We start from the raw sequence: 139,308 nt of genomic DNA, 5'->3' as shown, positions 1-139,308 counted from the left end.
TTTCATTTTCATTAACCATAGGTATAATGTACCCATGTAACATGCTATGTTGAAATAAAGTGGCAATGTTATTGTGACGTAGGCCCGTGTCACTCTGGGAATAGAAGACCATGTTTTATTAGACCATGGTAATATCGATGACCCTAGGGAGAGGGGGCACCATGGTCTAGAAATACTTAGGGCATCAAAATATCTTAATCCGGCACTGGTCGTTTGCGGAGTCAAACGATTTGGGACTCGCATTTTATACGCATTACAATGCCTTCCAGGAAAAAATCCAATCATTCGCGAAAGTCTCGCAACGCATTGAGGTTACAAGGGGCACGTGGTCTTCCTCAGGAGTCTGAAGAAGATCACGGTGAGTGGCGCTCTAGCCAGGCAGGCCGCTTCGCTTTCACTCGCGCGCGTATACCTTACTGTATCGTCCGATACATATATCTACTACTCTGTCGTTTAAATCACGTGTAAAATTTGAATAAGGGCGAAAAAAACTATTGATTTTGGTGTGTAGTTTTATTTAGTGGTACCACAGATCATATAATACTAGTACAGATACCCAATCCCATACTCAAAAAGCGCACCGTCCTAAGTATCTTATACTTGTAGCTAATTTTTTAGTTCACAGTGACAAACTAGATGGCGCATGGAGCTAACAAAACTCTTACAACAAACATGAGTTGAAATAGCATCGAAACACCTCTCTTGCGACATCTGTTGTAGCTTTCACGCACTAAACCTACATATCACATTCATTTTAAGGTTCATTGTTACTAGATGGCGTTTCAGACATCGGCGACAAAATTAAAATCTATTTACATACTTTAAGTCAATTTACGATTATGAAATCAATTTGACATTTTTGTTTTTTTGGTTACATTTTTTGTATTGTAAATAGAAGTTTGATTGGGTACTTTAGTAAGGGGTCAAAGTTTCCTTACAAATCACAGGTCATGTTCTTATCGCTTATCTTGCTTCGGCACGACGAGCGTTCGAGTAAACCAGCATAACTGTGACTTTGAGATACACAATAATGCATAATCAAAGAGCGACTCTTATGCTGGATTGAAGTTATCTAGTAGGTACCTACGCATCACGTTAGGGCAAAAAGAACAAGGCATATTGCGGTACGATCAGTACGGTTACCATCAGTTTGTCACTGACATAAACGCCGTCGAGAACGTAATTTACTTTCTATACGTCCCGTTTGCACTAATATGCGAGTGCGAGCGAGATGTATAGAAAGTAAATTACGTTCTCGACGGCGTTTATGTCAGTGAAAAACTGATGGTAACCGTACAGTTTTAATAAATAATTCTGGGCGCTAAGCGTTGCATTGGTTGCCGTGCACATGGCCTTGAGAGGCCCAAGGTTGCGCCGATACAAACTATTTGAAACGTTCGTTAAATAAAATCGTAAGTAAAAAGTATGCGCATATTAAAATAAAAATTTATATGGTACCTAGATATATAATTATAACGCGGTATTGTCTTAGATTTATTATCAAATAGAAAAGACCATGACCATTTTGTGTCAAAAAGGAAAGGCCAACAGTTACAACAAATACCTAAATACCTATGGAAGTGTCTCCTTAGACAGTTTACACACTCTTGCGGTTTCAGTATGTGGGTATAGTGTCATAAGCGCTTAATACCTAATCCCAATTTCAAGTGAAATAATCAGTTATCAGGCAAGCAAGTCGGTGCCACACGGGGTTAATGACCTCAATCATTCTGCTGATACGGATATGCAGTGGGCATTCCGGGATTCGTGTTATATTTTATATTAGGTACTTCCTACTACAATGTTTCTGATTTTAATAAATTAATGAAATATTTTTATATTACAGTACCCATAATAAATATATTAATGAACGTGGGTGAAGGTTCTAAAATAAACACTAAATTTGTGTGACGAGCTGACGAGCACAAATATTTGTTCCTAAGTTTTGGGTGTTACGTACGTATATGTATTTTAGTATTTATAAAAACATATTTATATATTAAATACTGAGGTCTTATTGCTGTACTGTGGGATTTGACTTGGTCAATTTGTTAAATGGTGTTCTATCTAAGATATATCATTTTCAACAGACTATCGAGTAACAAAATCATGCGCCATAAATGTGCTCAAAATTAATAAATCGGCCCGTACTCCCCGTCGCGTCGTAGTCATGAGTGCAGTAAGTAATTGTCGGAGTCCGTCCGTCAAAAAAGTTCGTCTGAATACCAGCGGGCCCAGCGGTAGGCAGGCCCCGCGACCCGCGAACACCGAATATTGCATGGGCATCTTTCTCTTTTACTTATCGTAATTAGAGTGGCATCAGTCCTACCAAGCTATTTTATTACTTAGTGTTATTTAAACCTCAAACTTCTATTAAATTATGAATTAAAAAAAACTCTTGCACAGTCTGTGCTATCAAAATCCCTGTCAATTTAGCTTGGTCTAACTCTCGAAGTCTTACAAACTTCGATTTTCGCGGCTAAAGCCGATCGTTGTTTACAACTTAAGGAAATTAATAAACTAGTGGCGCTGTGAGCAACGTGGTTTCCGGTAGGCCCTCTGTAGACCTCGCGAGCATAGCTTTAAACTGAATAAAAAAATAACGCTACGCCGTTTAGAATAATTTGGAAAAACTAAATTAACAAAGAGTTAAATAAAATATTGTATGCTTTGCACTCGCTTGATCAATCAACAATACAAAATTTACGGTTGAGAATGTCTTTAGGCATTAAGTCCGCCATTCGTACTTTATTTCTGCAATAAAGTTCAAAAAAATTAATAAAAATAAAATAATATAAAATTTAAGTGTAAAAACTTACAAAAAGTTCACACACTTTACTGGGGATCGAACTAGACGTGTGCGCCGATTAAGAAATGATCGGCGGCGGCGTTTGCCAAAAAATCGGCGGCGGCGGCGTGTTTTCGGCGTGAAATCGGCGTGACCTTGACTTTCAGGTTTGTTAAGAAAAATCATTAATTTGTTGTTTTTCTTGAAAATATGATCAATGCAGGTTGCTGGTCAGTGAACTACGTATAGTTTGAATATGCTGTGAGTAAAATAGGGTTTATAAATGAATATAGGATAGGTATAATAACTTGATTTCCCTAACACAGGCTTGCATTAAGACCTTTTTTTTTACGTTGGGGAAATGCGTTTACGCATGCCACCTGGCCCGGGGGAACCAGGAGCGATGACGGACTAACCAGTAATAGGACCGTCGAAAACCACCAACGAATGCCGACTCCGCCTTGTAGAGGAGCGCCGCAGGATCACTATCAGCATTCGACTGCGTACGCCCCCGGCGGCCGGCCCATGAGCCGCAGACGATTGTGGGTGCCAGTTGGTGAGGCACCCCTAGTCCTGTGAGCCTTTAACAGCAGGGACTCCCCCCGGAGCCCTGCACAGCCCACTACGGTGGATGCAGCAAGTGCGCATAGCGCCTGGCTCTGCCTCCAGCCCGTCGCCGGCGGAGGGGGTGCGCGTCAGGGTCATTCTCGCGCGCACGTTCCGCTGCCTCCTTCTGTGACATTATTTGGTCACTGAAGGAGGCCATCGCTTTCCATGCCTCTTCGCTGTCGAGCATGGCATTAACAACGCTCGGCAACGAAAGGTCTGCTCCTAGTATTGCCTGAAGGGTGGTCCGCTGAAACCCCCATGCAGGACACTCCTCGAGAGTATGACGCGCCGTGTCTACCTGCGTGCCACACTCATGGCACATGGGGTATTCCTCGCTCCCTATATGGTGCAGGTACTTACCAAAGCACCCATAGTCAGTAAGTATCTGCACCATGTGAAAAGCCAGAGTTCCCTGCCGCCTTTCTACCCATCGTTCCAGATGCGGCAGTATAGCCTCTACCGTTGTCAGCCCATATTCTGCTCCGCCGAGCTCTACACTCCAGCGGCGAAGTGTCTCTACTTGGGCTAACGCCCGGATGTTTCGCACTTCTTCTTCTTCCGGGAATTCTGCCGCCGCTCTTCTCCCAGCCCTGTAACGGTGGACCTCCGCAAGAATGTGAGCTTGCAGATGTCAGGGAGGGTCTGCAGCCAAGATAGTTGCCGCTGTAAAGGATACCGTCCGATACCCGCGGATGGCTCTCAATGATATTGCCCTCTGTGGCCTGCACAGTAGAGCCCTATTTTCCGCAGAAAGGGCATCTACCCATATAGGAGCACCATATAGGCCCATACTACGCAGGACGCGAGAGTAAAGGAGCCTACATGTGGCGTTCGGCTCACCAACGTTAGGAAGCAGCCGGCTGAGGGCTGCGGCTGTAGACATCAGCCTGAGGGCAAGACTGGCAAAGTGCGCCTTAAATTGCCAACGGCCATCCAGAATAAGGCCTAGGTATTTCATTTGGGCCTTAACCGCCCATATACTCTAATATGGGCATTGTGAGGGGGTCCTCTTCTTGGGCCATGGAAAAGAAGAGCTTCCGTCTTTGGTAGGGATACCTCAAGACCCAGCTGGTGGATTCGTTCCACCATAAGTGAGGTTCCAATAGTCACCTTTCTGGCTGCATCTTCATAAGAGATGCCTCGGCACGTAATAAGTGTGTCATCTGCATAGGCCAGCACATTCATTCCAGGCAGGACTGGGCCCCGCAATTGGCTTGCATTAAGACCTGGTCCCAATGACCTTCGATCTGATCTATAACTCTCCGTTTTCTCAAGCTTTCCATGGCTTGTCCTATTAAAAATGACATACTTCAACAAAACAGAACTCCACATATCCTTGAAATTTGCTAGACATAGTGGACTGCTATGGCTTTTTTTTAATGGTTTTGCTGTCGTACAAGCGCCAGGCTCACTGAGACGTATCTTCTTTCTCGTTTTATCACTGCTGAGGATCGTGACATGTAATTTGTCTCCATTTCATGCGGTCATAAGCCGTATGGACTGCACGGTGCAGACTGCCGCAAGCCGATCTCTTCATAGCGTTTGACCATCTCACACATGCTTCAACTCGAGCACATTTGCCATTCATTCGGCTTTAAATTCATATGTTTCTCCACATCATACGTTGGATAATATGTCCGAAGAATCTAAGAACTCACCCATGGCATGTTGGGAAGAGCTGAGTGGCGATATAGAGCTCTCTGAGAATGGAGGGGTTGGTTCTCCTAGATGTCCAAGGTATAAGCAGCAGTTTTCATTCGTTGGTTATCAGTAGACGGTGAATACTTAGGATTACTCATTTACTTTAATTGGTGTGTCAAATAGTTTCTGCAACTGGCTATTCAGTTTCGTTTAATTAATAATTGATGTATATTTGACAACTGTAACATAAATAACACAAAAAATCCATATTGTAATCGAAGAACCAACTTGGAATAGCTAATTAACAACACTCAAGGTCACGCCGATTTCACGCCGATCATTTATCGGCGGCGGCGGCGTGGTCAAAAAGCCCGGCGGCGGCGGCGCGCCGGCGCGGCGCACACGTCTAGATCGAACTAGGTACCTCTATGCATCAAAGCAATTGTTTGCCAACTGCGCCAATATAGCACTTAGCTAAAGATACGAAATTTGGCTACTTATTCTCGAGTTCTACATACCTACTTATCTAAATACTACCTACACCAGCGTTACAAATTTTTACATTTTTGCCAAACACTGTAAATATCTCTCAAGAAGAAAAAAAAACTCTTATTATATTGATACGACTATTTGTTTCCGCCATTTTGAAAAAAAAATCAATAATCGAATCGAATAAGTATTTTATTCTAGATTTTGGTCACAAAATTTGATAAGAAATCAGTTGAGAATTGAACCGAGGAGAACGTCCAAACATACGAAATTTGGCCCGAGTTAAAACGGAGACCTTAGCAAACGCTTCGGTCAATAAAGGAGTAAAATGCGCGTTTGACTTGGACACCAAGCGAAATAAAAACTTGCATTATGTTTAAAAACACAGCATTCGTGTGTTTTGAAAGACATCGCCCTGTGATGTGAGTTTATTAATTTGTATTTTAACGTCAGGCAGGCCTACTTTAAAATAAGTAGGTACTCATTTAAATTAGGTATGTTTATTCACCGATCCATTTTATTACATTTTATACTAAGTACTTAAATTCCGAAATTTATAACTCAAATGTAATTATTCTAATCTAAATCAAACTTCACATCATGTCTTAAAACGAAAATCAAAACGTAGGAAAAGAAACCCACACTCGTTTCGTTTTGGAATGATTAGGTACTAGAATCGTGGTGGCTCCATCTAGTGACATTATTCAATATTACTTCGACAGCTCGACATAAAGTCTATTTCAATAGAACTTGCTAACTATGTAAACAAACAACGTAACTTTATTTATCACTGTTTCTCTTTGAATTTTCACACCACCTCATCAAATACCATTGGAACCATACACATATACACTATTGAAACGGTCCGTTCCGTAAATTACATAAATATATAACTATATGATCTTGGATATTTAATTAAAAGTTTAAAATGGTTTCATAAGTTAGGTTATTAGGACCTGATGGAATGACGGTTTTGTTTCTTTTAAATTCTACAATTGTCTATGATGGGTAGTGTTGTGACTAAAGTTTGTGATATAAACCCGCTACACACTACCCAACCCACGCTCTGTACCTACCGCCGCGGTTATAAAATACATCAATACATCATTCTTAAGTACTAATTTGTCTTCTGATCGTGATTAAACAAATTAAAAATAAGTAACTACTTGTTTTTTACTTTTGGTATTTTATTATTCGATATGGTTTGACATTAAAGTAGTAAGTAGGAGTCTTGCCCATCACTAGTAAATTCATCATTCAGAGACAATTTCAATATGGCGGTTTGTTTACATAGTTAGCAAGTTCTATTGAAATAGACTTTAATTGTCCTGCGCTGTTGCTCATAACGTAGCCAGTCGCAATATAATTGTGGTTTCAAATTTTGTAAATTATTGCATTGAATTCGTGTTGTTATTAATGTTTGTATTTCATTTATAATGATTTTAATTTATGACACTTTAAATATCTCTTAATCCATCTTAATATGTAGTATAAAAAATTCATAATGGCTGATTGTGACATTTAGCGCCATCTATGATATCGATTTGAGAATAATTATAACGCCTTCGGGATGGGAGCGCATGGTGGTACCTAATTGTAAAATATTTTATCAGGACTGCAGTCCTCTAGCATATCCATCTGACAACTTTACTTAGTTCCGCTTCCAGGGGAGAGGGAGAGAAATTAGGATTAGAAATTAGCCGCTTACTGACACAGACCGAATTCCACGCGGGCGGAGCCGCGGGCACAGCTAGTAATTAATAAAATTGAATATGATTATACAAACACTTTTATTAAAGCAAGCAATATAGCTGATGCTACACTTTAGATAAACAAGTACAAATACAGGGTGTCCCATAAGTGACACGTCACAGTGACACTGGAGGTAGACCAGGCCAAGAGGACCCACACCAACTTAACATGACTAGAGATGCAACGGATAGTTGTTTGGCCGGATACCGGATACCGGATATTTGGCCAGCGGAACTATACCTACATTTCGGTTTTTTAGGTGCGCATTCTGCAGGTTTGACCTGTTTCCTAGGTAACGTTCGCGCGTACACATTTCTAGGTTCGAAATGAGTGCGTGTGCAAGTCAGTGGAATGTTTAAATTGTTTAAAAATAATAAACAAGTACGATTATCACCGTGTATGTTTCTTAAATCCAATTTGTTTACTCCAAAATCAAGAAATGTTACGATCCGGTATCCGGCCGGATAGTCAGTCACTATCCGGTATCCGGTCGGATAGTAAAATGATGGCCGGATAGGCCGGATACCGGATAGTAACCGAATATCCGGTGCATCTCTAAACATGACCCCAGTAAAAGTGGCACGGTTTTCGAGTTATTGCCAAATTAAGGTTTTTCATGAATTTTGACCGTTTTGAACATTGTTAGTGCCACAAGCCAATAAGGTCCCAAGAGGAACTACGGCGGCGTATGTTCGAGGCAGCACGAAACATATCCGAAATTTATTTAAGAAAATTAACTTGAAGTTTTAGAAGACGGTGCCAAGCGTGCATACGAGCCGGGGAAAAACAATTCGAGCACCTATTGTAAAATAAAATTACTTTAATAAATTGATTAAACTTCAACCTGCAGTATTTTATTTTCTTTGAACCTTTATCAACTCAATGATATCCTTAAAAAGGGAGATAACAATTTTCCATCTCTTTCTTTTAGGCATTCGGCAAATACTGAATAGGCGTTTTTTTATTTCTGTATCCAGAATTAGATATCTTAACATAAATCGTTATTTTTACTAAGTAGCAACGGATTGCTGATTTCCTAGTTTTAACTTATTTTTTATGAGGCTTTCGAAAGATGATAATAATTCCTATTTTATTGCAGGAAGGTACATGTGTCATACCATTTTTGAATCTGCATAACATGCTCAATAATTTGACGTTATTTGCTAATTACTTTTCTAGTAATTTTTTTTCACGACAGGTGGTCAAAGTCGAAATTAATGTTTCGCCGTGAATTTAATTCAAGATTAAACCAGTACTTTTTTGCATTTTACATTGTTTATCGATAAAATACCTATTGTGTTATCTTAATTAACTATTCGTGATGACGTACACATAAAAAAAATTTACTTCGAGACCTTTTTGGGTGCACACTGGCACTAAAAATGTTCAAAACGGTCAAAATTCATGAAAAACCTTAATTTGGCAATAACTCGAAAACCGTGCCACTTTTACTGGGGTCATGTTAAGTTGGTTTGGGTCCTCTTGGCCTGGTCTACCTCCAGTGTCACTGTGACGTGTCACTTATGGGACACCCTGTATATCTAGCGGAATATGCGCACAGATGATGTATTTCTGTTACCGCTATAGCAACAAATACTAAAAGCAAAATAAAATAAATATTTAAGTGGGCCTGCCATAAAAGAAACGTGATTTTTTTGCCGTTTTTTGCGTAATGGTACGGAATTCTTCGTACGCGAGTCTGACTCGTACTTCTTTAATTTAATTTTTAACTTCCAACACCCTTTCGGCCCATCCTGTATATAAAGGATATTATAAACTATTATATTATGCAGGCAGGGCCGGATTAAGCGTGTCGGGGCCCCTAGGCAGTGCGAGGCTCGGGGCCACCTACAATCAATTCTGCACACAGCATATTCAGTACAGGGTACAGGGAAATAAGTTTGCGTTTTTAATCTCAATCTTCAGGCGTCTGCCGAGCCGATCCAAATCGAACGATGTCTTTTTCGCTCTCATTGCGTGGACATATTTAGCTTTATTCTATCGGTTTTTGCCGATTCCGCGTCGCGTCAAGTGTGGGGAGAGCCTTTTAGGCTTAAGGCCAATTCCCAGGGGAATACCAAAGATGTGAGCTTCAGCGTCACTTCCTATCTACCTCTAACGGCAAATTTTAAGCGAGGCTAAAGGCTAAGCTGAACTAGTGCCGCAAAGTTGATTTTCTCAATAGTTCATATTTTGCGAGGCTGAACACATGGCCACATGGACTCGTTCGACCTGGTGGTGAAGGAATGTGCTGAGGGTGTGCTGAATGTCTCTCTGAATCCGGACCAGTGGGACTTGGCTTCGTTGCCTATACGGAGTGGCGGTATTGGCATACGGCGCGTGCGGGATGTGTGTCTTCCGGCTTTCCTGGCGTCGGCGGCGGGAGCCGTGGACCTTGTCACTAAGATTTTATCGTTAGATGGTGGCAAGGCAGAAATACCTTTCGCTTCCGATGCGTTGTCGGCCTGGGAGGCTCTCAACCCGGGTGCGTCAGTGCCCGAACAGCCGTTCCGTCAGCGCTTGTGGGACGAGGTCGGGATTAAGCGTCTGTTCGACTGTCTTTTAGGCATACTTCTGGTGCGGATAGAGCCAGACTGAACGCGGCTTCGGCGCCAGAATCTGGGGCTTGGTTGCACGCCCTTCCCTCCCCGAACTTAGGCACCCTGCTCGACAATGACTCGTTGCGGGTGGCCGTTGCTCTTCGTCTGGGCTGCGATGTTTGTCAACCACATCTATGCATCTGCGGGTCCATGGTGGAGAGCAACGGGCACCACGCTTTGAGCTGTTGCCGATGCGCGGGGAGGTTTCCACGCCACCACGCGTTGAACGACATTGTTCGAAGGGCGCTGGTGTCAGCCAATGTCCCGTGTGTGCTGGAGCCGCCGGGCCTTAGTCGGTCAGATGGCAAAAGGCCGGACGGTTTGACTCTGGTGCCGTGGGAGAAAGGAAAGTGCCTTTTGTGGGACGCCACCTGCGTCAGCACATTTGCCGCCACGCACCTTGGCCGCACTATGCGGTCGGCAGGTGCAGCCGCTGAGCAGGCGGCGTCCCTAAAAAGGGACAAGTACTCGGGGCTAACGAACTACTTGTTCGTTCCCTTGGCTGTGGAGACATCTGGGTGTTGGTCCGCGGAGGCGAAAACTTTTCTCGGGGAGCTGGGGCGTCGCCTGCAGCAGAGGGGTCTCGACCCCCGCTCCGGGTTGTTCCTAGCGCAGAGGTTGTCCATCTCGGTTCAACGCGGTAACGCAGCAAGTGTGATGGGCACCTTTGCGCGGGGGGCGATGCGGGGTGGGTTATTTGATTAGTTTTTATAGGATAGTTTAGGTTTAGTTGTAATTTATAGTTTTAGAGTTTACTGATAGTTTATTTCTTAGTTCTTAAGTGAAATTAATGTTTATCCTATGTATGTATTGACCTAAATAAAAAAATATTTAGTATTTATTTAAGTTTAATGTAATCCTTGTTTATTGTAATTTTTGTTGACATGTTTTTTAAGTTTATTTTTTATTTTATTTTTATATGATAATATTTTAATTTTAATGTTAATATTTTGTAGTGGTATATTTTTTGCCTGAAATAAATTTGATTGATTGAAAAAAAAATAGTAATAAAGAACTTCCATATGTTAAAATTACTTAAATTACTAGAGTTGACCAAGATAAGTCTGCAACAATTTTGATAGCACTCACAGTGCAAGTGTTATTTTAAACGTCAAAACTTCTATGAAATTATGACGTATAAATAACACTTGCACTTCGTATGCTATCAAAATCATTGCAGACTTTTCTTGGTCTATCTCTATTCATTCACCAGCCAAGCTAACATGTAGATGATACAGGATCAACTAAAGATCCGAAAATAAACGCGAGCGCAGCGAGCGCGAATTTTTTTGTTAACAATATCGCAAATTGAAAAAGCGTGTTAAAAGCCCGTGTATCGATCTTCATCTGGGCCTAAAAGTCCGAAGTGCCCCAGTGAGGCGAGCTTTCATGCGAAGTCAAAGCCGCGCTTCATCAGGCTTCAGGATAAATAGTTGAACATAGACACGAACCAATGTCCATTGTATTAAAAAGTGAGACCGCAGGCCGAGCTTAGCGCAGCGAGGCCAAAGTCAAAGCTGAAGTAGAGAAGATGTGGAACACAAATCAATGGTAAATTGAGGTAAAAAGTTAGGCTGAAGGTCGAGCATTCCTATGAAAAACTGGGGACACGTTCGTCTTCTTTCTTTTTCTTTGTTTTAATAAATAGTCCTCGTGATTCTGAATCGAACTCGAAATAACCCAAAAGTTGTTGGTTGTTCGAAAAAAAGTGAACCATTTTTTCTGAAAACCCCTATTATTACAACTATACAACAGGTACACAGAATACGCCTCGTAAACTGTAACGTATTGCTTCTATTTTATTACAGTATTTCATTAATTTAAAGAATGGATTGAAAAAAAGAAACAATAACAAAGCATATTCATTATTATAAGAATAAAAAAATTACTCATGAATTTTGACCCTATGGAACAAAATTTTATTTGGTGCGCGCTGAGCCGCCGGGGCCCCCGAGCCGAGGCGGGGCCCCTAGGCAGTTGCCTACTTTGACTTAGTGTTAATCCGGCCCTGATTCTATGAATCATCAACAGTGATCGTACTATTTCCAGTTCCAGATAATTTCAACTGAAATGGTAAATTAAGGTTAATATTACGCTACTTAATCATTAGGGTTGAAATTATTTATACCAATTCCGTTAACACCACTCTGCTACACTATAAATGCTGGAAAATGTACGATCACTGATCATCAATCATTTAGTCACGTGTTTTTAAATATATTTTTTTAAACAAAACATTTGTATTTTCGTACCTAGTCCGACTACTCATGAAAAAAAAAAACAAATAAGTAGTAATCAATTTTATGTCTTCTCACACAAAAACATATTGTAACTGTAATGACATTATTCTTTATTCGATACAACATAAAGAGGTAAACAAACCCTATTGTTCAACACTATTGTTCAACATACCTACCTACCGCGAAAAAAGAAAATCGAAATTCACTCACGATCATCATAATTCTAAGGTACTTCTAGCATACCCACAAGCTTCAAATTTTAAACACAAGTAGTTTTCAGCTTATCAAGCCATAGAAAACCTAAAAATATTGCAATATCAGTCACGTTTTAAAGATTTAAGAACTGCATATGTAAGTTTGTAGTCCCATATAAATATATGGTATTACAAAGTTACTGTTGCAGTTCCAACCAATAGTAGGTAAAGTAAAGGTCTGTGATGTACGATGTGAGTATGAAGATGTGTATATGTAGTTTTTATATGTGTATAGTACGAGTAGGAATGGTATGGCTATAAGTATGGTAAGGATATGAATATGGCATAGTTGTTGGACAGAATAGTCTCTGTCATATATATACATACACACACACACACACACACACACACACACACACACACACACACACACACGCACACGCGCGAGCGTTTTTCATGCATTTACATTTATTATTATATTTAAGCTACTTACAATAAAATAAATCTGTTAAAATTTTACACCTAATTATAAGCATCTAACGTGTAAGCTAAAAATGGTCATTGTTGTTATTTTAGTTTTAGAAATTATATTTTTAGGTATTTATGTTTAGATAAAAAGTTTGTTGTTAACCTAGGGAAGAGCGGTGCCTCCCAACACAGGCAATTCTTTGCTTACCGGGCGGCTCCATCCCCTAAACCATGGCCACGTGTATTTAAAAGAAATAAAGAATTTTGTATTTTGTATTTGTATTGTATTTTGTTGTGTGTCGCTTGCGCAAGGCGGACGTACGTTACATTCGTCTTACGAAAGCAATTAAAAAAGTGCTGAAATAGAGAAGTGACCTATCAAATACCCGTGTCAAATAATTTTTCAAGGCCAAATTCAAGATTTGTGTTAATATGGTCCAAAAATCAGTGGCCAAAATGTAAAAATAGTGAAATGGATTTTTGTACCTGATCGTTGTTACCGTTCAAAATTTACGCACACATAGACGACAGTGTGCGCACACGACGGTACTCGGTTAACTTCGTTCAATCCCGTTAGGATTCGGTCACCAATAGTGTGCTCGTTTAAACTCGGCAAGACTCGGTAGCCAATAAGAATCGCAGGCGCATTCGGAGACCAATCAGAACTTTCGCCAGGTTTCGGATGGACTCGGTGACCAATAGTGTGCTCGTTTAAACTCGGGAAGACTCGGTGCCCAATAAGAATCGCAGGCGCATTCGGAGATACTCGGCGTCAAATCAGCATTGAGAATATCATTCGGACAATTTCGGTAGTTCACAAAACCCAACCACCATCAAGATAAGCTTCGGCATAGCTCGGATGTGCTCGTAGACCTATCAGCAACGAGAAAGACTCGCAGCAAATTGAAGAAGCTTAGTCATTGGATTATCGCTTCGATTCGGAAATCGTCGGCTAGACTCGGGAGCGAATCAACATCAAGGACTATTCGTCACTTTATTTGAAAATACCTAAACATTACAATGGATTGTTTTGCGTGTCTCGCTAAAATAATTAATAACTCTGAACGGCTGGCATGCTTCTCATGTCAGAGAAACTGTCACTACCTGTGTCTTGGTATGTCAGAAAATATATATGAAAACATGAGTGAAGAGCTTAAGCGTGCGTGGCGGTGTCCGTCCTGTGCTAATGTTACTCTAAGGCGAAAGAACGACAATACATCGGTTCGCAAATCATTTGAAACAATGTGTGATAACACAAATATGTCCATAGATGACCTACTTCAAGACGACACGAAAAAAAGCACCTTTGGGGACACAATACGGTTGCAACAATACCAAACTACGAATCAGGAAAGGGAAATACCTACAATCGACCAAATTAGCACTCTTCTCGATACCAAACTGAAAGCTAACTACGACAAAATCGTTAGCAATTTGACTGGGATAATACAAGCCGAAATTAAATTAGCTGTCTCGAAAATTAACGACGATTTTACTCATACTAACAACTCAATTATATCCAAACAACAATATTTCGAACAACAATTACAAAGTACGCAAGAAAAAATAAATTTATTAGAAACCGAAAATTATGAACTAAAGAAAGAGCTTAAGGACATTAAAAATATTCTGGAGACACAAAATAGTACAAATTTGCAAACAACCGATAGTGACAGCAACCGAAGGAAATTAGTTCTATACGGCCTAGACGAGTACTATAGAGAATCAGAAGAAAACGTAATTACCCGAATTAATTAAGTACATGTTTCGAGACTTACTAAGCATTGACATAAATGGTTATATAGAATCAGTTAAACGGACCGGAAAAAAAGGGAACCGCCGTCCTCTTATTATAGAATTAATAAGCAATAGAATGAAAAAATATATTCTTCATAATACATACTGCTTCAAATATTCGGGATACTCTGTATCAGATATTTTAGACAAGGAAGGACTTGAGCGACGTTATTATTTACGAGAGTGCCAAAAAACTGCTAGGCACGAGGGCAAACATGCAGTAATGCGAAATAATAAGTTGTACATCAATGGAAAAGAACATTGTCCGACATCAAACAAGCAGAATACACAAGACGCAGCCAAAAGTACAAACGTGCATATTTCATCGGTAGCTCTAAACACACAGAGCGAGCGTAGCGCGCAGAACCTGTCAAGCGAACGAGAGCAAAACTCTATATCTACGGTGATGGACACTACATCTGAACAGAACTCGGAGAACTCGCGAGCATCGGACAGTGCCCTAGTATGCAGTGATGAAACCAATACGACTTCTAAGTCAACCGTTACAAATAATAAAACATTTTTTCGACAGCAAAATTGAAATATTACATCAAAATATAGCTGGACTACTTAACAAAACGGACTCGCTAACGGTGCATTTAAATGAACTGAAAATAAACAATATAGATATACTTAGGCGTCGTCTGCATAACTGAACACTTCATTATCGAAGGCCATGAAGACCGCTCACTCTACCAAACTACCAGATGGCTGCATGCTATTCAAGAAAGAACCAGAGGCGCGGAGGATCTTGTATATTAGTGAGATCTGACTTAAAATATAAGGTGTTACCCGAGATCGAAAATTATTCACTTTCAAATATAGTAGAGTGCTGTGCTATAGAGCTGCCTATATATAAGACTGTTATAGTTTGTGTTTATCGTACGCCCATACATAACAATTTAAAGGACTTTTATGAAGTGATGTATAAGGTTCTGAAAAAAAATTGTAATGATTCTAGTAAAAATATAATAATCTGTGGCGACTTTAACATCGATATATTAAAAAAAAATAACATGTCATTAGAATTCGAAAATTTCTGGCTTAGCTATAAATTGAAACTAGAAATATGTGAGCCAACAAGGCCGAGTAGTAATACTTGTTTAGATAATTTTATCCACAATGTAAAAACATGTCAAAGCGAAGTATTCGACTTTGGACTATCAGACCACACTGCCCAAGTGCTGACGATTCCGGCGAGGAGAGTGAATAGAATTTATACGTATCGCATTGAGAAAATTACTCAAACGAAAATTTGGCTAAATTTAATTCTTATATAAAATCGCTTTCATTCGCCGACATCTACAGTACAGATAATCCGAATGTTGCGTATAATAGTTTTATAGAAGATTTTCGCTTACTATATGAGCTTTGTTTTCCAAAAAAAAGTGTGACTATTAGATGTAATGCAAAAACTAGGTGGATATCAAAGGGTGTGCGAATTTGTTGTAAGAGATAGAGACAACTATTATGGCAATATAGACGATTTCCTACTCCGCAAAACAAAGCCTTACTTAATAATTATTCAAAATTATACAAAAAGATAGTCAAGTTAACGCAGAAGGCACAAAATAACTATGCAATAAATACTGCCACGAACAGAACAAAAGCAACATGGCGAGTAATAAACGCTCAAAAAGCTCAATACCCTAAGCAATTTATACAATCAATAAAAAAAGGAAATGAGATATTAACAGATCCAGTCCATATCGCGGAAGCGTTTAATAATCACTTTATTGAAAGAAGCATCCCAAGTACGACACAAAATAACGGGAATGACAATAAAATACGTAGCAATTCACATTCCATTTTTCTAGCGCCCACAACACCACAAGAAATAAAATCAACAATAAGTTCCCTCAAAAATACAAACAGCGTGGGTTATGATGATATATCCACGGTTGTTATTAAGTTTGCCAGTAGTATCATAGACACACATTTGTGCCATATAATTAATCTCACTTTATCTACAGGAATATATCCTGATGGTTTAAAAAAAAACTGTTATAAAGCCGTTACATAAAAAAGGAGATAAGGAAAGCTTAAACAACTATCGGCCAATTGCTCTTATATCCCCATATTTTCAAAACTTTTTGAAAAAATTATTTATCAACGTCTGTACTCTTACTTAACAAATTTTAACATACTATGTTACGAGCAGAAAGGCTTTAGAAAAAATGTTTCTATTAATTTAGCAATACATGACATGCTTAAGGTTGTGATGGAGAGTATTGACAGAAGAAACCCGATTTGTGCGATTTATACCGACATGTCTAAGGATTTCGATTATGTTTGCCATGATCGACTCTTAGACAAACTTAGTATGTATGGTGTAAGGGGCAACGCATCGAATCTTATATCGTCTTATTTAAAAGATAGGACACAATATACCGAGATATCCAGAATATGTAATGCAACCAAGAAACAATGTAGTTATACCTCTGGAGAACACATTACACAACATGGGGTTCCTCAGGGAAGTGTACTTGGACCATTATTGTTTCTAGTCTATATTAATGATTTGCCGAAGAATGTCAATTATCCAATCGTTTTCTTTGCGGACGATAGTACATCAATTATACGCTGTAATGATTTAAGAAACTATGAACATGACATAAATACAGAATTGAATAATATAATAACATGGCTTAGCAATAATAATTTAATAATTAACTTGGATAAGACAAATGTAATGCATTTTCATCAGCGGACATCAGCACAATCAAGTAATAGTAATATCAATGTTAACTACGAAGGTACAACAATAGAGAATGTAGCTGTTACAAAATTTCTAGGCTTATTAATAGATTATCAGTTAACTTGGAAAAATCACATAGATGACTTATGTAAGTACTTGAGCAAATCGGCCTACGCTATTAACAGACTGTCTAAAATAGCCAATCGTGATACAGTTCTAGTAGCATATCACGGACTAGTAGTATCAAAAATTAGATACGGCATCATTTTTTGGGGAAACTCTGTAAATCGCGAGGCCGCTTTTATAGCCCAAAAGAGATGCATAAGAGCTATCTGCGGTGTAGATGTAAGAGATAGTTGTATTCCCTTATTCAAATCCCTAAAACTTCTAACACTGCCTTCATTATATATACTCGAAGTAGCTCTATTCGTAAAACGAAATCCACATTTGTTTACAAGTGTATCAGAGAGACGTAATCAGCCAATACGCCCTCAATATGAGGGACAGTTATACATTCAGCCTATGAAAACGGCATTAATGCGAAATAGTTTCTTTGGAATGGCACCAAGAATATTTAATAAAATACCGATACATATGAGAAATCTCCCGGTTCATCGATTTAAGAAGCTGTTCACTACCTATTTGATCGATAAATATTTTTACTCAATAAAAGAGTTCCTAGAAGCTCCTTAACAAGTTAAACTAGGCTTGACTATTATTATACTTATTATTATTTGACGTAGAACCAATTATTTGACTACCTGAATTATTAATTATTTGTATACTTTTATTGAATGAAATTAATGTTTACTTGTGACTTCTATGATTTATATTTTTGATATTACTTATAATGAATGAAATTAATGTTTACTTGTGACTTCTATGATTTATATTTTTGATATTACTTATAATTTAATGTTAAATTTTAATGTACATAATCATTACTTGCATGCAGTTTAGGTAAGACTCACTATTTCTATGCCTATTCAGGCAGGATGTGCTGAACAAAATTCTGTTATTACATCTTTAATGTACCACATTCAAAGAAATAAATAAATGATTGATTGATTGATTGATTGATTGATAGGTATGAGTGCGGGTATGGTGTGGGAGTTGTAGGATGGGTATTTGGGTATTGAGTATTGTATGAGTACAAGTATAGTTTGGTATGGCCATGAGTATTGTATAGGTATGAGTACGAGTATAGTGCGGGATGGGTATGAGCTTTGATAAAAGTGGTAGCTGACGTACAAGAAGTGGTACCCGAAAAGAAGGACTACCTACAAAAAGAGATGAGATCCCATCAAAAACATTACATGTAAAAAGATGCAAGTCTCGCAATGCAATTCTTCTACTACAAAAAAGTTTTGAGATGTTATGTGAAACCAAGTCGGTTATTTTAGTCAGTGCCAGGGGGTGTTAAACCGTATCAATAAGATATCTTTCATTTTTAATACATATAATGACTTGGCAATCGCACGTAATGCTTTACTCGTATCGTAATCGTAAATATGTATAATGCTCAAACTGCATGCGATTAGCGCGCTAGCGTTACGTTTAATTATTTTTATTAGTTGACGATGATCCTTGTGTCATTATGCAGCCGTGCGATGGCCAAGTCATTATACGTATTAAAAATTAAAGATATCTTATTGATGCGGTTTAACCCTAAAATGCATGACTTTTTTGTTTTGAGAAATAAAATTATATGTGATAAATATATGTGTTTACTCTTAGGGAAAAATAATAAAAAAATATACAACGCATATTTTGGAAAATAAAAGGTTTTTTATCTGTGTTCCATATGTGGAACTTCATGCATTAAGGTATAGAGTATATACTTACATACAGAAATAAATGGCACATTTTCGTTTTTATATGTTCCGTTTCTTTTTGTAATGCTATCAACAGTTTTTATGGTTGCGGATTGCTTTTAAGTGACTTTTATGGATTTAGCGACCTTGTATGATGTTTTTGATGAGATTTTTGTATTTTTAGTTAGTCCTGATGAGGCCAGCTTGGAGCTCTAGTGGTGATGTATAACCAGCATCAGCATTACCAAAACTTATGGTGTTGTAGGTGGATTCTACAGAATCAGATTGTAGGACGTGTAGGTGATCATTGAACACATTGGTGACCTATTATTGAACTTGATGCCAACTTCAAAATTCTGACAGGTGATTCCGATGTATGGAGTTGTGTATTAGTTAAAAATAAGTCCTATGTAACTGGCGTCAGTTCAACTAACTCAGGACATAACGATCGACTATTATGAATCGCTAAATTCTTCACAGGCCTGATTTATGGTTGCCCGTAATATTCCAAAGTCAAATTCACTATCGGCACCCGAAGATCCCATCATCCTGATCACGATCATCTTTACTTGCAAAGGATTGATAAATAATGCTCATTATCCGCATCCCGTTAGGATTACTTTCGCATCATCTAAAAACTATACATAATTATTAATTTAATCAGCTGTTATCAGCTCTAAAAAAGGTTAACAATTTTGAGCCTTATGCCTTGGACAGAAGTTCTCATATGTGTACATATTTTAACGTGAGTGTGCCGTAAAATCATAAATAACCGTTCCTACAGATTACGCCAAATTAAAACTTATGCCAACGACATATAGACTCTGACAAGTGCAAGCTTTCTTCACTTGTTCTGTATAAGCAATATGAATCTCAATGCATGGTGTACCATATCGGGAACGTTTGAAAAATATTGCTCGACGTTATCTAAATATTGCAAAACTATACAATTAAACTTACCATGGAATAATGCACAGTTTAACCCTTTATAAGGCCCCATTTATACAGATATGCTACGTGAAAGTTAAATACACTACCATGTTTCTAATGCACTGGGGAACACATCTACGCCAAAAAAAAAACGAAATCATTAAGAAAAACATGTGGTCAATATATGCACTCAGCCTGTTAGTGCACTTGAGTTTTCAGATGATCTGTTTCCAATACCCCTATTCATTGACATTGACATAACAAACATAAGGTGCTCTGTACAGACTGGCGTTTAATTGACTACATACGGTAAATCGAACATTATTGTGTATCTTGTAGTGGGTAGGATTAATATACGAATATCACTGAAAAAATTATAAGCTCTTGCAATTCACGATGGAGAGTGGATTTATCAAAATTAGACCTTGTCATCATACCAATAAGAGTCTCGCCACTCGCTATCGTGAATTGCAAGAGCTATAATTCAAATTATTAGATACAGCGACGTGTATATTTTTAATAGTATAATGGAAACAATGACGATAGCTTGCTTCCCTTGACAGGCATAGTGCATAAATTGACCACATACTATAGATTAATTAATTACACAAAAATTAAATACTGACCGAAAAAGTATGAACGAGGAAAGAAAGCCTGATATATTCGCTATATAATACCATTATAGTTAAATAATAAAGAGGATGTTCTTCTCCGTAAATGTTTATTAACTAAGTGGTTTCCAAATCGTCTCTGCCTTATAAAGGGTTAACAGTCACAATATATATTTTTTCTTGTTGTTTAACTTTGAAATGTTTTTTTTGTCGCACTTCGAAACTTGTCCAAACTGATTATTGCACGAACTCCCGAAATTTGATCGATCACCCGACACCTCAAGGGCCCAACGTTTTCTGTTCTCTTTCACGTCGCAGCAACTAGTATCATTTCTCTCTCCTCGCTCTTTTAAAAATGCCGTTTGTCAAAAAAGGACAACCATACTGTTGACAAGGTGGACTTCAAATCAAGTGTTGCCTTTCTTGATGCGCCCAGGCTGTGTATGTGTGCGTAAAAGCGTATATGTGTGCTCTTTTAGGGATGTGAAAAGTTGATTTTAATCATGTTATATATCGATAAACGCTACACAGCGGAACGAAATAGCGATTAATTGAAGCTTCAATATCTTCGTTAAACATAAAAATAATTGAAATGCTAATGGATAATTAATATATTATAATATAATAATATAATTCAATTATTGCGGAACACCTATTTTAGGACGTATTCATGTATTTTAATTAAATATCTGAACTTTCCCTTGGTTCCCTGCTGGGGCGTGACTATAAAATTGTGATCTGATAACCACAATAAAGAATAAAAGCGTTTTTGGTAATTTTAGGTATCGTTAAGCCTTTGAAGTAAAATTAAAATTGCAAGAAATGACTTTATCGACATGGCTACAGCAACGTGGGCCTCATTGTTAATCGTACACTAAACAAAAGTGGCAACAGTGACAGCTCGCTGAGACACCGTCTCTATATATTATAAGTATATGCGACACCTTGGATATTTACTGCCACCTAGCGGCAACACCCCGAACTATTGTAGTAGCCTTGAATGTAAAGTAAACTTCAAAGTATAACAGATGTCGCTACCTACCTGATTCTTGACACAATTCGCACATATTTCGGTTGTTCCATATATGGAACTGTATGCATTATAAGGTTAACACCCCCTGGCACTGACTAAAATAACCGACTTGGTTTCACATAACATCTCAAAACTTTTTTGTAGTAGAAGAATTGCATTGCGAGACTTGCATCTTTTTACATGTAATGTTTTTAATGGGTTCCTTTACCATTAAGTTTTAAGACTGGACATTGTGAGAAAATGAAAGTTTACCTCAAAAATATTTATTATAACTGTTGTGCAATAATGTTCTCATTTTGTAAATCAATTCTATAATTATTGCAGTCTTATTCAACATTGAACTGAAAATAAAATAATGATAATGTATAAATTTAATAATTACTGCACAACACTAGTAAAGTTGCAGAATGACCAGACCAGATATGACCAATCATATTTTTTGGTTTCTCAACATTTTTCACTGTGATTGGTGGAAATAGTTAAAAACCAGACGAGTAACAGCCAATGACATGCGAAATTGCGAACTGTCATTGGAAACATTTTCGTGAACGAACGTGAACGCGCGTCAGGCAGGAATGGCGCCCTAATTGTCGATAAACGCAAATTACTTATTAATATTGTAAGAAAACAGCGAAAATGCATATAAAACAGGTAACAAACCTTATCACCGATTTAGTTTTTATGTTAAGACATGGTATACATTGGAGTTTGTTAGTTCAATAACTGCTTGAAATGTGTTACCGTGTAATGTTATTGTTTACAGGTGATAATTCAGGGTTTTAAGAGTTATCGTGAGCAAATCGTCGTGGAGCCCTTCGACAAACGGCATAATGTCGTAGTTGGACGTAACGGTTCTGGGAAAAGCAACTTTTTTCACGGTAAGTTATAAACATTCACTTCAATATCGCGGTGAAAAGTTATCGAGTGATTTCTTGCCCCATGATCACTAAGTTCTGTTTTAGTATAAAATAATACAATAGTTTTAGTCCATATATGTACTTTAATTACTCAAATCTGGAATGAGTACATTAAACAAGAGCGGCTTGGAATCTAGAAGTTGGTATGACACTTTATATCCTTGCTGGCACCAGGCTGTTGCCCAATATTACTTTAGTTCAGTTTTTTAGGGTTCCGTAGGTAAAACGGGACCCTATTACTAAGACTCTGCTGTCCGTCCGTCCATCCGTCCGTCTGTCTGTCACCAGGCTGTATCAGGCTGTACCAGGCTGTGTCTGTGTGTCGAACCGTGATAGAATAGTTGAAATTTTCACAGATGATGTATTTCTGTTGCCGCTATAACAACAAATACCTACTAAAAAGTACGGAACCCTCGGTGGCCGAGTCTAACTCGTACTTGTCCAGTTTTTTTTAAATTTAATGGTTTAGTCTAGTGGGGCTATTGTAAAGTCCAGCTATCGCTTTACAAGAGCCAATAAGAGCAGAAATACATACATTTCACATGTATCTCTCTCAGTTACTTAAAGGTTAGCTGGAAGAGATCCCTTAATGGGATAAGTTCGCCTTTGTACACATTTACTGTATTCTCTCTGTGTTACTTCTTTTGTGCAATAAAGTGTTTACTACTACTATTTAGTCAGTGTCAAGGTATTGAGAGCTATATAATATTTAGTACAAGAGTGTACGGTTATTAGCTCTTGTAAAGCAATAGCTGGACTTTACAATGGTCCACATGGGCAAAACGAGAAGGCTTTCATGTTAGACAGATTTATAATCCTTTGCCACTTGATGTTGCACCCTGCCAAATGCTCCGATGCATTGAGGTTGTACAGTCAGCATTAAAAGAAGCAAAACAGAAAGAAGCTGACTGTACAAGCACAGAATAAATAATAGTACTTCCGTACAGAAAGGTCACTTCCTACAAAACCAAAGATTTGACAGTGATCCAGGGACGAATCCTGCTATCCCTTTCTAATGAATGGCACTATCCCTTTCGGATATTTAGGGTTGTTAAAATCAAGTGATTACTTTATCTGCGTTCTTGCACGCAAAAGAACGTCAAGTGGTGCCAACCCTAATAATTGCTCGGAGCAATGCTGAGCCAAACGGAGCCGAGTTTGCCCGAAGTCAGGTCAAGGTACAAGGCCCACTGGTACAAGACAGCATACAACATTTATATTTCTGCTTTGTTTCAGCCATCCAGTTTGTGCTGAGCGATGAGTTCTCACATCTCCGACCGGAGCAGCGATTGGCTCTGCTACACGAAGGCACTGGACCGAGAGTCATCTCTGCCTTTGTGGAAATTATCTTTGACAATTCAGACAACAGGATTCCAGTGAGTGTTTTGTTTTGTTTAGTTTAGCACTAGCGGCTCTGTGAGATGTGGACATTGTGAGCATAACTTGAAACTTGAAACTGAATAAATGTATGGCTCCATATAAAAAAAAATTAAAAAACTGAATTGACAAAAAAATCCTATTTAATCACTGAACCTGCTCACTGAGAATCGTTTGAGAATTGCAACCTGTAGAGGAGAACATCTGGACCCAAAAAGCATTTTTGCCCAAGATGAAACAGAGACCATCATTAATGCTCAGTCAAAAAAGATCTAAGTCAAAAATCTTATTATTTATTATCTATGTTAAACTGCTATTTGTTGACTTACATATAAACTTCACCCACTTCTTAAGGGGCCCATTGATTACCAGTTCGCCGGACGATATCAGCCTTAAACGCAAAATTTGACAGCTCTGAACAACTGACAGGCTGATATCGTCCGGCGAACTGGTAATCCGTGGGCCCCTTTAGGGCTGCGGCCTGGACGCACGCGCCGTATACATTAACCTAGCTAGACCAAATGTACGAACTGCCTCCAGCTCACGCCGCGACCTAATGCACAAAGATAATGAGATTGATGAGATAACATGTCCTGTGAGCCTTAGTATGTGCAATTAATATTTTGTGCAGATCGAGAAAGATGAGATCTTCCTCCGCCGTGTTATTGGGTCGAAGAAGGACCAGTTCTTCCTCAATAAGAAGGTGGTGCCGCGATCAGAGGTGCTCAACCTGCTGGAGAGTGCTGGCCTGTCCAACTCCAACCCTTACTACATCGTCAAACAGGGAAAGGTAATGAAATGGACTTAATTAAGTAGCAGTGGTTCATGCACATTGCTTTTGTAACCGACGTCCGCTGCGGTGGTTTGGTGCGGTGATTGCATACTGGGTATACTGGGATTAGTAAGATTGCAGGCAACTGTTGAATGAGCGTAGTTTGAGGTGATTCTTCAATGAGCTAGCTCAATGTCCAGCAATGGAGATTTTTGGCATATTAGTTGAAGCAGCCACTAAAAGCCTATTTTAGACTCGACCATGAGAATTTACTTACAACTGAATTGAAGTAGAGTATATTTCGAATATATCGTTCGAATATATGTCCTTGTGGTCTATTTGCTAAAGAAATGTTTCGAGTTTCCTTTTTTTTCCAGATCAACCAAATGGCCATCGCCCCAGATTCCCACCGACTGAAGCTGCTCCGAGAAGTCGCCGGAACTAGGGTCTATGACGAACGCAGAGAGGAATCTGTGACTATACTTAAAGAAACCGTCGGAAAGGTATTTCATCTTTGTGATATAGACTTTTCATCTTTTTGGCGCCAAGTCGCGGGTAGATGATTTGTCATGCCCAGACATTGCCCAGAGTAACAAAAAACGCTTATAAGTAAGTGTTATGGTGAATCTGTCAATATAGCCTTCACTTTCAATTAAGGTTATGTCAGCTGTCTTGCGTGTGTTTCAGTATTCTAATGATACGTTATTTAATATTGGTTTCGGTTACCGTGATAACTGAGAGTTATTCACTGATTGTGTCGCGTATAATGAATTTAAAATACATCAAGACGTTTCGAACCCGTGTATTTTAAATTAATTATTCACGATATAATCCGTCTAAGTAGTATATTTCATGATACGATTATTTATTTTCAAGGTGGAGAAGATAAACGAGTTCCTGCAAACAATAGAAGAGCGTCTGAAGACCCTGGAGGAAGAGAAGGAGGAGTTGAAGGAATATCAGAAGTGGGATCGCTCTCGTCGAGTCCTCGAGTTCATTATACACGACACCGAGCATCGCGAGAACAAGAGGAAACTTGAGGAGGTAGGCATAGTTTACAGGTGTCTCTAGTATGTAAGATGAAGACTAATTGAGAGGAGTTGAAGGAGTATCAGAAGTGGGATCGCTCTCGTCGAGTCCTCCAGTTCATCATACACGACACCGAGCATCGCGAGAACTAGAGGAAACTTGAGGAGGTAGGCATAGTTTACAGGTGTCTCTAGTATGAAAGATGGTCCGTGAGACACAGACATATAAACATATTAAATATATTAAAAACGGGTCACTCACGTATTCGACGTATTCGTTTTTTTTTTCGACTTAAAATACGTGAGTGACCCGTTTTTAATATATTTAAGATGGAGACTAATTGAGAGGAATTGAAGGAGTATCAGAAGTGGGATCGCTCTCGTCGAGTCCTCGAGTTCATCATACACGACACCGAACATCGCGAGAATAAGAGGAAACTTGAGGAGGTATACATGGCAACACATTTAACTATCCACATGTAGACTCATTGCAGTAGGTAAGGTTCACGAATGGGTAATAAATGTCATGAAATTAAATTAACAAGGGAGATTTTTCTGCACTGTTACAATGTCAAGTCGGAGGTTATTGTGGCTTGGTACTTTGGCTTGTCTGATGAGTTACCCGGAACTTTAGTACGTGATATCATCTGTAATTTAACATTTAAAGATAATTAATTAACTACTCAAGTTTATCGCTACACCTTATAAAACAAAGTTCTCCGCCGCGTCTGTCTGTGTGTATGTATGTTCGCGATAAACTCAAAAACTTCTGAACGGATTTTCATGAGGTTTTCACCTATCGATAGAGTAATTCTTAAAGGTTTAAGTGTATAATTTATTAACCCGTGCGAAGCCAGGGCGGGTCGCTAGTAGTAAATAAAACAGTACCTAGTATTACAGAATTTCATTAAACATATTAAAATATTTTTATACCTTCTTACAGTTGGAGAAAATACGTGCGAACAGTGGCAAAGAACAACAGCACTACGCGGACATGGTGAGAGAGGCCCAAGACCATGTGAGAGAAGCGAGCAGGAAACTGAAAGAAGCGCGCAAGGACGTAGCGTCGGCGCGAGAGGAGAAGGACATTCTTTCCACTGAACAGCAACAGTTGCTGCGGGAGAAGACCAAACTCGAGCTCGGCATCAAAGATCTGAGCGATGACGTCGACGGCGACAATAAATCTAAGGTAAAAAAAAAAACATTTATTTCGGACCACAGAAATCCATAACAGGTTAGTCGAACATGTACATGCAGGAACATGTAATTAAGACTATTGTTAGTACTTAACTTATTAAATATCTACTATAAATATGTGTAAAATATGTGCTGTTAAAAGTTTCTTAACATACCTTCCGCGAAAATCCAAATCCAAGAAAATCAAAAAGAAGTTTCATGCGTCCATAGGCTACGGTAACTGCCGTATGCTTGTTTGCCACCGACGTGGTATAATTATCGCTTTTGCACAGTATACTGTTCGAGGGGTAAGGGTGTCTATAGAGAATTCTTGAATTTTCCAGTCTGCTAATATATTGTACAGTTGATAAGACATTTTTTTAAACAGGAACGTGCCGAGGCCGAATTAAAACGTTTAAGACAACAAATATCAGAGAAGGAGCGTGAGCTAGAAGCCCTGAAACCTAAATACGAAGAGATGAAGGCTCGGGAAGAGGAATGTACCAGAGCCTTAGCGCTCAACCAGCAGAAGAGACAGGAGTTGTACGCGAAACAGGGACGAGGCACGCAGTTCACCTCCAAGCAAGACAGAGATAGATGGATTGAGAAGGAACTTAAGTAAGTATATTCATGTGTTTAATATCAAAAGGGTGGGTGCAGATAAGTTACTTCGAGTGTGATTGAAACAATATGGTTTGCATTCTTTTGGTTTTCTTCCTTAACACAAACAGAGTATCGACTCTTTAAACTCTCGCGTTTTGTACACATATTTAATTACACAAACGGGTCTACCGCGACCCGACCGAGTGTACGGATACTGTGAGTATTGCGTGTCGTGCCGTGGACAATAAACATTAAACTTTAACGGGTAGCTACAATTTCTTTGTCTACCCCGAACATTTTTATAAACTAATTTCGGGTAATTTAGTGCTGTTTTATTAATATCTCCGTTGACATTTGCTGGGATGTCAGTCTTTCCGTGACCACAGCTGGTGCAACTCAGCTGAAACGTCAGAATTTAAGGTAAAAACAATGATATTATATCGCGGTAGACCCGTTTGTGTAATTAAATAAGAGTTTCGACTATTTAAAACATAACATTCAGTCTAATCTAATCTTCCTAAGGTTGTACCTGCACTTTGCCACATCTCAAGGAACCTGAGATCTGCTTAGCAACCTAAATCCAAGATTTGCTCCGGGTTATTAAAATCATCTTCCATCCCCAGGTCTCTAACCAAACAATTGAAGGACAAGAAGGACCACGAAAACAAGCTCCGTGAGGACCTCCGCCACGACGGGGTCAAGCTCACGGACCTCGAGAAGAAGATAGAAGAGACTACGAAGGAGATGGAGAGACAGCGGGTCGCTATTGATGAACATAATAAACAGTATTACGAATGTAAGAAAAGGAAGGACCAAGAGCAAAGCGCTAGGAAGTAAGTTGAGTACAGTCAGCTGCAGAAGTTGCTAAGCGGACGAGGTGTTCAAAATTGCCTTGGCACGCTCTTATTGTCTTAACAATAAAGTCGCGTCAAGATCATTTTGAACACCTGGCGCGCTTAGCAACTTCTGCTGCTGCATCCTTAAATCTTGCTCAAGTTCGACTATTAGAAAACGCCTTAAGTGTCTAATAATAATTATATCAGTAAACATTGTTAATTATTAATTTTATTTCAGTGAACTGTGGCGCAAGGAAACTACTCTGACACAGAATTTGTCCTCACTCAAGGAGGACTTGGCTAAGGCTGACCAGGCTCTGCGTTCCATGGCCGGAAAGGTATCCATTAAATTTTTAACCATATGCACCTGTGTAATAAGATACAAAATGGCTGGAATAGTCAAACTTCCTTAGTACCTTGTCTTATAGTTTCTACTAATACTTCTGACAAAGTTTAACCAAAACCGTTTAGTTTGTTTTTTGTTGAAAACATACGAGAGGAATAAACGTACTTTTTTAATTGTACTGCTGGAGAAGAGTTATGCTTTTTGAGCGTATGCATGTATCGATGTATGTGTGTCTAATTCTTTGGCAAAGCCTAAAGCATACACTTTTTGAGCAATTTCAACGTATGTAGTATTCATTACATTCGATTCAGTTGTGAGAGTAACATAAAAAATAGAATTAGAAGTGCTCGTTTTATTCAGGAAAGCGTTATTCAAACAAATATTTCAATTTGATTAATTTTTTCTAGCCTATTCTAAACGGGCGGGACAGTGTCCGCAAAGTGCTCGAAACATTCCAGCAGCGCGGCGGAGAGTGGGCCAAAATAGCCACCCAGTACTTTGGGCCCGTCATTGAGAACTTCACCTGTGACAAGACCATTTATACTGCTGTTGAGGTTAGTAGTGTCCTTAACTTTATTTTTATCTTTATAATCTTAAACTAATAACGCATAGACAGATAGTCCCCATACGGCTAACCTGCCAAAAGTGAAGCCGAAACACGATCAATGTGTGTGTGGAACGCTCGTGTTTTACGCTCAGCAAACACACACATATATACAAAATATGTTGCCAGTATCCCGCAGGAACCAGCAAACCGGTCCCCGTAAAAGTAGGCGTCCAGCAAGGCTCAGCTCTCAGCCCTCTTATTTTTATCACCGTAATGGATTACCTAACAAAGAATATCCAGGACGCGGTTCCTTGGTGTCTCCTGTATGCCGATGATATCGTTTTAGTAGCTGAATCACCGGAAAACTTACAAGAGACCTTAAATAAATGGTGCCACGCATTGGAGAGCAATGGCCTAAAGATTAGTAGGGCGAAGTCGGAGTTCATGAAATTTATGTTCGGACGAACCTGTGTTTCCTCACTCCATATCGGGGATAGTCCTGTGGCTGAAGTGACAAAATTTAAATATCTTGGTTCCATTCTGCACGAAACTGCCAAATGCGACGCCGATGTGCTGCACAGAGTAAATGCCGGTTGGATGAAATGGCGATCGTTGTCAGGTGTCCTCTGCGACCGTAGAATGCCCATTAGAACCAAGGGAAAAGTGTACAAAACCTGTGTCAGACCTGTATTACTCTATGGCGCAGAGTGTTGGACAACGACTTGTGCGCACGAGGCCAATATCCATGCCACTGAGATGAAAATGCTCAGATGGGCAGGCGGAGTCACCAGGCTAGATAGGATTAGGAATGAACATGTTAGAGGCAGTTTTAAAGTCACTCCAATACCAGACAAACTCCACGAAAGCCAACTCCGATGGTATGGACATGTAATGCGTCGAGAAAAAGATCACCCGGTAAAAATTGCACTTGAAATTGACATAGGCAAACAACCACCGGGCCGCCCAAAAGCCACCTGGTGGAGAAACCTGGAGAAACAGTCGCTAAAAATACCAGCAACCTACTATGACAGAGCCAAATGGCGGAAGCATATTCAGAGGGCCGACCCCAAATGAAATGGGAAGTGGCACGGAGAAAGAAGATGTTGCCAGTATTCATTTACTTCTCTCAAAGTAGGGGAATTTTAACAACATCCACACTTGGTTATTAATAATTTGGAAGTGTGTAGATTCGATTTTGTAGCAAAAGATTTTTGTTTATTTTGGGATTTATTGCATTTCTGTACTTTGTGAAATAAGGATGAAATAAATAGCTAATAAGTTTTTACTATTTTTTTTATTTAACAAATGTGCATAAAATAATAAGAATAAATTTAAATAGGACAGAGCATATTCGACTGTGTTTAGTCGGTTTCCAATGTTTCCATATTGCGTCATTTCGATTTAGTCTAATTTTTTCCTTCCATCTCGCAGACAGAAGCAGATCAGTCAGAAAACTGAAACGAACATTACACAAAATAAAAATAAGAAAAAAACTAAATACCTAAATAATTAACTTAATTATAATTTTCTATAATTATACAATGAAATTCAATTCAGCGTATTTATTTTAGAATGTAGACGTCATGTCCCAGTTGGAGGAAAAAATATTCACTGCACTGGCAACATTTACAAGAAATGGCGGCTGACGAAAATTTGGATTTTTGTATTTACGATTATGTAAAAATATCACATTAAACTCGATACTTACGAGTGAAATGTAATATCAGGCGGTTTGTTTTTATTATATGATGTGTTGTGACACCCATTCACTGTACAAACAACACAAACCGATTTGACTTTGAGTACTGCGAGGGCCGTTCGAATACGATGATACGAGTGCGACGTGACGTCGCACTCGTAATGGCTTCACTGGGGGTGTACGGACTAGATATCTATGCCTTATAAATCTATGTTTATAATTATAACTAACCCGATATTTAATTTTGCAGACAAAGTCAAATCTGTACAACTTAATCTTAGGAATCTCTACGACTTAACTTAACGGTCCAAAAGTCTTAAAATTCATTTTAACTTTAAAACTTGAAGGTCATATTTTGGCTGACACAATATCGAGTCGGTGGGATTCGATACATTCAGCAATATTCAATTTTATTAGAAAATAATTGAGATCTATACCTGAATATTTTTTCATGATTATTATACTTCACTAGTGACCCGCCCCGGCTTCGCATAAGTTACACAAAACCTTAACAATGTATACACCTAAACCTTCCTCAAGAATCACTCTATTGATAGGTGAAAACCCCCATGAAAATCCGTTCAGGAGTACATACATACAAACAGACAGACGCGGCGGGGGACATTGTTTTATAAAGTGTTGTGATTCTGTCGACATAATATAGAGACTAGACTTAATCCATCAGCAATCAGCAGAATAGGTAAGGACAACTGGGACATTTCTTCCATCATTTGTTTTTCGATTCCAGTTCCTCTTCGCCAACAAAAAGCAATTTAAGAGAAATTTCTAAGCCGATTTTGATCTTTTGTTATAGGTGACAGCGGGTAACAGACTGTTCCATCACATAGTGGAATCTGACACTGTAGGCACAAAGATCTTAAAGGAGATGAATCGTCAGAGCTTACCAGGAGAGGTCACCTTCATGCCCCTCAACAGATTGCAAGTTCGAGACATGGTCTACCCTAACGATAATGTAAGTTGCTCTGTACAGTGTAATACAGGGTGGATTTACTGGATTTTTAATTGGGGTTCTGAGAGCAGCCCGTCCTGCTACGCCAAAATAGTTTTAGGAGACTTTTGCTAACATTTTAAATAATGCTGATTGCCATATATGTACAGATTTTGTTAAAAATTTACAGGCTGCGACATAATCGGTTATTTTGTCAATGTTTTTGTTGGGTATTGATGCCATTTCTAATCTGGATCAAAAGCTTCTTGAAACCAACTTAGATACAAAAAAAAAAGCCACAAATAAAGAAATGTGTACGTGTAAAAATAATTATCGCAAAAAGAGACAATGCTCTTTTTCACGCCAGTCAGTTCTATTCCGCTTAAGGATTATCACATTAACACATTCAGTGCCGAAAACCCGACTATCGGGTATTTTATGATTTCGTTCCCAGACCGGACGACCCGATAGTCAGGATCGTGGTAAGTAATAGTAATAACTAAGTGGTACTACTGCTTTATATGACGAAATTGTTGTGGTCTGGCGCGGACGTCTTGTTTGCCTGGGTGGCAATGAATGTGTTAAACAAAAACGTCTCATTAGTCATTTATTTAAATAACATTCGTTTCTTATTTTAGAACGCCATAGCCATGGTGCAGAAGCTGAAGTACGACCTGAAGTACGCGAAGGCGATGAAGTACATATTCGGCAAGACGCTCATCTGCAGGAACTTGGAGTGCGCCACTGAATTGGGGAAGCAGTTCCATCTCGACTGTGTTACCTTGGAGGGCGACCAGGTAATTAGCCTCATGCATGACTTTTTTTATTTTTCAAATCATTATTTATATCGTTTGAACACCGGAAAGAATAAAAATACTTTTATAAACCTTCCCATAATATTATATAAAAAAATTGAGCGGTTGAAACTCTTCTTATTTTTGGCGCGAATTCGACATGACTGACTGACGTCACTCGGTGTGAACGCAACTGACGTTTGTTACTTTAGTGGCGGGTCAGGTCATAATGCCATCTCTTTCACTCTTGGTTGGTCTTAACTATTCGTTGTAACGAGTGACGTCACGTGACGTTTCGACTAATGGCGTTGCGTTTTGCTCACTAGCTTTTCGCGGGCAAATTTTTGTACATTTTATTTATTATTTAAGCAATTAAATGATAATTTAATAACAGACATGCATTTGTAACATTATATAACGGCAACAAACATTCGAATAAAAAATATTTCGTTCAAATATAAACTTCATGCATGAGGCTAATTGTTTTAAATTATTGGAATTGTTGAATATAATTGAAGAATAACATGTCTTACAATTTCGCTAAGCGGCGCTCAATTGCGAGATGAATACATACTGTACAGCACAGCTGCTGATATCATTGATGACAATCAAACTAGCTTTTTAAAAATATTTCCAAATTCACAGGTATCATCAAAAGGCTCCCTCACCGGAGGCTACTTCAACCAATCCCGCTCCCGTCTCGAGATGCAGAAGACCCGCTCCGAGCTGATGGAACAGATCACGTCGCTGGAGCTAGAGCTGAGCACGCTCAGGCAGGAGCTGAACAAGACTGAGGCCAGCATTAATAGCATCGTGTCTGAGATGCAGAGGACCGAGACCAAGCAGGGGAAGGCCAAGTGAGTTGCACAGTTAAGGGCTGATTTAAGCTGTTTAGGGTATACTTTACATTGGACGTTTCATAAGGTAAGTATGAACAACCAAATTAGCTAGAATGCTAAGTGGCACGCGGTAGGGCGGGAGGTTGTGCGCCGCGCCCTTAAATTTACGACGCGCGCGACGTGATGGGGGTAAGTGGGACGACCCCCCCCCCCCCCCTACAAATCCTTGGAGTTAATGTGCAGTTACCCTACACTGCACATATTAAATACAATAAAAACAAAATCAAATCAGGAAACACTATGCGCCATTAACAATAAGTAACAACAATTACAAACCTTTAGCCTTTTGCGTTTACTTTTATCACGGACTGTATTTGCACATTTTTTACATCGGCGGTAAAATCACAATACACCTGTACGAGCGACTCATCGGGAAGTGTCACCGTGACCGACGCGTGAGTCTTTTCCAATGGCAGTAACTGTGGCGACATGCGTTAGGAACAGAGCGAACGCGGGACGCTGATTGACTGGCTGTAACTAACCGCGATCTTTCAAATTTTACAGAAATGCTTATTTTGATCCGATTTCCCCAGTGATCCGATTCGCCTCGGTCTACCCTACCTTAACCTTTCGTATGGCTTGTCGTATACGTACCACACAATTTGGACTGTATAATTTACAGTTTTAAGGTTGTTAATTCCGTAGCAAATTTTGACAAAGGCATACGAAGAGCTAAGCAGTCTCTCTCCTGTCGCGAGTTGTATGTGAGACCTGCTCTGATATGATCACACAAAGAATTATTACATGGATCAATGCTATATCCTGCTCTAACTGCCGCTGTCTCTGTCTTCAGATGAAGAAAACTCTCCTGGAAAACAGCTTCTTGTGAATACAGTACACTTTTCTATTCACAGAGACATATTCGACAAAGTGAAAGCGGACATCCGACTAATGAAAGAAGAGTTGGCATCGATCGAGAGGTCCCGCGGTCCGAAGGAGCGTTCGCTGGCACAGTGCCGCTCCAGTCTTGAAGCCATGCAGGCCACTAAGGAGGGACTCGAATCTGAGCTTCATCAGGTAACTTTCAGTGTTTTCTGCGCTATGTGTATAAGTTGGGAAACAATCAAACATTAGCATCGAGCAAATGGTGTTTATTTCCGAGAACTGGCTGACCTCCTAAAGATAATCTTGCTGCTTAGGGTGGTATTCCACTTGTCCAATGTGCTTTGCGTTTCACTATCCCGTTAAGCAAAATGTGAGACGCAAATACACATTAGACCAATATATTGGACAGATGGAATACCAACCTTAACCACTTCAATAATATTATCAGAGATCAGAGTTATATATATATTTGCATCTGTTCTGTGTAAACCTGTGTTGTTTGCATTACACAAAGACGTAAAATCTTGACATCTGCAATTGTTTGTTGACTTGGCTGTGTAGAAATTCATTCAATTGTTACTTGTTAGGCACCCTAAAGAAAGGGACAGAGATCTCTCTCTAGCTTTTTCGCTCGGCACGTTTTTTGGAGGCGAGAGCGCAGTAAGTATACTTCAATATGTCTGATCTTGAATTAACCATTGTAATTTGGTCCTCAGGAATTAATGGAACAACTATCAACGCAAGACCAGGGTAAAGTGGACGAGTTGAACGACGCCATCCGCCGACTAACTCAGGAGAACAAGGAGGCGTTCAGCGCTAGGATGAACCTGGAGGCCACAAAGAACAAACTGGAAAATTTGCTCACCAACAATTTGATCAGGTTAGTAACATTAACTATGTAGAAATTGTTGACGTAACACCAGGACAAGGTAAATGAATCTAAAGGTGCGTCCGTCATAAGGCGGTTGCGCAGAAAGCGAGGAAATTACCGCAAATGAAACTTATCTCAGACAAATACAAGCTTGGCCAGGACGCCTAGGGCATCACGTCACGGGCCGAGCTGCTTCTAATATAGGAGTTAAACACAAATTTACAGATGTAGTGCATACTTGTTTTCCATTCGTATGTTCTCGGAAACGTTCGTATTTGTCATGCTACTTCAGTCAACCTCAGTACTTTTTGTACCGAGACTGATTGAAATAGCAAGACACGTTCGTATGTTTCCGTGAAAATACGATGGAAAACAATTATGCACTACATCTGTACCTATTGTTTATTACATTTTAATCTCCCAATTATTACGCTTATCGTAAAATTTGTCTTCCAAAACAGACGTAAAGACGAGCTGGTCCAAGCCCTCCAAGAGATATCCGTCGAGGATCGCAAACGGCGCCTCGCCAACAGCGAGTCAGATCTCGCGGCCGCCGAGAAGCGGATCAAGCAGATCAATAAGGAGATGGAGGAGGTGGAGAGAAAGGTTCAGGCTGCGGTCAAGAATGAGAAGGGGTTGAAACTTGAGCTGGACAAGTGGAGGAATAAGGTTAGTCTAAAGTCTGTTGTGTATATATTTAGCTTTCAAAACAAATGAGAAGCTGGTACAAGCTCTCCAAGAGATATTCGTCGAAGACCGCAAACGTCGCCTCGCTAACAGCGAGTCAGATCTCGCGGCCGCCGAGAAGAGCATCAAGCAGAAACTGAGAGAGCTGGATAAATGGAAGAATAAGGTTAGTCTAAGATTGAGATAGCGACACAAACGGAGCAATGACATCGATATCCATCTTCGCTTCTTGGCAGCCTGAGATACTATAGTGGACACTGTTAACTTACGATTCGTATACCTTATTGAAACTATAAGGTTCTCGTATTAAACAGTCAGATAAGTGGGTTGCTGTTTGTTGATTACTGTGTACTTAGTGTACAATCAGCTGCAGAGAGAGGTGACCCCCGCTTTTGTGGTTCGTCTGTACTAACTTTTTTTTGCGACACCTTTTACGTTGATGTAAAGATGCGTCCAGGGAGATGCAGTCCAGAAATGCATGTGTCGCTAGCGCGCTGCGCGTGAATCATTACGATGTAAATTTCGCAATACGCTGTGAATTTACATTCGATTGTTTTAATAATAAGGGAAAATTATGTTCTCATTCATTTTACATAGGAAAAAGAAGCTCAAGACAAAATGGAAGAAGACGCCAAAGGGCTCGAGAAGATGGCGTCAAAGGAGGTGCTACTACAAGAGAAAATACAAGAATCTCTCGATAAAATCGCAGCGCTCGGGACACTGCCCAACGCACCCGAGTTACATGCCAAGTACCAAAAGATGTCGCTCAAACAGGTATGGATACATCGTACAAAAAGAGAAAATTAGTCACTCGATAAAGTGTTTATTCACTCTGATACTGGTGCTTAAGAAAAAGTACAAATATTGATTGAATTTGATGAGATTAAGACGGCTTTCATTATAAATATTTTGATTACTAACTGTGAGCTGTAGACGGTGTAGACCTCACAAACCTCCATGGCTCCGCCATTTAGTAAACTTTCTAAAAACTGAATCGACAAAAAAGTCCATATAATTATCGAAGAAGCTCAAAATTTCACAATAAAAGAACAAAACACCAAAGCATTTTTGGCCAAACTGAAACGGAGACGTTTAGCTTGCGCTTCGCACTTGCTCGGTCGATAATTGACATAAGCCATCAATTGCATACTAGAGAGTGCCAGGGACAAAACCAAGGTCGGTAAAAAAAAAAAAAAAAAACCCGATCCCTGCTTATTAGCAATCTCGACTGTATCTTTGATGTTTTACATAAGAATTAAAATCTGATTTACAAATAATTCTTTGACGTAAGCTTTGTTTAACAAAATCAGATTTTTAACTATATCTCCCTATCACACAGCTGTTCAAAGAGCTGGACAAAGCCAACCAGCACCTCAAGAAGTACAACCATGTGAACAAGAAGGCCTTGGACCAGTTCATCAGCTTCTCTGAGCAGAAGGAGAAGCTATACAAGCGGAAAGAGGAGCTCGATATTGGGTAACTAGTGTCACATTATATAATATATCCTCACACAGCTGTTAGAGCTGGACAAAGCCAACCAGCACCTCAAGAAGTACAACCACGTGAACAAGAAGGCCTTGGACCAGTTCATCAGCTTCTCCGAGCAGAAGGCGAAGCTCTACAAGCAGAAAGAGGAGCTCGATATTGGGTAACTAGTGTCACATTATATAATATATCCTCACACAGCTATAAGAGCTGGACAAAGCCAACCAGCACCTCAAGAAGTACAACCCCCTGAACAAGAAGGCCTTGGACCAGTTCATCAGCTTCTCCGAGCAGAAGGAGAAGCTCTACAAGCAGAAAGAGGAGGTCGATATTGGGTAACTAGTGTCACATTATATAATATATCCTCACACAGCTATAAGAGCTGGACAAAGCCAACCAGCACCTCAAGAAGTACAACCACGTGAACAAGAAGGCCTTGGACCAGTTCATCAGCTTCTCCGAGCAGAAGGCGAAGCTCTACAAGCAGAAAGAGGAGGTCGATATTGGGTAACTAGTGTCACATTATATAATATATCCTCACACAGCTATAAGAGCTGGACAAAGCCAACCAGCACCTCAAGAAGTACAACCCCCTGAACAAGAAGGCCTTGGACCAGTTCATCAGCTTCTCCGAGCAGAAGGAGAAGCTCTACAAGCGGAAGGAGGAGCTCGATATTGGGTAAGTGTTGTTTTTGTTTTTTGGGGTTCTGTACCTCAAAAGGAAAAAACGGAACCCTTATAGGATCACTCGTGCGTTTGTCTGTCCGTCCGTCTGTCACAGCCTATTTTCTCGGAAACTACTGGACCAATTAAGTTAAAATTTGGTACACATATGTAAATTAGTGACCCAAAGATGGACATGTTTTTTTTATAATTTTAAAATACATGGGTTTGAAGTTATTTAAGAAAATAGCCAAAAAATGACCATTCCCCCCCTTTATCTCCGAAACTACTGGGTTTAAAATTATGAAAAAAATACACAAAATAGTTCTTTACCTATAGATGACAGGAAAACCTATTAGAAATGTGCAGTCAAGCGTGAGTCGGACTTATGTACGGAACCCTAGAAACGCGAGTCCGACTCGCACTAGGCCGTTTTTAGGGTTCCGTACCCAAAGGGTAAAACGGGACCCTATTACTAAGACTTCGCTGTCCGTCCGTCCGTCCGTCCGTCCGTCCGTCCGTCCGTCTGTCACCAGGCTGTATCTCACGAACCGTGATAGCTAGACAGTTGAAATTTTCACAGATGATGTATTTCTGTTGCCGCTATAACAACAAATACTAAAAACAGAATAAAATAAAGATTTTAATGGGGCTCCCATACAACAAACGTGATTTTTGACCAAAGTTAAGCAACGTCGGGAGTGGTCAGTACTTGGATGGGTGACCGTTTTTTTTTTGCTTTTTTTTTTCGTTTTTTTTTGCATTATGGTACGGAACCCTTCGTGCGCGAGTCCGACTCGCACTTGCCCGGTTTTTTTTATGTGATAGCAAACGAGCAAACGAATGTTTTACAGAAATGAATTGTTTTTACGCAACCCATTGATCATTATGTTGGTTTTCAATTGCCTATGTCGTGGGCATATATTTTCTTAATATTTGACAGATCTGTCTGTATTGATGTGTCTGACAGACACCACGGCAGCGCAACAGTCATGTACCTACACTACCAATATAAGGCATAAAGAAAATTTTTTCGCTTGAAAAGTCATTAATTGGTATTGATTAACGAATTAATACTATTTTATAAGTAAATACAATGTCGTTTATTTACATGGTGTAATCGAGTTAAAAAAATCATATTTTTGTTAAATACAACTAGAATACTTTACATAGTGCTAAATATAGCATTCATCGTAAATACGTACCGCAGCCAACACTTTAATTCTCATTTATCTTACGCAATATCTTGTCGTATATTTTATCCTTGGCGTTGTACGCGTATAAAAAGTCCAAATGAGTGTAGCTCTCCAAGAAATTATATCCGATCACATAAGGCAGCTTCCCTTTCAGTATATCTACATCCGCCTCATCCGATAACATATCATTGTCACTGTAGAACATTTCTACAGGAACTGTTATCTTTGTCACATCGTAATCCGGTGGCGAAGGCAGTCCATATTCCACCATGTTGATATCTTCACCGAAATCAAACCTTGAAAATCTTCCTGAGTTCACCAACTGCCCAAAATGCACGAATTGAGCAGCCGACGCTCCCGTAGGCATATGCCCTAAGATTACAGGCAAAAGGCTTTTATTTATATGATGATCGTTACCTTCCAACATGTATAATAAGTTCTCGCAACCGTTAGGTGCGTAATTACAAGCCGCTGCTGTAAACTTATTTAAGAAATCCATACTCGGCCATTTTGCCTTCAAATTGGAAAGAAAATATCCCAAGAAACTTAAATACGATGAAACTCTTCTTACCAAAGGGCTTTTAATATTTCTCATCCAAGCAACCGGTGATAGTGAAAACATCATATTGATTTTGTCATTATATTCAGGTTTCATCGAATTCATTACGAAGAAACTAGTTGTGCCTTGCGAATGTCCAATGAAGTACAATTTTTCGTTACCGGTCATATTTAGAACGTGGTCTATCATTGCAGGGACATCGTATAAACCGATTTCTTCCCAAGTAAATTCCCAGAAATCACTGTTTTTCGCATCCAGCTCTTTATGGTACATTGCGTGCTTATTTCCTCTTGAGTTTCCCATCCACACATCATATCCGTTGTCTGCTAAAATGTATCCTAAAGCTTTATTAGGCCCTTGAAGAATCCAACTGTCTGAAGATTCAATAATTCCGTGCATTAGAAAAACTACTTTCCCATTGCGAGTAGCATTTCTTCCTTGCAATCTATGCACGGTCAATATATAACCATCTTCGGTCATAACTTTGTGCTCTTCCATATTATAACCATATTTTTTCGCGAGTTCTGTTATGGTTAAATAGGCGTCCTGTGCCATCACAGCTCCATTTGTCTCTTTTCCATTTAAAATATATTCAACTCCCCATATAAAACTTGCCAGGCTTGATACACCATTACTTATATCGGACCATGACCGGAAAGTTCTACCAGATTGCTGATATTCGTATTCTTTACCAGAAACTGAATACAAAACTGCGAATATAATTACTAATTTCGAATAATCCATGATGGATTAACAGTAATAACGTTAGGAAACTACTGAAATGAGTTAAAACTGTCGATATATTTAAAGAGCAATAAGATGTCATTAGCCTGACTTTGACGATAATTAAATGTTAATTATGGTGGTCTTGACACCTTTAGATTATGAGCACTGATTTCTTTAAAACTTGTTGATCTGATCTACATACATGCTTTCGTTTACGACTAGTTTGTGCTATTTAATACGATGTCGTATTGCTTTAGTAATAGGACACCGTTTTGAATGGCAAAGTTATAAGACAATATTTGCTATCCGAGTCATTTTGACAATTAACTATATCACGGTTTCGTATTGTATTAAGTTAACTAGTTTAATTAATTCATCTTATATGTACGTCAAATGAATTTTTCTAAATAACCAGCTCGAATTTCTAGAGTCAAACCAAAGTATCATGTACAGTCGACTCCAAAGATATGTTTACACTTTTGCACCATACTCATTTGTAATAAGGCGAAGTATGTAAACATAATATCTTTAACGTCGACTGTACCACACTTAATTTTTCAAAAATAAGTTGTTTGTCAAGTTTTATTAGGAGTGATTATGCAAAACTTTATTATCTAAACCCATTGATTTAAAGAGTACTATTTGTGTAAGATTTAATTAGGCATTTCAGCAAACATCTGATTACATTAGTATATTACAAACGTTTGTTTTCAGCGGCGAAAAAATCCGTGAGCTCATCGAAACCCTCGAGCACAGGAAACTCGAAGCCATACAGTTCACGTTCAAGCAAGTCAGCAAGAACTTCACAGAGGTGTTCAAGAAGTTAGTGCCGCAGGGAAGAGGCAGTCTGATTATGCGCGTAGCCACTGAAGATGGGCAGGAGCTTAACTCTGACGTGAGTTTTTTTACATTTCTGCTTTATTTTACATTACATGCGGAGTTTAGAAGGTGCTTAAAGTAACCTTTGAAACTCCTTCACATTGTTTTTGTTTCTAGGACAAAATGTTCATCAAGCAATTTGTGATTATTCTAGCAAGCTTACTTCCTTCAATAAACAGCTCATGTGCATACGGCACTTACACAGCTTTATAGGCACATTCCATAAACAATAGGTTATTTTCCTACTAGTCAAATCATATACTTTTTTTAGATCTGTCAAAACGATTTGCTAATATGGAATTTATATGAAACATTACATCGTGACGTCACGGTCACCTACTTTTTATATTTCTATCCGATTTATTAATTAGAACTTATGTTTAAAAATAACATCTATCTGTGTTTTTCTAATAATTATCTGGTGCTTTATTTCATGCATGGTGTAAAATAATTTATTTTAAATACAGTATAATACCCTATTATGTCTGGAGACTATATGTATGACATAATAGAGTAGTAACCAATCAAATCAGCTTCTCTTTATGACACTCCAAAACCATTTGTTACTATAAAGGATCAAAAACGGTGACGTCACAAATTACCTTTTCCAAATGAGTTTTTTATTTTATTTTAAACAATCCAAATTTGTATTGTTATTTTTTGTGTAACAATTTGTTTTATCCATAGGAAATATCTAATTTTTCAAATAATTACTCGAGATAACGGTCATCTTGTTAACAGCGGGCGAACGCCGACCAATTCACCGGCGTTGGTATCAAAGTGTCCTTCACCGGCGGGGAGGGCGACATGCGAGAGATGAACCAACTCTCCGGAGGACAGAAGTCACTAGTAGCGTTAGCTCTCATCTTCGCTATTCAGAAGTGCGATCCAGCGCCGTTCTACTTGTTCGACGAAATTGATCAGGTGAGTTGCTATTTCTTGGTTCACTGCTGTATTGTTCATTCTGCTTGGTAGTGATGTCACGCGAGAGATGATCCAATTGTTCGGAGGCCAGATGTTGGGTTGAATTTCTTTTGGTTGAAAAAATAACAAAAAAGAAAGAAATTTCAAATTCCACAACGGACTTTATAATATAGTCAGTCTAAAATATCGCTACGGATAAAGAATAAAAAATATCTACATACTACCTTAAGATCTAGGCAATAAGATCGTATACACATATTACTGGCACTTTGTCCGTGTCGATATTTTAGACCTTGGCTGTCCTACATTATACACTGTTTGGTAATGAGAAACAACAATTCGTTTCTTGCCAAAAACAGTCTGCTGCATGTTAATGTTAAGGCGGGAGTACAGTCAGCGTCGTATAGTAGGTAGCATCCAAAGTATTCAAATAATTCGGTACGCCATACAAATAATATGGTGTACCGAACTATTCGAATACTTTGGATGCTACCTACTATATGACGCTGACTGTACAAAAATGCTTGTGCCGCACACTGGTGGAATCCCGCCTTTCTGTGCGTGCGCACTTCATAATCCAGTATTGGGCACCGAAACTATAAGATTATCTCCTAATATTGAACTTTTGCTTGATGAACTTGATGTTTAACTTCAGGCTCTGGACGCGCAGCACCGCAAAGCGATCGCCAACATGATCCACGAGCTGTCCGACTCGGCACAGTTCATCACGACCACCTTCAGGCCCGAGCTGCTCGAACACGCCCACAAGTTCTACGGCGTCAAGTTCAGAAATAAGGTAACTACACTAACTACTATTTACTATGGAATGGGCGGCAAACTTTTGCGCTACAAAGATGTGCTGAGCGTCATATGCGGAGATGTGACATTGAACCACCGCACTGGGAGATTTCGGCACAAGATCGGCCGAAGTGGAGGCATACAGTGAGTACAAAAGTGCAAGCCTTTGAAGAGCAGAGGCGAGTGGAACTTGACGCGAAGCGTGACGAGCTGACGAGTTAAAGGCCCGACCACTTGCGGTCATAAACTACAATTTTGTCGGAGGGGTGCTGACCTGCGGTGAGTGTGGACGTATATTCACCGCTAAAATAGGCTACGTCACCCACTTGAGAGCTCACGATCGTCGCTCTCACTAGCCAGTGAATACCCAGTCGCCGAGGCCGAAACCGGCTAGGACAGGATGATGAATCCTGTTTCTTCTATAAGCAGTGGGGGAAAACTAGAGCGTTCGGGCGTTCTCGGCTCCGTTAGGTTCAGCCACCAATTATTAGGATTGGCAAAACTTGATGTTCCTTTGCCTGCACAACCACAGATAAGATAATGGCTTGAATTTTGACAACCCTAAATAGCCGAAAGGGATAGTGCTATACATTAGAAAGGAACAGCGTGATTCGTCCCTGAATCGCTGTCAAACTTCGGTTTTGTAGGAAGATTCCTTTCTGTACGGTAGTACTATTATTCTGTGATATAAGTTCTTATTTTCGTTTTTGGTGTATTAATTAGGTATACGTCCAACGAAAATTTAATTTACTCTCTTGTTGTAGGTATCCCACGTGGACTGCGTTACTCAGGATGAAGCGCGCGACTTCGTGGAAGACAGCGTCACACACGCCTGAACAATCATTTCAGTAAGACATTCTGTACCGATCTACAGATGTATCATTAGTACAGCTCTACCACTTGACCGATTGGTTAGGCAGGAGCCCGGTGGTTATCTAATTGTCAGTGGAAACTTTATAATTTTCGAATTTATCGACAAGGAGAGAAGAAATCAAAGTTATTCTCCATGGGTTTCAGAAAAAAAATACCGTTTATAGGCAGACACAAACATGTCGCGTTCTCGAGAATGTGTATTGAAACTAGTATTTTGAAATGATTCACAATCTTCACAGATGAAAGGAATAAAATGTATATATGATGTGCTGTACTAGCCTATACCTGGGTCGCTTTTTATAAAGGGGATTTATCCTGTAATCTCTGTTTGTGTATCTTTGTAACAATCATATTTGTTAAAGTTAATTTTAACTTTACCTTTATAAATAGTGACCTGCGGCGGTAGGTCGCATTTTTATCGCTTGTCACCATGCCTGTTACGTTCTAACAAGTATGTGAGTGCGACAGTGACGGGCAAAGTGACAGGCGATAAAAATGGAACCATGCTGCGCCTGGATCTAGGGGGCTGTCCATAAATTACGTCATCGATTTTTGACGATTTTTGACCCCCCCCCCCCCTATAATCATCCAAAAATCATGCTTCAAATGACCCCATTTCCTCATACTTCATGCTACCGTCATCCGATGTCCAGACCCCCCCCCCCCCCCCTAATTTGAAATGACGTAATTTATGAATAGCCCCTAGGTTAATCTTAAAGTCTTGAATGTTATCATTCAAAACGATAATAGTAAAGTTAGTGATTGAAAGCTGATTTAATATAAATTGTTTTCTGTAAAAGGTGCGTGTTTTGTTAGATGTTTGCTCAACTGGTTGGGCATTGTGACTCGGTTATTATGAATGTGTTTTATATAAGTATGTCATTGTTTTATGGCACAAGGTTGTCTTGAAATTTTTACATAAACAGTGCAAGGCCTCAAAAATATAAGAACTGCCTCTGACTCTATGTGCGACGTGTTTTTAAAGGAATTGACGTTATTCAATGTCAGTTTTACACGACTTCATAGACGAGAGCCACTTCTTAAGTTTATTTTCGACACAACCTAGGTATATTTAGTGGGACAAATTAACCTTTTGGACGCCAATGACCGATATATTCGCACCGCAGGTTCAACGCCAAAGACGGATTAATAGACAGACCACAGAGCAACATAGACCTACGTGTATATGCATAAAGTTCAATTTCAGTTTTGACGCTTCGGTGACGTGGCGTCCGAGTGACAGCTTTTGTGTTTGACACGGCGTCGAAAATGTTAAAGAAAATAAATTCAAATTTGGACCTTGTTCTAGTAAGGTTTACACATGGTAAAAATATGTCTAAGGGCTCATTTAGACGATGCGCGAACTCGCATGCGATTTTAGTTACATTGCGGACTGTGGTTACGTCAACCGACCAATCAAAACCCGCAATGGTATGAAACTCGCATGCGAGTTCTCACATCGTCTAAATCGGGCTTAATAAGTCCCGCATTTTAAGAAGAGGCGAATGAAAATAATTACACAAGTAAAGAAGTATGGACAAAGGAGTTTTAAATTTATAATTGTGCTACACGTATTGTTGTGTGCGTGACTCCCAACAATGTTTATGTGAATACTGAATAAGGAAATATAATTGTTAGTCTTGAGTTCTGACTCCTCTGAGTATGGACTCAAATTATGTTTTCAAATTTTTTACTATTTAATTTTAAAATACGCGTCTAATGTAGGTACTAAATAGTTGACCATTGATCCAAGTTTTTTTAATCGTAATATTTTATTTTGATTTAATTTAAATACTTATGATAGACATGTTTTAGAGGTATTTTTTTGTAATTAAGGGTTATATTTTTGGCAAGTCTGCAGACGTTTTAAAATTTCATTGGTCTTTGTTTAAAAATATCCCATTTTTGTAAACTTGTCAAAATAGCCCTCAAGTTATCATATGACATCGCAGACCCTCAGTGGTATTGAAATAAATCTATTGTCGACGTTAGAATAAATAAGTTAAAAGTAAAAAATACATTTCTATTTTTAAAAAGTGCTTTGTATTTCTTTTACTGCCTTTCCTAAAATAAGGTCCCTGGAGAAAGGATTTTAAGTACCAGAATTACGGACGGGTCACCCTAGTTTTTTTTAATTACTTATTTGAAAAAGGTAAGCATTTGACCATAAGTTAGGTATACGTCGATGGCGCGTTAAAAAAACGTGGTATACGGTAGGTCGGGCCAGATACCGCTGGGGAGACAGTGTGGAAGCGGATCTGCGTCAGCTTCAAGCCGATAATTGGCAGGAAACGGCGCAGGATCGGGAAAAGTGGCGTGCTCTCGTTTCGGAGGCCAAGACCTTTGGGTCACTGAGCCATATTAGTTAGTTATGCATAGACCCTAATGGTAAAGTGATTTGGAAATGAAACAAGAGTATTAAGTAGAAGTATGTATTTACAAAATGAACCGACAAGTACCTCGGCCTATTGCTTTTGGAGCCTTACGCTATAGAAACATTCAAGGAACCATTATCGTACAATAATTCAAAATATTTACTATATTTCAGATAATTGTTACATGTAATTATTAATTAAAATCTATGATATGCATTATGCAAAGAAAATAGATATTCTCGTATAGAAACAGCTAAATTTAGTAATTTTCAATTAAAGATAGAGTTAGGTAGTCACCAACTTACATTGTTGAGGCAGTCAGGGTTCATATTTTCTTGGCTAAGGGTGGTATTCCATCTGTCAATGTCATTGCGTCTCGCTCTCTCGTTAAGTAAAATGTGAGACAAAATACACATTGGACAGGTGGAATACCAACCTAATACTCACGCTATGAAAAGTTCAATATAACCTTTTCCAGGAACGATTCATCGACCACATACATGCCAATATAATTTCATCCTTAGGAATGCGCTTTAAGTTTCAAATTAGATTGGACTATTGGGAGTGATTAGTCTTCAAATGAATCTCCAAAATTTAACTACGAGTACTTGGAATATATTTAGATTTGTTGGAAAAACCTAAATTGGTACTTTGGTACGACCTGTAAACCTAAATGGCTCAACAATGAAAGTCCGTAACTTTACAGGTAAGATCGTAGACCAAAGTTCGTCTAAGGGTGGTATTCCACCTGTCCTATGTCATTGCGTCTCACTCTCTCAATAAGCAAAATGTGAGACAAAATACACATTGGACAAATTGGACAGGTTTAATATCACTCGCTAATAAAACTAACCGTATCTCATTTGCTACTATTGCATTTTGCACTAGGAGGCCAGTTCGTCTCATCTTTAGAGATATATCGATACGAGCTAAGTGCCAAAAATATGTATACACGACCTTATCGAATAGAATAGAATAGAAAAACGTTTATTGCAAAAACCATCTACATACAGCACCACACATATAAATTAAAAAAAAGAGGATCTTATACACTATACAGTTTAAACTATTATTAGCTTAACTAACATGCAATAATAATCGTAGTATTGATGCTGCTATAGAGGCTACAAATGGACACCACTCAGCATTTGCTCAAACATAATATATATGCTATAGCGCTGGTCTTCTGTGGAGCCCAGGGCAAGAAGATAGCTCAGAACAGTAAACGCAGTGTCAAAATGTGATTCAGTACTTAATATTTAACACAAATTAAAAACTTATACATGAAGAAAAATAAACACATAATATTAAGGTAATGCATACATATTTTTGGCAATTTGTCCGTATCGATATTTTCAGACGTGACCTTACAAACACCTAGAAGGTAAAATTGCACCCACTACTGGCGGCCTAGCCAAGGTGACAATCGCTGGCGCTTCGCCATCGAATCGCTTTGTCTCTCTATCGCTCTAGATTCCATACTAGTGTGACAGTGAGTTGCGTTTCGATCGCTACGGAGAGTACGGAGCGATAGCGATTTGCATGTTGTCTCCGGGGCCTGGCCTTGTGTCATATGTACGTCTGATTTTTAACCTTTTGAACGCCACAGACGGCAATTGACGTCAACGCAAAATCGTGACAACGACGCCAAAGACGGCATTTGACGTCGATCGTTTTTTGATGAAAATCTACTGAAAACACCCCACTTTTAGGTTGGCATTGTTTATTCACAAAACTAAATTTTACCCCCGTGGCGTCAGTGGCACGGCAAATGGATGCGCCGTTTGGCGTTCAAAATGTTAAAGAACATAATGTTTCTTGAATAAAAACAAAAACCAGTGCAAGCAGGTTACCCATAATAACAGCTGTATTACTGTACAGTCAGCAACAGAAGTAGCTGAGCGGGCGAGGCGTTCAAAGTGATCTACACACTATTGTTAAGGTAATAATAGCGTGTGTAGATAGTGATCTATTCAAAGTGTTGAACGCCTCGCCCGCTTAGCTACTTCTGTTGCTGACTGTACAAATTTGCGTTCAAATCATTTTGGATATTTCGCCCGCTTAACTACTAATGCTGCTGGGACTACGTATTAAATACTTTAGTATTACATAGTTTAAATATCTCTGAATAGGTAAGTACATATTTAAAATCTTATATACATCACTACAAGGATATAAAAATCTAGGATAACAGTCACACAGCTCCAGAAACATTCGAAGGCACAATCGTACAAGTTGGAAAAATGCAGTCTAACTATAAAACGCAACACACGAATATATTTTAAGATATAAAACTTTAATTCTACAATATTTCAGAATTATACTAAGGCCTGAGTTACACTTGTAAGTTTTACTTACGTAAGTAGGGACAAAGCTATTTGTTAGAATGAGATAACGATATTCATCTCTCATTCTGTAGTATAGCCGTGTCCCTACTTACGTAAGTAAAACTTACAAGTGTAACTCAGTCCTAAGGTTAATACTAAAAGTTGAAAAACCGAATCACAACCAAACCGTATACAATAAAGGTATCATTTCATGATCGACCGTACATGCGCTATTTCTACAACCATATTAGGTCGCGGGTTCGAACCCCGGCTCGTATCAATGAGTGTTTCGGAACTTATGTACGAAATATCATTTGATATTTACAAGTCGCTTTTCGGTGAAGGAAAATATCGTGAGGAAACAGGACTAATAACAATAAGGTCTAGTTTACCCTCTCGGTTGGAAGGTCAGATGTCAGTTTTTTACGAAAGCGTAAAAACTATTAAGTGCCTACGCTAATTCTTGGGATTCGTTGCCAATCGGACCCCAGGCTCCCAAGAGCCGTGGCAAAATGCCGGGATAACGCGAGGAAGATGATATTATACGTTAGAGGGAGATAGTGATATCGCTATACCGTTTCGCTGCATAGCTTTATTGGCTTTATATTCTAGTAGTATTAGCTTTAGGTTAGCCTACGTAATAATACATTTTGTGTTTTAAACGATCCAGTGCCTGTAGTTTACTGTGGTCGGTCGTGAAAAAATACCTTAAATAGAAAAACTAAAACACACATTGAGCTCTAGAACGAGCACAGGGACAAATCCCTATCAAAGGGAACAAATCAATCTTAAATAACTAAACGAAGTCAACCTATATGGAAACTAAAAAGGTCGCTCTGACCCTTGCACATTGCTTGCAAATACGCCAAATCCTCTGAAGTTTAACCCTTCAACCTTCAAATTCCGAACGTGGATCCGTGTTCAAAGGTACTTTAAATTAAATAATTAGGATTTAATATTGGATCACGGCCCGGCATACGACAGATCAATCCCTGACTTATATGTTTCTTTTCGAGGTATGTATATAGCTGGGTCATATTCACTGGTAATGTTAAATGTTGTCAGTCCCTCTGTCAAAACCGCTCGAACCAATATTCTTACTTCCCCAAGTCCATCCACATTCCCTCTATCCCTACCCTACACTCCCCTACCCAATGATATTATGAGCAATGTAGGGTACGATAGAGTACCCTAGGGTACTCTATCGTACCCTACATTGCTCATTTTGAGGTTATGTAGTTCCTCTACTATAACCGTGGTCGGAGCGGTACCAAGGGGCTGAGCGGCAGCGGCACGGCGTAGGGCGAGTTCCAGTCTCGCTCGAATAAATCTTCCAGCTGTGCACGGATGTCTTGGGTCACGTTGGAGGCGCGGGGTTCCTGTAAAGATCAATATTGAACAAGTTACAAATGTGTATCATACTTGGTTGTCTCCTAAAACAGAGGCTCTTAGATGGTGGAATTATTTACCATGTTTATAGTATTTGTGTAAACTTTAAAGTTAACGAATGCTTCCAAAGTTTTGGGTTTCCAGGGGTTTCGGAATTCCCGAACTTGTTATCGTTAAAACTATGGTGGTCGTTTAGTGGTGGCACAGAATAAATATTAGTATTAGGTACAGAATGTTGTCACTCTAATAAAACGCGTCTATTACGGCAGATATGACCCCAAGGTGGCGCAAGCGCGAGCAGGCGTCCGTTCCGTAGCGGGCGCGGGGTACTGCTAGACATCAAAATTGGTGAAAAATCAACTACTGTTCCCTGACCAGTTGGAGGTGCCGATGTAGGCGGAGCGGTCCGTGACCATGTACTTGTTGTGGTTGACCCGCGCGTGGGGAATCTTCGCCTAGTCTGGCGTAGATGGGACTATGTAGTGTTTAATACCATATAAAGTACCAGTAGAACGAAGGCGACGCCAGCAATGTCAACGAAGTAGTCCCCCGACCAGTTGGATGTGCCGATGTAGGCGGAGCGGTCCGTGACCATGTACTTGTTGTGGTTGACCCGCGCGTGGGGAATCTTCGCCTAGTCTGGCGTAGATGGGACTATGTAGTGTTTAATACCATATAAAGTACCAGTAGAACGAAGGCGACGCCAGCAATGTCAACGAAGTAGTCCCCCGACCAGTTGGATGTGCCGATGTAGGCGGAGCGGTCCGTGACCATGTACTTGTTGTGGTTGACCCGCGCGTGGGGAATCTTCGCCTAGTCTGGCGTAGATGGGACTATGTAGTGTTTACTACCATATAAAGTACCTGTAGAACGAAGGCGACGCCAGCAATGTCAACGAAGTAGTCCCCCGACCAGTTGGAGGTGCCGATGTAGGCGGAGCGGTCCGTGACCATGTACTTGTTGTGGTTGACCCGCGCGTGGGGAATCTTCGCCTAGTCTGGCGTAGATGGGACTATGTAGTGTTTACTACCATATAAAATACCTGTAGAACGAAGGCGACCCCAGCAGTATCAACGAAGTAGTCCCCCGACCAGTTGGATGTGCCGATGTAGGCGGAGCGGTCCGTCACCATGTACTTGTTGTGGTTGACCCGCGCGTGGGGAATCTTCGCCTAGTCTGGCGTAGATGGGACTATGTAGTGTTTACTACCATATAAAGTACCTGTAGAACGAAGGCGACCCCAGCAGTATCAACGAAGTAGTCCCCCGACCAGTTGGATGTGCCGATGTAGGCGGAGCGGTCCGTCACCATGTACTTGTTGTGGTTGACCCGCGCGTGGGGAATCTTCGCCTGGTCGGGCGTCGATGGAACTATGTAGCGTTTCTGAAATAAAAGAGTCGGTTTGAAAAATGGTGACAGATTCATTTATAACAACCTGTAATAACAATATACAACTAACCGGGAGAGTAGTTTGCCTAGAGGTTTCCTTTCTAACTTGTTAATTTTTAAACATAATACCTGTACCTAACTATCTATACTTTTAATGACTTAGAAATGTTGAAGTATACTACCGACCAAAAGTATGGAAACTATCCTAAAAACGAACTACTGAATATTGTTACAAAGTGCAATATCGTTGCTTGTCTACCCAAGCTATACCGGTTTCTTATTATTTTGATAGTTGGCCAGATCATGCGGCCCCATCCTACTCGTACTATACATACCACTTGCAAGTCGACGCGAGGATAAGCCGCTGCTAAGGCAACGAGCGAGCGCAAGAAGTTCTCTTCCGAAGGCGCCGAGTGCTGCCACCAGCTGATTAGCATCTTCACTTTGACACGGTGCTCGAGCGCTGCGCGACGGATCGCATCATCGATTTTTGGCCAGAATCTACGAAAAAAAATTGATAATGAATAACCTGGCGAAGGCATGGCTTTCCGAGAATAAGAGGCTAGACTAGCTGTCGCAGTATCGTAGTTTTAAGCGCGGCACGGTGGCGTCTTTACATCATAACACCTATGGACGTACATTGTGTATTTATTTTACAATCTCCCTTTCCGCTGCTATCTGTAATATCATTATTTTTAAAGTCAAGCACGACACATCGCTAAAAGCACGTATTATGTACACTTACTTGAGTTTGGGCGTGAACTCCATTACGGGCGCATAGTCCATAACGGAGATGTGAACGAACTCTTCCGCGGATTCTATGATGGATACTATCGCGTCGTCGTCGTTGGTTCGGCCGTGTGGACTGAAGGGCGGTGGTGAGCTCTGGAACAATTAATTATAAAAGAAAATAAATATATACTTAGGTATAGGTACTAAATATAACATTTAATAATTGAAAAAGAGCTACGGTGGTCGAGATTGGATTTGAACTTCAGCATCATTAGTCCACGATAGCATTTTGAAGACCGTTTAGCTTTATCCCCGAAAAATCGATGGAGCGGTTGGTAGTGCAAGGTAGAGTGGAAGGTCAACGTTCTCGCGGCCGATCTCCAACAAGGTGGACGGATCTCATAAAGTCCACGACGAATTGTTCCCTGACTGAGTGTGCTCGGAGTGCCACAAACAGAGAGGGATGGAGGAGTATCGCAACAGCCACAATAAACATAAGAAAGGACAACCCATAACCACGACCACTCTGACAAGAGTGTACGACTAAGGAGGGAGGAGCTTTATCCCCAGCATGTTTGCAATGTGTGTTGAGCGCAATCATAAAAAAATACATTATAACTTCCGGGCCAGACGAATTAAATTAGGTACTTTTAGATACAGTACGGTTTTCGAATTCCGAAAAACATGCTATAGGTACTGAGAGCAACTAATATTCAAATAAAGTAAAACTACCTTTAATAAATTTTCATTTCCATGAGTCACTAGGCCTCTAATGCTCTATCTAATTGTCGGTTACTCAAAGGTGACGATAATTGCAGTATATCATTATTATCATTAATCATTATGTTTACATTACATTGATCGACCTACATAAGCGGTAAATGACCAATATGTGAACGCCTCAATAACTCTAAGTGTGTGACATTTCGTTTCAAGGGGGGTCCTAGGGGTGAGCAGTGAGCGATCAAAGGTCAGGCCTAAATTATGATAAAGAGCAGGCACCATATACTTCAGGGTATCTATTACGATGAACATTTATTTTAAAGAAATATAATGGAATTTTAAAGAAGATAAGCTCTACGCAAACCCTTATGTATGTGGTAAACATGTATGTGGCATACGTAAGATGAAGATAAAATAAGACTGTCTCAGAATTTTTTCCACACCACCTAGGTAAAATGAATGTCTAAAAATATTCCTACATAATATTTATTTACATAATGTTTGCCTCTTATTAAAAAAGTACACCCGCAAAGAGTGAAAGGTTTACCTCGACTTAAAAAACACTATCGTATAAGTAACCTATTGACTTATTTCCGATTCCCTATGTTTAATTTTGAGTGTATTTTACAGATTTTAACGTTTGTTGTAAGGTGCAGGGGGACAATTTCGACAAAGATGTTTTTCGCTATCTGGCCATAAATGGCACTCTATTAATAATGTAAAACATGGAACATATTTCGATTAGTTGAAATTTCCCGCAGTCGAAATTATCCCCTGCACTTTAAAGCAATTTAATTTATATACCAGCCCTTCTAACAATAACTTTCTTAGGGTATCCTTTCGACTAATAACCCAATTAACCGCCGAAATAGGGTCATTGTCGGCCGCGAGCTCGGCTGGTCAAGGCTCTACTAGTTAGCATATTGCCGGATTTAGGCCGGCTAGATTACAATGAAAAGCTTTATTGCTTTAGATAATGATGGGGGATTATTCCAAACTATCTTGAAAGTTTCGGCGAAAAGCCATGACCGAGGTATTGGTTATTGTTTGCGTAGGGGTGTTTTCTCCTACCCCTTTATTCATAAAACTTAGTAACCGCTTACAAAGCTCTGTTAAATTTTAACTCTTTCTAACAAACAGAAATGTAAATAAAAAAGAACGAATAGGCACAATCAATTATCAACGATTTGTTAGATTGGACAAACGCTTATGAATATCGCTGTTAATGTTTTCGATTACACATCTCCCTGAAATATCATTTTTTTAACCAAATCCTAGTTACATAATATTTCCACTGTAACGGGCACCCATTTCATCAAACTATTAAATTCAAAAACAATTCGGAAGTTAAACTATCCCATTGTTGGAAGTTATGTGTGTGTTATGTATTTTTAACCGACTTCAATTTCATAGAAGGAGGAGGTTCTGTATTCGGTTGTGGCTATGTTTTTTTTTTTTATGTATGTTCACCGATTACTCCGAGACCCGTGGGTCGATTTGAGTAATTATTTTTTTGTTCGAAAGAAGGTACTTTCAAGGTGGTCCCACATTAATCTGGTGCTGTTCTGATGATGGGATCCATGAGGAATTGAGGGAACTCCTCAATTTTTCAAAGCACATGTATGGTGATTTGGGTGTTTTCTTAAGCAACTCGAGCATTTTCTCTCGAAAAGCACCAATTTGATGAAGTGGACCTGATGATGATGATTGTTTTGATGATAATCATGACGATTTCTTAAAATGTAGGACGTTCAGCGATTACTCCGAGACCCGTGGTCCGATTTGAGCAATTCTTTTTTTGTTCGAAAGAAGGTACTTCCAAGGTGGTCCCACATTAATCTGGTGCTGTTCTGATGATGGGATCCATGAGGAATTGAGGGAACTCCTCAATTTTTCAAAGCACATGTATGGTGATTTGGGTGTTTTCTTAAGCAACTCGAGCATTTTCTCTCGAAAAGCACCAATTTGATGAAGTGGACCTGATGATGATGATTGTTTTGATGATAATCATGACGATTTCTTAAAATGTAGGACGTTCAGCGATTACTCCGAGACCCGTGGTCCGATTTGAGCAATTCTTTTTTTGTTCGAAAGAAGGTACTTCCAAGGTGGTCCCACATTAATCTGGTGCTGTTCTGATGATGGGATCCATGAAGAATTGAGGGAACTCCTCAATTGTTAAAGGCACATGTATGGTAATTTGGGTATTGTCTTAAGCAAATCAAGCATTCCCTCTTGAAAATCACTAATTTGATAGAGTGGACCTGATGATGATGATTGTTGATGATAATAATGATGATTTTATAAATGTAGATTACTCCGAAACCCATGGTCCGATTTGAGTAATTCTTTTTTCGTTTGAACGAAGTTACCTCTAAGGTGGTCCCATAACATTGTTGGTTCTAATCTGATGACGGAATTCATAAGGAAATGAGGGAACTCCTCAATTTTTAAAGGCACGAGTATGGCGACATCGTTGTTCTCTATAGTAACTTAAGCATTTCCCCCCGAAAATCACCAATTTGATGAAGTACAACTGTAGCCCTACCAAGAGTTTGACACTACTACATATTCGCTAACGTCTTCGTAACTATCTCGTTCGCACTAATAGGATGCCAGCACGACGCATAGAAAGTAAGTTACGCACACGCTAGCGAATATGTCAGTGTAAGACTTATGGTAAGGCTACTGAGGAGTCGGGAAATGGCGGTTGAAAGGTTGGTGGTTCAGGGTCGAGGGGTTCCGTGATCAGGGGTTGAGTGATCGGGGGGTTGAGTGATCGGGGGGTTGAGGGATTGGGTCAGTGGCGGGGCGGAGGATGGATTTTGTGTTTGTGTAGTGACAGGAATAATTTCGAATTTAGTGATACGCATTATTATGCTTTTCATTCATGCGGTACACGTCACTCATAAGCTTTTAACAATGCCTTAAAACTAAAAATTGAAAAATAAAAACTTTTACAAAAAAAAAGAAAACCGACTTCAAAAAGGATGAAATAAAATATTATCCGTTTTTAAGTATATGCGTTACCAACTGATATGTTTGAAGTCGGTGCCACGACAAATAGTAACAATACCGGTCAAAAATAATCAGGTTTATGTCTATAATTCAATTCACATTACAACTTTACTAATATTATAATGGTGAAAGTAATTCTGTCTGTCTCTTTGTCACCTTTTCGGCTAAACAAATGCCATGTAAACTGGTGAAATTTGCCATGCAGGTAAAAAGTTAAAGCCCTGTTGTAGATGGTCCTTGGATTGTTTTATATTTTGAAATCAAGTTTTCTGGATAAGAGGCGGGAAATAACTCAGTCCCAATCCCACACCAGAGTACTATGGGCAGTTCGAAAATTTGTAAAAATTGCTCTTTAAAAAACATATCGGTAATCGCATTGGTTTTATATACTAGTACCGACAAACATGGTACGGACTGCGCCAAGGTGGCTTGACGGTGTGTTCTTAGGTATCTACAGAAAGTATGATCATTGCTGTCGTGTGGTGTAAGGTAGGTAATCCAACGTACATACACACATACATTCTTACACGTACATTCTTATCGAGTCACCCTAAAATCATGGTATGCTTCAAATTTGGCTTGGCACCGACTTCAAACATATCAGTTGGTAACGCATATACTTAAAAACGGATAATATTTTATTTCATCCTTTTTGAATTCGGGTTTCTTTTTTTTTGTAAAAGTTTTTATAACTGACTAAACTACAGCGTATCGTATTTCAGTTGACGTTGGATTTTCTAAACAATATTCGCTAGGACAGTGTTTTCTGGGTCGCCCGTGGATATAATCGAGCCACCTTCGGTGATTGAATTTTTAACCAAAAAATAGTATTCATTATACTTCATTAGTAAACCATTAGTATAGCCTGCCCGATTTCTAAGATCAAGTTCGCCATACATTTACTATGGCGTACTCGATCTTAGAAAAACGGACGGATTATAACCTAAAGTAACTTTACACTCATAAATCAATATGTATATCTGTTAGCAGGCCACGACCACAATTTAACCGAATAAACAACCCACCACAACCCAGCCTCGCACTCTAATGCGCTCATTTAGTTATTCGACTGCTTTAAACCAGTCACGGTCGTGACAAGCTATCAGCTATCACATTAACCTGGCTGTGACTCAACTGCCAAATCTAGAAAAAGTTCAAATATTAGCTTGAAATACGATATCTACATTAAATATTCAATTTTGATCGGCACACGAGAGGTTGAAAACAATGGATACTAATATGGCTTTTCGTTGATACAACCTCTGTGGCATTCAATCACACAGCCTGCCTAAAGGTAAGCTGTTTCCGTTGCTGCTTGCTGCCGTCAAATGCTTTTCAGGACTGTTATACCACTAATTTATTGTCATTTAGTTCAACGTACCAATTTTATTTTATTTTATTTATTAAAGGATCACCAACGGATAATACATTAACACAATTACCAATGCTCAGAAGGGTAGGTACTGATACTAGTTTTATTATATTATAAGCTTAAAGTGCATATTAAACTCGTAAACTGATGCATTACCATTATAAAGTGGATACAAAAGCTTTCAAAAGATAAGTCAGTGCAGCAAACATCGTAAACGCTTTAGAAGTCTAATCTGCTTCAGTGCTCAAGCGTTTTGATGACTCTCATATAACGTTGTAGCGAAATTACATATTACTAGATGAAAACCCGGCTTCGCTCGGGTAAAATAAATAATAGTAATAGGTAATACTCATTTTGAATTAAGTAATTATTTACTTTTAGACTTCATACCTTCATCAAGGCGGTTACAAACCTATCTCATCTCAGAAAACTTTAAATCCGTAACATACAATCATAACTCGAAAAATGTACTATTCCGATATATCTAAAAACAAATATGTAATTAAAAAAACCTAATCCGCTTTTCTGGTAGCAGTTCGGTTCTGTAAGGGTCGCAGCTAGTTCTAACCTAACTTACTTCTGGTTGCAGTTTGGTTCTATAAGGATCACAGTTCTAACCTGACCCACTTTTCTGGTCGCAGATTGGTTCTGTGAAGGCCGCATTTATAACCTAGCCCACTTTCCAATCTCAAAAGAGGGAACCCTTTTGTACCTACCCTTCATGGCACTAAAGTGAAAGTATGGAAATTATCACTACTATTTCATTCTTTAATATTAATGCCTATCCGTTAATATTAAATTCGTTTACAAAAAAAAAACTGAATAAGTGCGAGTCGGACTCACCCATCAAGAACGGAACACTTTTTAATATTTGTTGTTATAGCGGCAACAGAAATACATCATGTGTGAAAATTTCAACTGTCTAGCTATCACGGTTCATGAGATACAGCCTGGTGACAGAGGGACGCTCACGCGCCGCACGCGAAACGCGCCTGTGTGACGGAGCCTGAAATGTCAAACCGGGCAAGGTGCTCGCGCACGAAGGGTTCCATACTTTTTACCCTATTACTAAGACTTCGCTGTCCGTCCGTCCGTCCGTCCGTCCGTCCGTCCGTCCGTCCGTCCGTCTGTCACCAGGCTGTATCTCACGAACCGTGATAGCTAGACAGTTGAAATTTTCACAGATGATGTATTTCTGTTGCCGCTATAACAACAAATACTAAAAACAGAATAAAATAAAGATTTAAATGGGGCTCCCATACAACAAACGTGATTTTTTACCAAAGTTAAGCAACGTCGGGAGTGGTCAGTATTTGGATGGGTGACCGTTTTTTTTTTGCTTTTTTTTGTTTTTTTTTTGCATTATGGTACGGAACCCTTCGTGCGCGAGTCCGACTCGCACTTGCCCGGTTTTTAGTATTTGTTGTTATAGCGGTAACAGAAATACATCATCTGTGAAAATTTCAACTGCCTAGGCCTATCACGGTTCATGAGATACAGCCTGGTGACAGACAGACAGACAGACAGACGGACAATGAAGTAAAACTGAAATAAATGTCATATACCTACTAAGAAAAACCGGCCAAGTGCGAGTCGGAATCGCTAATAGGTTCCCGTTTTTTAGTTACCCTTCAGGTACGGAACCCTAGTATGAGTGTAATAGATTTGTAACCGGTCAGCAATGTGAGTCCCTTGGAGAAGCAGAGGTCTAGTCTAAACTCCCACTTACCATCGGCATTAACAGCCTTGTATTCTTGTTTGCCACCAACATGTCATATTAAAACATATTAATAAAAATTTACTCGGTCAACAATGTGAGTCCCTTGGAGAATCAGAGGTCTAGTCTAAACTCCCACTTACCATCGGCATTAACAGCCTTGTATGAGTTGTATGCTTGTTTGCCACCAACATGCCATGTTAAAACATATTAATAAAAATTTACTCGGTCAGCAATGTGAGTCCCTTGGAGAAGCAGAGGTCTAATCTAAACTCCCACTTACCATCGGCATTAACAGCCTTGTATGCTTGTTTGCCACCAACATGTCATATTAAAACATATTAATAAAAATTTACTCGGTCAGCAATGTGAGTCCCTTGGAGAAGCAGAGGTCTAGTCTAAACTCCCACTTACCATTGGCATTAACAGCCTTGTATGCTTGTTTGCCACCAACATGTCATATTAAAACATATTAATAAAAATTTACTCGGTCAGCAATGTGAGTCCCTTGGAGAATCAGAGGTCTAGTCTAAACTCCCACTTACCATCGGCATTAACAGCCTTGTATGAGTTGTATGCTTGTTTGCCACCAACATGCCATGTTAAAACATATTAATAAAAATTTACTCGGTCAGCAATGTGAGTCCCTTGGAGAAGCAGAGGTCTAATCTAAACTCCCACTTACCATCGGCATTAACAGCCTTGTATGCTTGTTTGCCACCAAAATGTCATATTAAAACATATTAATAAAAATTTACTCGGTCAGCAATGTGAGTCCCTTGGAGAAGCAGAGGTCTAGTCTAAACTCCCACTTACCATTGGCATTAACAGCCTTGTATGCTTGTTTGCCACCAACATGTCATATTAAAACATATTAATAAAAATTTACTCGGTCAGCAATGTGAGTCCCTTGGAGAAGCAGAGGTCTAGTCTAAACTCCCACTTACCATCGGCATTAACAGCCTTGTATGCTTGTTTGCCACCAACATGTCATATTAAAACATATTAATAAAAATTTACTCATTTCATCAGTCATATCCAGCCTAGCATTGCATTGGCCCCGCTTAAATATTTCTTTAATTTGTTTTTAGTATTTGTTGTTATAGCGGCAACAGAAATACATCATTTGTGAAAATTGAAACTGTCTAGTTAATCTAGTTATCACGTTTCATGAGATCTTGAGATACAGCCTATATTTAATAGGGTCCCGTTTTTACCCTATGGGTACGCAACCCTAAAAAGTGACCAAGGCCTCCAGTGCCCTAGGCTGGAATCAAAGCAGCGTCCTCTGCTATTGCAGCAGGTGCCTGTCCCATTCTGCCACCGGGCCACCCACGGCGGCATAGGTCGAATTTTTCCAACGATACTTATGCACTACTTACTGAAGGTTTATGGAGCCTCGCCATCCCTAAGCCTAAATTAAATATTTTCTGAAAATAATTTGTTTTGATCTAATAACATATTGGAGTCCTCGTAATAGGGGTCCCGTTTTTACCCTTTGGCTACAGAACCCTAAAAATCAACCTTGTTTTGGTACTATGTACTATGCTTCACTATGACTCTGAAATTTTAGCAGGAATTAATATTTTTTTTGTTGTCACCTGTCAAATTAGAATAGAATAGAATAGAATAGCCTTTATTGACCAAAAAATTAAATTTCAGCACATATTACATTTAAATAAATTCACATTTCATTTATATCAATTAGTTTCAATATTTTTTCCTTAGTAACTTTATTAAATAATTTTTATGTCATTGCTTTTTAATAATTATTTCAGTCTGCCTTCTTGGCATAGGCCTCCCCCAGCTCTCTCCACAGCTCTCTATCCCTTGCCGTCCCTATCCAATTAGGTCCCGCATGCTTCTTTATGTCATCCGACCACCTCATTATTGGTCTCCCTTCTCTCCTTTTTCCATCTCTAGGATACCATTCCGCTTCCTCTCTATCCCACTTATCTTTACCTTCCCTTGCCATATGTCCAGCCCAACCTGTTGCAGTCAAAAGTGTGAACTGGCCAAAGAACTTTTAACCAACAAAAACAGGCAAAACTGCTTTGACTGAGCATGTTGGTCAAAAGTAGTTTTACCTGAAAATCATACCTATTTCTGGCAGCAGTTTCGTTTTTAGGGCGTAGCAAAAAAAAATAACCCTAACCTACCTATCTCTGGGAACAGTTTCGTTTTTTGGGCGTAGCAAAAAAATAACCCTAACCTACCTATCTCTGCGAGTACTTTTGACTGATAGTAACAGTCACAACACAATTACTATTAACCAATGATTTTCAGGTATAACTACTTTTGACCAACATGCTCAGTCAAAAGCAGTTTTGCCTGTTTTTGTCGGTTAAAAGTTCTTTTGACCAGTTCACACTTTTGACTGCGACATATATACTATCTATATATCTTATTATATTTAATCTTATATTCAACTTACATTGACTCCGGAGATAACTTATTAGCTTTATGCAGTTGACTTTCCAATTCACCGATACACCTCAAATTTGATTCATAGTCTAAAGCACAGTTATTAAATATGTCCACAATACACTGTAGCTTTTTGCACTGTTTCACACTGGCAATGTACTTAATTAGAGTGTGTTACAGTCAGCTGGCACTTAACTCAAAGTTTCTTTGAACAACGTCATTTTCATCTCGCTCACTTATTAGTTTATCACAGCTGCTTCAAGGTTGCTTTCACTTGCATTTCCAGGTAGCTAGTAGTGCCTTGACATGTAAGAATATTTGGAATCATTCTGAAATATTAAAATACAACTGAGAGACCGATGTTTATACTAAACACAATACACCCATGGAACGCTTTGAAGTTCAAATCTCGTTACGTTACGATGGCGTTTGCACTTTGCACTATGTTCGGTGACTATTTTTTATTGTTAACACACACAATACACTATTTAACAGGTTTTTATCACGTCTGGAGTACCGGATAAAGTATTTTCGAATAACAGCCGTCGTTGACGTCTAGGCAGTGTTGCTATCGTCTTAAAAGCCGTAACAGACTATCGCACGTTCTGGCTTAAAAACAAATTTATGTAATAATTATACCGGTATACATATCCATATGAAACGAAACTTAATGCAAATAATAACCATTATACATACCGGAAAGTCATCAAATAAACAGTAATATTCGTCTTGCTTTTTATTAAAAAAAAAACGACCAACCTAACTTGTAAGCATGTTTGCAGTTTCTAAACGCAACGCATAGCTGTCAAATGTCAACCAACAAATTGAGCCTTTAGTATTGTTTGTCGAAATTTTTTCACTTTTAAATGCAAAATACGCGACAATACGAATTTTGCGGATATATGTTCTCGATTCAAAAGTGATATTTTTTCAAGCTCTTTCGATTGAGCATAATTTAATTTGTTTCTACCGTCAAAGCCGCTCGCGTTTATATATAAGGATAACTAACGTTAAAGTTTCGAACTGCAAAAGGATAGCTGGATCGAATGCTTTAGGCCTCATTTAGATGGTGCGAGAACTCGCATGCGACTTTCATTACATTGCGGTTTTTGATCGGTCGGTTGAATTAGACGTACCTAACCAACAGTCCGCAAAGTAACTAAAAACGCATGCGAGTTCGCGCGCTGTCTAAATCAGCCTTTAAATGTACGCACCCAGAGCACATCTTTATAAATTGTACTTAATTAGTTTCCACTCCAATAACTAACATTTATTCATTGGTTGACATTAACAAGCAAAACGTATTAGAACTTCTACCGGACCCGTTTGGCGTTTAACCTTCCCGTAACTGGATGAAATAGCATGTAAAATATTACAACTTACGAGTATAAGCGCAATTTTGCTTCAGTAATGTTTTGCAAATATAAATAAATCTCAGTGTTTCGTGTACGAAATATTTACTCAGTGTTTGTAACACAGGAATTCATAGCCCCAGGTAAAATTTCGTAAGCAGATTGCTACGTTTATTACAAAATGAAGTTATCTGGCTTCCAATATTTCAATAATACCAGTGGGGAGACACTCCTGACTTCGGGTAAACTCGGCTCCGTTCGGCTCAGCATTGCTCCGAGCAATTATTAGGGTTGGTACCACTTGACGTACTTTTGCGTGCACGACCACAGATAAGATAAGCACTTGAATTTTGACAACCCTAAATAGCCGAAAGGGATAGTGCCATATATTAGAAAGGGATAGCATGATTCGACCCTAAATCGCTGTCAAATTTCGGCTTTGTACGGTGTAGGTACTATGTATATAGGTAGGTATTATGTATTCTGTGATAATACTATAGTTTAGTAACACCCGTACCAAGCCCATACCTGCATGTCAACTGTGAACCCATTACAACGGCCACGCCACACTCACAATATTGCCAATGCAAGCCCCATCCTTTACGACCCATGTTATGGCATACAATACAAGCAACATTAGCCATATGACGGCCGTTATTGGTCGTTACTGTCCATATTAACTACATACAACTCGTAAATGCTGACGGAGATTAGGGTATTATGGTTATGGGAAAAGTTGACGATCGGTTTTGATAGTGTTTATTTACATTATATTATATACGTTATGCTTTTGTCGTTAAGATGTCATATTGCTAGTTCATGTCATTAAATATGTCATTATATTCATTGATTCATATAATTATAGTCATTTATTTGGAGCGCATTTAATTTGTTTGCTTGCTGTTAATGTAAGGTCAATGTGGAGAAGACCGGCATATAACATTTATTTCTGGGAAGACTGTCATAGGGCAAGTACTCTCGTATTTGTATACCTATGTACGTCGCTGAGACACAGTCAGAAATAAAGAACTTCACTCCCTCAGTTCTACGGACTTTCTGTAAGTGGAGTAGGTATGTGTACAAGCGCAAGAGTTATATTAGCGGCGAAACAGCTTGTAGACACTCTTCTCTACAATGACCTTATACACAGTGTTTTTTTAAAGTCCTTCAATTTCAAGGGTGCTTTCCTGAGCTTAAATTATAGTACATTGTGCAACATGGGGCGTAAGTTGAATATTGCAAACAAGAGTAAGTTTAATTTATAGACTCGAGTTTGCAATATTATTACGCCCCGAGTTACACACAATGTTTTTCATCACACTTGCGATACAAAAATTAAGTATAAAGACAAAAAACTGTTAATTATGGCACTAGAAACTTCATAACTCCCTAGGGAGAACGCTTTTTCTATAACTCCCGCTAAACCTGCGTGCAATTCCACATTTACTGAGCGAGTGTGATAAAAAGTAACTTTCTGTGTGCTGATGTACTAAGTGCTGAGGTTGGCGGGCCACGTGTCTGGTACCACCGCATCTTTGTCGCTCATGTTTCAGTATACCATGTTTCAGTATATTTTGACGACCGGTCTGGCCTAGCGGGTAGTGACCCTGCCTATGAAGCCGATGGTCCCGGGTTCGAATCCTGGTAAGGGCAGTTATTTGTATGATGATACAGATATTTGTTCCTGAGTCATGGTTGTTTAAGTATTTCTATGTATTTAAGTATTTATATATTATATATATCGTTGTCTGAGTACCCACAACACAAACCTTCTTGAGCTTACCGTGGGGCTTAGTCAATTTGTGTAAAAATGTCCTATAATATAAAAAAAAATACCTGCGGTAATGTAACTCACAGTGATGTAGGCGCCGACGCTGTGATACTTGTCGGTGATGTTGATCGGGTTCTCGATGTTGATGTCTGTGCTGAGGTTGGCGGGCCACGTGTCTGGTACCACCGCATCTTTGTCGCCCATGTTTCAGTATAGCTGCGGTAATGTAACTCACAGTGATGTAGGCGTCGACGCTGTGATACTTGTCGGTGATGTTGATCGGGTTCTCGATGTTGATGTCTGTGCTGAGGTTGGCGGGCCACGTGTCTGGTACCACTGCATCTTTGTCGCCCATGTTTCAGTATACCTGCGGTAATGTAACTCACAGTGATGTAGGCGCCGACGCTGTGATACTTGTCGGTGATGTTGATCGGGTTCTCGATGTTGATGTCTGTGCTGAGGTTAGCGGGCCACGTGTCTGGTACCACTGCATCTTTGTCGCCCATGTTCCAGTATAGCTGCGGTAATGTAACTCACAGTGATGTAGGCACCGACGCTGTGATACTTGTCGGTGATGTTGATGGGGTTCTCGATGTTGATGTCGGTGCTGAGGTTGGCGGGCCACGTGTCGGGTACCACTGCATCTTTGTCGCCCAGGCTCCAATAAACCTGGGTAAACAAAAAAGAAACGTTAATACACGCCAATCATAAGCCAGGCTTCCACTGTGGAAGTCAGACAGGGACTTCAGCATACGTTTAGGAAGACTTTGTCGCTCCGTACATGATTGTGGTGTCGTCCTCCCTTATTGCTTATTTCGCAGCGGCCGAATAGTATGAAGATGTCGTCCCACGAAAGTTCATATTTTCAACACATCGTGCGTTGGCGACACTTGTATTTCCCCCACCACCAACTTCGCACCAACTTTGCATCTGAAGAAGAGTCAGTAAAGAGTCCACACTGCTTGCAATAGACGGCCGGATTTGTATTGGAATACATACTTTTGTTTTAAACGAGAGCTTGGTATTTTCATCGGACGACCGCCGAGGATCCGTTTAATACACTCCCTAGTTTTCAGACACTTTTTAATATTGATTCTAAACATGTACACGATAAAGCTGTTGACACCGACTATAGTATACAGTAATGAGTATAGTATCAGTATCTATATTGTATGTAACGTAAGACACCCTTGACCCGCTAAATGGACGGCCCAAGGTTAAGGTTATGGGATCGTTTGCTCGGTGCGATGTTTTACTTTCGACTACCATGTGTTTAGTTGTTACTGTAAATGTACAAAATTTGATTTCTCTGTTGATACCGACCTCACCGTATTACGAGTAGTATCTATATAGGTATGTATCGTATCACGCCCTTGACCCGCTAAATGGACGGCCAAGGTAAAGGTTATGGGATCGTCTACTACTTGTCTGCTCGGTACGGTGTTTTACTTTTCAATATGGGTTGTTTACCTGTTAGATTAATAATTGTAAGTGTAACAGATCTGCCTAAAACGCATATGGCTGCAACTATTATAATTTACACTGATTTAAACTTTCACGATTATTGAACATTATCAACTACACAACGGGACTTAATCGCGTATTTAAGTTTTAAGATTTACCTCCGACGTTTCCGTCCGACCGACGAAAATCGGGACGAGGGTTTTAAGATCTCATCCACATGGAATCCAGTCGTTAGTAAATGTAAGCGGAAACGAATATCGACAGTCGATAAATCGAATATCGTTAGTGTTGTGTGTCGACAGAGTAACATCTCTAGTGCGCAACACGTTCAAACTGATAAACAAGATCAAGTGCGGGTAGTTCGAAAAACTCGCGCGGCTAGAAGATGTTGATGTCAACTTGAGCCAGTCTTCTCCGAGACCACGGGGACAACGCCGTCCTCGAAACGTCGGAGGTAAATCTTAAAACTTAAATACGCGATTAAGTCCCGTTGTGTAGTTGATAATATTATAATTTACAATTACAAATGAATAATATTGTTATAATATAATGAATAACTTTGTTGCAGGTTAATAAAGTGAAAACATAGTCCGACCAAAGCAAAAAGCCCGCATCGCAATAAAGTGTTCGCGTTTTTTTTTATTTTTATTAATATTGTCGAGGTCGCAGATGCATATTTAATTGCAGCGTACTATAAATAGTAAGGGTGGCTTTACAAGGTTCCGTTGGCATTGGACGTGGCACGTAATAGAGGATAACTATTTTAAATATCACAAACAAACCGTCCGGTCAGTTATTTATCAGGTATAAAAAAATAATTGCAAACCTATAAGCATTATTAGAGTGAATTGCAAAAAAATTTTACGTAATTAAGCGCAGTTAAGAAGGTGTGATTACTGATTAGTCTTAACTTAATTGATTAATTTGTGTTACGAAAATTAACTATGTAAATTGTATTGTATTGTATTATATCTATAGCACACGCTAACACACTTTCATGCATCTAGCTTAAATAGAAATGGCTTAACTGTGGTAATTAAACACAATGGAATCAATTAACTCTAGACTAATTACAGGTGCTTAACTATATATGTACTATTTTTTTTGCAATTCACTTATTAGTTGGTTTATAAACCAACAGACCAATTCAAACGTGCACCTGACGTCAGAATGATATCTGAATGAAGTCAGTTAGTTATCATTCGCGCCGCGTTCATAAATTTCGCTCGGACTTGTCCGTAGGTAAGGTTATAATAATTAGAGACGCCCCGAATAGTGAATTTGGCCGAATACCGAATATTCGGCCCCTCTCTAGGCCGAATACCGAATATTCGGCATGACATGCGAACATTTTGAGTCACAATTATTATGAAAACTGTTCGCCAACAAAGCACAACATTTGCTAAGATATATTTATATGTTGAACAGAATTAATGAATGTAGTTAGAGTCAATCAAATCAGACCCATGATAAAAATAAAATATATTGTAATCAACAAATGCTCAAAAACGTACCTTCGTGTCTACTTTCCAAGAATACATTTTAAATATTAAATATACCTAGTTTTTGGTTATTTTTTTGTGTAATTTTTCTTTTTAGGTAGGTGCAACAGATATTCGGTATTCGGCCGAATAGTAGGCAACATTCGGCCGAATACCGAATAGTTGCCGAATATTCGTGGCATCTCTAATAATAATAATATTAGCACGAGCGACATGCAAGCGAGGGGACGAGAGATCGAACACTATTATTGTGTATGTATTTTTTTTAAGAGCCTATAGTGTTCCATGATGGGCAAAAAGGCCTCGCCCTTAGACTTCCAATCTTCCCGATTAACTACATAAGTATTTTAATGTATATAACAGCAAATAAAACACAATCGCGATAATAATAAACTCAAGAAGAAAAGAACAAAGGTCAACTTATCCCTCTAACTCTAAGGAATATCTTTGGGTGTAATATTCAGGATTAAGTTCAACCTTCAAATCCTTTCATGAGTTTGTTATTAAGCTTTACATAGAGCTTTTTGTCTAGTTCGAAACTTAACTCGTACCTACAATATAAAGTTACAGGGCTTTCTCGGAACTTGCAGTTACAAAGCTTTGGCTAAACGAAGACATTTGTTGTAAGTTATACATCAAAAGATCCTTTGTAAGTAACAAAGAAAGTTCACCAATGACATTACGATATTACATTTCTCCGTAAAAAGTTAACGATATCTCCCACTGGTTCGAAACATTAACTAGTCATTCATCCAAGAATTAATGTGATTACTTTAGTCAGTAAAGATATACTTGTAAAACGGGGAGTTTCTTAAAAATTCAGATCGTTTACGTAGATTAGGAATTCCTTTAGTCACGCGAAAGTGCTAGTGTTAATACATGTTGGAACCGCAAAGTTTAACTAAGGTTTCACAGGAATTTAACCACCCACACAGTACGAAAATATGTATTTAGCATTTACTTTGTATGCATGCATGGTTGACCCTGCGTTTTACGTTGTACCGCTTCAATGCAGTCAGTAAAACTATTAGCTTAGCATATATGCAGGGGTGCTAAGCAAAGTTTTGCTGACTGTACTTATACGACATCCAAGAGATTCGGATGGGAGAAATTTCCAAACAAAGTTTCCTTTAATTTTGAGTGTACACCGCATTTAGAAAGTTAAAGAACTTATTGTTACTGCAATATTCGATACATTGCTAACTACAATAATGTACAAAGTAGTAAAGAGTACACACAGCAACACTCTTAACAGTCCATCGGTGGACTTAATGTCTGTTGTAACAACGTTGGTATCGTCTTGGGTCGTCCCATTCGTTTTTCGTCAAGTTCTTAAATTAGTCCTATTCTGCTTTCGACACTCATTCTACATTCGTCACAATCGTCGGTGGCTTTCAAAGTAGAATGAGTGACGAAAGCAGAATAGGACTAATTTAAGAACTTGACGAAAAACGAACGGGACGACCCAAGACGATACCATAACGTTTACGAACTGTCAGTTAACAGTGTGAGCGATGATACGATGAATTGAGTCGATCGACCAAATACCGCAATGTAACGAAAATCGCACGCAAGTTCCTGAACCGTCTAAATGAGGCTTAGGTAATCAAGAATGAATTTTCCGTAAACGTTAAAACAACACTATTAGCTGAGCGGGCGTCGATTAGATGGGTCATCGTTAAATATTTTAGGTGCCATTAAATATTCAAGGAGGGTGTTTAGCAAAAGCAATGTTCGTAGCTTTTAATTGTTTTAATTTTGTAAGTACATGAAATTGAAACTTGGAAAATTACATTAATTATATACCTACCAGTGGCGGCGCGGCTAGATTGTTCGTAGGCAAGCCGTAGCTGAGTTGCCCTTCTTTTTCTTTATAAGTTTAAAGAAAATGGCCCAAGAGCCTGAATATCAGACAAGCCGATGGAAATCAAGTTCTATGGACGCTCCGCCACTGATACCTACCTATTCCACTTGTCGCCGATGGACAAATGGGAATGAATCGTTTCCATCTGTACACGTGGGGCGGAGACACGTCCCTTACACGTGAGGCGGAGACAAATGGGAATACACCCAATAAACGTCAAATTAGACGAACTGTATTTTCAGTTTTATAATTTTCAACATCACGGTCACGATAATAATTTAATCAATGGACTAAATCTAATATCATTCGATTGGTTTAGCCTTCCTACTATAATACCTACCCCATAATTTCGGCGATTACTGAGATTAGTCATCTAGTACCATCGTCCACACTGTTAAGTGTTAACTGTCCATTTGTTGGGCCTTATGTTTTTTGTAACAAGGTCCACCGATGGACAGTAAAGAGTGTTGCTGGATATTGTAATAGTTGTCGTTGTTCGATTATTGATATTAGCTTTATCGTCAACTTCATGATAGGTGTTTTTTAATAGCTACATATTTTTCTATCAAAGTGTCTGCCTAATCATTACTGTGTGTTCTTCAAAGTACTTAATAAAATGCAAATAAATAAAATTGCGTGGCTTGGCCATTTTAATTTTACAGTAAGATACGATAGAAAATATTACTAAACTTGGCTAAATGACCAAATCGCGTGGTTTTTAGTATTGCTGATAATACCTTAAAGACATAATTAGGTTTTAAAAACCGGGTAATTTCCTAAACTTGCTTAAAAATATAAACTGAAAATCGTAATTAGATCCAAAAAAAAGTAAGACAGTGTTGCCACTGCAATAATTTGTTTGTAAAATAGTAAATTCCTTTTTATAAATAAACACGCTAAGATAATTTATTTATTGGTAATTTTACTCCTACGATTTAAAAAAGTACTTTTATTTACTTATTTTTACATAAATACAAGACGCGCTAGTAAAAAGTTGCAACATTGTCTTACTTTTTTTTTTGGAATCTAATTAGGTACGATTTTCAGAAAATCGTAGACGACTTCAAATAACCCAACGATGCCGGTAACGACCCTATTATTTCAAAAAGCTTTCTACGAAGTTCCTTCAAAGCATTACACTAAAAATATACGTTAAAAGGCGAGTAAAGTCTCCAGTTTCTTGTGAACCGAGCTTAATGAGTCTTCTACCGTGAAGCGAGCTAATTACACTGCCTTGCACGTTTTAGCTCACCTCACACCCTTTAATGCACGTGCCTTTACTTAAGTACATGTCTCGTGACCTAATTCTCGGATAACATTAGTTCATTCTTAACCCGTGGAGCGCCCCAGAATTACCGTAGTATACAGGGTGATCAATCCAAATGGGTCAGTATGGAGAAGTCAGAAACTATGAGATAGCGAAATCTGTTCTTAGGAACCATGGCGTCGATTTTAGATTTAATAATAATGGCATTAATTTTTTTTTAATCTATCATACATAACCGGGATTCGAACCTGGTCAATATTCTTTATGTAATCGCGTGTAGTATTTGTTTGTATGGCAACTTTTAAACGATGCGTGATAGGTGGGGGGTGCTCGACCAAATATCATAGAGGGCCCCGAGACAAAACAAACTACATTAAAAAAATCAAAATGGCCGACTTTTTATTTTTATTTTTTCAAGTTGGTCCGAGCGCGCTGAGATTTGGCATGCGGCGAGCCTGGGGGCCCAAAATTACCATGCCAAAAAAATTTTGGAAATATCCAAAATGGCGGCGGACACGGGGAAAGTCAAATTTCCAAGTAGGTTAAGCGAGCCCGAAGGGCGAGCTTCAGGCCGGGAGGCCGAAGGCCGACCCCGGCGGAGGGCCGAAGGCCTGGAGCCTCCACCCCGACTTTTTTGCGGGGAGGGGACGTCAAATGTATTGCTATTTCTACATGATTTGTACGTAACGTACAAATAGCTATGTCAGTCCATACAAAAGTTTGCACAATTGTGCAAGTTTTTCGGCAGAGGGGTAAGCTCTTAAAGGCGACTCCAGTTATTAAATGCTCTACGTCCCTACCTGATTATTTAACTAGCGTAAACGTCAATGTCAAATTTAAGTTTTCCATTTAGCCCACAATGTGTAAGAAACGATATGAATATGAAATAAGTAAGTGACGAGAGTATCAGAAGTGTATGGAAGCGAAAAACATGCTGCACCGACTCCGATAAGAACATGAATGAAATAATTTTGCTTTGTGTTGCCACTGTTGGTGAACCTTAATAATAAAATAAAATACCGGCCCTGGCCACCGGTAGCTTGGGCCTTGCCCCGCTGCTGGCGGCACCCAAGGTGGTTTTTTATAATGTGTTTATATGTATTTTTTATCGTTTTGTAAGTGTTTTTATATTTTACTTTTATATTCATATTATAAATAACCTAACTTGAGATGAAAAATAAATAAATAAAATAAAATAACAAGTATGTGACGCCCCAGGAATAGTACCTAAGACACAGAATAAATAATAGTACTAGGTACAGAAGACTCACTCTCTAACAAAACGCGTCTGTTACGATCAGGACAGATATGGCCGCTAGGTGGCGACAGCGCCACGCGCGGCTTATGGCTAGCCACCAAAATTGGTGTGGAATGGAACGGATGTACTTGTAGCTACTTGTTGAAAAGCGACGAAATCGCGGAGTGAGCCACGCCTGATTTAGGCCACAAATGTGTAAGCGAAAAACATCCTGCAACGACTCCGATAAGAACATGAATGAAATAATTTTGCTTTGTATTGGCAACTAGTAGGTGACGCCCCTGGAATAGTACTTAAGACCGTACGCTTAATTAGTCGCAATAAAACACAGTACTAGCTACTGTGGGTGGGTTAAAGCTAAAAAATGTAGGGTTTACAAAATTGGACTTACATCAAATATCTTGCCCAAATCCGTGGCTAGGCAAGAACAGTTGTACGCGACGATGCCCAACTCCTTCACCTGCAAACATGACCTAATTAAAATATCAAAACATACAAAAGTAACTCATATAAACAGCATCTTGCAGAGTCTGTTACAATCACAGTGTGGCAATTTGCACTAAATAAAAAATTGGACGATGTAGCCCGTGTTAATTCCTCGGGCCGTATGCTTGTTTGCCACTGACGTGGTGTTACAGTCGAATTTTGTCGTAGCCCTATTGAAAATATCTATATTAGACAGGTCGATATGTGTGCTTACCTGTGTAAGCGACCGCCAGTCCATATTGGCGCTGCCGATATAAAAGTGCTGCCGGTCGATAATCCAGAATTTGGTGTGGAGCACACCCCCTCCCAACAGCTTGGAGAAGTTCAGGCTTCGTACCTGAAACATGTCTGTATTGTATCTCTTTGAACGCCACGTCTATCGTGTGCGGCGCGTCATCCTGAACTTTGTCGGATTGCACGAAGATATTAGGCTGTAGACGCGCGCGTTTGTAGACGTGGTTGGCTGTGAATAGGTTAAGCTTGTCTAGTCCGTATTACAGGGTCACGTTTTACAAGTCTTTTAACCTGTCGGTAAACGCTAGTTGCTTATCTACAACAATTACAGGCTACAAGACTTTTATAAAACAAGTTATTTATTTGATGATTTCGGAATTATAAGTATATGTACACCCCATGTAAGTCTAGGTACAAAACCATGTGTCAATTATAAAGTTAATCTTATGATAAACGAAAACCTTTAGCTAGTTGTGAAGTTATATACCAAGTTCTACGCCAGAATGCTAAAAATAACATTTTGAAACAAGTGGCAAAAAGGAACGATGCATGGGGCAAAGAAGTTTATGAACGTATTTTGAATGTCGAAGACCTGTGCCCTGTTTATCAAAAGCTTGTAACTTGTAATACAAGTGGAAGTCCCTATTTGACAGCTTTTGTTAGAAAGGGACTTCCACTTGTATTACAAATTACAAGCTTCTGATAAACAGGGTACTGGTAGCAGTTGAAGCTATTGTTTTTATACTGCCGATACTAAAATTATAGTTTGATTGTCCCAATTCGTTTAACCCATTTGGTCCTCAAAATTGCTATGAATACATAGTGGGTAGTAATTTGGTCAATCAAACTGTCATTTTAGTACAAGAACTATAAAAACTTAGAAGTAGGTTATTCACCGGTATCGTAGGTGTACAACAAGAAGGGTTCAACAAACTTAAAGGCCTTGTTTACTTTGGAAGACTAAAGGCCTGTGCACACCGGCTGCGTGTGCGTGACGTGCACGTGCGCGTGCGGCGTTGTAGTATACAGATCCTTATGAGAGACGGCACACCGCTTGCGTGACGTGTGCGTGTGCGGCTCCAACATTTTAGCGCACGCGCACGTGCACGTCACGCACACGCAAGCCGGTGTGCACAGGCCTTTATTCGGCCTTTTAGTTTTTAGGACGGTGTTGTTGTTTATAAAATAGTACAAACATAAAAAAAAATTACTAGTTACCTGGGCAGCTTTCTTCTTAACTAAATAGTCAGTATCTATATTAGGAAATAACTTAGTGGGCCAATTTTGAGCAATCTTCAAATGTATATTCCTTTTTGACCCGGCGGCGTACAACGCCTGGAACACTTGTTCTCCCTAAAACAAAGATAATGCTAATTAAAAAATGTACAATTACAAAACATTTAAATTAAATCGAAAATACACGTCACAAGGAATTTGATATTCGGTCAAATTGTGTTTTTAGAAAAACAAATTATATGGCCAGCACTCAATGAATGTAATATGATACCTTTAGGTATGGTGCTTTACGCACACTTGTGTCGTATTCCCTCCCCCTGACGTAACCCCTCCTTTTAGCATGAAATATGTCCCGGTTGACAGTTTTTTTTATTTTTTGGGGAAAGTATACAATATAGGAAAAAAGTGTCAATGAAAGAAATAATTAACAAAAAAAGTTACATTCATTTTTTTGATATGACGCACCAAGAACACAACTTAACCGAATCAACAGTAACAACAATATGAGCGGCTTACATATAATCACAGAAATCAAATATCTTTAACTGTAATTTTTTTAAGGATGTAAACTTACCTCAATCGAGGAATTATATGGATATTCTTCATTAAACCTAAGAGTCCAGTATAAAGACGCTATTTCTATGGTTGATTGAGCTTCATCTATTAAGTCTAACCACACTTGCTTTGTGGGGGTATGAGTTATGTTTGGAGGGTACATATGGCCCTCTGGAATTGTTTCTACTAAAGATAATCTGTAACAACAATATTACATTAAATTATAATTAAGAAATCGGTTAATCGACAATAATTTAGTTTAGTCAGTTATATGTTTATTGACAAGCACTTGTATAATGATAACTGGTAAGTGTATCCTGGGCGGGATATGGATGTCATCCGGAAGATTGCGGGTCACTTCTGGATGAGATTAGCTCAGGACCGGGACATGTGGTGTACTAGAAGAGAGGCCTATGCTCAGCAGTGGGCGATAAAGGGCTGATATGTTGATGATGACGAGTGTATCCTGCTGTAGATAATAGTTAACGGCTGATATACATAAAAATATTTTTTTTTACCCCCATATGTGGATAAGGGAAAAATAAGAAAATTAGCATTATAAACCTTCTGGATATATCCGCGTTAAGCATTCCATCAAACGCATTTTCATTAATTATAACAAATATAGTAACTACGATTACTAAAGAACCGATATACCTAGCCGAAAATCTTGGGACTACAGCCAAGCATAATAAAAAGCTATTGTTTGTTCACGTGTTCAAGAATGTGTTCGTCTTTTACTAAAGCGCAGTGTCAGAGCGTGACATACCCCTTAACTTCTAGAAACGAATGCAATATGTGTGCATGACGATAATATGTCTGCTGCGGAATGGCATAACTGACAGAGAAACGTGAAAAACAATATACTCGTAGGTACGTTTTTGACTCTACCACTTCCATCTATTACATACAGCACAATGAGCCCCCCGGAAGACCTGATAAAACTGAACGACGAAGCTATCAAGTGGATTAATTCTCTGGAGTTACATTTATGATTTCTCTGTATCTGTAAATATAATATGATGCCATACGATTAAATAAATAAATGAGCCAATTCACTATATGGGCTATTATATAATGACATGTGGGTAGATAAGAAGATCTGCGGGTACCCCCAGTTCGGTTCTAGCTAGGAAGCCAGCACACGGACGTAACATTCTTGCCACGGGATTTAATTCGGGAATAGACTAAAAGTGCTTTAAACTTAGTGTTTGAATGTTTCAAATTGTTATTTTGTGTGATGAATAAAATGTCGGTAAAATTTAGTGAATTTCATATGGACAAAGACAATTGAAAAAAAAAATTACAACACAATAATGTTGTCTTCGGTTACCGCGAAAGTTACTCATGAAATAAAACTATTGAAACGGATTATATCGCGTATATTGAATACATACTACATCCCGACGTTTCGAACCCTTTACAGCGTTCGTGGTCAACGGGTGACTGAGGAAAAAATTGTACAGTCAACAACAGAGCTATGAATACAGGCCAAGTGCCAAAAATACGTATACACGACCTTAATGTACAGGCAATAAAGTACTGTATACATATTTTTGACACTTTGCCTGTATTCATAGCTCTGTTGTTGACTGTACAACAAAACACAATGTTAAGTTTTTTTTTTTTTTTTTTTAATTTATTTACACATCACAAAAACATAATACAAACAACTTAAAACTAAGATGCGCCACAGAAACTTGTGAAAGTTTATGCGTGGTGCAAATGCATCACTACGCTCAAACTGCATGTGTAATGTTTATACACCTATGCTTTTTTTGTATATGGTACTTATATACTAGACACATAAAGGAAAAAATAAGTTCGTAAGTAAACAAGTATCAGGTAACACCTGTCATCACACATTCCCATCCTGGTAATATTTCTTAAAAGCGTTTTTACATTTATTTTTATTTTCGAGGGTATTTTTATATATTTCTTCTGGTATATTATTTAGTATGCTAGATAGCATATATTTCCACGTCCTCCTGCCATACACGTTTACGTACTTTGGGAGAATATATCTAGATTGAACAACTGTGCTGCGTAATTTTTTATGTCTGTATTTCATTTCTAGTAGTTTTATTTTATCATATTCCTCGAGAACTATCGACATGTTGATTTTGTCAAAGATAGACATTACTTTACAGTGTTTAAAAATATCACATTCGTTATCAAATCTATTTAAGTATGTTGGTAAAATAGTTTTAAGTATGCTAAGTTGTAGTTTATATATGTTATCTATGTATGTTTTATATGTTCGTCCGTAGCTACTTAGCCCATAACTTATGACCGTGTCTGCCAGAGACAGGTATAGTAATCGTAATATATTATAAGGGAGTTTATATTTAAGTATGTTCATTTGGGAACGCAGAGACCGTAATTTGTCACATACATGTTCAATGTGAGGCTTCCAGTTGAGGTGTTTGTCGATGACAAGGCCCAGGTAGGTGTGTTGGTCCACCAGCTGGAGCGGCTCGCACGCGCACGCGCGCGGGTCGTGCCAGCAGGGGTGCGCATGAGCTATAACTATAGGGTTGACACTTTTTGCGTATGGGGAGCGTATGTGTAAAAGTTTTGTTTTGTTGGCATTTATAACTAAGCCTACGTCGTGAGCCCACTTACACAGAGTATCAAAATTGTATTGCATCATTTCCTGTGTTCTTACCTACACTCGTCTGAGCAATATATGGGCGCCGGGGCGTTAGGGAGCGCAGGCGCAATGTTAGGCTGGTCGAGTAGCGGGACTAATACTACTAGTACTATGAGCACTATCACTATGGAGACAGGGATGCATGATGGCCGACACCATATGCTTTTCTTCTTTCTTCTGGAAAAAAAAAACATTTTAAATTTTACATTATAAAAACTACATCTTATAAAAAAAGGTCCCCCATCGTTTATGTCTGTTTGTATGTTCGCGATAAACTCAAAATTTTCATGCGGTTTTCATCTATCAATAGAGTGATTCTTGAGGAAGGTTTAGGTATATAACTTGTTAAGGTGACAAATACCGAAAAAGGTTTATGGAGTCATGTTTTAGCTGTGTAACCAGGTGTTGGCAATTAAGTATCTCCAATTTTTCTAGAGTGATTAATCAGAGGCACTTGCAATTAAATGGAGGAGATAAGCTCTGGATAAAATAAGGATTGTACCATTTGTACCGTAAATCAGCAGTTCTCAATCACATCAGCATCTGATATGTTCCGTGAATTTATGAACAGAACATAAAATTATAGACAAAGGTTTCAAACACTTGATCTGGCTAAAATTATTCTTCTTCAAGCGGTTGCTCATCACTGAATAATTAAGAACTTTTGTCCGAGAGTGATACTAACTTGTCATTATAACTGTTGCCGTTTTCGTCTCTCATCATGAAGATCTGCTCCCACTGCTCCAACTCCTCATCAGATGATGAAGCGTTCCCCACACTCCCTGACTCGAGCACAGTCTGCCAACAAAACCATATCCATCAGATAATGTGTGTGCTTACAGTTATATGTTTTGGAACTTTTATTTACATGGACTTTTATTGACACAGTGACCAGTGACTTATGATACTTATGTTATAACTGTTATAAGTAATAATAAAAAGGCACACTTTAAATCAATTTGTTGGTTTTTTTTTTTGTGAGATGCTGTCAGTCACGAGTCAATAATAGCAGAGCATTAGCCTCCTAAGGCCCAGAGCCATACAAATGAAAAATCCAAAATTTGCCACTGAAATTTGAACCTTTAGTGCAGGGAATAGAGTTGATTTTGGTTTTGTTTGAAAATTGAAAGAAAACAAAAGAAATGCGACTCTGTTCCAATTGAATATGATTTAAATTTCATCGAACTGAATAAGTGCTATAGGTAGGACCTTGGGCCTTAGGAGGTTAGGGTATGCTCCCGGTACTTTGATGTCATATGATGCCGAAACAACACTCAGCTAAAAAACTTCTCAATCTACAATTCTACATAATGCCATTTAATTCTCTTTACGTCATTTATTAATTTTGATAAACATACAAATATTATTGCTCCCGTATTGGTACAATTAGGGCCACTTGCACCATTCCATTAACCTGGGGTTAACCGGTTAAACCTGGAATTACCATGGTTACCCATACAATTTGACACTAGGTTAACGGTTTAACCGCTTAACCCCGGGTTAGGGAGATGGTGCAAGTACAATTAAGAGAAAATGAGGTATTGGTATTAAAGGTGGTTTTCCATCAATCCAATATCTTGGTCCAATGTGTATTTGCATCTCACATCTCGTTAATGAGAGAGTGAAACGCGATGCACATTGGACAGGAATACCACCCTCAGTAATTATATTCAGAATAATCAAAACTACAAAATAAAATAGGTACAAATGATTATGTAGATATTAGCGACAAGAGGACGTTGCACTTTACAGTACTAAGATAACTTGCATTGTTGCATTTTAGTACCTATTATCCTTTGTTTACTAAACAATTTTTGTTAAGTATCCCCACTAACCTTAAACGTTTCCAATACAGTCTTAATCATCATAAGAATGTACCCCATATTGTAATCACAAATTAAAAATGTCCGTGAAATTAACTGTTTAATTCATAAAGAGGTCACATAAACCTAAAATAAAAATACATTACGTAGCAACGATATGATTTGAACCAAACAACTGACGTTATATTGACATTAATGACAAGCAGCCGAATTTGACAGAAATAGTGACGCGACATTCCGGACGAAAAGCAAACGCACAATCAACTAGTATGTAAATGTAATCGATATAAATGATCACTCGATATAAAAATCGCCGTTTACATTATACCACTTCTCAAACTACAATTTCTAATAAACGACGTCAAAATTAATAATCTGTAATGCATATCACGATCTACTAACCATTTATTAAATATTTCTGGTTTTTTAACTAGGTAACCAAAGAATTAAGATTTATAATTAAACTAAACAGGTCACCGAACAAACTTCCTAAAATGCAATCACGAACACTACGCTTATTAAACTGCATTTTCGTTAATCCTTACGTTCCTTTACGGACCGTGTTGGCGCATTAGTGGCAAAAATATTACTGCAAAGTAAATGACGTCGGCAACCACTGCATTGTGCATGTGCATTTTAAATACTAGGTTAGTTGAAACCGTAACTATTCAGGGCACAGCGATTGCGACAATGTTATGAGTTGACTAAGTATAGTAGATAGGTATATTTAGACTCGTGTTAGGACTAATTAATGTTACTATGGAATTATTTCTGCTATATTAAAATTAAAGAAGACAGATATTATATGTTATGGTATGAGGATTGTTTGTGCTACTTATAATTTGAAAGGTATATATACCTTTCAAATTATAAGTAGCACAAACAATATCTAATAGCTATTAGTTATTTGTTGGATATTATTGTTACTAAAGAATAATGATGATGATTTTTAAAAGGTATTAGGTAGGTACGTGGTAGGTTACCGATTATAATATCCTTAAAATATATGATACCCCGGTTGTCCCAGCTTTTGCCAAGGCTCACGAGAGCCTGGGCTCCGGTTGGCAACTAATCCCAACAATTGGCGTAGGCACTAGGTTTTACGAAAGCTACTGCCATCTGACCTTCCAACACAGAGGGGTATTAGGCCTTATTGGTATAAGTAAATTCCATTTCTTCATGATGTTTTCTTTCACCGAAAAGTGGTAGGTCACACAAAACAGGGGTCAACAAACCTTGGATCACGAGCTGCATGTGGCTCTAGCTAGGGTAGGTACAATGGCATCTCTACTTAGTTCTTAAAAATGACCGCTTATAGTCTGTATCATTAGGTATTTAAAAAAAGTAAACAAAATCTACCCTCAACTGGCTTTTTAAGCCAGTTGAGGGTAGATGAAAACACTACATGATCAAATAATGTAGGTTAAAGTCAGGTCGTTCAGTGACATTCATTCATTCATACATTCATTCTTTTAAAATTATGGCTTCAGCCCATTGGGACTATTTCGCCAGTGTCAAGGTCGTAGTAGCAGAGTAAAACGATTGAAATTGTACGGTTAGTACAAGACAGTGTACGGTGATTTAGCTCTTGTAACGTTCAGTGACAGAACCAGGTGGTTTTGTATTTGGTTGGTTAATCTTGTGGTTAATCAATAAATGTTATAACTACCCGAAAATGTACAAATTATTTGTTTACTTTTATTTAAGTACCTAAAGATACAGAGTATAGTTTAGGCAAACCGAATCAATATTGGTGTTATGGTGTTACTTTAAAAACTCCAGAAACTGGCGACTGTTACTAATTTTTACCCTAGCCTAGAGATGTTGAAGATTAAAAACAAGTCAACAAAAAATATAGGTGTTACGGATGCCAAAGCTAAAAACTCAATATTCGTAAACTTAGTTAAAATGTAGGTAGAAAAATATTTCTCTCTACTGAGAATATTTGGGTGTTTTTATATTTATTTACCACTTGCAAAAATGTTTTGTACGATGAAGGAGGCAAAAATATCTGAATCAAACTTAATAGTCGTGAAAGAGCTTAAAATTGCATGTTGCATGATATCTAAATACCAATGCATATGTATACTATGTGTAAGCCTTTTGAAGAGTAGGTACCTACTGTTGATTCTATGAATTAATATCTTTGATTTCAATCCATCTAACAAACCATACAATCAAATAATTTTTTAATTAATTTGCTAACTTTTCCGACATGCTATGCCGGAAATTATCACAACCCTGCCTTGGGGCAATTAACTTTCGTAATTGTGCTGACACTGTAAACAACATTTACCTGCGATAAGTCGACGTCGGGCCGCCCGATCGCGTGTCCCCGCACTATTACGCTATAGACCATAAATGATTAGTCATTTTCCCGCGTTTGACCTGTCAAAAATAAAACGATGCAGAAATTCCCGCGCTTTGAGCTTTGACCGTGTTAACAAGGCAGCGGTCGAAATCACACTGTGTGACAAAACTTAGGTAATGTAAAAAATATATTCCATGGTTCCGATTTAACGATGGGTTGGGTTAGCCCGTAATATTTTTATCGAACGGACAATGCCACAGGTAGCTTTGATATCTGGTATGTTGGAGTCGATAATTGAAATTGATTTTGGCTTTGATTTCAATCTTTGTAGCAAAGTAACGATGTGGTTGTAAGTTGTAAATTTTATTGATTCTGTTTTTCTATCCCTAATAATAAGTACCTACCGATTTACTAAATAGGTAGTTTAAATACGAAAGCGAATGTTAGTTACCTATATTTTTGCATTATTTTCGCGTAGATCTACATTCGCGTGTTGCAAAACAACTCAGTAATCTTTGTAAGTAGGTAACCTCTACCTACCTATCTGATAATTGTTTGTGCGCAGACTCAAGCAAGTTATGAAAACAGAATCGAAAGGTTAATGCACCTAAGTTCACCTAACCAAATGTTGACTTAACGAGTTAAATAGAATTAAGAAAGAAATAGAAAGAAAGAAAGAAAGAAAGAAAATACGTTTATTTGCGTCAACCAACCAGTTAAATTACAAATTATACATCAATTATACATACATTATTAAGGACTCATCTGAAGGCCAGCAATTAAATTTATTGGCTATAAAATCTGTGTGCAGAAAATTTAAATTAAGCATGTTTCAGACGTTATATAAAGCCCTTTAGGGCAATAAAGTTATGCGGAAGGTGGGCCGAGGCCGGTAGATCCAAATTTCGATGCAGTTTTCTATTGATCATACTTTATGTGGCTGTGTAATGGACACTATTGGCCTCGGCGCACCTAACCATAATATTTTCAAGGATCCTACCTACATAAATAAGCAATATGTTGCTTTTAAAAAGTCAATAGGTACCTATTAGTACTGTATTTCTTAGCAATCGTTCGAAACTAGGGAACAAATCAAATTATTTTATCAAATATTCGGTGGACTTGGTCACCTTTTCTTTAGTGTATGATATATACCTAGTTCAGTTTATAATCTTTCGAAAATTAGTTTAAATTATGATTTATTAACGTAATATATCCCGTAATGAGTAGGTGACCAACAGATTTAAAAAAAACCTCAAAATGTAGGTACAGGACTTTTGTGTTGGCTTTTAAGGGCAGGAAGGGAAACAATTAACTTTTTATAGACACTGACTGTGATACGAATTAACTAATTTAACTAAGTACCTATAGTATGAAACAACTCTATTACAGGTTTAGTGCATAATTATTTTCCATCGTATTTTCACGGAAACATACCAACGTGTCTTGCTATTTTCAGTCAGTCTCGGTACAAAAAGTACTGACGCTGACTGAAGTGGCACGACAAAATTAATGACAAATTACAAACGTTTCCGAGAAAATAATGGAAAACAATTATGCACTACATCTGTATAGTATTATTTGGTACTAGCGACCCGTCCTGGCTTCGCACGGTTTAACAAATGATACACCTAAACCTTTGTCAAGAATCGCTCTATAGATAGGTGATGAAAACCGCATGAAAATCCGTTCAGTAGTTTTTGAGTTTATCACGAACAATCAAACAAACACACAAACAGACAAACGCACCGGGGGACTTTGTTTTATAAGGTGTAGGTACCTAGTGATATAATGTGTGTAGAAACGACCACTACGCCTCTACGACAACTAAGGTCTTTAACAATTTGTAACATGAAATAGTCACATTTTATTTTAACGGCAGCGAATAGCACCTACTCTGCACGGACTCAGAACGAACGTTATAGCGTGATACCCTAATTGAGAGTTACAAGCAAAGTTGTAGTAAGAAACTAGGCTAAACGGTAGATCGTTAGCACCGCGGAAAATGTAAACAAAAACATAAACATTCGAGTCACGGTGATGCTAGGGATCGACGAACCTAAACAGTTATGTACTTGTTTAGTTAGGTTGATATTAAATATACAGGGTACATAGTTGTAGGTACATATTTAAAACATCATGTACCTAAAGCGAGCTGCAAAATTGCATAGACACTTTATGAACGGAATGCATTTTTGCAGCTAATCTTGAATCTTAGAAAATCAATCAAGAAAGTTTGTAAATCTTTTTTGGTAGCTTTTTTATCTGAGCTGGCAAACTCCCATGCCTTCACCGTTTTGAAACATTTCCTAAACTAAATAAAAAAAAATCGAACGAAGGCCACTTGTTGTTATTGGCGCGAGACGTACAACGAATTACAACAATATGACATAATTTTGATGCCAAAAAAGATGTAGTTTTGAATTTGTTTCCTGCCCACACCAAATTTCACTAGAAACGGTTGAAAAATACGACCTGCAGAGGAAAACACCTGAACAGACATACCTACGTGCACATGAAAGAATTTTTGCCAATAGATTTTGGCGTAGCGGTGTAGCATTTCGTAGCACCGTTGTATAAGTACTTTAAAAACCGGCCAAGTGGGAGTCGGGCTCGCGTTCCAAGAGTTCCGTACGTTACCCAGTTTTTGACAATGTATTTTTTGTGTGGAACGTGAATGAAATGTCTTTAAAAAACCCATAGGGGTCGGATCCGTTCCGACTCACGCTTGACTGCACATTTCTAATAGGTTTTCCTGTCATCTATAGGTAAAGAACTATTTATTGTATTTTTTTCAAAACTTTAGACCCTGTAGTTTAAGAGATAAAGGGGGGAATGGTAATTTTTTGACTATTTTCTTAAATTACTTCTAAACTATTTATCTTAAAATTATATAAAAATATATATTTGAGATTCTTACAATGAGCTCTTTCATTTGATATGTAACACGATATAGTTTGCAAAACTTTGTTTTTTAATTGTCTCATTTACCCCCCAAAAGTGCCCCCTATGTTTAAAATTCATTTATTTACGTTACATGACCGTCTTTGGGTCACAAGTTTACATATGTGTACCAAATTTCAACTTAATTGGTCCAGTAGTTTCAGACAAAATAGCCTGTGACAGACGCACAGACAGACAGACGCACGACTGATCCGTTTAAATAAGAGTTCCGTTTTTTCCTTTTGAGGTACGGAACCCTAAAAATCAAGAGCGTGTCGAAATTCGATACAGAAAATTGATGGTCATAATTAATTGCTTATATCTTTTTCTATCTACAGTCGATTAGGTACAGCACAGCGTTAAGAACCAGGAGCATAGGGACAGGGACCAAGAGCTGTGGGATTTCGGTCAGTCTGACCTAAAAACATTGAAACTATTTCATGAGCCTCCTTGTATATCGAATATTTAGCCTTATACATTTACTGTCTGAAACTTTACGTTCCAAATGGGTGGCACCGAATTACTAGTGATCCCTATCTATTATAGTTTGGTTGTCGTGGACTCGGGGCCGGTGAACTTGCAGACTTGTTTAAGTAACCTCCATTAAAAATGGGAGCGTCTGTGAGATCAATATCATGATCGTGAATTTTATTCGATCGTGGATTAAGGGTTGCGCTTGAAAACTATTAAAAGGTTATACGACCTCCTTATCGGGTCCATGTGGCCAATGGCAAGGAATTTAAGATCTTTACGAAAGATCAAGTGTCTTTTTCAAAATATTACTTAAGTTTCGATTGGATTTTCTATCAAGGTGTTTTATCTTGGCTAGGCCCCCAGGTCTTAGATAAATGCTGAAATTGTGGGTTGAGCTTGACAAGGAGTTTAGCAATGTGTTAATCGTGAAAAGGAGCTGAATGATTATATATCTCAATAAAAAAATTCTTACTATTCCAACTAAAGAGCTATAGGTATTCAGGTTCTTCTAGCTTTTCCTTTCTCCCTACGTTTATCTAACTTTACCTCACTAACTACGTTGAAGTTGGTTCAGGATATACGAGTAGGTATGTAGCAATGATACTATTTATACAGTACCTACCTACTTACCTATTTCTCTACCAAGTACTACTCGGTACTCCCTTCAGCTATACTCGTACACTTGTTCCTTTTACAAGGCGCTAAATCTAATCCACTTTAAAAATTGGTACGTACGTGCTCTCAATACAATTCAGCCATTTCCAGTAAGGCATTAAGGCTAAGGAAGGCCACTCCAACGATCCGTGCCAATAGTAAAAGTGCTGCATTGAATTTCAAAACGTCCATTGTTGGAATACCAATTTCTAAAGCAGATGTGCTGGTGGTGCCTTGAACTTGAAGGATATTAGTATTTTTCGTCTAAATGAGAATGTCTCCGTGTCCGTATTTACTAAGTGATATGCAAGTTGCGGAAAGTTTCAAACAGTAATTGAAAATGTAGTAACAGTTTCAACTTAAGATTGCCACACACGTAACATTAAATGTATACCTACTGCTTGAGGTGACACATGACATGAACATAAAAATGTTCTATGGAGCAACGGTGAATGGGTACCTACATGTCTCACGGTACAATTTTTTTCATCGTCGTCGCAGATTAAACATGGGCGACTTTTAGACTAGTCAGCGTATGGAAGAAGCTCGTGCTTAAGATAAAGTCATCCTAAGTTTTATGTCAGGCCATTTACTAGAGACGACTCCTAATAAAATATTTACTAAGGTAAATTGCAATGCGTCTCCCAAGCGTGCTGGCGTGAATATTGGACGATGTTCAGATGTTTCTAAAGGACTTTAGGTACGATGTAATGTCACGACTTTCTTTTGTCTGGGGCTTAACATTCTTTAGGTTGAGTTAGAAAGGGATTGTTTACGAAAGAACTTAACTTATGTAGACAGATTACTTGTCCTATTGTTACTATGTTATCAAGGGGAATTTCTCATGATCTTTCATTATATATTTCGTACCTACTTGGTACTGATTTCAGATTTTCATTAGTTAAACTTCTTAAGCGTCTCATCTTCAACTCTCTTAATTAAAATTACTTCAGACGTATGGTAAGCTTGAGATTACTTAGAAGAGTGTATAGGGGCTCTATAGTGCCAAGCCGTGTACTGGGTTGGATCTAACAGGCGAGTTAAGGTGTCTGGCAAACCATTTTAACTTGAGACTCTAATGTAATATACCAAAGAACTGGTAAACCAACTAGATTATATACCTGCAGGCCTGTTATGGATGATGGCTTTATCCACGAGACAAAATATCCGTCACTATTTAACAGAGCGCAATTGAAAGTGACGGATACCGTTTTATCACGCTGACACGCACGACCCACCCACTCACCTAATTCTATCGTTCTTCACATGTAAATTACATTACCGAAGTCCCATTGTACCTACCATTCTTATGACGCGTCAAATCAACAAAACATGTTTCAAAAGCAAAGTAAATAGATAGCGACCTTGCATTTTCCCTGAAATACTCAAGGTCACTCACAAAGGTTGTTAACAATTTATTCTACAACCTTCGATGCGTGACAAAAATCTATGATTAAAATACCATCTGCAGAGACATAGCAAAAATAACGACTGGTGACGTATAACGTTGCGTTTCTTGTAAAAATTTTTAGTCATGTGTCTTGACAAGAAAACAAAAAAAATACAAGAAACGCAACTTTTTGCGAGCACGACTCCGCCCCCTGGCGACGTACTTACCCTTATCGTAACGATATATTTTTTTATATAAGAGCTTTCAAAAAGTCTTATCGACTTCACTGATGGTGACCAAAGAGCTGGCAGCTTTCTCGCTCAACGTATTAGCTTCGCAATACAGCGGGAAAATGCTGCCAGCATCCTCGGCACCATGCCATAGGGGCCCAATTTCCTGGGCGTTTTTTAATTTTATTTAATTTTATTTAGTATTAGTTTTTAGTTTTAATTTAGTTTTATTTTATACATAAGTTAGTGTATTTTTCTTTTTAGTGTTTGTATAAACCTTATAAATAAACATTTAAGTAGCGAATCCGATTACGGGTTATAATTTTTAGCAGTGTGTGTTTGTATGCTTATAACGAGTGAGTGTATTAGGTATAAAATATAAATATATTCGTTTTCATGAGCCGGGTGATAAGGCTATACACATTTTAATTTCCAAAGCATTGTAAATAAATAGAATCTTTTCGCAAACAAATCCAAATTGTATTTAGCTTGGTAGATTTTAGTTTGTAAACAGGTTAAAACAAGTGAACCGCACAAAATATTCGAGTGTAACATTTGGAGATTAACCGTCTTTATGGTGAAAATGTCTTTCATCAGCTTGCGTGCGTCCAACAGATTGCCACGAGCTGCTATCACTCTAATTTGACATTTATTATCAACGAAGCAAAGTCCACATTGGCCGCAAACATTGCATATTAAAGATAAACATGACCTACACACAACGACTATCGATTCATTATATGATTGTTTTTTTTTGTACGAATTATGAAAGCAAAATTCTACGGAACAAGTACAACCAGCAACACTTCTAACTGTACATCGGTGAACCTTATTAAATTACAAAAGCCAACAGTGTGGGCGATAGTACCTTATCAGTAAGTATACAAACTTAGAGCGGTATTCACATTTTAAAGTGTGCTATGGTTTTGATATCATGTGATCGGTCGCTCGCGCTTAACCTTTAATATACAGGGTGACTAAAAAATACATTCCCGTTGCCAGGGAGGTTTTGGGATTATTCTGAGCACCTTTTACTATGGGAACAACCCCGAAATCGCGAAAACAAAATTTGGCTGTTTCATACATTTTGGCTGGTCCATTTTCTATGGGGGGGTTAATCTTTTTCGCGATTTCGGCTTTGGTCCCATAGTAAAAGTTGCTCAGTATAATCCCAAAACCTCCCAGGCAACGGGAATGCAGTTATTTTTTAGCCACCGTGTATATGTGTGTGCTGTGGTGCTCAAAAATCGCACACATAACGCTATAAAGAGCAGGAAAAATCGTTTTCGAAAAAAATGCATAAACAGGCCAAAAAATTCGGTCAGGAGCCTTATCATACACAAACAAAAGTTTAAGTCTGCGTTTCCACCAGAGATGTGCGAGGATGCGCAGCGAGAGAACGAGGAAAACAAATGAGATGATTCTATTTCTGGTGGAAACGCAGCCTAAGAGGAAAGTGGTCGTAAAGATGTTTACGCGCGAAATGCACTGCAAGTCGCGTAAAGGTCGCATGATAACAAGTTAAAAACAGTAACAAATGTTAAATCAGAATCGACCCAAAGATCAAAACCGTAACACATTTTGAAATCAGAACCAGCGTCTGCTTATAAAACCGCTGTAAGGCAAAATGACTGTAATGATACATCATTAGCTCGAATCAGGAATATCGAGTCAAGGCTCGTGTGGAAGAAGCTTTGTGCTATTTTCAGCGTAATCGGCCTTAGACTTTAATGGGTGTGCTGTTTTTTAACATAAACAGAGGTTGTATTCAACAATTGTATAAACGAATTAGGCTTAAAGATAAACATAAAGAAAACTAAAACTCTTACAACTTCAAAATGCAAAACTAGTCATCCACCAATAGTTCTGAACAACACCCCAATTCAACACGTTGAAAGTTTTAAATATTTAGGCAGCTTAATTACCAGGGATTCCAGGTGCACACCAGACATCGTTGCAAGGATTGCTATGGCAAAAAAAGCATACAACCAGAAGAAACAACTATTGAAATCCCGTTTGTCATGTAGAAGCAAGAAGCTACTGATTAAGGTGTACATCTGGAGTATAACCCTATATGGAAGTGAAACGTAGACAATGACCCTAAGAGATAGAACGAGAATGGAAGCATTTGAAATGTGGTGCTGGAGGCGTATGGAAGGCATTAGTTGGAGAGACATGATAACGAATGAGGAGGTGCTAAGAAGAGTGAATGAAAGGAAAACTATCCTGAACACCATCGCAAATAGACGCGGAAAAGTGATTGGACACTTAATAACGACACGACCACTTCTTTAAAACTATCCTGGAGGGGCGGATAGCACACAAGTGGGGAAGAGGAAAACCCAGACGCAGCTTTTTGGAGCAAGTGAAAGAAAAAGTGGGGGTCGTGTCTTATCAAAAAGTCAAAGAGCTGGCGCAGGATAGGGAAAGCTGGAAGATAGTCCACCGACAAGAGAATAACTCTTAAATTAATGATGATGATGATAAATGCTAGCTAATCTTAACGCTTTAACCGCTAAAGCAATTTCGATGAAATTTGTAATGGACATAGTTTGAGACACGGGAAGGTCATAGGATAGTTTTTATCAATCTTTAACACCGTCCCACGCAGACGAAGGCGCGGGCAGAAGCAAGTACCTACTCTATATATCTATACCTATACTAGGGCTTCCAAATACCGGACTTCTTTCAATACCGGTATTAATACCGAAACTGTCTTCATCAATACCGGGATCCCGGTATTGACTATGAATCGCTTACATTTTTTGTGTTTTATTAAAAAAAGGCTCACTGTAACACCAGATATGTATGTCCTTAGCTTAGGATATTAAACAATAATCGCCATCTGCAATAATTATCATTTCACCCTCCAGGTTGGCAATCATTTTATCCGCCTTGTTGACTTCACCAGTCACATTTTTAGTTCAACCTAATTAACCAGCCAATAAATATTCAAATTTGGCACCAAAAATTCGTTTGCCATACTACCTAGTCGGTCCATAAGTCCTGTCACAAAGGTATTGGCTGATAAAATGTAATACGAAGGATTTAATAAAATAATATACCCATGATTTGAAAGCTTTTTATTACTGATCAAAACGTGTTATAATTAATTTAAAACTTATATCGTGACTTTAATTTATTCCTGCGGGCGCAGCACGGTTCTATTTTTATCGCCTATCACTATGCGCGTCCCTTTCGCACTTACCTACTTGTTAGAACGTGACAGGCATGGTGACAAGCGATAAAAACGCGACCATGCTAAGCCGCCTGGTTACATTGTGATTGTCGTTAGACGCGAACACGCGGCAGGATTGTGAAAAATTATACGTCACAAAAGGGAAGGGTAAAAATTAATTAAATATTTTTAATTCTCTATTTGTATGAACCTACGTACTTTATTAGAACTTTATTTTGTGACCAGCATTTAGTTATCTGACCAGGGGCCCATTTCTCGAACGGTATTAGACTAATATTATTAGTCCACGAACTGTCAAGTCGTATGGGTTACCATGGCAGCACACTAATAATATTAGACTAATATCGTTCGAGAAATGGGCCCCAGTCTGCAATTCTACTAATACCCTTTCAACTTAGGACACTTTCCAGTAACACGCTTATTTTTGATTGCGATACAACGAGTACATTTGGTAAAACGTGTACAGTAGTAATTTTAGCAGTCCAATACACTTGTATTATATATCTAAATAAATTTTAAAGACCTAGCTTTTACTTTATGTAAGATTCAACCATTAAAAAATTAAAATTAACAAATATGGATCAAAATACCTTGAACAGAGCGCGTATTTTTGGGGTGTTTTTATCATGAGTTTTTTCAATTATAAAATTATGCAAAACTGAGACAATAAATTACGTTGAATTATATAGTAAGTAATGTATCATCAAATAAGTTTTTAAACCATGTATGTATGTGAATAATAAGGGAAATGTAGGTCTCTATAACATTTTTAGTAAAAACCTTTGTGACAGAATTTATGGACCGACTAGGTACAATTCATTACTAACTAATTATATTAATATCATATCCTGAACATCAGAATTCATCACCAAATATTTATCTAACGCATATGCACAGATCTTGTTTCAATTAAATGATCATTTTTAATTAAATGGGCAAGTAATCTTCTTGATACAGCCGAATTTGATCAGTTTAATAGAGTTTAAACGCTATAATCGACACATTTTCCTTGTTTATGAAAATACCGGGATCCCGGAATTGCATTAAAAAATACCGGTATTGAAAAATGCGTTTAAACAGACGACGGGATCCCGGTATTTCGGGATCCCGGGATCCCGGTATTGGAAGCCCTAACCTATACCCACAATACCGTCAATACCTACCTACCTATACCTATACCTACCTACCTATATCTGTACCTATAGTCACAATAAATATATTATGATTATATAGCACGAAATTATTTTTTCAATAAGCGCATTTGATATTTATTCAGGGATAATCTTACAGCATTACAGCTAGCGCCAATCCGCTGTAAAATTAAATATATTATAGTAAAGCTATAGATATAAAATTTTATTTATTTATTTTATTATTCAAATTAGTTACACAGCAATACAGTATTACTACTAAGGCACTGCGAACTACGAAACAAGTAAAAATACGAGAAAACACAAATAATAACAAAATACAATTTAAGCACTCGAGTTATATGATGAATATGACAATAATTAAGCTATAGTGATGATGACTATGTTGATTCACAAAAACGTAAAAATCTTTATATGTATATAGAAGACCTAATTAATCTGTCTGGTTTTAATTTCTTCTCCATTCCAATTCTATTATTGTACCAACAAAGGAGGTCGCGGATAGCTAAATCGGTTAAATCAATACAATAGGTAAAGTTTGAGCTAGATCTGCAATTAGCGCTAGAGGCTTGTGCACAAATCACGCGAGGTTCGATAGAGGAGGGGGGGTCACCAAAAAATCACGACAGATCACTTTAGTCGAAAATAGGGAAAAAAAGAATATTTACTATATAGCTACCTACAATACTATTTATTTAAAAAAATACACGTGAGGTTATGTCCGGGTGGGGGGTGAGGCAAGAACCTCACCAAATATCACCAAAGGGGAGGGAGGTGTCAAAATGTATCCGAAAAAATGTGCACATGCCCTATAGTCCGTCTAAGCTACCTTTGCATCGACTTGAACATAACCAGGTGCAGGAGCGTCAGATTTTCATAGTATGGCATTAATTATGACATTGCCACACGTTGTCATTGCAAATGCCATGCAGTTATAATTTGTAGCTTTCTAATATACCCCGACGGCTAATCTTTTGTCTATAAGTAAAACCGCTCGTGCCACATGCCACAACCACCTGCATAAAAAATCGTTCGTTCACTTTACCCAGGTAATTGAATTACAAGTCCTATGGAAAATTGGAAATTGCAATAAGATTCAAAATTAACTAATGGATAAATATTTTGTTAGGATGTGTGTGGTCCGTTCAACTCGCCGGCACTCAGTACTATTACGGTTACTGAGTGCCGGCGAGTCGACCGCTACAGAACCAGTTTAAAATGTGTCATCGAGATGCGTAACAAAGGCGCGTTATCGGAGAGCGCAGTGCTACCACTGGTTTTTTGAGCGTTGGACTAGCCCGCGCTCAGGTGCCAAATAGAATAAATAAGACCCTTTTTTGCAGGTAAGTAGCACGTGCGGTTTTACTTAACAATAGACAAAGGACGAATAGCCGTCGGGGTCTATATTAGACAGCTACAAACTATACTTTGGTCAGACTCTAAACATATCCAATATGCATTAAAAAATTGAGTGCGCCTCGCTCGCAGGCATAAGTGCAAGTGCAAGTAAGGTAATCTATCCAGTGATGGACGGCCCGATTCGAACTTTAAGATACGTTAATTAATAGATCTAGAAACATTTCTAGATCTATTAATTGACGAATCTTTAAGTTCGAATCGGGCAGTGAGCCTATGCCATCAGTATACTTCATAGGAAACATAGGGTCTATCATTTAGTAGTGTTTATACCCAAAGACAGTTCTTGGGGTCCTATTTTTGTACGAATGTCACCACTGCTGTCTTTATTATTACTATACCTACTTGTAAAAGAGCCCTTGATGCCTACTTGCAGAGTTTTTTAAATATGAAATAAACAAAGAAAAAAAAATGGTTGATGGGACCAATCACCCTAAAACGCACACAATTCGATTTTAACTCCAATATGATTTCAAACTTATTGCATCTACTTTTTATCTTAAAAGATACGTCTCTCTTGTCTCTTTGATTGATTAGATTACACGGATCATGATTGAGCATCTAAATAATACATCAATTACTGTCAAACACTCAGTAAATATAATAACGGTCATATTAAATAAGGTACCAATCTTATCCCCGCTATTCCAACTCTTATAACAAGGTTTCAAGGTTCAAGTCAGAACTGATTTGTATTGCGACTTAAGCTTTTTTACTTCTAGACATGTGAAATCATGTGTAAATATAGAACCTTGGTACATTGTGATAAGTGCTATATTAGCAGTAAAAGCGATTGGCCATAAAGTAACGCAAACGTAGCAAACAAACTAAACTGTGTACACAGCGTCGTAGCCGTGGCAATTTGCACGTAGCACCGCTACGACTCTACGCTACGAGACGCTACGTGACAGTTTTGGTAGTAAAAGTAGTAATACCTAGCTCTACGGCCCGATTCGGATTTTGAAATAGACATCTATTAGACATGTTTTAGACATCACCAAGATACGATAACGATATGTTTAAGATCTAATCTGTCAAATTTGACATTTGCGCGATTCTGGAGATACTGTTGAACGATTTCCACAGGATATGACTTAGAGATCCAATTCACATCTAATAGATATCTTACTCTATCTAACGTAAAAGTGACATTGGTTGCCCGAATTGCGCTGCAAAAGAGAACTAGTTGATATCTAAACTATAACGTATCTAGAGTGGATCTAGTACGTGTCGTCTCTTGTGAATATCTTGAAGTTCGAATACGGCAGTTAGTGTTAGTAGTGATGTCTAGACTTTCGATCGGTTGTTGGTGCTAAATGGTTTTTAAAACCTATTTGTCTGGCGAAGCACTATATCGTAGATTCCTGTCCACTATAGTGGGTTTTTCACGCAAATAACCTATCGGTGTTTCCACAGTGGCACATTCGTTGTAAAACATGACTCCCTCTTACTTATCAGCCGTATAAAAAATCCAGTCAAGTGCGAGTCTAACTCGCGCAGAGGGTTCCGTTCCGTACAAACTTTGAACCAGCTTAGTTTAGTTCATAAATCAATGATTAAAAAGTAATAACCGAAACAGTAGGTACAGTCAGCATCAATAGTAACGGATGAAAAAAAGCGCCAAAAGTATCTGCCGTACCTTAGAATACTTTTCCAAATAGAGAAAAATCTGTACAGTTCGCAATCAATAGTATCTCAAACAGTGAAAATCCTACGTAAATATAAGAAAGATATCTCTTTCTGTTAAGCTTAGATTAAGCTTTGTTAAGGTAGAACATTTTTGACGCGTATTTTTGGTGCTGTCTGTATTTTTCCTGTACCTAACGTTCATAAACTATAAAAAAATTAAACCATAGTTTCACAATGTGCAATTCCAGCCATGTGATACTGACAGAGTCGCCCCATAAGGGTTCCTTATTTAGGTGCGGAACCCTATAAACAATGGCGTGCGTTACCTACATCAAAAGTGATATTCTAATTGATGCAAATTGAAACATCGATCGGGCGTGTACTCCGTATTTACATAAAAGGTATCGGTGGACCAAATGGCCGACAAACGTACACCGCATTGTGTACGTAGCCGCCTAATTTATACGTGGACCGATACCTATTCGGCTTTACATCTGTATGAGGGTTTTAGGGTTTTTGCTTGCATTAATTTATAAGTGCGAACCAGATATGTGGCATTATCTATGAAAAGGGACCTTATTGTCGATGGCGCTTACGCCGCACAGCGTCCCGCGGCATTGTATTTTATATCGGAGCATCGTTAATAATGGTGTAAGCGCCATCGACAATAACATCCCTATTCATAGATAACGTACTCGTATTCATAGATTCACATATACGAGTACTATACGTAGGTACCATCAATCATCGGCCGTAAAAGTGCATGACGACTTTATCAATGTATTCATTCATAATTTCTCCATGCAATTTCGCAGCTCACTGTACAAGCGAGTGATATCAAAATAAGAGCACATTATTGTTTTAAATTTTGGTGCAAGTTTGCAATTTGTGGCGTTCCTTTAGCTTTGATACACAAACGCAAACGTTTGCTAAAATTACTATCAACAATATGCTACAGTACAAGAATCCAACGTATTATTTTGTGCCACCCTGTAGTACAAAAAGTACTTCACAACATTTGTGCCAGCTCTGCTGCTTACCGGTGAAGGAAAATAGTGAAAAAAAAACGTACGAAGAAATTCAAAGGAGTCTCAGAAGTTCCTAATCCGCATTAAGCTAGCTTGGACATTAGAGCCCAAGCCCTCATGAAAAGAGGCTGCCCAGCAATGGGTGGAATATTAATCGATGATGGTATGTTACGAAGTCGAATTATTGTCTCATACAGAATGGCCCACGTAATTAAAAAGGTTAACTAACATAATTGAACTAATTAACACGGATTACCTTCAAAATATTCTCCTCTAACTTTGATACACAAACGCAAACGTTTGTTAAAATTAAGTAAAAAAACCGGCCAAGTGCGAGTCGGACTCGCACACGAAGGGTTCCGTACCATTATCTATATAAAAGGTCACCCATCCAAGTACTGACCCCGCCCGACGTTGCTTAACTTCGGTCAAAAATCACGTTTGTTGTATGGGAGCCCCACTTAAATCTTTATTTTATTCTGTTTTTAGTATTTGTTGTTATAGCGGCAACAGAAATACATCATCTGTGAAAATTTTAGCTGCCTAGCTATCACAGATCACGAGATACAGCCTGGTGACTGACGGACGGACGGACGGACAGCGGAGTCTTAGTAATAGGGTCCCGTTTTACCCTTTGGGGACGGAACCCTAAAAAAATTGTCAATAAATTTTAGGGCTGTATACTTTTTTATTATTACTTTAAATTTGTAAATTTTCTACAAACATATCATTGTGAAAAATACACAAAGACCTTTCAAAAGTGACTCAAGGAAACGTTACATCTCTAAATCTCAAAGGAAACGTTTGACTCGAAGGTCGAGGTAAATTGAAAATAACAATGCATGCTATGCTATCTCTTTGAAGGTCACAAGTCACGCGAATTCCTTGTATATGTTTGTCCTTCTAAAGAGCTAAAGGCCAAGCAAGTGTGAGAGCGACTAAAATATTTATGGCATTCATATTTGAAACGGCATGTGTCGTGGTTTCTAATGTTTGGAATTCTTCCCTCAAGGTCGTATGCAAAGTTGTGAAGTCAGTCGAAATGGTAATAAATGTTCCCATGGTTACTTGCGTTCTAAACAAAATTTAAGGGGTGAAGAATTTGGGGGTGAAGTTTAACAATCGGGCCTCATATCCGTATGGACGAAAGGCGTCCTCAGGTATTTAGTACAAACAGCAACACTCCTAACTGTACATACCGATGTCCACCGGACATTATTACAAAAGACATAAGGTCTACCGATGTACAGTTAACAGTGTGGGCGATTTTTTATTCTAAGATTTAAAATACTTTGGTAAGTAATCTTTGATAAATTAACAATTATACCTATAACTTAACGTTAGAAATATTTATTGCGCTGCTGTGTTGTGCTCCAAAATCCAGCGAACCAAACAAAGATAGCCAATTATCTTTGTCTGATAGGCAACCAGTAAAAGAGAATTTTTAACACGTGTTTTGGGAACTGCACAATGAAGACTAGATATAGAGCATAATATAGAAGATGACAGACTAGGGGATGAGTGTTTGAAGCCTGGAGCGCTAACATCGTTATACACTCAACCCTACTCGCGCTTCACTGCCTCCAGACATATAGGCCGTGTATTTGTCTTGGTTTCATATGTTGTGAAAACGCTGTTGGGTGGACCAGTGTATCGTGATCTTAATTTATAGTAATTTTTTTTCTATGCATTCCTCCATATCTGAGTTATGGTGAATCTGGTCTGGTTACCATGTGCAATGGCTTTTCATGCAGTCCGTTTGGACAACAAATGGACCTCCTCATAGAAAAGTGAGTGTGAGTGAGTTGTTGTGAGTTAATATGTGTTCAAAACGCGAAAGTTTAAAATATTATATTGTAAAAAAGTAATTTTAAAAGATTAACGGAGACATTAGGGTTCATAAGAACTAATTTAATCAGTTTAAATTAGGAGAACTCAACTGAGTTTTACTTGACTATAATATTATGCTTAAAAACTCTCTTTTAGTTAGTTGTCGGTAGTTGAATCCTTTTTTCGACTTTTTTTGTAACTACCTACCTAAAAAGGCTCGAGAACCTCGGGACCTCCATTCTTTTATTCTTTTTTTTTTAAATAAATAATTAGCTTACGCATCTCCATCTTTTGTAAGACTTAAGTCTCTAACAAGTTTAAACGAACATTTTATAATAATATGTATGTTTAATACATACAATACAATAGTACCTATGTATAATAATTTGTTGCATTTAAGTATCTTGTGATGAATCAAAGTCCTTCGTACAATCAATTACCTTTATTTTACTCCAAGTTCTTACTTCAACACTTTCGACATTCTTAACTTAACACGCAGTAAGCCTTCCTACTCAATGTTACCGGTTCAAGCGCCAAAGCGAGAATGATCCTTCCACTCCATGGTAAGTCACATTTATACTTTTTCATCATTAGAATTGGCGGGTAGGAGAGAAGGGTCATTTTCGCGACTACCGACAGATTAATTAACAAATATTCATTCATTCATTCCATGGTCTAATTAAAGATGGTCTTCCATTCCCAGAGTAACACGGGCCTACGTCACAATAACATTGCCACTTTATTTCAACATAACATGTTACATTGGTACATTATACCTATGGTTAATAAGTTAAAATATTTCTTTATAATTTTATAATTTTCATTTATATGTATTTTAGCTTAAATTTTACAATAACACGTCATTTTTAATTACTCGTTAGCAATATCTTCCGATTCACGAAAGAAATTTCAGACTTTCGGGTAATTCTGTTTATACTACTGGCAACACAGGATAGCGCTGTGCACATTTGACAATTCGGATCTAGATAACTTCATGCCCTGACCGTCATCCTTGTCGAACGCGTGATAATTGTTATTTCCTTCTCGCTCAGTGTCAGCAGTCGCAGTGTTTTCCAAACTTTTCACGTCGTAAGCTTGGTAATTAATGTGTAACTGTGAATTAGTTTTTTAAACGTTTGTCTTGTATAGATAAATAAAGTTTAATTTAATACATTAGATTTGTTTTATTTTACTATGTTTCTACATGAATAACATAAAATTAATGCCGTTAAAATAATTTTCACCGTTGGTTAAAATTCTCCCACATTTCAAAGTTTGAGAACCTGTAAACAGCATGATGACGTAGGCGCGTGTCAGTTAGGTCATACGCGAATCTCGGAATGGAGTACCAGGCGGAGTATATTATTATACCATGATTCATTCATTCTTTTAAAAATATGGCTTCAGCCCAGTGGGGCTATTTCGCCAGTATCAAGGTCGTAGTAGCAAGGTAATACGATTGATATTGTACGGTTAGTACAAGACAGTGTACGGTGATTTAGCTCTTGTAAAGCGATAGCGGACTTTACAAGGAACACGTGGACAACCGGCCGTTGACTCCAAAATGATGGTTAAACGTGCTTCAAGATTAATTCTCCATTCACTGCACACTACCACATTATTTTACTGTATAATAGGCTATCGATATTACACTTTAAACAATATTAATGAGCAAAAACCAAAGGAATTAATCACGACGCGTGACTATCAAGATGGCGCTCGAACCGGAAGTCTAACAAATATTCGGGTAAACACAAATCACATTTTTAATCACTACCTCACTTACCATAAACTCACACAAAATAATTATAATTTATTCTTGAAATCTTATGAAATATCACAATGTTTTATTGCAAATAAAGTGATTGATTGATTGAAATTGAGCCCTAAACATGAAGATTGTAAACATACGAGCCTACCAATAACCATCCGTAACAACTATACGTAGTCAGAGATCCCAATTCTGCTGGTCTACCTAAAGCCATGCGCTCGGTAAGCAATAGACATCGCAAACCAGACGCTATTGAGACGCCAGTTGCTTTGATAGCTGACTACACATGAATGGTACAGTTGGCCATCGATTCAGGCCTTCAAGTTGTAGAACGAAGAAGCGATCCATTGTCATATTTGACCCCTGAACTTAGGGAACTGTTTATTATTCTCCAATATACAAGCTACTTATATAGTTGTTCATAATTAATACTTTTAAACTAGATATTCTCGCGGCTACAGCTGTGTAGAAATTGGTCTGTATCCTTTCACTTACCTCTCTCAGATTGTATTGGGGGATATTTTAGCCCTAAAAAGGCAATAAACAGACGGACAGATTTAAACCTTTCGCATTTATAATGTACCTAAATGCAAATTACAAACTTTATTGTGCTTGCACAAACACACAAAGCTGAAACAGGTAAAGACGCAGGCTACGTAGGTACTTAAAAAGCTTCATGACTTCAGCGTTCTCTATTGCTCTATTGCGTCTTGTGCGTTCAGGGAGCTACTTTGTATGGACTAATTATGAGGGAATGGACACATTTTGCCGTTAGGTAGGTAATTATACCAGCACTCGGTACCTAATAATATCCCTCCCTTGTCCCTTGTCCATTGAATTACCACAGACAACATGTATATAATAATAAGCACTCGAATAATTAATTAACATCCTTATCTTTGAAGATATCCTTTTATATATGTACAAAGAGCCTTTTCCGTCGAGCATTAATCTCTGAATCTGATTACTGGGCAAACCTTTCCGACATTTTTTCTTGTTCTATTTTTCCTTGAGTCCTAATTACTTTTACCCCACAACTGACTTTATTAACGCGGAATTATATTATAATTATGTTCTAAAAAAGGAAGGAAGAATATTTATAGGTGCATTTATTTAACACCGCAAATTAATAGGTTACAGACATAAAAAAAGGCTCCTTAATCTGCTTATATTGTGTATATGTATGTATATACGTAAGTATAGGATATCTACTGTACACCAACTTTCTTAATAAATATTGCCTGAACAAACTTCGAGGCAACTCTGCACAATAATCTACTTAAGGTTTTTACGTCACTCTCAGCCGTAATTGGTCAAAGTTTCCGATTCGTTGCAGCTTCGTCACCCTCGTCTTTGTTTAGCTATGCCAGATATACCCTATATCCAGGGTGTTACAGATTATTGTTTAAAAATTTCACAAGAATTGGCCTGATGACAAATTTTGAAATCCCTTTTATTATTGTCGGTACACTTGTACTGGTTCCGAAAAACACAATATTTCAGCTATACTCATAAGATTTAACATAAATAATTGCATTTTTTTATAGCTAGTTTAAACCTCGCGCGAAAACGCCTCGCAAGCCATTTGTGACGTCATTTATTAGTTGGTGGAAGGGTGATAGACATTGTTTACATACTTACAGTTACGAATTTTCCCTTGAATCCGAATGATATTGTAAATTCAGCACCATATATTATGATTAGGGATGATAAATACATTACAAACATTAATCGCAATAACTCATTTTATACAAAAACTCTCACACGGTTGCAATTTAAAATGAATTATTTAGATATTAAAATATAATTATTTAGATAGAGCGCGGTTTAACTTTTTAATTTTTTCTGGTTACGACAGCCAACATGGCAATGATAGTTCCATTCAGCCAAATAATTAAAAAAGTTTTTGTTAAAATATTAAAATTAAAATATCATATTATTTAGCATTTTACTTATTTAATAACTAATAAATATTTACTTTACTTTGTGTAATAATATTTTCTGGACGTAATAAATGTTTAGTGGCGAAATAAAAAAAATTTTGAACCTCCAAACTCTTTGGTGAGGATGTGTGGATTACGGTCAATGAGGTTGTCTATTAGAGATGCACCGGATATTCGGTTACTATCCGGTATCCGGCCTATCCAGTCATAATTTTAATATCCGGCCGGATACCGGATAGTTACCTACTATCCGGCCGGATACCGGATAGTAACATTGGTTGATTTTGGAGTAAGCAAAATTGGATTTAAGAAAGTCTCTGTCATAATCGTACTCGTTTATTATTATAAAACAATTTAAACATTCCACTGATTTGCACGTGCACTCTTTTCGAACCTAGAAATGAGTCCGCGAGAATGTTCACTAGGAAACAGGTCAAATTAAAATTAAAAATAGATTCATCATCATCATCATCATTTCAGCCTATATACGTCCCACTGCTGGGCACAGGCCTCCTCTCATGCGCGAGAGGGCTTGGGCTATAGTCCCCACGCTAGCCCAATGCGGATTGGGGACAAATAGATTAAATACATATATCAAAACCTGCACAATGCGCACCTGAAATACCGAAATGTAGGTATAGTTCCGCCGGCCGAATATTCGGCGGCCGGATACCGGATGTTCGGCCGATGGGCAGGCCGGATATCCGGTATCCGGCCAAACAACTATCCGTTGCATCTCTATTGTCTATGCTGCTCTAAGAAATACGTCATGGATTGATGACGTCACTCCTTAGGTCGCTTCTGATAGGCCATGGTATAATAATATACTCCGCCTGGTACTCCATTCCGAGATTCGCGTATGACCTAACTGACACGAACTTACGTCGTCATGCTGTTTACAGGTTCTCAAACTTTGAAATGTGGGAGAATTTTAACCAACGGTGAAAATTATTTTAACGGCATTAATTTTAAGTTATTCATGTAGAAACATAGTAAAATAAAACAAATCTAATGTATTAAATTAAACTTTATTTATCTATACAAGACAAACGTTTAAAAAACTAATTCACAGTTACACATTAATTACCAAGCTTACGACGTGAAAAGTTTGGAAAACACTGCGACTGCTGACACTGAGCGAGAAGGAAATAACAATTAACACGCGTTCGACAAGGATGACGGTCAGTGCATGAAGTTATCTAGATCCGAATTGTCAAATGTGCACAGCGTTATCCTGTGTTGCCAGTAGTATAAACAGAATTACCCGAAAGTCTGAAATTTCTTTCGTGAATCGGAAGATATTGCTAACGAGTAATTAAAAATGACGTGTTATTGTAAAAATTAAGCTAAAATACATATAAATGAAAATTATAAAATTATAAAGAAATATTTTAACTTATTAACCATAGGTATAATGTACCCATGTAACATGTTATGTTGAAATAAAGTGGCAATGTTATTGTGACGTAGGCCCGTGTCACTCTGGGAATGGAAGACCATGTTTTATTAGACCATGTGATAGGCGTTTCAGTCAAAATGGCTGATTGGAGAATTTTGCACTTTTATTTTATTGAATATATTAATAGGTAATCCTAATGTTTATCCTGAGATTGGGCCATTTTTTAGAACCATATTAACACATATGTTTCTTTGAAACTATTATTTCCATGATTCTTTGTTACTGTCATCAGGCCAATTATAGGAGGTTACAAAAAGTTCCCAGAAGTTTATGGAAACATTCCACATCTTGCACATCTTTACTTCGGACTAATTGGTTTACACTTCAATTTGTAAACGTGCTGTGCCTACATACGTAGGCACTAGCCCGTCACGCCGTTAAGTTTGACCTTATTAACGCTTTAATGAACCATTAACAGGCTTTATGTCAATGCAATGTCACAAGGACGTTGACATATGACACGTTTAGAGTGGCATTAAATATTTCAGAGCAACTGAGTGTTAAAATATACTTGACCAATGTGAAATCAGCGTTAAAATTTAGAGATTATATTTTCATATTTCAGTAGCTCTCGACGTTTCGCATTAATAATTAAATGACTGCTATGACAGGATACTCAAGTGCTATGCGACATTAATATTGTTTAATACATATTCGTAAAGTTGCTTCACTCGCAACAGGCGTGGAATTTAGGATTTAAGAGTTTAGAGAGAAAGGGATAAAATGATGGTTTGTGTTGTGGTTATAATATAACTGTGACCTATAAATTAAATTTTTGGCAGGATAAATAGTTCTAGCGTTCGTATCGGGGAGACGTGACAGACACTGATGTTAAGCGGATTGAGAAACGCTGGAGGCGTATAAGTTAAGGAGCTGACGCCAAAATGGGGGGATCAATACAATTAATCGATGTCGATGGCACTCTAGGCAACCATCGATTCTTGCTATTTATAATGTTTGCTTAATTTAGGGTAATTTGGGATAGAGACACTCACACAATACTTTAAAACCCAGGAAATCGTCTAATGTTGACACCACGGGAGACAAGGAGCCTACACAGAAAAAAAATAGTTCTCCAGCCAAGTAAATACTCTTGAGTCAAGATATTTTGTGTTTCCTATATAAGGAAGCAATAAAATTCTTGCGTCAAGATATAAAATGTTTCAACGTTTATTATTTAAGCCAAAAATATAAATTCTTTATCCGAGCTACAAAAAGTTTTTTCTTTAAAAAGCTGAATATTCTCACCAAGAGCATTTGCGTTTTGTTTTATGTATTGTAGTTTTTGAATTGAACCTAAGTGTCTTAGTGCAATACTTAAAGAACTTGTGCCAAGAAACTTTGTTTCTTGGGGCTACAGATACTCATATTTGAATTGAGAATTATATTTCTCCATAAAAACAAGAAAAAGCATTGGTTCAAGAATACGTTACTCAATGTAAAATATTATATTATTTATATCTAGAGCTGAAATTTCTTAGCGCAAAATTTAGTATATCTTGTAAAAAGAATTAATTTTCTTAAACCAACATGATTCTCGTGATTAGTTGAAGTTGTAATGTTTGTTGTTCGAAACTTGCTCGAAGCTCAACTAATCTAAAATAAAAGCCCTCTTATTGACTATAAGTACAATAATAATGTAATAAATTCAATAGAGGTACAACTGTTCTAAAAGCTTAACATTATTTAGTACCGGCCAGACGTCATGTTTCTCGGAAAAATCTTAACACCGCGATCTAGGATTTTCAACACAGGGTACAGCGACATCTAGCAGGCAATTTGACAACTAAAATTAACTTCTTGCAAATAAACCAAACTCTCAAAGCAAAATTGTGGTGCTTCTTCTTTGAAATAGCTTTGGTTCATGACTGTATATTGAAAATATCAAACCAAAAATCTATCGCTCTTGTCTAAAAACTTAAAAGTCTCAAAGGAAAATTTTGGTGCTTCTTCTTTGAAATAGCTTTGGTTCTTGACTGTAGGTTGAAAACATCAAACCAAGAATTTATCGCTCTTGTCTAAAAACTTAAAAGTCTCAAAGGAAAATTTTGGTGCTTCTTCTTTGAAATAGCTTTGGCTCTTGACTGTAGGTTGAAAACATCAAACCAAGAATTAATCGCTCTTGCCTAAAAACTTAAAAGTCTCAAAGGAAAATTTTGGTGCTTCTTCTTTGGAATTGGTTAATATTTTTGGTTTGATGAAGAGTTACTCAAGCTAAAACCGCTTTTTAAGAGCGTGCAATATCTCTTGCCAAGACTTTTTTTTATTGCGGCGAATAATTAATATCTTAACTCAAATCACTAAAATTAGCTTTAAAAATGTGTAAACATAAAACTAAACAATTTTTATTCTCCTTTAAAAAATGATGATGGTTTTAACTCAAGACATATTTATTGGACTTTATTATTTTCTTTTAAGCAACCGTGTGCAAGAGAGTTTTTCGTTTTGAATTAAGATATCTTTTTTATCTGTGTATATAGGTAACAGTTACAGAGAGGGTCGTATAATCGATACTTGTCAATCGCTCATAAGGATATCTTTGAAAATAGTTAAGGGATTGATGAAAGACGAAGACGTATGTAGATCAAAATGAAGAAACTCGACACATCGTGTCATCGTAATAAGTCGAGGAAGAACTTGAAAATAAAAGAAAAAGAGACACTGTCATTTACATTAGCTTTAAACGCGTCTTTGTATGACCCAGATTGCCGTTTCCTTTGTTTCCCTACAGCGTAAACAGCACGTGTTTTAAACTGTTCCAAGAAACCTAAAGGTCGATAACATGGCATGTTCACGTAAATTACTTCAGAAGCAGACAATCGGCTGTATGTAGAGGGTAATAGAATAAATTCACTAGATGATTCAATCGTTTCGCAATGTCGCGTGTGGGCCTGTTAACACACATCCATCGCTTACAAGGTGCCCAGGAGGTATACAATTTTTATTATGATTATGAACTAGCCTTAGCACGACTGCCTTATCAGTATAACATTTAAAACTTTCGCGTTTTGAACACATATTAACTCACATTTATACTCAAGACGGGTCTATCGCGAATTTATTTTATTACCTTTATTTACAGACGTTTCGACACAGGTTTCACTCAATATGCCTTAGGAGCGGTTTCGCACTACGTCCGATCCGAATCCGATCCGAACCCGTGGAAATATGGTCCGTAGTAGCCGTAGAACTATTTCTATGGTAAGTCAAACTAATATGCGAGAACGAGCGCGATGGATAGAAAGTAAGTTACGTACACGCTAGCGAATATGTGAGAGTCAAACTGGTGGTAGCCTTATACTGGTTTTGATACGACCGCGCGATTGACGATCTTCTTGGTTCTATTCTATTCTATTCTACTTTCCCTTCATTTCGCATGCACCAATCATTGTGAGTGATATTTAAGGTCGTGTCAAAATAAAATCACAACCGTAACAAGTTGTTAAATTAAATCGAGCTCCAGGTTTGCCAATGTGAGTCTCGCGATCCGGAAATGTATGTAATGTTAAAATCCAGATGGAAAATGAGGGCTATACCAGGGATGTTGCGGATGCAGATTTTTTGACATCCGCGGATGCGGATGTCAAGATTAGGTACTTAGAAAACGTCAAATATTTATTACATTTTTATAATTTTTTTATTAAAACAAAACGAAACGTTTAGTATTTGAGCAAGAATATAGGTGCGGTATATTTAATAAACAGTAACTTGGCCGACTTTTCTGGATCTAGATGATTTCGTTATAGGTAATGACGAATTTACCTAGCACTTACGCCGCCGCTAAGACGTTCCTGTACCGGCTTGTTCGACATCCGCATCCGCATAAGCTCCGTATCGATTTTATGCGGATGCGGATGTTGAAAATAATGCGGAAGTTCCGCGGTTGCGGATGCGGATGTTCGCAACATCCCTGGACTATACGTTTGTATAATAACGCATTCTGGCGCCGTAGTAATTTACGATAACTGTTACTAATGCAAGTTATGTTTGCTAATTAACTGAACATTTAATTTGTTGCCGCCCAACGATTGCATAACATTTTAATTTATTATAGCGAAAGCTGTAAAATTCGCTTAGGCTTAATAAAGCGTAGCACGCGATCGCACGATTACGAGTAACTGAAGAAATTAGGCGATCATTCAATGTAATAGGAGACTAATATTTAAATGGGCATTGTTATAAACTTGTCCATTCTGCTCGATTCGAACTTTAAGATATGTCAATTAATAGATCTAGAAACGATATGGGTTAGATGTGTCAGTGTCAAAAGTGACGTTTTTGTTTTAAGAAACGTCACATTTGACACTGACAAATCTAATCCATATCGTTTCTAGATCTTTAATTGACGTATCTTAAAGTTCGAATCCGGCGGATTGTTTCTTCAAGTAAAATTCAACTCACATTTATTCTAATATCAACAGAAATATTATAGACCTATTGTCTTAACATTGCCCATAAACATAACATGGATAAATGAAAACAATATTTTACGACATTAGCTACTCGAAAATAATTATAGTTACACCAAGAGAAGTCTGCAACGATTTTGATAGCACAAAATCATCAAACTTCTATTAAATCATAACGTATAAATAACACTTGCACTGCGTGTGCTATCAAAATCGTTGCAGACTTCTGTTGGTCTAACTCTAAGTACACAGGTTCTAGGTTTTTTGAATAAACGTAACATTTGACACTGAGATATCTAATCCATATCGTTTCTAGATCTATTAATTGACGTATCTTAAAGTTCTAATCGGCACGTGAGTGTATTCTACGATAACATATTGTAAATTCTTTGGAACACGGCTAAGAAGACATAATCTTGCAGTAGTTATGTGAGCCCCGCATGTAAGGATCAGGTGTATCAAATTGCGGATACACTTAGTCGTACCAAAGAGAATAGATAGTATAGAGGGGTCCTGTCATAGTAAATTTTGTTGTCACAGTAAATTTACTGACATCTATCGACACACGACTAAAATTCAAAATGAAAACGTATAAAACTATCGAAAAAATTTATATATATGGATAAATGATTTTATTATTTTTATATAATTTTGACCCATGTTCATTCACTGATACCTATGTGTTAAAATTGTTAAATATAAAACGGTGTCGTCAACGCCATCTAGCCGACCATAGGCCAAAGGTGTGTGCGCCATCTATCCGAGAATGACTTTTTCTTGATTTCCGAGGCACGTTTTTTTCTTAGACTTTATTCATCTTATACGGAGTTACATATGTCTTTGGTCGTACATAAGTAAGGAAAAGCTGTGTAATTAAGAACACAACATCAGAGCCGAACCCAAACAGACGTCATTAGATTAGGTTTTTTTCGAATAAAAGCTTGTATACGCCAGATAATGAGTCTCGACAAGAGTGATTTTTTATTGTTATTTGAATTGAATGATGTAGTCAGCTGCAAAGAAATGGAACCCCCCACCCCCCTACATTGAAATTTATATGCAAAGATGCTAAGCTAATAGTATTGCTCGCTTTACAATTGTACATACGTAGTGCTGCCAGTGCTGGTATAATTTAATTTATGCGACATGCGTTCTGGGAATCTCTATTTTCCGAGCCCCTTTCTTTGACACGGATATAAATACATTTACGTCGGAGTAAATAAAAGCGTAGGTTTAGTAGGTACCTACCTACACAAATTACACAACACAAATATTAAATTTAGGAAGCATGAGTTGAGTACCTAGGTACCTAGATACAATAAAATACACCTATGTGTAAAGAGTATAGGTACCTAACTTATGAAGCTTGAGTGATTGCAGGCACTTTACTGTAAATACGTTTTACTGTAATTAAATGTATATTGTTAGTATGTATAGAATATTAATATAAAGTTTATTATAATAATCCAATGGCTTTACTCTCAAAGAGGAGTTTCTGTCGTGTAATTTTATTATGTGCCGGATAAAATAAAATAAAAATAAAATAAAAGAGCAACGTGCAACGTAATTTCTGCGAATACTTTAACGACACTCTTAAAGTGATATTTTCCATGAAAGCTTTTAAAAGCGCTTTCCTAAAATTCCCTTTTTCTCCTAATTAATGCTACGTTAATGGAATTCTTAATGGAAATGATATCATCTCTTCGTATTGAGATTTTGTATAGCGTTAAAGATAAGAGCCATTCATGAAAAAAGGTATAAAGATAATGATATTCATTTGTCTTTCCTTTGAAACGTATTTGAACATCAACGTATAACTTCGGCGTGATCCCCCACACGAATTCGAAGGTTATCAAGGATAATAGTACATTTCGAAGCTAGTGCGGAAAGTATGTCATTACTTCACGAGTACCGAGATATCTTGCCACGAGCCGTAACAGGCAAGTGGCAAGACTCGGGACGAGTGAAGAATCCTCCTCTACAGCAGACTATAGCGGTCGTAAACAATGTCCAAAAGCGCATTTAGCTCACTGCAAGCAATGAGATATAGGCCCCGTGCATGAACTATAGGGGGCAGCATAGGAGCCGTCAGATTTTTGGCGCGAGGCGTAAATGTGTCGTTTATGCTTCCGAATGTAGCCCACAAGATGGCAGAACCTACTATGCACAAGGAAACGTACCGACAAGCACGGTAGATAGTAGCACTTGCTTTGACAATGTACTTGTGCACATATGTTTCCGATTCAGGCCACAAGATGGCAGACCCTCCAACGCGCACGGTTCCTATAGTTACATTTCTCACACAGGTCTAAGAATATTTTCATGACACTTAAAGAATGTTACTCCGAAACTAAACAGACAAAAATCATTAGCTACGCGGACAATTAGCCAGTCCATTATACGGAATTTGAGAAATCCAAAGAAAAAAATATTTTCTATTATTTAATTTCGACTAGTACGATTGTACGAGTAGGCATGTTGGATAATAAATATCTATTATCACCGAAACTTGATCCAAGAAACCTTAAGTTATTTCTAATTGCTCAACTTGTGTCTACATTTACAACTTCTTCATTACCTTTATTGTTTAAATGTCACGATCAAGGCCACGCCTTACAATAATTGACACCCATTTGGACAACTGAAGCGAACTTGCTTCGACCTTGACTAAGTTTCCATAGAGTGGATAGCGCCATTGGTACTCGTAACGTGCAGCGAGAATATAGGTACAAAGGTATTTTTCGCGGTACTGGAAATATTCCCTGAGCAAGGAAATGTATTCTATCTTTAGGTTAATTACCAATATGGAAAAAATCTATATTTTCTGTGTAATAAAAATGAGGTAAACGTCAAAAGCTCAACGCAGTTTGCACATATGTACTGGAATCGAATTAGACCCAACTGACAGGTTAGCTTCCGTCTTCCGAATTCCAGGTTCAGAACCATGAATGAAAGGACCCATTTTTTGTTCAATAGTATTAAGAACTTACAGTTTACGGCAAAATTAAACCATAAGCTGTATACTAAATCCTGTCATAAAGGTCCAAGCATCCTGTGTAGTGAGCAATTGCTAGTCTAATTGTCCCATTTCTTTTATAGGTCTACCGTTTAACTCAGGCATGTTCAGCTACCTACGGCCAGCGGATCAGTATTATTTTTATTATACCTATTAAACTATTACCTAGTTTTAGTCTTAAATTTCAGCTACCTTCTACTAGAAAATTATCGCGCAATTTCTTTACAAGCCGCCTGAGATAGGTTGTAGAACTATAAATTGTAAAAAGTATTTTGAAAATTGCGTCAGTTTTCTGGCCGCAAAAATGTCGAACTCTGGCATTAAGATTACAATAATATGTTCCCGGAAACAATATTGCGAATTCTTCGAAATGTCACTTCACTAGCAATGAGTTCCAAAGCGAGCCAACAATGGCGCCGATAGGCACTAAGTTGTATCACGTTGTATTGTCGCGGTTTAAAAGCTGCGCCTAAACAAAATGGACACATCGATCACTGCTTGGCCTACTTGTGTCACTCGGAACGTTTCATCATTCTTCTGACTTGCGGGTTTCTTAAATAGTTTAAAAAGATTATTGCACTGTAATGTAGCTGAGTATTTGAGTAACAGTGGCGTTTAATGGTACGAGTAGGTATCCTGACAATATTGGAAGGTAAGATATCCAGCACCATTACTCATTACTGGAATAGTCTACGTATGTAGCACCTACAGAAATGTTGAGAAAACAGGTGTTAAGAAATCTAGAATTTATTATTGATCTATTTTAAAAGAAATTATCTTGTTTATTACCTTGTTTGTACCAATTTTCGAAATCGGCCATAGTAAATAAGTAAGTAGGTACTTTTTCTAACAGCCTATTAATTTCACAAACCCTAGGTGATTTACTTATTTCGTTGAGTATAAAGTTAATCCTATAAGTAGGTCCCAGTTAAGGTAGACCTAAGTACAATTGCGTGATGCTTATTTAAGCCGACATAAATCCACGCCCACGTAGGTACCCTAATACGATTACCTACTTTCAAAGTCTAGGAAGTCATGATTGAACTTGCATTGTATAGGTTTCACGTCTTTATTGAGAAGGAAAACGAGTAGATGGTAAGTGATATGTAAAAGCTTTATATAGGATACTACAGGCTGGTCTTAAAATACGTTGACAAAATTTGTTTAGGAATATTTTCTTACTTTTACAAAATTTCATTAAAAATTAAAACTCAATCATTTCCATCATTTTCAACATATTTTATATTTTTGGGCCATCCAGTATAGTATAGGTAAGCAATAAATATTTTTTGGTACTGATAAATTATGTAGCACACTACAATCTGACGCCATTTTAGATAAAGGTAATATTTATTAGTTCTGATAAATAAACTCCAACAATGATAATAAAGTGACAGAAGTGATGTGCCTAATCAATTTAATTTATTTACCCGAAAGAGGATTCATATATTTTTTCAACCGTAATGTTTTTAAAACAGAAGATTAATGTGTTTTGATTATATATCCGTTTGTAAGACTCTTCTTTCTTTTACTTACGTATTTTAATAGTTATTTTGTATACTTAATCATTTCAGATTCGTCCCAATATTCCCAATTGAATGATATACGTCACCGTTACCAAACGATAGGCGTCAGAATTTTAAACTTTTTAGGGTTCCGTACCCAAAGGGTAAAACGGGACCCTATTACTAAGACTTCGCTGTCCGTCCGTCCGTCCGTCCGTCTGTCCGTCCGTCTGTCACCAGGCTGTATCTCACGAACCGTGATAGCTAGACAGTTGAAATTTTCACAGATGATGTATTTCTGTTGCCGCTATAACAACAAATACTAAAAACAGAATAAAATAAAGATTTAAATGGGTCTCCCATACAACAAACGTGATTTTTGACCAAAGTTAAGCAACGTCGGGAGTGGTCAGTACTTGGATGGGTGACCGTTTTTTTTTTTGCTTTTTGTTTTCGTTTTTTTTTTTGCATTATGGTACGGAACCCTTCATGCGCGAGTCCGACTCGCACTTGCCCGGTTTTTTTTTAAACTTTTACCTAGGTATTTATAAAGGGGCCCACTGATTAACAGTCCGCCGGACGGTATCGGCCTGTCAGTTGTTCGGAACTGTCAAATTTTTGTTCTAACTGACAGGCCGATACCGTCCGGCGGACTGCTAATCAGTGGGCCCCTTAACAACCTTTCAATAATTAATTGTCTAGGCCTTCTAAAGTTTCCAAGAGAAAAAGCTTTTCTTAATTAGAGAAAAGGTCCAACGTCTAAGTTTACACGCGAATTTTGTAAAAAGGCTCGCGTAGGCAGCGGCAGCGGCGGTGTTGTAAGTCGGCGGTATAAAGCCTTAATTACGGGCTTTACCGCTGGCGAGGCTTTGTGTTATAGAGAGAGCAGAACTCGTGACTGAAACCTGACCATGAAAAACATAGCAGATGGTATACTTGCATATAAAAAAGGGAGCCCAGATCACAAGCCAATTCGAACGTACACTGACATCAGAATGATATTTGAATTATATAATATTTTATATCTCATCCGCGCCAATACACGTATGGACATTGGACAAGTACGGACGAAAAGCACGATAAAGTAAATACCTAAATATGGCCTGTAAGTGACAATCGTTTAAAGAAAATGCCCAACTAAAGTTAAATAATGTATGGATAGGATCGCGTCATTTTTGGCGCGATTAGCGGTTGTCGATATATACCTACGTTTGTCAACTTGGCTACAGCCCCTGGCCGCGTAGCCAACTTGCCAATCGCTTATGCTCCGTAGAGATCGAAACGCAACTGTCACTGTCGCTCTAATATGGAAGAGTGATAGAGAGACACAAAGCGTTTCGTTGTCGAAGCGATAAGATAACAATGTCACCTTGGCTAAGCCGGCTGTTCCCGAAAGTTAAGGTATTATTACTGCTATTAGTCTGTCTATTGCCGACTGTACTTTTCTCCGGGCAGTTTTAAGTAGGTATATATTAGTTATCATAGGTAATGAATTAATAATGATGTTTTATCACTACACCTTATAAAACAAAGTCCCCCGCCGCGTCTGTCTGTTTGTGTGTTTGTATGTTTGTTCGCGATAAACTCAAAAACTACTGCACGGATTTTCATGCGGTTTTCACCTATCAATAGAGTGATTCTTGAGGAAGGTATAGGTGTATAATTTGTTAACCCGTGCGAAGCCGGGGCGGGTTGCTAGTCTAAACTAGCGACCCGCCCACGTAAGTGAATTTCGCTAACCATACTACGCGTTTGACCGAATGTTTGCCTCAAACTTGATAACTTCCCCAGCATAAACTTAACAAACATAAACACTGAGTTCAAGACTCTATTTTACCATTGTATCAGTGAACAAGCAAAACAAGCTATATTTACCTACAACGTCTGGAACCTTCGCTAAATTAGTTCAGGCTCTATTTACTTGAGGAACACTATAAGTGCATGGAATAGCATGCATGTTCTCATTAATTGATTTATGTATAACGTAATGTGTACCTAGTTTTTATTTAGAACATGACGATAATTAATAGATACTCGTACTTAGTTATTCCCGAATTTTGTTTTGACATGAATGGATAAAATTGCTGACATAAGAATGATTATTTATAAGACATTTTTTAATTTGTATCTAATTAAATAATATTATGTAAATATGAATGACGATCATAATATTAATTCTAGCATAATTGACCGAAGCGAAGCGAAGGTCTACGTTTTGACTCGGGCATTTTGCTTTCGTATGTCCGGATGTTCTCCTCTACAGGTCGCAATTCTTAACCGATTCTCGTGAAATTTTGTGACCGAATTTTATGACTAAATAAAATTTTTTTGTCAATCCGGTTTTTGGAAATTTTTAAAAATGGCGGAGTCGTGATACCTGGCGCCTAAACAAATAGTCGTATCGATATCATAAGACTTTTTTCTTTTTGAGACATGTTTACAGAGTTAATAGCAAAAAATGCAGAAAAAAATTATCGCTGGTTTAGGCGGTATTTAGATATTTAATTTTAACTAATTTTAATTTGAGAAGGAGTAGCTAAATTTCGTCAACCCATCTAAGAACTATTTGGCTCAGTTTGTAAACGTTCGCTTTTTCTGTTTGCACAGAGGGTCTGGGTTCGATCCCCAGTAATTGTATGCTGGGATATTATTTACGCATATTTAATTGTTTATTTATTAGACATTCATAAGCATAACAGATGCACTAAATCGCTTACAAACTATCTATACACTTCTTCTTCATCCATTTTTTCATTAAATTAAAATTAACAAATGTTACTCATCCTTGAAGAAAACAACATTATTTAAAAAAAAAAAAAAAATATAAAATTTTTCATGTCACACATTTTTTGGTCAGATAACGACTCAGGAATACTGAGAGCTCTTTGCCAAAACTACCAACACTATCCGCGAATATGTCGATCTGCGGGGCAAACTTGGACAAGACATTAAGAAGCTCTAAAGCCCGAGCCGTGGGCGAGTTAGCGGCGCGGCGGGTGCGCGCGGGGCACCCCGCGAATAGGCGCGCCGGGCGCCGCGCGGGCAGCGCGCTCAGGCCCGGGGGACAGGGACGCCACACCGGGAAAAACAGGCCTAGTCGAGCCAGTACACTCGGATTATTTACTGTGTTGTTTATTACTCCATAGTAGTGTAACAACAACAACAGTTTCCGCCTGAGCTCCAGCGTATGAAGCCCCACCATACCCGAGACGAAAAGCGAAGGATACAGGAGAGGGTAGTATCCATACTGCCTCTTGTACAGGTATCGGGCGAATCGTCTTTGGACTCTCTCCACCATTAACTGGTATTTTTCCTCCCTGGGGTCCCACACGCTATGGCTCCAAACTCTAACTTGCTCCGGACGTAAGCATTGTACAACAATATCGCTACCCTGATGTTTTTAAACTGCGCGGATACCCTCATTATGAACCCGAGCGTTTTCGTAGCGGCTTTACACGTCTGTGTTATATGTGTACGGAAGTCCAGCTCCACATCCAGTTTGAGTCCCAAATCAGATATTTCACTGACTCTTTCAAGCGGAACGTCTCGAAGATGGTATGCAGCGTACACTGGTGAACGAGCGCTAGTAAAAGTGACGGTTTTACACTTAGATGCGTTAAATTGCAGTTTGTTAGCATCACTCCAATCTACCACAGCCTCAATATCTTTCTGCAGTTTGGCACAGTCATCCCGTTCACCAATCTGCAGGAAGAGCTTGAGATCATCTGCAAATAATAGGCACCTAGAGTTTCTGACGACCTTCGGTAGATCGTTGATCATCAGTAGAAACAGAGTCGGTCCCAACGTGCTGCCCTGACTAACACCTGATCGGGTGTAATATGGCTGGGACTGATATCCGGACAATGCTACGTACTGACTACGACCACGTAGGTAATCTGCAAAAAAATTTGTCAGCTTAGGCGTGAATCCGAACCCAGCTAACTTCTGTAGCAAAACGTCATTGTCAACCAAATCGAACGCTTTTTTGAAATCAAAATAGGCCGCGTCTACCTGGGACCAGTGATCCATGGCTGTATTCACATAATCTATAAAGCAGATGTGATTTGTTGTGGTTGATCTACCAGTCCTAAAGCCATGTTGAGCGTCATCAAGTTGAGCGGCCGTTTGATTTTTGATTCTATTGTTGACAACGGTTTCGAAGACCTTGCCAAAAACTGACAGCACCGCAATGGGCCGATAGTTACTCACATCGGAACCGACACTGTTCTTGGGTACAGGTGTTACTCTGGTGATTTTCCAGCAAGAAGGGTAGGTAGAGTGCTGTAGTGCCAGATTAAATATATAGAGAAGCGGTTGCTCCAAAACACTAATACAATCGCGGACTAAGAAGGTCGGCACCCCGTCCGGACCCGAGGCAGACCGTGCCCTAAGAGCCCTGACCGCGCGGCGCAGCTCCCGCGCGTCCACGCTGTCGACAGCCACACGCGTCGCATCAGCCTCCGTCGCGCCACAGCGCGCCGCCTCCTCGGCGTCTAAGCGCGGTGCCTCACTGTGGAACACAGAGCTAAAATATTCTGCAAACGCTTCTGCTGCCTCCTGCCCGACCACGATTTTACCTTTATACGAATAGGTACTTTCGCGTCTATCCCTCCTTTTGTTCCTAACATAACTCCAGAATTTATTTGGCTCATTAATAATATCTCGCTCAATGTTATCGAGGTATCGTCCATATGCAACTTTGATTAACATTTTGACATGCCCCCTGTAGTATCTATAGAGCTCTCTGTTAAACAATTTTCCCGTTTGTTTGTATTTTTTTAGGTGAAAGTATTTGCTCTGAATATACCTGATAATTTCCGGTGTATACCACGGAGGATAGATATATTATAACTTTTTGTATTTTTTTACACATCAATTTCGTATTGTTTTTCTTTAATTTACTATACACCGTGTTTTTATTGAATTCCGTTAACTTCGGGGTATAGTTAAGTACGTTTATAAGAACTAAATGGCATAGTTAATTTAAAAAAAAAAAAAAAAAATTTGTTTTCTTTTTTGTTTTTTTTTTTGTTTAAAAAGTAATTAAATGTAGCATATAGCGTTGTTGTAACACGGGCATTACATTTAACTCAACCAAACAATTGAAATCTGTGACATATCAATGTCATTTCGTACATCAATCGACCGAGATTGTACTTAAGTTTAGTAGCAAATGTATGAACTCATTCTAAACACTAATCAATATGTAAGCCGGCCCTAAGGCAAGTGTACACGCTTGTAGAGGCCTTATAGTAAAAAAATAAATTATGGATTATCTCCGAAATGGACTTAATTAGAACATCGGTGTCTTTGAGAAAGTTACTTGATTTAAGCTCAGGAATGCACCCTTGAAATTAACGGAAATCAAAAAAAACACGGTGTATTTAAAGCTCTTAGCACCATGTTATTTTAAGCTCTGCTCGCGAGGTCTACAGCTCACAGAGCCACTAGTTTATAATGTTATTTCATATTATGAGAACAAGCCCTCCCGCGCATGAGAGGAGGCCTGTGCCCAGCAGTGGGACGTATATAGGCTGAAATGATGATGAGAACAAATATCTAAATCTAAAATCGAAATCTGTTAATCTAGCCTCTTTCAACTAGGTATGCGCTGCTTAGGATGGTACTGCATGTGTCCAATATATTGGTCCAATATGTATTTATGTCTCACATTTTGCTTAATGAGTGAGACGCAATGCACATTCGAGCAAGATATTGAACAGATGGAATACCATCCTTAAATAAGATCTCCAAGATCTTGTTTCTTAAAATAAAATGAGAGACTATTAATACAGCACAGACTGTCAGTACCAGGGGGCCTACCGCGAACCACGTTCGACGTGTTGCCTCCCTGTCACACTTACGTACGAATTTACAAGTGCGACAGAGAGGCAACAAGTTGAACGTGGTTCGCGGTAGGCCCTCAGTTCATTGTATTAGCGTTGCTCATCTTTGTTTTTGATGGCGACATTGCGAATGGCCTCAAACCCATATTTTTAGGGTTCCGTACTTCCGTACCCAAAGGGTAAAACGGGACCCTATTATTACTAAGACTCCGCTGTCCGTCCGTCCGTCCGTCAGCTGAAATTTTCACAGATGATGTATTTCTGTTGCCGCTATAACAACAAATACTAAAAACAGAATAAAATAAAGATTTAAGTGGGGCTCCCATACGACAAACGTGATTTTTGACCGAAGTTAAGCAACGTCGGGCGAGGTCAGTACTTGGATGGGTGACCGTTTTTATAGATAATGGTACACGGAACTCACGGAACCCTTCGTGTGTGCGCGAGTCCGACTCGCACTTGGCCGGTTTTTTTTATCGCTGCCGGTCTAAGATATGGCGTTAGAACCGCTTTACAGAGAATTCAAAGCTAAGACTATTGACACTCCATGAAAAAAATTTAACATTGATGGTTGTCTGGTAGAGATTGTTATTAGGGTATTAATTCCGCCTTTTGTACATTATTTTTGTATTTTGTGCAATAAAGTTTAAATAAATAAAAACGCACCTTTGTATAGATTTTACTTGTCTATCTAATTAAATAGTCTTTGATGTAAATAAACCCGCTCGGCTGACTAATTAAATATGGCGTATATCTTATTACTTTGTAAATATGGAGTGTTAATTTGATGATGTTCATAACTTCGATAGCCATATTGGGCATCTAATGTCGAGCCCGGCGGTCCGATTATATTAAATTTAGTCAGTCAACACCGTAATTGTCATAAATTGAGAGTTAACTTCCGAAATGCTTGTACAGTCAGCAGCAGAAATTGCTATGCGGGCCAGGTGTTTAAAATTACCTTGACGCGCTCATATTCTTTTAACAATGAAGTCGCGTCAAGATCATTTTGACCACCTCGCCTGACTGTATCAATTTTGTAAAATCGATGAAAATGCCGTTTTGTACAGTCAGCATCGATTGTAGCGGGTGAATCAACGCTCTAATTAAAAGTATCTGCCATCTTAGAATTATTTTACGAATAGATATATTATATCTCTACATTTTGTGTTCTAATTCTAAGGTATCTGTCACAGTCTAATTGTTCTAGATACAGGGACCAGGGATCTTTTTGTTAAGCTGGTAGAAAATGCTTTTTGCGCGCAGTTCTTCACTTCTGAGGCTGACTGTAGGTACTACATGTATCAAAAGCGGTAGATGTGAAATATGTAAAATCACTACACCTTATAAAACATATTCTCCCACCGCGTCTCAGTGGCGTAGCTAGGGGGGGCGGCGGGGGCGGCCCGCCCCGGGTGTCACCCATTTAGGGGTGACACCCGACCATCAGTCAGGGGTGAACATCAGTAGTGCCATTTATACAAATTCGTAAAACTGTGGCAGATTGCACAACCGCCATTAAGGAAATAATATACAACATGCCCACGAGGAACCCGAGAGATTTTAACAGTATATTCCTCATCATATTTAAAGACTAAAATGTCCTATAAACTGTTTTGGAATTCGCCTAGTTTCAGAGTCCAGTACCACCAACCAGCTAAAAACATTTTTTTATTGTTACTGGGTTTTACTGCCAGGCGTTCTACACTAGTCAGCTGTGGTACCATTTCACGAAACGATCGTTCAACAGACTCCGAGTACAGTACAACAACGCGTTTCGTGCAATGTTACATCTACCGTGGCGGTGTAGTGCGTCTGGTATGTTCGCTGAGAACAGAGTAGATGACTTTTACGCTATAATGCGTAAAAGGCACTGGTCGTTTGTCGGGAGAGTGAGCGAATCGACAAACAGCATTGTAAATGTAGTATACACAACTTGCTACGTACTGTGTGAGCGAGATTACCGCTGCACCTATTTAATTTAATTAGTACCTACTTTTTAAGTTATAGCTTTAATTTATAAATAATATTTAGCATGTAATTATTATTGTAATGTAATGGGTTCATATCTAAATAAATAACATTTTTATTTTATTTATTTATTATTTATTTTTTATTTTACAATTATTGCACTAAGTAACAATAATTGTAAAACCTAGTTTTTGTAAGTGTACTTGTCACTTTCAATCACTTGTCAATTATATCAATAATGATATTTGGATATTTGTGGGGTACCTACACGTAAAAAAGTGACAACAAGGTACACTTTACAAAAACTAGGTGTTACAAAAAAAGTTAAAATTATTTTTGAGTGATAGTTTTACAAATAGCATTGGTTTGCATATATGGCACCATTATAGCTTGCCCCTTTTTCTATGAGATTTGGCTTAAAGGGCTGGCATCCAGGGTATAAAAAAAAACAAAAATTTGACACAATTCTAGGGATTGACAGAGCAAGCTATGATGGTGCCATCTGCTAAAAAGTTCCACCGGCCAATCCCATTGACAAAAAAAAGTTAAAATGATTTTTTGGTGACAGTGTTAAACACGTACAAGAAATCGAAAGGCAATGTTCAATCTCAGAAATGTTTGGTTAAAATCTCTCGGGTTCCTCGTGGGTACCTGGTATGTAACAATAATATGTTGGCGCCTCGTAGGTTTTTTTTTATTAAGAAAGGTTTTTTTTTATTATGTGATTATTTCTGTAATTGAGAAACTATGTCACTGTTTTTAATTGGGTGACTCCGGACCACTCTAGACTATTTGAAATTCATTGTGAATTGGGATTTCACAGAACCTTTTCCAAATCTCGCACTCGGCAAAAAAAGATTTTAATTTTTTTTTAATAAAAAAATATTTGTATATCTTTCACGGGACAATGATGACTTGGACCTTTAGGAGGCGTGCGCGGAGCCCAGGCCAACACATAGATGACCTTTTGACACTTATGAAATGTGGGTTACACCGAGCGGATGCTGTCCTTGCCCGTGTTATATTAGAACGCGCGCAGAGGCAACACCCGCCAGGGGTGGACTATTAAGAGTTCATGGAATCCAAAATTAAAGCAATAGAGTATAATTGTGAGCTATGGAATATTAAAAATAAATTACTATTACTTTTTTAAATAATTATATTTAAAAAATTTGATTGAATTTTGGGGTGACACCCACAATTTCCGCCCCGGGTGCCACCCATGCTAGCTACGCCACTGCCGCGTCTGTCTGTTTGTGTGTTTGTATGTTTGTTTGCGATAAGGGCATTTTCACTTAATTGAACACCTTTAACGGCCGGTTAGCAATCGTTACAAAACTGACGGTCAATGTCAAATCCCATACATTTTGTCAGGAATGTAACGGCTAGACGTTACTGAAACACGACTTAAGTCGCGCTTTAAAGTACAAGTTAAATGAAAATGCCCATAAACTCAAAAACTACTGAACGGATTTTCGTGCGGTTTTCACCTGTCAGTAGAGTGATTCTAGAGGAAGGTTTAGGTGTATAATTTGTTAACCCGTGCGAAGCCGGGGCGGGTCGCTAGTACCTAATTTAAATAATCCAATCAAACAAAACAAATTTTGTAATTGGAACCTAATAAACAAAGCCAGAAAGTGCCTACCTAATTTTAGCCACTTAATTTTATGGGATTGGATCATTTTCGTTTAAAACTACATATGTACATTAAATTTTTATGCCAAAGAAAGTGCTTGTCTCAAGGGCAAACTCTAATGGCCGTGCATGCGAAGTTCACTATGTTATTGGCATAAAAGAACATTTCATTCCTATGTCGTTAAATTTATTACAACGAGGACTGCCAATGGTTAGTTAAGTGTGTTTCTGACATTACCAAGGACGGTTCGTAAAATGACTGGAGTAAAAGGCGCAACTGCTTAATAGTTTTCGGGTAATAAATAGCTTTGAGACTAAATTTAGTTAAATTTACTTAATTACCTAACTAAATTTTTGCATACAGAATATAACTTATATAACACAATGTAGCAATAAGCTATGAAACCAAGCCGCGCCGTAGTGTCTCGTAAAATGATCATTAGGTTATAGTCAGCATAATAGATAGTTACGTCCAAAGTAGCCAAATATATCGTACATTTACCAGTTGCTCCTAATAGCACTGTCTGTAGAAATATTTACCTAGGTAAATATTGTGTTCAAGGAAGACTCTAGGCAGATAGGTACCTACTTAAAATAAAAAGCTTTACCATTAAAAGATAGCCCTGCAGAACGGTCTACTTAAGTGTCTGATGAGGAAAGAATAGCATCCTGTACAACTACATAAATATATCTAAGTACAGGGCCTTGTACTAGTAATTCGAGCTAATGTGTGTCAGAGAAACAAAGCAGCTATCAACTCCTGAATTAGGACAATGGCTATAAGAATCAAATGCGTCGGCGATCGCTTATCAGTTATCACCATTAAATATTCACACGTAACGATTAATGAGTAAAACCCCAAAACACTAACGCATAAAACATAAAATAATCGGAACAAGGTTAGCAACGGTGACTTCGACCGTCTTTGAGTTCAAAATCGATAAACGGACGGTCGCATCGCGATAAAATGCGAAACTAAGTTTACAAACTCACCTCAAACCGAATCAGCTTGTTATTTGTGTGTCGCTGTTCACTTTTTGCCAGTCTTTGGCAATTTGTACGTGCGTGGCGGTTCGTGGACGGACGCGGCGCGAAAAGTGATGCACGGCTATGAGTGCATCTTTTAAACTGAAGGACAGGTCAGCAATATATAGACGTTTTGTTTGTAATGCAGCGGCAGCGGCGAGTGAGTGAAGCGTCCTGATATAATAGTCATTCGATGTTACATTTTTAATGCAGTAATTCATTTTTTTTTCTTTTTGCGTTATTTTTTTCACATATCATATTAGATAGTCGTGTATGTTATTAGTTAACTTTAAAAGTTTTCGTTTAAATACTTTAAACAGTCGGGGTTCTTGAATCATTAATTAATAATGAAAGCCTTTGTATGTAAAATAATGAGGAGAATGTGCCAAGTCTCTTAACCAGGATAATAGGAAATGTATATAGTTAACTATTAAGGTTTTAGAAAATCATTACGAAAAAAAACTAGAAAAAAAACATAAAAGCTTAATACTTTGGAAGCCATTCATATTTGCCCTCAGTTGAAAGGAAATATTTATTAGATACAAATCAACTCTGCATAGTGTAAGAAGCTAGTCATTTCATGTGTGAAGAAGTAAAAGGGTTGATATTACACGAACTTTATTAATTATTAGGCACAAAAAGGTAGTTAGTTAAGTCTGATGAATAATATATAAAATGTTTATGTATGAATCGATCTGGCACCTAGCTACAAAATACATAATTTTAACGGATTTTTATCTGCGCCGGAATAACAGGATTAAACTTAACAAAACGTAAAGTAACGCCTGAATCTATTCACTATTTGTATTAAACTAGTCATTATTAGGTACCTTATCAATAAAGTTGTGTAAGCTTAGTCAAAATTAACTAAGTATATAAGTACTAATATTTACAATTTAAAGTTACTTACATTTCACTTCATTAAAAGTTAATAATAAAAACATAAAACTTTATTTATTCATTTCGTATTAGAAACATATTTGCTGAAATATATAAAAAACAGGTAAGCAAACAAGTTTCCAAAACTTGCGATGTTTATTTGTTTTAATTATCCTGATTTTACCGCTCTTCCTACTTTAAGCATAAGGTCTAATTTTATTCAATCCACGCAGACATAAACTTTACTAAAACAATTAACTTTACTGTTATTTTTAATTCAACCTTCCAAGTACGTAAACCTATCGATTTCATGTCAAATATTCTTTACCTGTAAATTACATATTATCACACAAGGGCAACCGCTGACACTTACCGAGAGTCCAGGGTTACAGCCGGCCGTCAAGGAGTTCTTTCTGAACTTGGGGATGCAAATTTGCATGGAACTTTTGCCTTCAGGGGGCCCGGCGCAACCGTACTCGTCACTCCGATTATTTCTTGTTAAGTTTATATTGTTTGTATTGTTCACTTTGACGAGGATGTTACAGGTTTGGGACGCGATTTGGAAGAGTCCTTCTTCTAGGTTTCTTTTATTGTTGTATTGCCGGTTGAAGTGAAGGTAGTCCCACCAGGAAGGCATGGTTTACGCGCGCGAGTCGGCGGCGGCACGAGCGAGCGCGGCGGGTGGCGAGACCAATGTGCCTCAACCTCATGTAGTAGGATTGTAAGAAACAGGCGGGCTTGCGCGGTAAAAAGTTTTGTTGCACGCTGTTGGACTGATTCGAGCTATGTAAGATAAACACGTATTGTACCTATATCAACTTTAAAGTTTAAAAGCAAGAGTTTAGAGTTTAAACTCTTGCTAAGAAAAACGGTACATATTAGCGCGCTGACACGATGCCATTTGGTATGTAACAGGCTGGTAACAGGAGTGAATAGTTAAATTAAAATTTATTATTAAGTTTCAAGTGGTTTAAATTTTTGTGTGATTAAAAAATATACAAAAATGTATACCTATACCAAAGAGCCTATACCTATATATTTTTATTGAAATAGTTTTATCAAACTTTAAGATTATAATCATCAGAGGCGTAATGGGTAACTGTAATCTAACGATATATTATTTTAATTAATCTGTTACATGCAGTCGGTATATCTACCATCTACCAATTCAATTTACTTTGTGAATATCTAACTAAATGTAAACCTACTCAATTTACTTTGTGACTATGTAAATGTAAAAGCTATTTCAACTAATGCATGAGTAACACTGCAGTTTATTTTTAAATCACAAAAGCTTTCTAAAAACATGTATTGAATTAATATTTTAAATTGATTCTGTACACGCGTCGGTTTAGCGTTAGAACCGCTCAAGACTAACCCTTTTATATTTAACTCGTATAAGTTATTTTAAGTTGAGAGTACAGTTATTAAGTGCTTTCAGAAAAGGGGTTGTGCACAAATCACGCGAGGTGTTTTCGGCTACTTTTTGACCCCCCCTCCCCCTTGGTGATATTTGGTGAGGTTTTTGGCTACCCCCCCTCCCCCCACACAACCTCACGTGTATTTTCTTGAAATTATTTCATTCGACCTAATTTTAAGATAAATAGTATTTTATATAGAAAACCTCGTTTATTTTTCTATTTTCGTTAAATAGACTCGCTATTTTGAAGTGCAGAGTGAAGATTTATGTTTAACGAAACCGAGAAAAAGTATCTACTCATGTGGTAGGTTTTTTTTCTTAGTTTCGTTCACTGTAGAAAAATACACGTGAGGTTTCCTTATACCCCCCTCCCCCAACGTGATCTATCGTGATTTTTTCGTGACCCCCCTCCCCCTATCGAACCTCGCGTGATTTGTGCACAAGCCCAAATGGTCCGGTTAGTGATAACTTGAAACTAATAATGTCGTTCTGAGTATCGTTCATAGCAAAAAATGGTACAAAAATATATGGAAATCTAACTAAGTAATTAATTGAATTTATGCAGTTTTGCGTGGAACGGAGAAGAGTAGCTAGATTTGAAAGATTGTGTAATCGAGATCCCATTGAAATAACATAGCATCTCGATAACTATACTCTGTATCTTTAGATATTTAAATAAACGTAAACAAATAATTTGTACATTTTCGGGTAGTTATAACATTTATTGGTTAACCAATCAAATACAAAACCGCCTGGATCTGTCACTGAACAACCTGACTTTAAACTACATTATTTGATCGTGTAATGTTTTCATCTACCCTCAACTGGCTTAAGGAGCCATTTGAGGGTAGATTTTGTTTACTTTTATTTAAATACCTTTTAACCTTTTGAACGAAAAACGGCACATCCATTTGCCGTGCCACTGACGCCACTGGGGTAAAATTTAGTTTTGTGAATAAATAATGCCAACCTAAAAGTGGAGTGTTTTTCAGTAGATTTTCATCAAAAAACAATCGACGTCAAATGCCGTCTTTGGCGTCGTTGTCATGATTTTGCGTTGAAGTCAATTGCCGTCTGTGGCGTTCAAAAGGTAGATGCAGACTATAGTCTGACACGTACGTTTCTCTCAGACATGGCATATTGCAATCCAATTGTACAACTGTACACCCGATAACAATGGGAACTTGAATCGAATGCCCAGGGCTATCGAAGCGGCACTTAAAAGGCTGAATTTCTTGACGCGAAAGGGCGAAAAGGGATTTATTAGATAATTTCAAGTATCGAATAAGTGATTTGATTAGATAAGTTTGTATCCTTTATTGTTTTGCGTATAAAAACATTCTAAGCCTTATTAGAAGAATAGATATTAACAAATTAAATGATTTTGAGAAAAATAAATAACTTTTTATTTCAAGTAGAAACGTACCTAATTTACCTATATAAATTATAAAAATAAATAAATTTCATATACTTACCAAAGAGGATTTGAAGAAGAGAGTTACTGTCATGGTAAATTATGTAGCTACAGTTCATTTACTGCCATCTTTCGACAGAAGATTAAACCTGTTTGAACGCCATTTGACTTTGATCCTTATTCTTTAACTGATATGTGTTAACTTTTTAAATATTAATATTCACGCCATCTACTCGAGCATAGGCTGAAGGTTGTGGCGCCATCGCTCGAAAACATGGAACCATACCTTTGGCCTATAGTCGAGTAGATGGCGTGAATATTAATATTTAATAAGTTAACACATATCACTTAAAGGATAAGGATCAAAGTCAAATGGCGTTCTAACAGTTTTATGTTCTGTCGAAAGATGGCAGTAAATTTACAGTGGCTACATAATTTACTTTGACAATCCGTCTCTATAGACTTTATTCTCTTTGTACTTACTAAGAAAACGTGACCAAGGCCTCCAAGGCTCAAGGCTTTTTCATACGAGTAATTTTCCATGTCTTCGCCTAAACAAATTAACACAGTGTCAAACTAAAACGTTAATTACACACATACATCCACCAAGAGAGGTGAAAGTAAATAAAAGCTCGCGATCTGGTGAAATATTTGCTAACTTGCAATTAACCCAATGACCGCTTTTATAGTCTCTATCTTTAGGTATTTAAAAAAGAGTAAACAAAATCTACCCTCAAATGGCTTCTTAAGCCAGTTGAGATTAGATGAAAACATTACATGATCAAATAATGTAGGTTAAAGTCAGGTCGTTCAGTGACTGATCCAGGCGGTTTTGTATTTGGTTGGTTAATCAATAAATGTTATAACTACCCGAAAATGTACAAATTATTTGTTTACTTTTATTTAAGTACCTAAAGATACAGAGTATAAGTTTGTACACTTTCGACGGCGTCGGCAGGATTTGTGACGTCACTACGCATTACCCAGATAGCTAACACACGTCACATATCTAGACTAGACGTCACGGGGAATTCTCCCCAAAAATCCCAAATCTAGGTGTAACGCAAGTTTAATCAAAGCTAATGGAATCTATTTTACAAGCTTTTATTTAGTTTCACCTGACCGTTGTCTGTCTGTCTGTCTGTCTGTCTGTCTGTCTGTCTGTCTGTCTGTCTGTCTGTCTGTCTGTCTGTCTGTCTGTCTGTCTGTCTGTCTGTCTGTCTGTCTGTCTGACTGTGTGTAATCAAATCTTGCAAGTTAAATTTGATCCACTTCCCGGTTTCCGATTGAGCTGAAATTTTGCACACATACGTAAGTCGGGTGACAATGCAATATTATGGTGTCATCGAGCTGATGTGATGATGGAGACCGGAGGTGGCCATAGGAACTCTGTGATAAAACAACGAAACCTAATTATGTTTGGGGTTTTTAGAATTGTCTCGATGAGTATTAGTTGCCTGTGGAAAAGAAACTACAGTCGGCGATAAAAGCTTGTACCAAAAATGAAATTTTTGCCAAAAACTTATTACCTATACGATCTTCGTACGTGCGTACACTCAAGGTACCTATTAAATATCGACACGGCTTAAGTACCAAAAATATGTATAGGTACTCTACTTTAATCCATAGGCAATATTGCATATTTTTGGCACTTTGTCAAATATGCAATATTTGTTATAATTTTTTTTATCTATCTCTATATAATTGATTTATGTCTTCTAAAACGGCTATTATAATTTGGATGCTAATTTTATGCATAAAGGATCACTCAAGGACTTAGATCGGGACGGGGCCGGGCCGGAGCTTCCAGCAGCGCTTTATTTTCGATGGAAAGCACCACGTGAACACCGATCAGCCCTCATAGAAAATGATATGTCGGATGCCTCGGCCCGGGCACGGCCTGGTCTAGCGTGAGTCATCCTTAACGGTGACAAACGTGCAGGTCGTGCAGCCCGATGAAAAATGTAGGTAAGTTTACCAAGTCAAGAAGTGACGGTGAAAAATCGATCTAAAGTTAGTACCCGATTTCATTTTTCATTTCAGGGGTCGAAACGGTGAAAAATTTATTAGAGTTTTAGATTTCAGAATTTGACGGAGCGGCATTTTATTAGTAAGTTCTTATTGAAAGCCATACGATTTAACAGAGCCCTTTATGATTACACTTATAACACGTTTTCCGAAAGTACAATACTCAAGCGGATCCCTGAATAATTAAAACCGTTTTATGGACATTTCAACCGTTACGTTAAGACCATTAGGGAATACCTAGAACTCTAATATCACGCAACGCACTACCTACTAATGCATGAGCTAACAGCAAGTTATTATGATCCTTATTTCAAAACATGAAGTTCTACATTCCCTTGGGCTTTTAAAGTACACACGTATGTAATCGCTTGTTGACTATTAAACCGGCCAAGTGTGTGTTGGACGTGCAATGAAGGGTTCTGTGCCTTTACACGATACGAAAACCGCAAAATAAGTAAAAATGTTATGCACTAAACCGTTTTATGTCATAATTTACGTAGTTTTACGTAGGAGGTTTTACGGCAATAACTCAAAGACGCTAATTTACAGAACAGTTTTCGTTTATATATTATTTTAAACTTTCGCGTTTTGAACACATATTAACTCACATTTATAGACGGGTCTAATGCGACCCGGACGGGGACGAGTTTTCGTTTAACCAAAGATAATAAAATACAGTTTTTTCTACTAGTCGACCGTAATTCTTGAATTAAGATTTCTTATACCAAACTGCAATTGGGTATTTTTAATGTATGGGCTCCCAACTCAACTATAATATTCATATCGATACAATTTAGTCAACTATAATGAAATTGACCAATCACAGCTCGCCGCGATCAAGAGGACGAAACAAAACCATAGCTCAAATTAATTATTTTAGGTTTTATAGTAGAAACAATTGGTTCATAAGTCAGAAACGCGCATGTGACACCCTTAATATAGCAACATCCATAACTACGAAAACCACTTTTCACATCACCTAATCAGAAAATGGATTTTTCTTCCCTGCTAGGAGGGATCAAAGTGGCACTTTTCTGTTCAACGACATTTCATTGCCAGTATAAAATATTAATATAATTAACTATGAACATCGTATGTACAGCCTGGCAAAAAAGAGTAGAAATTAAAAAGTGGCAACACTGTAGTGTCAGCACTAAAGGCCGTAACACACTATCGCACCGCACCGCGACCTTGGTGCGTCGCACCCATAAGTGAGAGCGAGAAAGAGATATCTGTTTCTCGCTCTCACTTATGTGTGCGACGCACCAAGGTCGCGGTGCGGTGCGATAGTATGTTACCACTAAGATTTTTTTATTTTCCTCATAGTTGATGTGAAAAGCAGTATGTGTCACACGGTATCAAAATTATTTCTTCTTGGGCGTTAACACTTTAATCCCTCATTACGCTCAGGATCCATCCATCGCTTCATTGAGGATTCAATGTACGCCCTTGACGGAAATATATCATTTTGATCCCTTGTAACACAAACTACTATTTATTGACTAGTAGAAAAATTATTGTATACAATAGATATAATCAAGCTTTTCAATCTCGTACCTTACTTAGGCAACTCCGCAAGCTTCGTTGCCTAAACACGGTACTCGACTGAAAAACTCTCTATTATATCACAATTGTATAAAATACTATAACGCATTTCACTGCCAGCGCGCGCTACACGCTAATACGAGCACAGCCAATTACCTACGTAGGTATAGTTGAATCATCGAGAGCGTGGAATTGCATATGTAGTAGTATTGTTTGTTTACAGGCATTCTATATTTGAATTTTCTATTTTCTTGTACTATCAGCATACAACCACTACAAATGCAATTCCATCTTCTCGATAATTCAACTATATAGTAGTTTATCTGCTTTTATTGTTTTATTTTGTAGCGAAAGGCGCCTACGAACAGTGATCCCTCCTAGCGGGTCGCTGGCAATAAATGCGTTAAAGTATGACAGCAGGATGGTTTTGTTTTTGGTGTATCCATGGTTTAAAATTTAGAAAAGGGACGGAGAGTTGTACAATTTTAATACAGTTACGTTTTAAATTTCATGAATATATATCATTTTCTTGATTTATTGACAAGACTTCAAAAAAGGAGGTTCTCAATTCGTCGGGTGGTTTTATGTATGTTTGTTTGTGTGAGTTGTGACACATGGTGGATTGATGGATGATGATGATGATGAAACTACAAAAGCTCAGTTTATGGCATATCGAAGAACCCTAAAAACTACTAAATGGGTTTACTGAATATGATATTATTCGGCGTTGAGTTGACTCACTCGATCCAATGTCGCGGCGTTACCACGAAATTTATCGACGATGCGATATGTACATTTGATAAACATTGGACAGTGACGTACCTGCCGACCTAATAAAATTGTTTACGTTTTCGACCGACTTCAAAAAAGGCGTTCTCAATTCGTCGGGCGTTTTTATGTATGTTCGCCGATTTTTTGGACACAGCTGGAGCTAAGGCTAAAGTCCTTTTTTTTTAAATATAGATGGTATTCAAGCAGACTATAGCAAACTTTACAGCCTGTTCAACGATGTACTATAACGCCTCGAACGGATAGGTGGCGATTGCATTGACTTACTCCTCTAAGTGGGCATTTCTTTTGCATTTTTTGAACCATAGTGCAAGATTTTATTTCAACTTTTCCTTCGTATAACAATTAGTAGGTAGGTACGTCACAAGAAGGTCCGTCTGGATTATACAGGTCCCTAAAATATGTTATTCATTTTGACAAAGCAATGCTAAGGTGCAGCTGTATAAAGTTTTCCTTTAGCACTGTCGATTTGCATACTCGTATCAAAGCTTCAACTATACATCAGTAAACAAACGGCGTAGCGGCTATCTACGCCGTAGCGTTGACGGCGTAGCTACGGGCGTAGCACTCTACAATATTGTTTCTTCGAATTATTTAAGTTTAACAGGCCTATTCGGATTTCGAGATAATCACAAGATCTTGAGACGATTTAGAGATCAACTAGATCTACATTAGATATCTACTAGATGTGGCTTGGATATCTAAGTCATAACTTGTCGAAATCGTTCAAGAGGACCTCTAGAATCGCGGAAACGTCAAATTTGACCTATCTTACAAATATCTTTAAATTATCCGTATCGTAACTTGTTGAAGTCTAGTAGAAATCTAATTCAATTTCCGAATCGAGCCGTAAAGCGTGTGTCAAAATATTTGGCCTGTCACCCGGAGGCCGATTCGGTCTTTTACATTTTGATATCGCTTCTGGATTTCACTTGCGTCATATATTTTTGTGCGCTTCGATGTGCAAAAAATATTGGTGACTGTACTAAATATAGTACCACCAGCCGTAAAAGTGCATGGCGACTTTGAATTCATTCATAATTTCTCCATGCAATATTGCAGCTCACTGTAACATCGGTAGGTAAAAGCATTATACGCTGCGAGTAATATCCTACTATAACAAACGAATCAACAATAAAATTTTAAAGTTCGAATCCCACTATGCTTTCCATTCGGTATTCATGTGTTTTTGTTAGGCATAATTAAGTAAGGGGTCGTCCAGAAATCATGTGATCATATTTGGCCTATTTTTTACTCCCAAAAAATTACACGTGATATCATCTCTGACCCCCCCTCCCCCATCGTGATCATTCGTGATATTTTTCTTGCCCCCACCCCCTCTCTAAACGATCACATGATTTCTGGACGACCCCTAATCTTCTCTGCCAACACCAAAAGTCAATATTTTGACACCTTCTACTCGAAGGTTAAAGTGTTAAGCGGGATTTTCAACCGCTCGATGCACGTTTATATTGATTTCCAGGGCTTGAAAGAAAACTTGTAATACCTACTAAGGTCTTTCTTGTGAAATGTGTTAAAAACTTAGCTTTTGTTGTCCTTGATGAAAACCAGAGCAACATGTCGCCAATAGGTATTGGTTACAGAAACAGCTGGTTATTATTGGTCTAATAGTAGGTACCTATTCCCAGCTTATTCCATTAAAAAAATGACAAAGCAATTCGGCAATCATTGTCAGAGAAATAACGCTTAAACGCTTCTCACTGCACCCACCTTGACATTTTTCTGTTTTGTTTGGTTGGTTGGTTCACTGGTAGAGAATACCATGAGGCTTTAAGTCCGATTTTTGTACCTTTTTATAAGTGCAATAAAATTTAATATAAATAAATACCAGAAGAATAGCATATCGTAAGAGACACTCCATTTTAAACTAAACTATTATATTATACTATTATCGAACGAGCGAGCGAAGCGAACGAAGTTCTTACATTCGACTTGGGACACGCGGCTGGCTAGGGGCACGTCCCGGCATTTTGATGTTTTTGAGCTGAACTATCAGAGGATAGTTGGATACTCAAGAACTTAAGTAAATTTGTTCTAATTTAAATGAAATTGGGTAAACGTGTAGTTGAGGGCATTATATTTTAGTCATTACATTATGAGCAGGCTCGATCAAGAGGTTATTGAGCTAGAAGAGCTTAGAAGGCTAAAAAGTAGAGATGCACCGGATATTCGGTTACTATCCGGTATCCGGCCTATCCGGCCATGATTTTAATATCCGGCCGGATACCGAATAGTGACCTACTATCCGGCCGGATTATGGATAGTAACATTGCATGATTTCGGAGTAAACTAATTGGATTTAAGAAACGGTCTGGATCATAATCGTACTTGTTTATTATTTTAAAACAATTTAAACATTCCACTGACTTGCACGCGCACTCATTTCGAACCTAGAAATGTGTCCGCGCGAACGTTCACTACGAAACAGGTCAAACCTGCAGAATGCGCACCTGAAAAACCGAAATGTAGGTATAGTTCCGCTAGCTAATATTCGGCGGCCGGATACCGGATATTCGGCCGATGGTCAGGCCGAATATCCGGTATCCGGCCAAACAGCTATCCGTTGCATCTCTACTAAAAAGCTATTTGTGAGGGGTCTTGCTATTCTGGTTATCTTTTTGCAAGAAAGTATGGTCGAGTCCCTTCGGCCGCGTACGCAACTGGAGCTTCGTAACCAGTTGCGATCGAAAACTTTTTCGGTCTTGTACGGAACCGGTTGCGATCAAAAACTATTTTCTTCTCATACGTAACCAGTAACGATCGAACATTTTTTGTTTTTGTACGAAACCTCTCGACCGTTCATGAAACCAGCAAAGACTTTCTTATTATAAACTTTAATGTACTAATAATGCACACGTTATACAGGTAATTAAGCCCGTTTAAGCTAACTCTGCACCGTGTTTGATAGCATATATTATGGAAGTATTATTTTAAACGTCATCATTGCATAGAAATTAAAAAAATCGCATCTTTATTATCTTACGTAAGAACTATGAAAACCCCCTCCCTCCCCCTTGTAAGAAAAAATGCGATTTTTCGACCCCCTTCCCCCCTAAATCGTCTTACGTAATAAATGAATGGCGCTCAAGTAGCTACTTCCGAGCCTCGCCCAACAATAACGTACTATTACCGATTTTTGGTCTAGGTAAATGTAAACATAATTCGTTATGTAAATATAAAAAGTTACATATGTCTAAAATTAATCTAGTATAAAGGTTAGTTTATGTGAAACATCGTCAAACACGGTGCAGAGTTAGCTTAAACGGGCTTAATTACCTGTATAACGTGTGCATTATTAGTACATTAAAATTTATAATAAGAAAGTCTTTGCTGGTTTTACGAACGGTCGAGAGGTTTCGTACAAAAACAAAAAATGTTCGATCGTAACTGGTTACGTATGAGAAGAAAATAGTTTTTGATCGCAATCGGTTTCGTACAAGACCGAAAAAGTATTCGATCGCAACTGGTTACGAAGCTCCGGTTGCGTACGCGGCCGAAGGGGGTCGAGTTTGGTATCAAAGAAAAATGAAAGTGCTCGTCTTGCACTTTTATAATATCGTTTTTAAATTTACCATTTTGAAATAATTAGGAAGATAAAAATAAACATAATATTGGTATTTGACATTTGACAGGACATATTTCGGCTTACCACAGATACAGTATCAGTTAAGGGCTCCACAGACCTTGTAATATATCCACGCGATTTTTGATCCATTGCCGCCTATAGTGGGACATAAAATAGTAGAAATTAAATAAAATGGAACTCTAAAATTTCCATACTATAGTCGGTCAAACAAGTTTATCAGTAGAAAAAGGCGCAATATTCAAATTTTCTATGGGACGATAACCCTTCGCGCCTACATTTTTAGCCGCTTTTTTCTACCGACGGAAATGGCTTGACAGACTATAAATTGTTGGCATGTGTAAGCATTTTACGTCAAAAATGTGACAGCTATGTAGAAGGTGGCGTCCTCATTTATTAACCGACTTCCAAATATTGGAGAGGAGATTCGATTGTGATTTTTTTTATGTTTGTTACTCCATATCTCCGTCATTACTGGACCGATTTTGAAATTTTTTTTTTATTGTATGTATATGCATACAGATTGGTCCCGTTTTTGTCAAAACCCAGTTCTGATGATGGGATCCACTCGGACCCGGACTCGGACCTTAACCCGGAAAACCACTGATACCTAAGATTACTATGATTACCTACCATAAAATGTAGGTACTTATAATGATGCCAAACTTACTAGCCCCTCCCGCTCAAACCCCCGTACACCGCACCGCACGCGCCGTTAAGTGGGTTAGGTTAGGGTTGAACTGCGATCCTCACAGAACCGAAAAAAAGTGGGTTAGGTTAGGTTAGATTAGAACTGCGAGCCTTACAGAACCGAACTGCTATCAGAGAAGTAGGTTCGTGAGGCTAAAACTGCGACCCTTACAGAAACGAAATGCTACCTACTAGAAAAGTGGGTGGTTTTCCCTCCTTTTCTACATAGTGCACCATCTATCTTCTATACATATAATAAAGCTGAAGACGGTCGAAAGTCTGTACATGGAAGATATTTGAAAAAAAGTTGGCTGGGGATACTTAGAATCGATAACAGAACACGTTCCAAAAGTTTTTAGAATTTTTGTCTGTTTGTCTGTTTATCTGTTTATCTGTTTGTCTGTTTATTTGAACGCGCATCACGTGAAAACGGCTGAACGGATTTTGATGAAAACTTTACTAATCTGTCGAGAAAATCCCCGGCCAGGTTATAGGCTATAAAAATTCAACCCCTAAAAGGGGGGGTAGCCACAACACTCGATTGACTTAAGTTTGCCCCTGAATCTTATGGCGCTACTTAGGAAGGAGGGGCAAACTTTTATCAAATATGTGCTACCATTATTGAGTACCCTGGTAAACTAACAGATGGTGCTGAATTTAATACGTTGTGACATGAATAAGCCACCGAGGAAAGATTTTGCCAAATTAACTCTAAGTTTAGAGCAGGGGGTACGGATATCAACAAAAATAATTGAATAATTATGTTGATTTAATCTATACATATAATAAAGCTGAAGACGGTCGAAAGTCTGTACATGGAAGATATTTGAAAAAAAGTTGGCTGGGGATACTTAGAATCGATAACAGAACACGTTCCAAAAGTTTTTAGAATTTTTGTCTGTTTGTCTGTTTATCTGTTTATCTGTTTGTCTGTTTATTTGAACGCGCATCACGTGAAAACGGCTGAACGGATTTTGATGAAAACTTTACTAATCTGTCGAGAAAATCCCCGGCCAGGTTATAGGCTATAAAAATTCAACCCCTAAAAGGGGGGGTAGCCACAACACTCGATTGACTTAAGTTTGCCCCTGAATCTTATGGCGCTACTTAGGAAGGAGGGGCAAACTTTTATCAAATATGTGCTACCATTATTGAGTACCCTGGTAAACTAACAGATGGTGCTGAATTTAATACGTTGTGACATGAATAAGCCACCGAGGAAAGATTTTGCCAAATTAACTCTAAGTTTAGAGCAGGGGGTACGGATATCAACAAAAATAATTGAATAATTATGTTGATTTAATAAATTAATAATATAACAAAATTAAACGACAGTAAATTAATTGCCCTTCATTGCACAGTCTTTTGGGGAACTGAGTAAACATTAATTAATAAAGAAAACTAAAAATGAGTTTACATAGTTACATAGTGGTAAAATAAACACACATAATTATCAAACACGCGTATAATTGCATAATTATTTAATAGTAGTTTATGTGACTGCTACATAATGAAAGGCATTAAAATACGAGTGTGGGTTTATGAAACGAATGAAATGAGTTTCATAATAGTATCACACGAGTGTTTTAATGCCTCATTATGTACAGTTACATACACTGCTTTATCTACACACATATTATAAACTTTCTATGATATATTCACTAACCTCATATTACAACCGACATTGGGGCACTTTCCTCTCTGGCGGAACTCGCGGATATGAGATGGCGTCTCCGAAATATCTTTATCGCACATTTTACACGAAACTTTTGTTATAGTTACTTTAAAAACAACAAAACAAATTATTTTTTACTACAAACTAATTAAAAGATAAACTGTACGTCAAATGGCGGCAAATGAAAACTTTTTTCACGCATGTCACGCATCCGTAGTTTTTTTTTTAATTCAGAGACAAACTAGAGTCGGGGTCGATTACCATATCGTCCGATACCAACTTACAAGCGAGATTTGTCAATATTGTATGCAATTGACATTTGATTTCGAATAAAACGTCATCTCGACTGATATTAGAATAGGGGTCAAATCAAATTGCTTTTTTTTTCAGAGATGTTCGAAATTTGAATTTCATTACCAAATCGATTTTGATATAGTAATGAAGCTATTACCACATTTTCACAGATAAGAAATTTGCTGTAACAAAACAGTTTATCGTAATGTGGGCCATTATTTACGGATTTTGAAGGCATCATAGAGAGTTTATGATATGTGTGTAGATAAAATTATTAATTTTCTCCATCATGAAAATTACCTAATCGTAATTATATCGCACCCATATCAAATCCATATTCATACAAAGTGGGTACTTTGACAAAAAAAAACATTGACCTCTGTCATTTGCAGTGCCGGATTAACCCTTTTAGGCAAAATAAGCACTTGCTTAGGGCACCACGTCTAGGGGGCACCAAAACCGTAGGCAAAAAAAAGCGCAGGCTGCATCAGCATTGCAGTCGTCGTGGAGTAGGTACCTACATGAAACTTTTATACGTGTACAAGTACCCATCTAATAACGTCCCATCCCTTCTCTGTATGAAATCCTGGATTCGCGCCTGGTTGGGACTAAAAGTAAAAAACCGGGCAAGTGCGAGTCAGACTCGCGCATGAAGGGTTCCGTACCATAATGCAAAAACGGCAAAAAAAACGGTCACCCATCCAAGTACTGACCTCGCCCGACGTTGCTTAACTTCGGTCAAAAGTCACGTTTGTTGTATGGGAGCCCCACTTAAATCTTTATTTTATTCTGTTTTTAGTATTTGTTGTTATAGCGGCAACAGAAATACATCATCTGTGAAAATTTCAACTGTCTAGCTGTCACGGTTCGTGAGATACAGCCTGGTGACAGACGGACGGACGGACGGACGGACGGACGGACGGACAGCGGAGTTTTAGTAATAGGGTCCCGTTTTACCCTTTTGGTACGGAACCCTAAAAATGTACAACTGTCTATCAAACTGCGTTTTTTATATCTAAAAATTTTCGCGCTCGCTTCGCTCGCGTTTTCAGTAACATTCTAAGATATGATAAAGGTGGCATTCGGGTGGCGACTGCAGTAGCATTACTCTGTTGCAACGTTACTGCTGCAGTACTGTCAATTTTCGTGATAAAATGATGTGACTGATTTCCATACTAAAAGTAGAAATGTACAACTATCTATCAAATTGCGTTTTATATCGAAAAATTTTCGCGCTCGCTTCGCTCGCGTTTTCAATAACTTTCTAAGGTTTGGCGACTGCAGCAGCATTACTCTGTTGCAACGTTACTGCTGCAGCACTGTCAATTTTCGTGATAAAATTATGTGACTGATTTCCATACTAAAAGTAAAAATGTACAACTGTCTATCAAAATGCGTTTTTATATCAAAAAATTTTCGCGCTCGCATCGCTCGCGTTTTCAATAACTTTCTAAGGTTTGGCGACTGCAGCAGCATTACTCTGTTGCAACGTTACTGCTGCAGCACTGTCAATTTTCGTAATAAAATTATTTGACTGATTTCCATACTAAAAGTAAAAATGTACAACTGTCTATCAAATTGCGTTTTTATATCGAAAAATTTTCGCGCTCGCTTCGCTCGCCTTTTCAATCACTTTCTAAGGTATGGCGACTGCAGCAGCATTACTCTGTTGCAACGTTACTGCTGTAGCACTGTCAAATTTCCTGATAAAATGTTGTGACTAATTTCCATTCTCAGCTGTAATGCGGCAATGAACGTCACTCAACTGACCAAAAAAATTCAATGTCATCTCGATGACCCTAGGGAGAGGGGGCACCATGGTCTAGAAATGCTTAGGGCATCAAAACGGCACTGGTCGTTTGCGGAGTCAAACGATTTGGGACTCGCGTTTAATACGCATTACCATGCCTTCCAGAAAAAAATCCAATCATTCGCGAAAGTCTCGCAACGCATTGAGGTTACAAGGGGCACGTGGTCTTCCTCAGGAGTCTGAAGAAGACCACGGTGAGTGGCGCCCTAGCCAGGCAGGCCGCTTCGCTTTCGCTCGCGCGCGTATACCTTACTGTATCGTCCGATATACATCTACTACTCTGTCGTTTATATCACGTGTAAAATTTGAATAAGGGCGAAAAAAATGTTGATTTTGGAGTGTAGTTTTATTTAGTGGTACCTAATTGTAAAATATTTTATCTGGACTGCAGTCCTCTAGCATATCCATCTGTCAACTTTACTTCAAGTTCCGCCTACAGGGGAGAGGGAGAGAAATTAGGATTAGTAATTAGCCGATTACTGACACAGACCGAATTCCACGCGGGCGGAGCCGCGGGCACATCTATACATATAATAAAGCTGAAGACGGTCGAAAGTCTGTACATGGAAGATATTTGAAAAAAAGTTGGCTGGGGATACTTAGAATCGATAACAGAACACGTTCCAAAAGTTTTTAGAATTTTTGTCTGTTTGTCTGTTTATCTGTTTATCTGTTTGTCTGTTTATTTGAACGCGCATCACGTGAAAACGGCTGAACGGATTTTGATGAAAACTTTACTAATCTGTCGAGAAAATCCCCGGCCAGGTTATAGGCTATAAAAATTCAACCCCTAAAAGGGGGGGTAGCCACAACACTCGATTGACTTAAGTTTGCCCCTGAATCTTATGGCGCTACTTAGGAAGGAGGGGCAAACTTTTATCAAATATGTGCTACCATTATTGAGTACCCTGGTAAACTAACAGATGGTGCTGAATTTAATACGTTGTGACATGAATAAGCCACCGAGGAAAGATTTTGCCAAATTAACTCTAAGTTTAGAGCAGGGGGTACGGATATCAACAAAAATAATTGAATAATTATGTTGATTTAATAAATTAATAATATAACAAAATTAAACGACAGTAAATTAATTGCCCTTCATTGCACAGTCTTTTGGGGAACTGAGTAAACATTAATTAATAAAGAAAACTAAAAATGAGTTTACATAGTTACATAGTGGTAAAATAAACACACATAATTATCAAACACGCGTATAATTGCATAATTATTTAATAGTAGTTTATGTGACTGCTACATAATGAAAGGCATTAAAATACGAGTGTGGGTTTATGAAACGAAT

General features: G+C 38.2%; 3 protein-coding genes and 1 long non-coding RNA gene across 5 annotated transcripts; 1 reads left to right on the top strand and 3 right to left on the bottom strand.

Moving 5' to 3' along the window:
- The first annotated feature begins 22,214 nt into the window (after positions 1-22,214).
- LOC134794377 (structural maintenance of chromosomes protein 3) lies at positions 22,215-44,611 on the top strand. Of its 2 annotated transcripts, XM_063766178.1 has the most exons (23): positions 22,215-22,315; positions 22,428-22,542; positions 23,818-23,957; positions 24,590-24,748; positions 25,108-25,233; positions 25,607-25,774; positions 26,702-26,947; positions 27,323-27,552; positions 28,161-28,370; positions 28,612-28,711; positions 29,127-29,273; positions 31,780-31,938; positions 32,553-32,711; positions 33,354-33,565; positions 34,462-34,624; positions 35,149-35,312; positions 35,765-35,972; positions 36,588-36,764; positions 37,330-37,466; positions 41,334-41,514; positions 42,240-42,422; positions 43,078-43,218; positions 43,985-44,611. In XM_063766178.1, exons 1-23 carry the CDS (start codon positions 22,301-22,303, stop codon positions 44,054-44,056), a joined length of 3,612 nt encoding a protein of 1,203 aa, XP_063622248.1. In that variant the 5' UTR covers positions 22,215-22,300; the 3' UTR covers positions 44,057-44,611. The 2 variants fall into 2 exon arrangements, with proteins under 2 accessions (XP_063622248.1, XP_063622249.1); XM_063766179.1 differs by lacking the exons at positions 22,215-22,315; positions 22,428-22,542; positions 23,818-23,957; ... (1 more) ...; positions 25,108-25,233; positions 25,607-25,774 and adding an exon at positions 26,110-26,205.
- On the bottom strand, positions 39,341-40,926 carry LOC134794622 (lipase 3-like). The gene has a single exon (XM_063766420.1). The coding sequence runs from the start codon at positions 40,635-40,637 to the stop codon at positions 39,357-39,359; it is 1,281 nt and encodes a 426-aa protein (XP_063622490.1). The 5' UTR covers positions 40,638-40,926; the 3' UTR covers positions 39,341-39,356.
- Positions 44,612-46,509: 1,898 nt separating the features above from the next.
- On the bottom strand, positions 46,510-47,114 carry LOC134794621 (uncharacterized). The gene is made up of 2 exons (XR_010144702.1): positions 46,951-47,114; positions 46,510-46,825 (listed from the first exon to the last, which is right to left on the bottom strand). It is a non-coding gene; the product is annotated as an uncharacterized LOC134794621 (long non-coding RNA).
- A 2,889-nt stretch (positions 47,115-50,003) lies between these two features.
- On the bottom strand, positions 50,004-123,455 carry LOC134794400 (5'-3' exonuclease PLD3-like). Its single transcript, XM_063766211.1, has 12 exons — positions 123,113-123,455; positions 77,887-77,999; positions 77,217-77,378; positions 74,568-74,745; positions 73,976-74,110; positions 72,738-72,860; positions 72,429-72,497; positions 65,220-65,351; positions 52,319-52,458; positions 51,909-52,074; positions 51,394-51,567; positions 50,004-50,174 (listed from the first exon to the last, which is right to left on the bottom strand). The coding sequence occupies exons 1-12, from the start codon at positions 123,374-123,376 to the stop codon at positions 50,043-50,045; spliced, it is 1,788 nt and encodes a 595-aa protein (XP_063622281.1). The 5' UTR covers positions 123,377-123,455; the 3' UTR covers positions 50,004-50,042.
- Positions 123,456-139,308: the final 15,853 nt, after the last annotated feature.

This window comes from Cydia splendana, chromosome 10, assembly GCF_910591565.1.
Source record: "Cydia splendana chromosome 10, ilCydSple1.2, whole genome shotgun sequence".
NCBI classification, from domain to species: Eukaryota; Metazoa; Arthropoda; class Insecta; order Lepidoptera; family Tortricidae; genus Cydia; species Cydia splendana.
The sequence above is the reverse complement of the archived record's forward strand: the minus strand, read 5'-3'. Positions and strand labels throughout refer to the sequence as shown.

Coding starts and splice junctions, on each gene's coding strand:
- LOC134794622 (XM_063766420.1), bottom strand. CDS start 40,637: ATGGATTATTCGAAATTAGTAATTATATTCGCAGTTTTGTATTCAGTT.
- LOC134794400 (XM_063766211.1), bottom strand. CDS start 123,376: ATGCCTTCCTGGTGGGACTACCTTCACTTCAACCGGCAATACAACAAT. Junction 78,000..123,112: donor GCTGTAACCCTGGACTCTCG/GTAAGTGTCAGC, acceptor TTTTGTTGGCAG/ACTGTGCTCGAGTCAGGGAG. Junction 50,175..51,393: donor TTCTACAGGTACTTTATATG/GTAGTAAACACT, acceptor TGATCTTTACAG/GAACCCCGCGCCTCCAACGT.
- LOC134794377 (XM_063766178.1), top strand. Junction 22,543..23,817: donor GAAAAGCAACTTTTTTCACG/GTAAGTTATAAA, acceptor GCTTTGTTTCAG/CCATCCAGTTTGTGCTGAGC. Junction 24,749..25,107: donor ACATCGTCAAACAGGGAAAG/GTAATGAAATGG, acceptor TTTTTTTTCCAG/ATCAACCAAATGGCCATCGC.